The 144,179-nt window shown below is 42.8% G+C and overlaps 1 protein-coding gene, 1 non-coding gene and 1 pseudogene across 2 annotated transcripts; 1 reads left to right on the forward strand and 2 right to left on the reverse strand.

Annotated features, from left to right (window-relative positions):
* Window positions 1-2,971: 2,971 nt before the first annotated feature.
* Trnas-cga lies at window positions 2,972-3,048 on the reverse strand. Its single transcript has one exon. It is a non-coding gene; the product is annotated as a tRNA-Ser (tRNA).
* Window positions 3,049-9,516: 6,468 nt separating this feature from the next.
* LOC124796048 lies at window positions 9,517-86,169 on the reverse strand. Its single transcript, XM_047260134.1, has 5 exons — window positions 86,022-86,169; window positions 58,729-58,888; window positions 50,564-50,810; window positions 33,344-33,449; window positions 9,517-9,647 (listed from the first exon to the last, which is right to left on the reverse strand). Exons 1-5 carry the CDS (start codon window positions 86,167-86,169, stop codon window positions 9,517-9,519), a joined length of 792 nt encoding a protein of 263 aa, XP_047116090.1.
* An 11,144-nt stretch (window positions 86,170-97,313) lies between these two features.
* Window positions 97,314-97,430, forward strand: LOC124797075 (annotated as a pseudogene).
* Window positions 97,431-144,179: the final 46,749 nt, after the last annotated feature.

Here is a 144,179-nt window from a genome sequence, read left to right on the forward strand (position 1 = left end):
GCCTCCACGCTCTGCTGACCTCAACCCTCTTGACTTTCATTTATGGGGGCATTTGAAAGCTCGTGTCTACGCAACCCCGGTACCAAATGTAGAGACTCTTCGTGTTCGTATTGTGGACGGCTGTGATACAATACGCCATTCTCCAGGGCTGTATCAGCGCATCGGGGATTCCATGCGACGGAGGGTGGATGCATGTATCCTCGCTAACGGAGGACATTTTGAACATTTCCTGTAACAAAGTGTTTGAAGTCACGGTGGTACGTTCTGTTGCTGTGTGTTTCCATTCCATGATCAATGTGATTTGAAGAGAAGTAATAAAATGAGCTCTAACATGGAAAGTAAGCGTTTCCGGACACATGTCCACATAACATATTTTCTTTCTTTGTGTGTGAGGAATGTTTCCTGAAAGTTTGGCCGTACCTTTTTGTAACACCCTGTATGTTGAAGCCAAAGTTAGCCCTTAAAGTAATTCGACGAAATGACGCCCGGCTTTAATATATCAGTAAGCTTTTCCGATATACGATTGTAAAAGCGATACTACGTACAGTACGTGATAAAAGGTATCCGGACACACCCAGAAACACACGTTTTGCATATTAGGTGCATTGTGCTGCAACCTACTGCCAGGTACTCCACATCAGCGACCTCAGTAGCATCGTGAGAGAGGAGAACGGGGCGCTCCGCGAAACTCACGGGCTTCGAAAATGGTCAGGTGATTGGGCGTCACTTCTGTCATACGTCTGCACGCGAGATTTCCACACTCCTAAACACCCCAAGGTCCAATTTTTCCGATGTGGTAGTGAAGTGGAAAGGTGATGTGACACGTACAGCAGCAAAGCGTACAGGCTGACCTCGTCTGTTGACTGTCAGAGACCGTCGACAGTTGAAGAGGGTCGTAATGTGTAATAGGCAGACATCTCTCCAGACCATCACACAGGAATTCCAGACTGCATCAGACACCACTGCAAGTACTATAACTGTTATGCTGTAGGTGAGAAAACTTGGATATCATGGTCGAGCGGCTGCTCGTAAGCCACACATCTCCCCGGTAAATGCCTAACACCACCTCGTTTGGTGTAAGGAGCGTAAACATTGGACTATTGAACAGTGGAAAAACGTTGTGTGGAGTGACGAATCACGGTACGCAACGTAGCAATCCGATGGCAAGGTGTGGGTATGGCTAATGCACGATGAATGTCATCAGCCAGCGTGTTGCGCCAACAGTAAAATTCGGAGGCGATGGTGTTATCGTGTGTTCGTGTTTTTCATGGAGAAGGCTTCCACCCCTTGTTTTCCAGGGCAGTATCACATCACAGGCCTACATTGATGTCTTAGGCACCGTCTTGTTTCCCACTGTTGAAGAGCAATTCGGCGATGGCGATTGCATCTTTCAACACGATCGAGCACCTGTTCATAATTCACGGCCGGTGGCGGAGTGCTTACACGACAGTAACATCCCTGTAATGGACTAGCCTACAGAGAGTCCTAACTCGAACCCCATAGAACACCTTTGGGATGTTTTGGGACGCCGACTTCGTGCCAGACCTCACCGGCCACCACCGATACCTTTCCTCAGCGCAGCACGCTGTGAAGAATTGGCTGCCATTCCCCAAGAAACCTTTCATCGCCTGAGTGAAAGTATGCCTGCGAGATTGGAAGCTGTCATCAAGGCTAAGGTTGAGCAAGTACCACATTCAATTTCAGAATTACCGATGGATGGCGCCACGAACTTTTAAGTCATTTTGAGCAAGGTGTCAGGATACTTTTCATCACATAGTGTATGTTGCAGTACGATATAGGAGGAACTGACACCACTAAGAAAAGGTCTGAGAGGAAGATAAATTTTATAAATTTTGGATGGACTAAAGAGTCTGTGACACAGTGTCAGTCTTGTTCAAATAACTTACGGGTTTGCTGCCGGGTGACGTCGTCAAACACCGCCGATATTTCAACAGGAGCACACACTGCCATTCTCAAGGCACAAATGCAAGAAAGAAAAAAATGTGCAAGGAAATTTAATACCTCGCTTCACAGAGGAGAAACAAGGAAGACACCACACACAGAACAAGTGTCAACACACCCAAAGATAACCAACATCAGAAATATCGATAGTTACTATTAATCAACAGGTGAGGTAGCACTAATTCTGTCCCTCTGTTTTTTGATGAGAGACAGAGCCGGATTCCAAGCAGCATTTAAACAAAATCCACCATCTCTGTTAATAAGGTTACTTGATAGTCTGATTTCAACAGCTTCCTTAATAACACTATCTCAATAGCTGGGCGTGCAAACCAGAATCTCCGTGTTGTTGTATTCCATAGGATGACCGGTGTCAAGGCAATGTTTGCAGACAGGATTTACAGATGACATTTCTATCCTTTGAACAAGGAAATAGTAGTTACAGGCCATTCTGAATGGAAAGAACAGTCTGAAAAATACGGAATATGGATTGCGAGTCAACCGAAGAAATACGAAAGTAGTGAAAATTTGCAGAAATGAGATGATTAATAAAACAATTACCAAAATTGCCCTCCACAAACTAGACAAAGTAGAAGAATTCTGCTACCCTGGAAGCGAAATAACACATGACGGACGAAGAGAGCACTCACAAAGAATGCGTTCGTGCCCATGACCTACCTGATATTAACAAACATCAGTCTTAAACTGAGGAAGCTATTTATGATAATGTATCTTTAGAACACAGTATTTACTGTATGGCAGTGTATCACGAACTGTGAGAAAATCGGAAAAGAAAAGAATCGAAGTGATGAGATGTGGTGCTGTAGGAGGACGCTGAAAATTAAATTGACTGAAGATTAGAAAGGAGATCCGCCGCAGCTTCGGCGAAGGAAGGAGCTTGTGGGAAACATGGACAAGAAGAAGGAAATAATTTCCACTTTGTTGTGCTCCTTAAGGATGCTAATCAGACAAACGAATATTTCTTACTTGAAACTTCCTGGCAGATTAAAACTGCGTGCCCGACCGAGACTCGAACTCGGGACCTTTGCCTTTCGCGGGCAAGTGCTCTACCAACTGAGCTACCGAAGCAAGACTCACGCCCGGTACTCACAGCTTTACTTCTGCCAGTACCTCGTCTCCTACCTTCCAAACTTTACAGAAGCTCTTCTGCGAACCTTGCATTCTGGAAACATCCCCCAGGCTGTGGCTAAGCCATGTCTCCGCAATATCCTTTCTTTCAGGAGTGCTAGTTCTGCAAGGTTCGCAGAAGAGCTTCTGTAAAGTTTGGAAAGTAGGAGACGAGGTACTGCCAGAAGTAAAGCTGTGAGTACCGGGCGTGAGTCGTGCTTCGGTAGCCCAGTTGGTAGAGCACTTGCCCGCGAAAGGCAAAGGTCCCGAGTTCGAGTCTCGGTCGGGCACAGTTTTAATCTGCCAGGAAGTTTCATATCAGCGCACACTCCGCTGCAGAGTGAAATCTCATTCTGGATACTTCTTACTTCTTTGTCGTTAGAATATTCGGTCATAAGAGCTAATTTTCTGATTCCACAGTGAAATCAATAGTGAATTTCCCCAAACGTTTGCTGCTGAATATCGAAACCAGTAATACATAACTAAACAGAACTGCATCTAGAATTATTGACTTTAGTTTACATAAAGATTAATTAAATTTCTTGATGTATCAGTACTTTAAATTTTTTGTGGATAAAATAATCATAAATTGTAGGTAACTAGTTTTATTGATCGAATCACTGTTTCGTAGCAGATGACTGTCCATGATAAAGTTTTGTTGAGTTTGATTTGTAGTTGGCAGCTATTAATTTAAGAGGTAATTCGCGGTGTGAAGTAGTATTCTCAATGTACACTAATAACTTCGTGCTAGAGTACATCACGCAGTCGTAACAGACCAAAACCATCGAAGAGCTCAAAAATCAAATACTTCAAGTCATAATATGTATCTAGAAGATTTTTCCTACTAATAAAAACAGTTAACTCTGTAATCGGCTTATGTTTGTATGCAGCCTGATAATTCAGTGAAACCAGAGAGAATTGTCCCATTTCGAGCAAAGGCGTACATATTTGGACAATTCTTTTATTATGTCCTTCAACTACAATTCGATATTAGCTGTATGATAATAAAAGTAGTAGAATTGGTTTCTGAATACATAAACTGATAAAGAGTTCACATTAACATGTAGAGTACCAAAGCTTTGATACCATAACGACTTATATTCCAAATTGATATCTTGAAATAAAATTTTTAGTTAAGATATTTATGTCTTGACGAGTTTCAGATAATGCAAACATAATTTGAATTCTACACAATGTTAGTGAACAGGAGCAAATTGTTAATGATCAAAATAACTAAATAACTTTTTTAGTTTTGAAAATTTATCAAGATGTATAATTTACTGATCAGATGTCTGATGAGAAACGCATTCTCTGAAAAGCACGCAAATCAGTTTTACTCAAAGAGAAGTCCGTATTCGTTTTCTACAGGGTGTTACAAAAAGGTACGGCCAAACTTTCAGGAAACATTCCTCACTCACAAAGAAAGAAAATATGTTATGTGGACATGTGTCCGGAAACGCTTACTTTCCATGTTAGAGCTCATTTTATTACTTCTCTTCAAATCACATTAATCATGGAATGGAAACGCACAGCAACAGAACGTACCACCGTGAGTTCAAACACTTTGTTGCAGGAAATATTCAAAATGTCCTCCGTTAGCGAGGATACATGCATCCACCCTCCATCGCATGGAATTCCTGATGCCCTGATGCAATCCTGGAGAATGGCGTATTGTATCACAGCCGTCCACAATACGAGCACGAAGAGTCTCTATATTTGGTACCGGGGTTGCGTAGACAAGAGCTTTCAAATGCCCCCATAAATGAAAGTCAAGAGGGTTGAGGTCAGCAGAGCGTGGAGGCCATGGAATTGGTCCGCCTCTACCAATCCATCGGCCACCGAATCTGTTGTTGAGAAGCGTACGAACAATTCGACTGAAATGTGCAGGAGCTCCATCGTGCATAAACCACATGTTGTGTCGTACTTGTAAAGGCACATGTTCTAGCAGCACAGGTAGGGTATCCCGTATGAAATCATGGTGGTGAATCGAGGAAGTACAGTACATACTGACGAAACTACAATGAGCTCTAACATGGAAATTAAGGGTTTCCGGACACATGTCCATATAACGTCTTTTCTTTATTTGTGTGTGAGGAATGTTTCCTGAAAGTTTGGCCGTACCTTTTTGTAACACCCTGTATATCAGATAGTCACTCTTATAATTGCCGATAGGTAAGTTATTGTCATGCAGTAGTTTATCGAATGTTAATTACCAGTTACATCCTTTTATCAATTAACTTTAGCAATATTTGTGCCCAAATTATATTACGGTGGAATAAAAATAAAGCATCCAACACATGCTAATCTTTTGATATAACATCGTGTGTGATATCCATCTTTAGCAGATACAGAAGTTTTATGAAGTGACTATCTTTTATAGTTTCAGGTGTAGTGTTGAATTATATCGCGTGCATTGTTTCGGCCCTTCGACTGTCTGATGTACTGTGCGATAACAGTGAGCCCTCACTCTTGATCTTGTATGACTCATGGACTGTCCAAATAAATCTCCCTAATGCTCCTATAATTTGGTTCCTCCCTATTGTTCCTATTATTTGAGGGCATTTGCATTGAGTTGCCAATCACAGTTTAGGATGTTAATTACAATTTTGTATGAATCCATGTTTTGTTATTGAAACTAAGAAAATGTGCTACAGACAGTTACTGTTTCATTTTGGTCTTCAAATTCTATATACATAATCACATGTTAGTCATTCTTTCGCTGTCCCCATTAGCTTATTATAGAGTACCTATTAACATTTTTGGTGTTCTTACTGTGCTGTCTTCTCCTGGTCAGGTATAGTATATTTCCTTACAAATATGATGTGTTTCGTCCTAAAATATCCCTCTAATTTTTGGGATCAGTTTGTGTCTAGGAGTAAGATGTATTTAAACGCCACATGCCTTGAGGATACATGTGACTAACTCACTCCACTCAGCTTTGAAGTGGCGAAATTCATCCACAGATTTCATAATATTCTTCTTTATATTTTTGTCGGAAGAACATCAAAACAGTTCCTTTCATTAAACAAGTTCCAAAACTAAATTACATGAAACGAATATAAAATGAAACTCGAGAAGTGTTTAAAACTAGAACAATATAATTCATCAAGGACAAATCATTATGTAACACATTTTGCAGTAGCAGTCCAATGAGAAGTAGAATATAAATCACAAAATCACAGCAGTAAATATTTCTAAACGCAACAAAACACTTGCAACACATAGCAAATCAGACAATTATAGAATTGCTTGACTACTCCGTGGAAATAACGACATGACACAGATGTGGGTTCTCTGGCCTTCAGTTTAGAGGTGTAGGAAGAGTTTTCTTCAGGTAAAACATTTCGAACTGCAATTAAATTTTAGTTGTGCAGTTCTTCGTCCTTTGGAGAAAAGAATTATTTGATGTTAATTGTTCATACAATAGACTGAATATTAGCAATGTTCGTATCTAATATGAACCTGCACTATTATGTATTTATGTTGAATGTTCACAAATGTGTGGCTGATATACAGAATATGCCAATATGCTGCATCCACTATTCAGGAATGTAGAGGGAGTGTAAGGGCATATTACACTAAATGTATTCAAACATAACAAGTTTAATTGTAATCATTGCTGTATTCCAGAGATACCACAATTATTTATTATGGATTTCTATTTCAGAAAAGTATATCAAAATGATTACAGCATTCTTGGAACATTTCGCTTCAGTTTTACCTCGAATGTAACTCTGCGTAACTTCATTCATATGTTCACAACTCCTTTAAAGTTTCTTGGACATAATGCACTAATGATGATAAAGCTGAAGAATATGACGGAAACCCACTAACGCGTTGCCATTGCATCCCATGCTCGTTAAGAGCGGTATTTGGTGGTAATATGCTGGTGTGACACGCTGCTAAAGTATAATCCCTCAGTCCCATCGAGCATATCTATACAGAGCCAGGTTTGTGTAATGTGATTAAATACAGATTGATCAGCTCTTATCACTAACAATGTCTGATTATGAATGTAGAAAATAATTACACAAAAGAATTTGCATCTCTTCCACTTCTTTACATTAATTGACGATGGATTATCAGTCTGTTAGTTTTATAATGGGGCTCCTTTCTCCATGTCTAGCGACATTATGAGATGTTGTGTTGTGGGGCTGAGGATGCTGCATCGCATTGATTTTGGAGTTGCACAGTACTATGAAAATATACCAAAAAAAATGCTAAACTTTACATAAGACATATTTCATCACTGGATAATGAATGCTTAAAAATCAGCACAACGTAGTAAATGATGCCAAAATAACTTCTTACATACAACACAAGCGTTATTGTGCAAACCCACAATCAATGAGATGCAGCAGTAGGATTCACACACCAGACAAACAATAAGAACAACACCACTGGATGTATTTCCTCAGTTTTCAGCGTCCTTTGCTTCCATTCAGTTTTTCACGAGATGTGAGATTACGGTGGATTTAAATTGTAAATTGTGGCATATAAAAAGGATAGAGTGCTACCCACAGTAAAGATGACACGTAGAGTTGCAGACAGGCGCAATGGGAAGACTATTACACTAAGCTTTAGGCCAAAGCCTTCTTCAGAAAAGAAATGGAAACACAGACACACATTCACACAAGCAATCACACGTCTTGCACACATGACCACTGTCTCCAGCCACTCTGGTCAGACTACAACTATTACACTGAACGAAAGCAGGGAAGGGGGAGGGGTAGCAGAGTACAGATGGAGGGAGAAAAGAGTGCTGTTGGTGGAGCTAGCAGTTACTAGAAGAAGACAGGACAGGGCTCTCAGCACAGAGTCAGGAGGGTCCGCGGGAGCGGAGGGCGAAATAGGGAGCGGTAAAGCAGAGTAGAGACAGTTGCACTGGAAGAGAGCAGCACACAGTTAGGATGAACAGTCGTGACTGGGAGGAGGTGGTAGTACAGAGAGAGTGGAAACTACAGGAGGTTACTGTAGATTGAGGCCGGGCTAATTTCGGGAGAATGAGTTGTAGGGGTAATTCCCATCATCGCGTTTCAGAAACCCTGGTGGTGGAGGGGAACACCAAGATGCCCCGGGTTGTGAATCAGCCATTGATATCAAGCCTGTTACGTTCAACAGCATATGGTGCCACAGAGTGGTCCACTTCGTTGTTTTCCACAGTTCGAAGGTGACCATTCGTACAGTGGCAAGGGGCTGTGATTTGGAGTGCCACTTCCGTATCCCAGTGGAAGACCAAGGTGCAAGACTTGCCTGATACATGAACCCAGCACATCCTATTCCAGCCATGTCGTGTGCAAGCTCCGCTGCAATAATTGCACAGGTTCTATGTCGGAATGACTACCACCCAGCTGCCCGTGAGATGTGATCACTACCAACAGCAATGCTTGAGGTGTAACTTTCTCGGAAAGAGATTACAGTGAAATTATTGTCTATGAATAAAAGTGCCGTTCCTGTTCGTCTCACGGCGTATTTCTCCAAGTTATCTTCTAGTGAGTACGATAACTGAAGAAAAATTCACAAGCCAAGGTCGTAAAAAAGCACTCTGTTGGATTACTGGTTTCGACAGTTCTGTACAGTGGTCATGGGATCTTATGCTTAAAAATTTTTACAATATTTGTCCATATGTGCTGCGATGGAAAATGGACAATATGTTGTAAAAATTTCAAACCGTAAGACGCGACGATAACTCTATAGAAACCGGTCACCGGTTTGTGAAGTTTTCTTCAGTTATCATATGCTGCAGTTCGCCCCCAGACTGACAATATCAGGAATATATTCTGTATAATACTGTATCAGTTCTTTCTATGTACGGTCCAGCTTTCATTGAGCTATGTTAAGTGGCAGTGTCACTTAATGCGAAAGTTACTTGCGTCCGTAAATTTTGCACTACTAAATGTATGTAGGGGAATTTCTACTTGACAGGTCAAACAGAAGAAAAGAATTCTTTCGACATTAGTTGTGACACTAGCTGGAGTGTGAATTCTATAGCTGTTCATAAAGTGTAACGCTCTGCCGACATAAGGGTCACAATCGAAAGGGCACAATGTTGTATTCGAACACATTTGCGACGGATATCGACAGCATTTTGGTTAAGCAATTATAAGGGGGTCACCTTAAATTATATACGAAAAACTACGAGAATCTTAAATCCTGAGGGATGGATGAAGTAGATGATGCCAGATAGTACTGCCTACAAATCAACTGTGACCTGAATTTGTGAGACTAATTCAGAATAGATGTGGTATCACCTTCATTACTGTCACTGTGGAGAATATTATTTTCCTAGAAACGTAAAATCCTTAGCAATCACACTCGCAAAATCCGAGCAGTCTCCAGCTAGCGTACGTGTCAGTGTGTTCCAGCGGCCGTCGCTCTCAGCTGGTGACGGACGGGGTGAGATGTGTTGCTGGCGGTGTCGGCAAGCCATCAGTCGACGTCGAGCTTCCTGAGCAGCGAGAACCCGGGCTGTCTGCGAGGCCGCCTGCTCTCGTCCGACACCATCTCGTCCTGGCGGACCAGCCACTCCCTGATGCCGGCCATTGTCGCCAAACTCAGCTCTGCAACAACGCGACAGGCGGCGGCTTAGCATCCGAACACCGGCTGAGCCCTGAGCAGTGTTTCTGCGTAACAACACTCCTGGACAACAATGAGATATTCCGACATTTGTAGGTTACCTGCGAATCAATACTTGACCGCAAACAGCCTCAGAGGCATAACTGTAGCGGAAAAAAATAAGTTAAATGATATCAAAGAAAGAGTTTTTCGTTTTTAGTACGACTGCCAGGCAGTGAAGTTGATAGTATCAACGAGGTTAAGGTTCTAGTAGCAGGAGAAATCAGGAACCGTTTGATGAAGAGGCCGCTGAGATCATTAACGACTGGGAGAGCTGTGTGTCTCTCCACACTGGCGTTCAACGCCGCTACAGGCTGACTATGAAATAGCATGTGGTTGGTTCTACGTTACCTCGGGGGCCTGAATGCAGATTTATTATATACTACTGGCCATTAAAATTGCAACACCACGAAGATGACGTGGTACAGATGCGAAATTTAACCGACAGGAAGAAGATGCTCTGATATGCAAATGATTAGCTTTTCAGAGAATTCACAAAACGTTGGCGCCGGTGGCGACACCTACAACGTGCTGACATGAGGAAAGTTTCCAACCGATTTCTCATACACAAACAGCAGTTGACGGCGTTGCCTGGTGAAACGTTGTTGTGATGCGTCGTGTAAGGAGGAGAAATCCGTACCATCACTTTTCCGACTTTGATAAAGGTCGGATTGTAGCCTATCGCGATTACGGTTTATCGATTCGCGACATTGCATCTCACGTTGGTCGAGATCCAATGACTGTTAGCAGAATATGGAATCGGTGGTTCAGGAGGGTAATAGTGAACGCCGTGCTGGATCACTAGTAGTCGAGATGACAGGTATTTTATCCGCATGGCTGTAACGGATCGTGCAGCCACGTCTCGATTCCTGAGTCAACAGATGGGGACGTTTGCAAGATAACAATCATCTGCACGAACAGTTCGACGTCGTTCGCAGCAGCATGGAGTATCAGCTCGGAGACCATGGCTGCGGTTACCCTTGACGCTGCATCACAGACAGGAGCGCCTGCGATGGTGTACTCAACGACGAACCTGGGTGCACGAATGGCAAAATGTCATTTTTTCGGATGAATCCAGGTTCTGTTTACAGTGTCATGATGCTCGCATCCGTGTTTGGCGACATGGCGGTGAACGCACATTGGAAGCGTGTATTCGTCATCGCCATACTGGCGTAACACCCAGCGTGATGGTATGGGGTGCCATTGGTTACATGTGTCGGTCACCTCTTGTTCGCATTGACGGCACATTCTCCAGATCTGTCACCAACTGAAATCGTCTGGTCAATGGTGGCCGTGCAACTGGCTCGTCACATTACGCCATTCACTACTCTTGATGAACTGTGGTATTGTGTTGAAGCTGCATGATCAGCTGTACCTGTACACGCCATCCAAGCTGTGTTTGACTCAATGCCCAGACGTATCAAGGCCATTATTACGGCCAGAGGTGGTTGTTCCGGGTACTGATTTCTCAGGACCTATGCACCCAAATTGCGTGAAAATGTAATCACATGTCAGTTCGAGTATAATATTGTCCAATGAATACGCGTGTATCATCTGCATTTCTTCTTGGTGTAGTAATTTTAATGGCCAGTAATGTACCTTGGTTTATTCATCCATGTGCTTCATTCGTTCTCAGACTGTCATCTAAATGTTGTGCACCTTGCAGTGCCCTTACTGCTGGAAACTTTCTAAAATTTTCCGATACATTACTGGCTGAGTATTACCTTTTGGTCTCTGACACACAACAGTTTTATAATAGCATCTTCCACAGCGTCTATGTTACCCATCTCCACACTTCGTCGATTGATGTCTGTGTTATGTATGGTTGTTCTTTTCTTCGGAGGCTGATACACTAGGTAGCCGACACCTTTAATTGACACGGTCTTATTACATATGGTAACAAAATCCTTGAAGACACTCGTACATCTTCTGCAAATTATGTTGAGATAACGACGAGCCCCAGCTTCGTACAGGTAGCACTAAGATGATACGGCTGGACTACTTGTGTGACGTAGTGGTAATGTTGGTTGTGGGCCACTGCGCAGAGTTTTGAATAAAAATTAGAGACCAACGTTACATAACTGAATATCATCACTTTGAAATAACTAAAACGATGTAAGCGGCACACACCAGAACGTTCTCAGGTGGTACGAATGGCATGTGTTCCACTTTTAATTGGCGATTTCCTGGACGAAAATGCATCATGTGTAAGATCACAAACGAAATAAAATTACCCACACCTGTTGTAAAAGTGCAGCACCTCACACCACTCCCCTTGCAAAGCACTGATTCATTGTGCAGATTCATTGCCACAATTATTTGTCATGGATTTTTGTGGCACACTTTTTCATCCGGACAAGGAAAGAATCGTGGTCTGCATCTAGGTTTGAGTCAAGAAAATCAGAGATCTGAGAGTTGACGCATCTGCTGTGCTGCTGGAGAAATTTTTTTAAGTAAACGAGGCAAAGCTGTAATCCCTGATGGTGAAGAAATTCATGAAAATTCTTAGTTTTAGATTCGCGCCGTTTTTAGCTATGCAGCTGCTCTCAGATGACTGCAGGAGAAGTATACGATACAAATACTTGGTTGTTTTGCATATCGTCGCCTCACATTGCAGCATGATGATTAAGGTGTTACCTTTTCGTTATTGTTTATATTTATTACGAAGCTTGGAAGTTAAGTAACTTGCCATTCTTCAAAGAATTTTCAGCGAACTGTGAGTGAGTAATGCGACTGCTAATCTGAGGGAAGTACATACTGACAATCTGAAGATATCGTGTTTTTTCGAAATGCGTCTCCGAATCGTCTGTGGGAGTCTTTCTAAACCGTCTGTTCTCATATCTGAACCCCATTCCGTGTGTTTAAGGAATCAAGGAGATCACACCCATTGCTGTTTTCTTCCTTCAGTTGATGCGCCTTAGGTGTATACTGCTGTGTACAAAATGTAGCCAACGCTTCGATCTTTTTGTAATCTCAAAACGCTACATCCCTTCCTCACCTGTGGAGATTCGTTTACCAGGAAAGTGTCAAACCAAATCTGAATAGGCAAAGGCAAGTCTAAACTGAACACATCGTAGCGAACACATTCCACCTGTTAAGTATATCGTCATGCCGTCGGGAGCTTTCCTTTCGAGTTCGGCCACCCACCGCTAGATGACAATGGCATTGTTTTCACTGTAGTGGTCTACTACAAGCCGTCATAGTTTAATCAGTTTGCACGAAGTATACATAAATTTTTCACACAAATCATCCTAGTAATTCAGTCAATTTATATGTGAATACCATATCCAAATCTCCACAGTAGTTCCATACAGACAGAAGAGTTGCAAAGGACTGCAGTTCATGTCCATATAGCAAAAGATAGACAGGAAATAGAGTAACCAGATTACAATCATTAAATTCGATATTTGATAAATTTTTTCTAAGTGTAAACTTTTCTTTGATCTAAAACTGCTTGCGATTCTCAAACTGGAAGAACACTTCTTCTTTAAGTTTTAGTCCACAACTAGTATAATATCTTAAATATTATGTACTATGATTAAGGGTATCTGGCGTTAGCATTACAGTTTGTTTCTACATTAATTAATTGAAATGTATGAATTTAGAAAATTTCAGTCATAACATCTGGTAATAAGTCCTAATTGAATTTAAGAGATGTTCAGATGATAGTATAATTACTAGAGAGACACTCTTAGTTTGTTTAATTATTTGAAACTACCTAAAAGCAGCAGTTATGTGCAATTTCTAGAACGTTACCAAGGTTAATTCTACTTTACGTAGTGAACGAATTTCCTTTGTCTTTGCCCAGTTCCACAAATGCGGTAAGTAGAACAGTTTTTGTCGCATATCCTGTAGCACTGCTATCTGCCATTACGAGTATTTATTACTGCCAGCAAAATCGATTGTTACTGTGGATGTTGGAGAAAACAATTCCTTTATTCCCACATATATTTAGCAATAACTTAACACTAACAAATGAATGAATTGTGTAGACATGAACAGCACGGAATAACTAGCAAAAGCTAAGTCAAAGAATAACTATATCACTGCACGTAAATTAACACTTCACGGAATGTTTATTAAGCACTGTACACTTGTAGGGATCGAGTGTCAGAAATAGGTCACTACATTACTAATCATCAGGCTCTTGTAGGTAATACCTTACAGTGTTTGCGTGTGCTTGTGTGAATACATACAGCACATTATGTCTCATATTACTCGGGGTACCATTAAAAACACGAAATGAACAATAAATATCTATACACAGAATTTAAAGAAAGTATTGAGTTCTTCTGTCCAAATAAAATGTTAGCCGAGCAGATGTGGCGTGCATATGTAGGTTTTTTTTAGAATAGACAGACGCTTCAACTCGTCTTATAACTTATTTGTTGAGGGTTAATATTATCTTATTAATTGCACAGGGTAACATTTGCCATAGCAGATCGGAGAATGAAAATAACGATATAATAAACTGCAGAAGTGTCCATGGATAGATCCCAGAATTAATCTCGCTTGTAAACTGTAATTTGAGCACAATGTGTTGCGAACAGAGAACTAGCTAAAAGAAGAAATGAATACTACACAATTTTAAATTCCGCTTGGAACATTTGACGCAAATATCAACGACGGTAGAGATGTGTTTATAGCCGTAAATTATACTGAATGTGAAATAATTTGAATGAAGATAAGACATGTTAAAGATTAATCCAGCATGATTATTAGGCGTTTTTATAGGGCATCTTCCTCATGAGCTGAAAAGGCGAAACATGTCAGAAAATTTCTGTAGGAAGAAGCGTGCGAATGTTATGCTTTTGTTGTAAAGAGCTACTGTAAATAATTAATTTCTTTCAAGGGCTCTATATACTGTATTACGTTTACAAATATGATCGAAGCGTGAATAGAGCAGTAAACTCACTAAGTTTGCATTTTACACTCTACAAAATATATGATGAGTACCCCTCTGGTCACACGACACACCTCCAAACGGTACCCAAATTCATTCCATGGATTATGTAGCAATACGTTGTCAGTGGCATTGATGCTTTCTCTGAGCTGTACTAGCTTGTTGGCAGTAAGAAGGGGGAGGAGGGATGTTCGTAAACACGATCTCTAATATACCGCAAAAGGAAAAAGACCTAAGGCGTAAGGTCACACGAGGAAGGGGGGGGGGGGGGGGGAACAGAGGCACTTCGTCATCATCATTAAATGTTTTCGCCGTTGCTGAATGGAATGTCGACAGTGAAAATTCGTGCCGGTCTGGGACTCGATTTCCCACTTTCCGCTAGCGCCCGCCTTACTATCTGGCTACCCGAGCACGGCTCATGGACAGACCTAAGGTTTCATAGGTCATCAAGCACGTGTCTACAACCTGTAGTGATCATGTATATTGTCGTACAGGTGACACATTTTACTTGAAAGTCGCTTGCCCGGTATCGGCGGATAAGTACGATATTACATTGCCTGCATTATTCTGAATTACGATGCGAAGTTGCTTCTACGTGGATGCAAGTAGGTGTTACGTCTTAAAAAACGTAAAACTTCCGGAGCCAGTAGTCATTTGTGGGAACAACAACAACAACTGCAACATACCAAGGTAAGACGTACCCTTCACAGTCTTTTCGCAAAGGAACGAAACATCCACACAGCTTCGGAGAATTTCGTCCATGCGCCGCAGTTTCACAAGGATTCTCAGTGCCACACAAACTCTCACACTGTGGCGATTAACCTTTCCAGATAAAGGGAGGTGGAGGTCAAATGTTCATCCTGCAGTGTAATGAAAAACTGAAGGCGCTAGTCGTAGTATTCCGGTTTTAAATGTTGCAAGAGCTACAGACGCTACGGTTTGAAATGTAATCGCTGTCGCAAGTTCTTTGAGACAGTTTCTGCAATAATGAGATTTTCACTCTGCAGCGGAGTGTAGGCTGATATGAAACTTCCTGGCAGATTAAAACTGTGTGCCGCGCCGAGACTAGAACTCGGGACCTTTGCCTTTCGCGGGCAAGTGCTCTGCCAGGAAGTTTCATATCAGCATACATTCCACTGCAGAGTGAAAGTCTCGGTCCAGCACACAGTTTTAATCTGCCAGGAAGTTTCAGTTTCTGCAATGTTTCAGGTTAACAGCTCGCTCCGGCAACTGATTTTTTTGGGGACGGGCGGTGTTGTGGAGGGCGGGGGAGAACTGCATACGAAAATTTCCCTCGCCCTCTCCAAGGCACTGTTGCATTTGGCTCACTATGTCGACCGATTCCTCTCCGATTACAGAGACAACCTGCCCCTAAATTATCGATATCAACGCAAAGTTCTCTGTTTACTTGGTAGTTCTTTTCCTCACTTTCTTCTGAATTCCCGCAACCCTGGTGTAAGCGCATATTCCAGCACACAAGCTCTTTCCTTGCGTAACAACCATTTTGTAAAAGCACTGCACTCGTAACGTCCACTGAGGGGTGGGGGATGGGGGAGGGGGCGGGACGGGAGATTACGACTCTGTTCACGCATCAATCACATTTGTACATGTGATGCTTCGGAAAATAAAGAACTCTGAAAACGAATGACTCGTTTATGCCAGCTCTCTATAAATACAGGGATCACAAAAAAGACTGGAAAGTTGCGAGGTCACACCAGTACTCAATTACAGATGTAGGAATTTACAGATGTAGGAATAGTATGACGAATTACAGATCTATATCACTGACATCGATTTTCAGTATGATTTTGGTACATACATTAAGTTCTAACATGGTGAATTACGCACAGTCAGCAAGATTCAGAAAAAATTGTTCTTGTGGAACACAGCTAGATCTTCATTCTCACGAAATAATAAGTGCTGTCGACGTGGTATCTCAAATTGATTCTTTATTTCTAAATTTCAAAAGGATTTTGATAACATCTCTTGAAAACGACTTCTAATCAAACTGCGTACCTATGGAATATCGTCTCAGTTGTGCCACTGCATTCGGGGTTTCTTGCTGGAAAGGTCAAAATTCGTAGTAATTGACGGAAAAGCATCGAGTCAAGTGAACTGATGTCTGGCGTTCCGCAAGGAAGTGTTCCTTATGTATAAAAACGGATTAGGAGACAATCTGAGCAACCCGCTTAGTTTCTTTGCATCTGATGCTATAATTTACCGTCTAGTAATGTCGTCAGAATATAAAAACCAATTGCAAAATTGTTTAGACATATCTGTATGTAGCTACAAGTAGCAATTGACCCTAAGTGATTGAAAAAGTAAAGTCTATCACATGAGTACTGAAAGAAATTAGTTAAACTTCGCTTCCACAATAAATTACACAAACCTAAAGACTGTCGCTTCAACCAAATAACTATTAACTATCATTACGAACAGCTTAAATAGGAACGATAACACAGATAATGTTGTGAGGAAGGCAAACCAAGGACTGCGCTTCATTGGCAGAAAATTCAGAAAATGCAACAGGGCTACTAAGGAGATTACCTACACTGCTCTTGTCTGGTCTCTGCTACAGTGCTGCTGTGCAGTATGGGATCCTCACCATTTAGGATTGATGGAGGATATGGAAAAGCCGGCCGGAGTGGCCGAGCGGTTCTAGGCGTTACGGTCCCAGGTTCGAATCCTGTGATGTGTGTGATGTCCTTAGGTTACTTAGGTTTAAGTAGTTCTAAGTTCTAGGGGACTGATGACCCCAGAAGTTAGGTCCCATAGTGCTCAGAGCCATTTTTTGGTATGGAAAAAGTACGAAGAAGGGCAGCTCGTTTTGTATTATCACAAAATAAGGGAGAAAGTATAACGTATACTATATATGAATTGTGGTGGCGTTTTTCTTTGCGACAAGTTGCTCGAAATTTTAGTCTCCAACGTTCTCCTCCGATTTCAGTGTTCTCTTAACGCACGCTCTGTTGGAACGGTGGAGAAACAGCATGAAAGTAGTTCCATGAACCCTTTGCCAAGCACTTAGGTGTGAATTAATGAGTAGTCATGTATATGTAGGTATAGCTGTAGCAACAATCTGTCGTTGGCCACCGGACGAATTAAGCTTGATTCGAACACATGCGCCGGCGGCGGTGGGCGAGCGGTTCTAGGCGCTTCAGTTTAGTGCCGCGCGGCTGCTACGGTCGCAGGTTCGAATCCTGCCTCGGGCATGGATGTGTGTGATGTCCTTAGGTTAGTTAGGTTTAAGTAGTTCTAGGTTCTAGGGGACTGATGACGTCAGATGTTAAATCCCATAGTGCTCAGATCCATTGGAACCATTTTCGAACACTTGCACATGCCTACTACGGGCCTACATCACTAACATGAATTTGGCGTAATATTTTGAACACGTTTTATGCTCGCGTATTATGATCCTACTGGGTACCGAAAATATCTTCTCTCCAGATCAACTACCATCGCGTGGGAGGCAAATCGCTACGTTCGTCCACTAGACTCAGGATGTAGATACCGATGACCAGGTTGACACCAACTCCCTCCACTGTCGAAAGCCTTTCGGTATACTACCACAGTGTCACCTAACGAGGAGAAAATAAGTGTACAGAACAGTAGACTGGCTTGTGACTGGGCTGAAGAGTTCCCAGCACGTGGAGCACAGCAGTTAGTTCTTTGTTCTCGTTGCGGTTTTCAATCTGAAGACTTGTTCGATGTAGCTTTCCAAGCTCTCATACCCTGTGCAAGCCTCTTCCTCTTAGAATAACTAATGCAACCTACATCCTTTTTAATCTGGTTACTGTGTCCATCTCTTAATATACCTCCACAAATTTAACCTCCCACACTTCCGTCCTATACAAATTGGTGCTCTCTCGACGTCTCAAAATGTGTCCTATCGATCCCTTCGTCTGGTCAGGTTGTGCCACAAAATTCCTTTCTCTCCAGTCCTACTCAGTACCTCTTCATTAGCTACGTGATATACCCATCTAATCTCCAGCGTTCTTCAGTAGCACCATATTTCATAAGCTTCTATTTTCTTCTTGTCTAAATTATTAATAGTCCATCTTTCACTTCCATTCATGGCCACACTCCATAAAAATACTTTCAGAAAAGACTTTCTGACACTTCAATCTGTATTCTATGTCAACAAATTTGTTTTCTTCAGAAATGTTTTTCTTAATATTGCCACTCCACGTTTTACATCCTCTCTAATTCGGCCATTATCTGTTATTTTCCCTCCCAAATACCAAAACGTATCTACCTCATTAAGTGTCTCGTTTATAATCTAATTGCCTTAGCATCACATCATCTCATTCGACTACATTCCCGTTATCGTTGTTGTGCTTTTGTTGGTTTTCATTCTATATCCTCGTTTCAAGACAATGTCCATTCGTCCAACTGCTCATCCAAGACCTTTGCTGTCTCTGTCAGAATTACAATGTCATCGGCAAAGTCAAGGTTTTTATTTCTTCTCCCTGAACTTTAATTCCTATTCCAAACCTTTCTTTGGTTTCCTTCACTGCTTGCTCAGTGTACAGGTTGAATAACATCGGTGATAGGCGACAACCTTGTCTCACTGCCTTCTCCACCACTGCTTCCCTTACATGCCCCTCGAGTCTTTTAACTGCCTTCATGTTTCTGTACAAGATGTAAATAGAATTTCGTTTCCTGCATTTTATCCATGCTACCTTCTGAATTTGAAAGAGAGTATTCCAGTTACCGTTGTAAAAAGCTTTCTCTAAGTCTACAAATGATATAAACGTAGGTTTGCCTTTCCTTAACCTATCCTCGAAAATAAGTTGTAGGGTCAGTATCGCTTCACGTGTTTCTGCATTTCTCCGGAATCTAAAATGATCTTCCCAAAGGTCGACTTCTACTGGTTTTGCCATTCTTCCGTAAAGTATTCGTGTTATTATTTTCCAACAATGACTTATTAAACTGATAGTTCGGTAATATTCACACCAGTCAGCACCTGCTTTCCTTGGAAGCATTAGTATTGAAGTCTGAGGTATTTTCCTCCTCTCATACATCTCGCACACCAGATGAAAATGTCATGGCTGGTTGTGACGGAATGTTGTCTACTCCTGGGGCCTTGTTTCGACTTCGTCTTTTAGTCTCTGTTGGATCTCCCATCTCATCTTCGTCTACGTCTACGTCCTTTTCCATTGATATAACATTGTATTCAAGTAAATCTCCATTTTATAGACCCTCTGAATATTCCTTCTGCCTTTCAGCTTTTTCATCTTTTCTTAAGACTGGTTTCCGACCTGAGCTACATACAGCTGCTTCTCCTTTCCCCAAAGGCCTCTTTAATTTTCCCGTAGGCGGTATCTACCTTTCCCCTATTGAAACATGCTGCAAAATCCCTACATTTTTCCGCTAGCCATTCTCGCTTAGCAATTGTGCACTTCCTGCCGTCACCACTTTTAGACATTTGTATTTCGTTTCGCCTGCTTCGTTTAATGTATTTTTATACGTTCTCCTTTCATTAGTTGAATTAAATATCTCCTGTATTAACCAAGGATTTATACTATGTCTCATATTTTTACTTGTCTGATCCTCTGCTGCCTTCACTATTTCTTTTCTTAATGTTGCCGTCTTCTATTGTATTCCTTTCCGCTGTTCTTGTCAATCGTCTGCTATGCTCTCTCTGAAACTCTCAACAACTTCTTGTTCTTTCAACTTATGCAGGTACCATCTCCTTAATTTTCTACTTTTTTACAGTTAGTTTGGTTTTAATCTACAGTTCAGAACAAATAAATTGTGTTCTCAGTGCACATCTACCGCTGGAAATGTCTCACAACTTAAAATCTGGTTCCGAAATCTTTGTCTTAGAATTACATAATCAATCTCAAAACCTTGTGTATCTCCAGGTCCTTTCCAAGTGCATAACCCTCTTTCATGATTCTTAAACCAACTGTTACCCATGACTGAACTGTGCTCTGTGCAAAACACTAGCCGGTAGTTTCCTCTGTCATTCCTTTCCCCAGTAGACGTTCACCTACTATTTTTCTTTCTCTTCCTTTTCGTACTATAGAACTCTAGTCCCCCCTCACTATTAAAATTTCGTCTCTCTTAACGATCTAAATAATCTCTTTTATCTCTTCATACATTTCTTCCATGTCTTCACCATGTGTAGAGCTACAGTGGTGGGTATGGACTTCGTATCTATCCTGGCTACAAACTGCGTTTACGATGATTTTTGTAGTAGCTTACCTGTATTCCTATTTTCTTATTCATTATTAATCCTATTCCTGCATTACCCCTAATTGATTTTGTATTTATAACCCTGTGTTCACCTAACCTGAAGTCCTGTTCCTTTTGCCATCGAACTTCACTAATTTAATCTATCCATTTCCCATTCTAAATTTTCTAAGAGAAATCTTCACACATGTAACGTACACGAGCAGAGTGTTCATAACTGCTACTGTCCACGATATACAGGGTGAGTCACCTAACATTACCGCTGGATATATTTCGTAAACCACATCAAATATTGACGAATCGATTCCACAGACCGAACGTGACGAGAGGGGCTAGTGTAATTGGTTAATACGAACCATAAAAAAATGCACGGAAGTATGTTTATTAACACAAACCTACGTTTTTTAAATGGAACCCCGTTAGTTTTGTTAGCACATCTGAACATATAAACAAATACGTAATGAGTGCCGTTTGTTGCATTGTAAAATGTTAATTACATCCGGAGATATTGTAACCTAAAGTTGATGCTTGAGTACAACTCCTCCGCTGTTCGATCGTGTGTATCGGAGGGCACCGAATTACGTAGGGATCCAAAGGGAACGGTGATGGACCTTAGGTACAGAAGAGACTGGAACAGCACATTACGTCTGTGGTGTCACCGCCAGACACCACACTTGCTAGGTGGTAGCTTAAATCGGCCGCGGTCCATTTAGTACATGTCGGACCCGCGTGTCGCCACTGGGTGATCGCAGACCGAGCGCCACCACAAGGCAGGTCTCGAGATACGGACGAGCACTCGCCCCAGTTGTACGGACGACATTGCTAGCGACAATACGGACGAAGCCTTCCTCTCATTTGCCGAGAGACAGTTAGAATAGCCTTCTGCTAAGTCCATGGCTACGACCTAGCAAGGCGCCATTAGTCTTACCTAGTTTGAGAGTTATCGTATAAAAGGCCTCAAGAAGAACGTTCTAAACCAACCAAGAATAAAGTTAAGCATATTCCAAAGCTACGTATTTTCTTTATAGCAGTCATAACGTATCCTGTTCCAGAATTCACGCCAGTCGGCGTGTGTGTACGCGTGCCTTTCTTTCGGCTCCCTTCTCAGAGTGGCGTAACTAGCTTGTTACGCCACAACAACGTCCACATGCTAACACCTTTTTATTGGTCTTTTTCACTGACGCACATGTACATTACCATGAGGGGTGAGTGGTTTCCTTTTTCGAGTTTGGAGTGGAATAGAGTGTGTCGCGACATGTCAGGCCAATAGATGTTCAATGTGGTGGCCATCATTTGCTGCACACAATTGCAATCTCTGGCGTAATGAATGACGTACACGCCGCAGTACATCTGGTGTAATGTCGCCGCAGGCTGCCACAATACGTTGTTTCATATCCTCTGGGGTTGTAGGCACATCACGGTACACATTCTCCTTTAACGTACCCCACAGAAAGAGCTCCAGAGGTGTAAGATCAGGAGAACGGGCTGGCCAATTTATGCGTCCTCCACGTCCTATGAAACGCCCGTCGAACATCCTGTCAAGGGTCAGCCTAGTGTTAATTGCGGAATGTGCAGGTGCACCATCATGCTGATACCACATATGTCGACGCGTTTCCAGTGGGACATTTTCGAGCAACGTTGGCAGATCATTCTGTAGAAACGCGATGTATGTTGCAGCTGTTTGGGCCCCCACAATGAAGTGAGGACCAATGAGGTGGTCGCCAAAGATTCCGCATCATACATTTACAGTCCACGGTCGCTGTCGCTCTACCTGTCTGAGCCAGCGAGGATTGTCCACGAACCAGTAATGCATGTTCCGTAGATTCACTGCCCCGTGGTTTGTGAAACCCGCTTCATCGGTAAACAAGTTCTCTGTTAATGCCCATTGACAGAATTGCACTCGATGATTAAAGTCATCACCACGTAATTGCTGACGTAGCGACCGATGAAACGGGTGAAAGCGGTGACGATGCAGTATGCGCATGACACTACTTTGACTCAGTCCACCGGCTATCGCAATGTCCCATGTACTCGTGTGTGGCTTCATGGCAACAGCAGCTTACACACCAACTGCACCCGCTTCTCCTGTGACGGGCCTGTTACGGACCCGTTTGCGTGCTACGACCATACCTGTTGCATACAGTTGGCGGTAGATGTTTCGCAATGTGCGGCACGTTGGATGTTCTCTGTCCGGGTACCGTTCTGCATACAGCCTGCAGGCTTCATCTGCATTTCGTCGACACTCGCCATAGGTGAGTATCATCTCCGCCGTTTCAGAGTTCGAATACACCGTGGTCACAGTTCCTACAACACTACACTATCACAGACGTCTGGTAACACGGTGTACTACAGTTGGTCTGCCTGCGGAGATGAATGCAGAATAACAATAGCAGCAAGCGCTACATGCGGACACTGCGACAGCTAGACCAAACCACAACAGTGCACTGCAGCCACACTCGTAAACACGGTCGTCATCGTAAACATGTCCCTGCAGATGCTGCTCGCCGACTGTGGCCCGTGTTTGTTACAACACGCAACTGAACGTCGGACGTTTCAAGCGTCAACTTTAGGTTACAATATCTCCGGATGTAATTAACATTTTACAATGCAACAAACGGCACTGATTACGTATTTGTTTATATGTTCATATGTGCTAACAAAACTAACGTGGTTCCATTTAAAAAAACGTAGGTTTGTGTTAACAAACATACTTGCGTGCATTTTTGTATGGTTTGTATTAAACAATTACACTAGCCCCTCTCCTCACGTTCGGTCTGTGGAATCGGTTCGTCAGTATTTGATGTGGTTTACGAAATATATCCAGCGGTAACGTTAGGTGACTCACCCTGTATATGTAAATGACCCATGAATCACATTGTATATAATTGAGCCAATGGAGAAAGTAGGAAACATTAGACGGTATTTTCGGACGATGAAGATGTATCCAGAGAATTGTAGCGAAAGGCAGGAAGATCTATAGATAATCGTCACTTGGAGCAAGACTGCCAACTGTGTATAGTTATGCGGGGACAATCATTATTGTTTGATTAGACAATTGCCGAACAATCATCTAAAACAAACACGTTAGTACCTGAAATTTTGTTACGGAAACATTTGAAATGAAACCATATTGTATACATATGGCGTTCTTTCTAAGAGTCGCCAGGCGCATTTTCTGTGACGTTTCGGCAGATATTTGCAGTTTCGTTTTTTCGGTGTCGGTCTACAGTCAAATACTGGTCATGGCGTGCCTCATGCGTCGGTTTGTATCCCGTTACAAACAAAACTATTGTTGAAGCGGAATTTTATACGACCACGCTATAGAATGGTTTGAAATTAGAGTGATATTCGTTTTTTGATATAAGTTAACAGGGACAGTAAATCCAGAAAAACCACCAGCAGCCATTGAGCAGCGCTACTGCATGGTGTAGCATTTAGCGTCGGCTAGAGCTTTGCTTTTGGTACTGCAGTTCCTATCTCTGTGTTTCACTGGCCCTAGTAAAACAAATCGATAAAACAAATGTCGCACTAGGCTAATTTGGGGCCACGCTGTCCTCTTTAAAAATCATTATCTTCATAATGGCAAAGAAGCAGACGCTTTACGTCCACAATAGAAGTCGCATGAACGACGTGATGAGCAGTATGTGTTTGGGCCGACTCCCACACAATTTGCAGTAACAAAATTTCAGTAATCTGCTGAAACACTGAAGAAAGTCATTTGTTGGCTCTTAGGAGGGATACCCATATATATATTTATGACACAAAACATCATGGCCACCTAGTTAACAGCTTGTTTGACCGTCTTTGGAAAGAAATACATCACTGATTCTGCGTACCAGGGAGCCGACAGTTTTTTGGTAGGGTCGTGGAGGTATTCGGCATTAGACGTTTACGCACAGCTCATGTAAATTATGTAAATAACTCGTGGATGATTTGGGTATGCAGTATGCGATAGCAACCGTAGCGGTTCCATAGGATTTACTGCAGGCGAACAGATAGCAACCTGTAGGGGTTCCATAGAATTTACATCAGACGAATGAAGCCAACAACGTGAGTTCACTGCAACTCTTCTGAAACCTCTGTAGCAACGTTCTGGCTTCGAGACGCGGACAATTATACTGATGAAAGATGACATTGCACTCGGTGAAGACCTTAACCATAAAGGAATGCAGGAAGTTCTCCGGTGTCAGAGTGTCTTCGATTATTACCACAGGTCCCATGAAAACGCAGGAGAATGTCTCCCACAATACTGCTTCCGCCAGCCTGTGTCCCTGCCGCTCTTCGCGTTTCGAGTCACCGTTTATCCCGATGAAGGGGTTTGTGGAGACGACCAGCGACGTAGTGTAGTAAAAATGTGATTCAGCCGACACGTTTCCATTGATCGATCGTCGAATCCGACGGCCCCGTGCCCATTGAAGTCGTAATTGACGATGTCGTTGAGTCAACATGTAAACACGTGGGGCTGCTCTTCTGTGGAGCTCAGTGTTCAACAATGCACGATGAAAGGTGTGCACCGAAACACTTGTGCGTGCATAAGCATTGTGTTCCTTTTGCAGAGATGCCACAAATCACCTTACATTACAGAGCAGAGAAGCCTCCAAACCCCAAGATCTGTGAGTGGACGTCAACCATTTAGCGCCTTCCACCTCCTTCCATAGGCGCTCACGACAATAGCACGTGAACAGTCGACCAGCTTCACCGTTATCGAGGTACTCGATCACGGGCTCTGAATAGTAATAATAATAATAATAATAATAATAATATGATCTTTGTCAAAGTGCCTTATCTCAATGTATTTCCAGTTGTGCAGCCCTTATCTTCACTAAGGTGTTCAGCCCGTCCGCATCTGCTCCACTTACATAATTTCGTCGCCGCATCACATGCCCGCATCTTCAGTATTCGACACCCACGGTTGCGGTGAGCAGTGACCATAATTTTCTCGCTTATCTATGTATATACACGGTGTTCATAATCAATGTTCCAGTTACAAACGATTTAGAAAGAGAACCACTGCAGAGAACGACGTCAAATTTGATCAGTATGTTAGTGACGTGGGAAAACGTGTTGGAACAAACACTGTCGAAAATTTTACGAAATATCTTCCAGTGTAAACGCCAGAATAAGGACATCAACTGAAGAGTGGCACTCAGCTGTTCCTCAGTGTCCGTCTGCGTCACCCAACATGATTGTCTCCATGTACGCTACTGGCCACTAAAATTGCTACTCCAAGAAGAAATGCAGATGATAAACGGGTATTCATTGGACAAATATATTATACTAGAACTGACATGTGATTACATTTTCACGCAATATGGGTGCATAGATCCTCAGAAATCAGTACCCAGAACAACCACCTCTGGCTGTAGTAACGACCTTGATACGCCTGGGAATTGAGTCAAACAGAGCTTGGAAGGCGTGTACAGGTACAGCTGCCCATGCAGCTTCAACACGATACCACAGTTCATCAAGAGTAGTGAATGGCGTATTGTGACTTGCCAGTTGCTCGGCCACCATTGACGAGACGTTTTCAATTGGAGAGAGATCTGGAGAATGTGCTGGCCAGAGGAGCAGCCAGAAAGGCCTGTGCAGAACCTGAAACATGCGGTCGTGCATTATCCTGCTGAAATGTAGGGTTTCGCAGGTATCGAGTGAAGGGTAGAGCTACGGGTCGTAACACATCTGAAATGTAACGTCCACTGTTCAAAGTGCCGTCAGTGTGAACAAGAGGCGACCGAGACGTGTAACCGATGGCACCCTATACCATCACGTTGGGTGATACGCCAGTAAGACGATGACGAATACACGCTTCCAATGTGCGTTCACCGTGATGTCACCAAACACGGATGCGACCATCAAGATGCTAAAAACAGAACCTGGATTCATCGAAAAAAATGACCTTTTGCCATTCGTGAATCAAGGTTCGTCGTTGAGTACACCATCGTAGGCGCCCTGTCTGTGATGCAACGTCAAGGGTAACCGCAGCCATGGTCTCCGAGCTGATAGTCCATGCTGCTGCAAACGTCGTCGAACTGTTCGTGCAGGTGGTTGTTGTCTTGCAAACGTCCCCATCTGTTGACTCAGGGATCGAGACGTGGCTGCACGATCCGTTACAGTCATCCGGATAAGATGCCAATCATCTCGACTGCTAGAGATACGAGGCCGTTAGGATCCAGCACGGCGTTCCGTATTACCCTCCTGAACCCACCGATTCCATATTCCGCTTAAAGTCATTGGATATCGACCAACGCGAGCAGCAACGTCGCGATACGATAAACCGCAATTGCAACAGGATACAATCCGACCTCTATCAAAGTCGGAAATGTGATGATACGCATTTCCCCTCTTTACACGAGGCGTCACAACAACGTTTCACCAGGCAACGCCGGTCAACTGCTGTTTGAGTATGGGAAGTCGGTTGGAAGCTTTCCTCATGTCAGCACGTTGTAGGTGTCACCACGGGTGCCAACCTTGTGTGAATGCTCTGAGAAGGTAATCATTTACGTATCACAGCATCTTCTTCCTGTCGGTTAAATTTCTCGTCTGTAGCACGTGGTGTAGCAATTTTAATGGCCAGTAGTGTAAGACCGCGCCCTGCAGGTAAAGCTATTTCACAAGAACAGTGACTGCGCACTAGTAACCCCGCACGAGATCGGGACAGTAATGGCTATAAAAACAGGGATTGGTCCGATGTCTCCCTAACGGTCTGCAGAAAATGGTTACAAAATTCGAAAAGACGGATTCTTTTGAAGTGCAGTCAGGCAAAGGGGGGAAAGCAGTTGAACTGACGAATGTCGAAAAAGTGGTCACAGCAGTGCACAAAGGTTCGAGCGGTTGTGCACAAACATGCAGTGCATGGAGAATTCCCAAATGTTGGCCATGCCTGCGAGAAACACTGCATAAAATCCTACGAAACGTCCTGCATTGCTGTTCATACAAAACCACCCGTCCATGCTGAGGAGTTGCTTGCAGCTGACCTGTCAGCAAGATAAACGTTCGCTACGGAATCTCTTGCTCGAATGGTAGCAGACAATGAATGTTTACTGAACAATCGCCCATTTCCATGGGCAATGAAAGCCCTCATGCACATCAGTCGATACCGTTGTGCAAAGGTGACGGTGTTGTTCGGTTGAAGGCACCGTTTATCATTGGGCCGTTTTTTCTCAATCAGTCCTGTGGTTCCTATTTCCTGTACCGTCACTGCTAAGCGCTATGAGAGTCGTTAGGGCACCAACGTCAGTTCCAGCTCTTAAAAAGCGAGGACGTGCGACTAGGATAATTTTTATACAAGATGCCGCTCCTTAGCACATTGCTCAGCCAATCAAGTGGGTGCTTCAGAGGCGTTTCGGAAATGCTAGAATTGTCAGCCATCCGTCCAGATCACATGATCTTAACTCGAGTCTGATGATGATAAGAAACCATTGTAATTTTCTTTTTTATGCAGTTTTCTGCGGCAGGAAAATTAAAAACCGATGCTTGCTGTTTTTGATCTCAGCACAATTAAGAATGGGTTTTTCCCATCTAATGTGGTACGGCGTTGTCATGTTGGATGGGTTTACGTAACTAACAGTGCCACAACTGTTGCTGCCGGATTTGAGTGGTCATGCACGCTGAGCAGCACGGAGGGTATGATGTGCAACTCAATCCATAGCCGTCGTACACCAACTCATCTGTCGTTTACAGCTGACATCATTTACGCTATCACGTTTACGGTACCATCTGTTAATAAACTTACAGTTAATTTTTTTCCCATGAAGTTTCCCCCTTCGTCAGTAATATAGGTGCAGTTTCAACCAAACTTATCATATGGATAGAAATATAGGAGTGCTAGGTCCCTGCCGAGAATTCTTGGGGTGGTGATAGGAGTAAGGGACGGAAGAGGGTGTCATGCAACTGCAGCTCTGGTGCACGTCACAATTTACTATTCCATTGCACAATGAGAAAGTCGATGTCACTACAGCATGGACGATACTAGACTGTATTTAGTTCACTTTTGGGTCAAATTCCATGTAATGGGAAATGTTTCAAGACATGAAAACTGGGGGATCACAATATCTTGTGAAGGCACAGCTTAAAATTTAAAGTAGTGATAGGTTTTCAGAGTGTCAAATTACACTTCCCTAAAGACACTAGGCTGATTTTGACTGTCCCAACAACATTCCAATTGAAGCTCAAATAAGCAAAGTCGCAACAACATGGAACTCATGTAGATAGAACGTCGTTAAATATAAATATTATGTGGAAAGCAATTTTTCATTATAAAATTCCTGTTACAGTCATCCAGATGTTGTAAACGATCCTTAGTAGGTACAGTTTTGATGAGGAAGGCGTTTTCAGAAATTTACTGTTGGGTGTAATACACTAATGGCCATTAAAATTGCTACACGATGGTGAAATGCAGATGATAAACGGGTATTCATTGGACAAATATATTATACTAGAATTGAATGTGATTACATTTTCACGCAATTTGGGTGCATAGATCCTGAGAAATCATACCCAGAACAACCACCTCTGGCCGTAATAACGGCCTTGATACGCCTGGGCATGGAGTCAAACAGAGCTTGGATGGCTGTGCAGGTACAGCTGCCCATGCAGCTTCAACACGATACCACAGTTGATCAAGAGTAGTGACTGGCGTATTGTGACGAGCACGTTGTTCGGTCACCGTTGACCAGACGTTTTCAATTGGTGAGAGATCTGGAGAATGAGCTGGCCAGTGGAGATGTCGAACATTTTCTGTATCCAGAAAGGCCCGTACAGGACCTGCAACATGCGGTCGTCCATTATCCTGCTGAAATGTAGGGTTTCGCAGGGATCGAATGAAGGGTAGAGCCACGGGTCGTAACACATCTTAAATGTAACGTCCACTGTTCAAAGTGCCGTCAATGCCAACAAGAGGTGACCGAAACGCGTAACCAATGGCATCCCATACCATCACGCCTGGTGATGCGCCAGTATGACGAATACACGCTTCCAATGTGCGTTCACCGCGATGTCACCAAACACGGACGCGACCATCATGATGCTATAACCAGAACCTGGTTTCACCCGAAAAAATGACGTTTTTCCATTCGTGCATCAAGGTTCGTCGTTGAGTACACCATCGCAGGCTCTCCTGCCTGTGATGCAGCGTCAAGGATAACCGCAGCCATGGTCTCCGAGCTGATAGTCCATGCTGCAAACGTCGTCGAACTGTTCGTGGAGATGGTTGTTGTCTTGCAATCTTCCCCATCTGTTAACTCAGGGATCGAGAAGTGGTTGCACGATGCGTTACAGCCATGCGGATAAGATGCCTTTCATCTCGACTGCAAGTGATACGAGGCCGTTTGGATCCAGCACGGCGTTCCGTAATACCCTCCTGAACCTACCTATTCCATATTCTACTAACAGTCATTGGCTCTCGACCAACGCGAGCAGCAATGTCGGGATACGATAAACTTCAATCGTCATAGGCTATAATCCGATCTTTATCAAAGTCTGAAACGTGATGGTACGCGCTTCTCCTCAATACAGGAGGCAACACAACAACGTTTCATCAGGCAACGCCGGTCAACTGCTATTTGTATCTGAGAAATCGGTTGGAAACTCTCCTCATGTCAGCACGTTGTAAGTGTCGCCACCGGCGCCCACCTTGTGCGAAAGTTCTGAAAAGCTAATCATTTGCATATCAGAGCATATTCTTCCTGTCGGTTAAATTTCGTGACTGTAGCACGTCATCTTCGGGGTGTAGGAATTTTAATGGCCAGTAGTGTCTGTGTGAAGATCGGATCACTTTCGAATTTTCCTTTTCACGCTTCGCAAACTGAGAAGTGGGCCTGTCGTCCCTGAAATAGTTATGACGTCATGTCCGACTATAACAACAGCTGTGAGGTATTGGTACGTTCTCAACTGAGAGGCACTTCATGGACGCACCGCAAACTCGGCTCTGAAGGGGTCGAACTTCGTCACCTTGAAGGCCTATCCGACGACGAGTACCCCACACACGGGCCCCTGTAGAGCGTACAGGTCAGAGCCAATTGTTTCCGCCTTATGTGTACCGTGAAGCGGGAGCTTTGTAAGTGATTCGATCTACAAATCTATCCTACATCCAAACGGTACATTTGCTGACGTGGATTCCTGACTAAACCTGTATCTACTAAGTGCACTCTACAACCCTAGCAGCATTAAGTAGGAATTGAGAAAGATCCTGTATAGTGGTGTTTTAGTTCAGTCATGTGCACTGTGTTTCAAACAGCTTGCCGTAGTGTTACACTGTCCACGGTTACTTCAGTGGACTTGAGTTCTGAAACTAAAGGGGGCGTCATTTCCAGTGTTCAAATTTCAAACCTAACCTGTTAATGGACCCATTAATTAATGGCTTAGATCTCCTACAGTAAGTCACATTGCTGGTACATCTACCTCTGAATGACAACTCTGTAATTCACAGTAGGTGCTTGGCTGATGCTTTATGGAAAGACTTTCAGACTATTTCTCTGGTACTCCACTCCCGTAAACCACGCGGAAGTAACGAACAATTAAATCCTTCCGTGCGAGCTCTGATTTCTCTTACTATAGTATAATTATTGTTTCTCCCATTGTAGGTCAGCGTCAACAAAATATTTTCTCTACTACAGAAACGCCTCTGTCCTACGTACGGTCATTTGCAAAGTGGATAACTAAGTGTATTGAAGTTGGCGATACAACGCCTGAACACTTACTCTAATTGGAAAAGTAAGGCAGCGTTCGCCTCAAGCCACGGCCACACTGTTCGATATTTCGGAGGAATACAAGTTGCGAGTGGAGTTTTTAATTAGAAGTTATCAAATACTGGCCTGTCCGACCCTCTTAGCATGGTGATGGGATCCCACGTGCCATTTGATATTCAAGGGTCATTGAGCAGCCTCTCAAAAATTACGATTGTGTACCCATTTCTATTCCTCAGATCACAGCGCCATCTGTGGCGAAACGAAGAAAATGCTTCAGAGAAAGGTTTTTGATTTTGCCGTACAAACGTAATCTGAAATAAAAAAACAGGGGTTCCACTGAACATTTTAAAGCTGCCCACCACCACCCACGTAAGGGGTGGGGTGTCGAGTACGGTGTCACTGAATTCTGTCTGTGAAACAAATAAATTGGAATTATAACTTTTCTTGCTCCGATGTGAAGTCTTCGAGATATTTCAATATCTTCAGATTGAATGTATACTGGTAACTGGTTTGAGCTATTAACCGTCAGACCATCAGTGTGCAGCCAAGTCTTGCAATCGTCCCCATCTGTTAACTCAGGGATCGAGAAGTGGTTGCACGATGCGTTACAGCCATGCTGTAGTATACAGAGAAGTTGCTGCATTAGAAAATTGTAGCGAAATACAGGAAGATCTGCAGCGGATAGGCACTTGGTGCTGGGAGTGGCAACTGACCCTTAACATAGACAAATGTAATGTATTGCGAATACATAGAAAGAAGGATCCTTTATTGTATGATTATATGATAGCGGAACAAACACTGGTAGCAGTTACTTCTGTAAAATATCTGGGAGTATGCGTACGGAACGATTTGAAGTGGAATGATCATATAAAACTAATTGTTGGTAAGCCGGCCGGAGTGGCCGAGCGGTTAAAGGCGCTACAGTCTGGAACCGCACGACCGCTACGGTCGCAGGTTCGAATCCTGCCTCGGGCATGGATGTGTGTGATGTCCTTAGGTTAGTTAGGTTTAATAGTTCTAAGTTCTAGGGGACTTATGACCACAGCAGTTGAGTCCCATAGTGCTCAGAGCCATTTGAGCCAATTGTTGGTAAGGCGGGTACCAGGTTGAGATTCATTGGGAGAGTGCTTAGAAAATGTAGTCCATCAACAAAGGAGGTGGCTCACAAAACACTCGTTCGACCTATACTTGAGTATTGCTCATCAGTGTGGGATCCGTACCAGGTCGGGTTGACGGAGGCGATAGAGAAGATCCAAAGAAGAGCGGCGCGTTTCGTCACAGGGTTATTTGGTAACCGTGATAGCGTTACGGAGATGTTTAATAAACTCAAGTGGCAGACTCTGCAAGAGAGGCGCTCTGCATCGCGGTGTAGCTTGCTCGCCAGGTTTCGAGAGGGTGCGTTTCTGGATGAGGTATCGAATATATTGCTTCCCCCTACTTATACTTCCCGAGGAGATCACGAATGTAAAATTAGAGAGATTAGAGCGCGCACGGAGGCTTTCAGACAGTCGTTCTTCCCCCGAACCATACGCGACTGGAACAGGAAAGGGAGGTAATGACAGTGGCACGTAAAGTGCCCTCCGCCACACACCGTTGGGTGGCTTGCGGAGTATCAATGTAGATGTAGATGTAGGTACCAACTTACTTTCAATCCATGTTGGCAGGAAACAGATGGTTTGGTGATAAATCACTGAAATTGATTACCAGTGAATAAAATTGAGAATTGCAATTTTAGACTTTTAATTACGTTCTAGTTGAAACTATAGTCGACTGTGTCAAAATTTATGACAGTAGCTTACGTCCCTCTCTCACACACTGGCGTTTTACGGCAGGAATTGGAAGTGTGGGTGCTCACCAAACAACTCCTCGCTGGTCCCGGCAGTGCCTCCAAGCTCGTCCGGTACAAATTCCCGGGACACGTGGTCGAACAACGTGTCTTTTCCAGCGCGGTGAATGAGTATCTGCGGAAATCGAAGCAAATATTCTGCCTCGGCATTCACATTCAAGCTGCCCCCTACCACTTTACATCAAAAATTTTGATGACACTATACTCTTTTCCTGTCCTATATCAAGAGCATTGTCACTGCGTGCTACTTACCCTTTTCACTAGCTTAGCAGGCATCAGGACTTTCACCACAGCAACAAGTTTGTCCACCAGCGCCGGAGCATTTACGAGATGTATTCGCTTGACGCTCCGGTTATAAATCGTCTTCACATTCACCAAAAAAAAAAAAAGAAAAGGAGAATTACATTGGTCAAGTACTTGCTCAAAATACAATATCGTAATGAGAAGTTTCGAGAAATATTTGAAAAACGAACAATTTTTGTGGATTGTACCAAAATTATTACTAGACTTAGAATTGTATTTATAGAATAGTACTTTTAAGGGAAATACAAAAATATAGACAACCATCTATTGAATTTTAGTGAATTTATTACTAGGTTTGTACATGTACCGCAGAAAATTATTTTCAAGCGGAATACACAAATATTAGCAACCAGTTACTTTAGAGTACCTAATTACAGGTTTAGGCGTATTTCAGTTAATTGTCATAACACTTCAGAGGTAGGTGTAATCTAAAACTTGCGCATTCTAATTATGTTTTGCCCCTAAGAAACCGATTTCTCCTTCATATCTTCACTTTCACTTGGTAGAGTTGAGTGATGTGGCAGGTTCTAGTATTACATTCAAGGGTTAGAGACTTTCTGATCGACCCCAACTTTTCATGAGCTGTCACGAAGCAGAAAGCATCACAGGAAGTAAATAGCATTACATGCAGTATTGTCGTATTACTAGATTGCTAATAATTGTAAGGAATAATAAGTTAGTTTGTGATAAATCTGGTTGTGATGACGTGTGAGTCTTCAAATACAAATCAGATATGGTTAATTTTTTGTTTTGCTTGTTTCGTAAAAGACAGTTGAGCGAGTAATTACTAAGAGTGAAAGAGTTCGAATACTGTTATCCTCTTCCTCAGAAACGCTAACTCCTCTTATCGACCCGTGACAGTTGCCGAGGTCGCTAATGCATAGCTTATCCGTTGACGCGAGACACGAAGGTACCCCGATTCGAAGACTTCTTAAGGAACAGAACTCAGTATATTGTGCTCGAAGGCGAGTGTTCATCAGAGACAAGGGAATCACCAGGAGTGCCTCAGGGAGGCATGATAGTACCGCTGTTATTCTCAATAGACATAAATGGTCTGGTGGACAGGGTGGGCAGTAATCTGCAGTTGTTTGCTGATGATGATGATGATGTAGCGTATGGGAAGGTCTCGAACTTGAGTAGTTGTAGAAGGATATGCCATGATCTAGACAAAATTAGTAGTTGATGTGACAAAAGGCAGCAAGTTCTAAATTTAGAAAGTTTACGTTAATGCGGATGTGTAGGAAAAATAGGCACGTAGTTTTCGTGTACAACAATAGTTGTGACCTGCATAACACAGTCTCATAGTTTAAGTATCTGGAAGCGAAGCTGCAATGCGCTATGAAATGGAAAGAGCATATGAGTATTGCGGTAGAGAATGCGAATGGTCGACTTCGATTTATTGGGAGAATTCTAGAAAAGTGTGGACCATCTGTAAAAGGGACTGCGTGCAGGAACTAGTTGATCTATTCTTGAGTACTGCTCAAGTATTTGGGATAAGAACAAGTTCAGGTTAAAGGAAGACACTGAAACAAGAATACTATTGAGAAAATTTAGAAAAGGGAATTTGAAGCTGATTCCAATACGATCCTACTGCAGCCATCGAAGGTTATGCGTAAGTCTCACGGAGATAAGATGCAAGAAATCAGGGCTCATGTGGAGGCATACAGACGGTGTTTTTCCGTCGCTCTATTTGGCAGCAGAACAAGAATGGAAATGACGAGTGGTGGCATAGGACACCCTCCGCCACGCAGCGTACAATGGCTTGCTGAGTATATATGTAGCTCTAGTTCCAAACGGTAAACTGCCCGTCGTGTGGGAGCCTTGCTGGCTCCATTGCTGCTCTCCGACATGAAAAGGCTGTGTGCCTTCACCGGGTTCCGCCCTCTCCCTACTCTCATTGTCATCATAAGACACAAACATATCTATACACACACCCATGACACTGATCTGCACTCACAACACATATACAGCGTGGTCGATTGATAGTGACAGGGCCAAATATCTCACGAAATAAGCATCAAACGAAAAAACTGCAAAGAACGAAACTTGTATAGTTTGAAGGGGAAAACCAGATGGCGCTATGGTTGGCCCGCTAGATGGCGCTGCTATAGTTCAAACGGATATCAACTGCGTTTTTTAAAATAGGAACTCTCATTTTTTATTACATATTCATGTAGTACGTAAAGAAATATGAATTTTTAGTTGGACCATTTTCTTTCGTTTTTGCTTTGTGATAGATGGCGCCGTAATAGTCACAAACGTATAATTACGTGGTATCACGTGACATTCCGCCAGTGCGGACGGTATTTGCTTAGTGGTACATTACCCGTGTTAAAATGGACCGTTTACCAATTGAGAGAAAGGTCGATATCGTGTTGATGTATGGCTGTTGTGATCAAAATGCCCAACGGGCGTGTGTTATGTATGCTGCTCGGTATCCTGAACGACATGATCCAAGTATCCGGACCGTTCGCCGGATAGTTACGTTATTTAAGGAAACAGGAAGTGTTCAGCCACATATGAAACGTCAACCGCGACCTGCAACAAATGATGATCCCCAAGTAGGTATTTTAGCTGCTGTCGCGGCTAACCAGCACATCAGTAGGAGACAAATTACACGAGAATCGGGAATCTCTAAAACGTCGGTGTTGAGAATGCAACATCAACGTCGATTGCACCCGTACCATATTTCTATGCAACAGGAATTCCATGGCGACGACTTTGAACGTCGTTTACAGCTCTGCCACTGGGCACAAGAGAAATTACGGGACGATGACAGATTTTTTGCACCCGTTCTATTTAGCGACGAAGCGTCATTCACCAACAGCGGTGACATAAACTGGCAGAATATGCACTATTGGGCAACGGAAAATCCGCGATGGCTGCGGCAAGTGGAACATCAGCAACCTTGGCGGGTTGGTATATGGTGTGGCGTTATGGGAGGAAAGATATTCAAATGGTTCAAATGGCTCTGAGGACTATGGGACTTAACAGCTATGGTCATCAGGCCCCTAGAACTTAGAACCACTTAAACCTAACTAACCTAAGGACGTCACGCAACACCCAGTCATCACGAGGCAGAGAAAATCCCTGACCCCGTCGGAAATCGAACCTGGGAACCCGGGCGTGGGAAGCGAGAACGCTACCGCACGACCACGAGCTACGGACAGGAAGAATAATTGGCCACCATTTTATCGATGGCAATCTAAATGGTGCAATGTATGCTGATTTCCTACGTATTGTTCTACCGATGTTACTACAAGATGTTTGACTGCATGACAGAATGGCGATGTACTTCCAACATAATGATTGTCCGGCACATAGCTCGCGTGTGGTTGAAGCGGTATTGAATAGCGTATTTCATGACAGGTGGATTGGTCGTCGAAGCACCATACCATGGCGCGCACGTTCACCGGATCTGACGTCCCCGGATTTCTTTCTGTGGGGAAAATTGAAGGATATTTGCTATCTTGATCCACCGACAACGCCTGACAACATGCGTCAGCGGATTGTCAATGCATGTGCGAACATTATGGAAGGCGAACTACTCGCTGTTGAGAGGAATGTCGTTCCACCTATTGACAAATGCATTGAGGCTGACGGACACCATTTTGAGCATTTATTGCATTAATGTGGTATTTACAGGGAATCATGCTATAACATCATGCGTTCTCAGAAATGATAAGTTCACAAAGGTTTATGTATCACATTGGAACAACCGAAATAAAATGTTCAAACGTACCTACGTTCTGTATTTTAATTTAAAAAGCCTACCTGTTACCACTTCCCCCCCATGGACCATGGACCTTGCCGTTAGTGGGGAGGCTTGCGTGCCTCAACAATGCAGATAGCCGTACCGTAGGTGCAACCACAACGGAGGGGTATCTGTTGAGAGGCCAGAAAAACGTGCGGTTCCTGAAGAGGGGCAGCAGCCTTTTCAGTAGTTGCAGGGGCAACAGTCTGGATGATTGACTGATCTGGCCTTGCAACACTAACCGAAACGGCCTTGCTGTGCTGGTACTGCGAACGGCTGATAGCAAGGGAAAACTACAGCCGTAATTTATCCCGAGGTCATGCAGCTTTACTGTATCATTAAATGATGATGGCATCCTCTTGGGTAAAATATTCCGGAGGTAAAATAGTCCCCCATTCGGATCTCCGGGAGGGGACTACTCAAGAGGACGTTGTTATCAGGAGAAAGAAAACTGGCGTTCTACGGATCGGAGCGTGGAATGTCAGATCCCTTAATCGGGCAGGTAGGTTAGAAAATTTAATAAGGGAAATGGATAGGTTAAAGTTAGATATAGTGGGAATTAGTGAAGTTCGGTGGTAGGAGGAACAAGACTTTTGGTCAGGTGAATACAGGGTTATAAATACAAAATCAAATAGGGGTGATGCAGGAGTAGGTTTAATAATGAATAAAAAAAATTGGAGTGCGGGTAAGCCACTACAAATAGCATAGTGAACACATTATTGTGGCCAAGATAGACACAAAGCCCACGCCGACTACAGTATTACAAGTTTGTATGCCAACTAGCTCTGCAGATGACGAAGAAATTGATGAAATGTATGATGAGATAAAAGAAATTATTCAGGTAGTGAAGGGAGACGAAAATTTAATAGTCATGGGTGACTGGAATTCAAGAGTAGGAAAAAGGAGAGAAGGAAACATAGTAGGTGAATATGGATTGGGGCTAAGAAATGAAAGAGGAAGCCGCCTGGTAGAATTTTGCGCAGAGCATAACTTAATCATAGCTAACACTTGGTTTAGGAATTATGGGAGAAGGTTGTATACATGAAAGAACCCTGGAAATAGTAAAAGGTATCAGGTAGATTATATAATGGTAAGACAGAGATTTAGGAACCAGGTATTAAATTGTAAGACATTTCCAGGGTCTCTGAACACAATCTATTGGTTATGAACTGTAGACTAAAACTGTAGAAACTGCAAAATGGTGCGAATTTAAAGAGATGGGACCTGGATAAATTGACTAAACCAGAGGTTGTACAGAGTTTCAAGGAGAGCGTAAGGGGACAATTGACAGGAATGGGGGAAATATATACAGTGGAAAGAATGGGTAGGTTTGAGGGATGAAGTAGTGAAGGCAGCAGAGGATAAAGTATGTAAAAAGACGAGGGCTGCTATAAATCCTTGGGAAATGGAAGAAATATCGAATTGATGAAAGGAGGAAATATAAAAATGCAGTAAATGAAGCAGGCAAAAAGGAATACAAAAGTCTCAAAAATGAGATCGACAGGAAGTGCAAAATGGCTAAGCAGGGATGGCTAGAGGACAAATGTAAGGATGTAGAGGCTTGACTCACCACGGGTAAGATAGATACTGCCTACAGGAAAATTAAAGAGACCTTTGGAGAAAGGAGAACCACTTGCCTGAGTATCAAGAGCTTTGATGGAAACCCAGTTCTAAGCAAAGAAGGAAAAGCAGAAAGGTGGAAGGACTATATAGACGGTCTATACAAGGGAGATGTACTTGAGGACAATATTATGGAGATGCAAGAGGATGTAGATGAAGATGAAATGGGAGATATGATACTGCGTGAAGAGTTTGACAGAGCACTGAAAGACCTGAGTCGAAACAAGGCCCCGGGAGTAGACAACATTCCATTAGAACTACTGACGGAGAGCCAGTCCTCACAAAACTCTACCATCTGGTGAGCAAGATATATGAGACAGGCGAAATACCCTCAGACTTCAAGAAGAATATAATAATTCCAATCCCAAAGAAAGCAGGTGTTGACTGATGTGAAAATTACCGAGCTATCAGTTTAATAAGTCACAGCTGCAAAATACTAACGCGAATTCTTTACAGACGAATGGAAAAACTGATAGAAGCCGACTTCGGGGAAGATCAGTTTGGATTCCGTATAAAAATTGGAACACGTGAGGCAATACTGACCTTACGACTTATCTTAGAAGAAGGATTAAAGAAATTCAAACCTATGTTACTAGCATTTGTAGACTTAGAGAAAGCTTTTGACAATATTGACTGGAATACTATCTTTCAAATTCTGAAGGTGGCAGGGGTAAAATACAGGGAGCGAAAGCCTATCTACAATTTGTACAGAGCACTGAAAGGCCTAATTCGAAACAAAACGCCGCGAATAGAGGACATTCCGTCAGAACTACTGAGATACTTTAGAGAGCTAGCCGTGACAAACTATCCTAACAGGTATGCAAGACCTACGATGTAGACGAAATACCCTCACACTTCAAGAACACTGTAAGTCGAGGGGCATGAAAGGGAAGCAGTGGTTGGGAAGGGAGTGAGACAGGTTTGTAGCCTATCCCCGATGTTATTCAATCTGTATATTGAGCAAGCAATAAAGGAAACAAAAGAAAAGTTCTGAGTAGGTATTTAAATCCATGGTGAAGAAATAAAAACTTTGAGGTTCGTCGATGACATTGTAATTCTCTCGGAGACAGCAAAGGACTTGGAAGAGCAGTTGAACGGTATGGACAGTGTCTTGAAAGGAGGGTATAAGAAAAACATCAACAAAAGCAAAACGAGGATAACGGAATGTAGTCGAATTCAGTCGGGTGATGCTGAGGGAGTTAGATTAGGAAATGATACACTTAAAGCAGTAATGGAGTTTTGCTATTTGGGGAGCAGAATAACTGATGATGGACGAAGTAGAGAGGATATAAAATGTAGACTGGCAATGGGAAGGAAAGCGTTTCTGAAGAAGAAAAATTTGTTAACATCGAGTATAGATCTATATGTCTGGAAGTCGTTTCTGAAAGTATTTGCGTGGAGTGTAGTCATGTATGGAAGTGAAACGTGGACAATAAATAGATTAGACAAGAAGAGAATAGAAACTTTCGAAATGAGGTGCTACAGAAGAATGCTGAAGATTAGATGGGTAGATAACGTAACAAATGAGGAGGTATTGAATAGAATTGGGGAGAAGAGAAGCTTGTGGCACAACTTGACTAGAAGAAGGGATCGGTTGGTAGGACATGTTCTGAGACATCGAGGGAACACCAATTTAGTGTTGGAGGGTAAAAGTCGTAGAGGGAGAACAAGAGATGAATACACTAAGCAGATTCAGAAGGATGTAGGCTGCAGTAGGTACTGGGACATGAAGAAGCTTGCACAGGATAGAATAGCATGGAGAGCTGCATCAAACCAGACTCAGGACTGAAGACCACAACAACAACAACATGTCTTTTGAACACTATTAAGGTAAATGCATTGTTTGTTCTCTATCAAAATCTTTCATTTGCTAACTATGCCTATCAGTAGTTAGTGCCTTCAGTAGTTAGAATCTTTTATTTAGCTGGCAGTACTGGCGCTCGCTGTGTTGCAGTAGTTTGAGTAACGAAGATTTTTGTGAGTTAAGTGATTCATGAAAGGTATAGGTTATCGTTAGTCTGGGCCATTCTTTCGTAGGGATTATTGAAAGTCAGATTGCGTTGCGCTAAAAATATTGTGTGTCAGTTTAGTGATGATCAGAGTAACTAAAGAGAAAACTGAGTACGTTCAGGTTTGCTCAGCTGTTTGAAAATCAAATAAGTAAGAGGTTTATCAGCACAATCATTCATAAATTTTTCTGAGGGGAGGTTGCAGCACAAGAGAAACTAAGGGACGATGACAGATTTTTTTGCACGCGTTCTATTTAGCGACGAAGCGTCATTCACGAACAGCAGTAACGTATACCGGCATAATATGCACTATTGGGCAACAGAAAATCCACGATTGCTGCGACAAGTGGAACATCAGCGACCTTGGTGGGTTAATGCATGGTGGAGCATTATGGGAGGAAGGACAATTGGACCCCATTTTATCGATGGCAATCTAAATGGTGCAATGTATGCTGATTTCCTACGTAATGTTCTACCGATGTTACTACAAGATGTTTCACTGCATGACAGAATGGCGATGTACTTCCAACATGATGGATGTCCGACATATATCTCGCGGGCAGTTGAAGCGGTATTGAATCGCATACTTCATGACAGGTGGATTGGTAGTCGAAGCGCCATACCGTGCGCCCACGTTCACCGGATCTGACGTCCCCGGATTTTTTTCTGTGGGGAGAGTTGAAGGATACTTGCTATCGTGATCCACCGACAATGGCTGACAACATGCGTCAGCACATTGTCAGTGCATGTGCGAACATTAGGGAAGGCGAACTGCTCGCTGTTGAGAGGAATGTCGTTACATGTATGCGTTCTCAGAAATGATGGGTTCACAAAGGTACATGTATCACATTGGAACAATCGAAATAAGATGTTCAAAAGTACCTATGTTCTGTATTTTAATTTAAAAAACCTACATGTTACCAACTGTTTGTCTAAAATTGTGAATCATACGTTTATTATTATTACAAAGCGGACAAAGTGTTCCAACAAAAAAATTATATTTATTTACATACTACACGTGTGGTGTTACCGCGGACCCGCGTGTCGCCACTATCAGTGATAGCAGACCGAGCGCCGCCACACGACAGTTCTAGTCTAGAGAGACTCCCTAGCACTCGTCCCAGTTGTACAGCTGATTTTACTAGCGATGGTTCACTGTCTACATACGCTCTCATTTGCAGAGACGACAGTTTAGCATAGCCTTCAGCTACGTCATTTGCTACGACCTAGCAAGGCGCCATATTCAGTTACTATAATTACTGTCTTCAAGAATGTATTCTGAACAGATAATATTGTGAATCATGTACCGTCAAGAGCGACGTTCATCACTAATGGATTAAAGTTAAGTATCAAACTAATTACGTCCGCTTTCTGAATTCCCATTCCTTGTCATGTTCCAGACCTCACCTAAGTATAATTCTTACCTCCTCACGCCAGACTGAGTGAGCTAAAACGCAAGCATTTCGGCCTCCACTCGTAACACGGTGTTGGCTCTTCTGCTGACATAAAAACACGAATATGTAATAAAAAATTGGGGTTCCTTTAAAAAAAAAAACGCAGTTGATATCCGTTTGACCTATTGCAGCGCTATCTAGCGGGACAACCATACCTCCATCTGGTTTCCCCCTTCAAGCTAGGCAAGTTTTGTTCATTGTAGTTTTTTCGTTTGACGCTTATTTCGTGAGATATTTGGCCCGGTCACGACAATGGATCACCTTGTACATGTAACGATGCTTCTATGACGAACGTTAGTACTTCACTTGTACCGCTCTTATAAATAACGGAGATAGAATAATGTATTAAGGAACACTGCTGAGCGGACGGATGAAGTATGGGACTGATTATATATTTGTTTTTAAAAGAAGTTTCAGAAAGAGAATATCTAAGGGCACCAGCAACGTCCGGAAATGAAACTGAACTCTACGTGAACAGACCATGAAGGCACAACGATACCGACCGGCCGCCGTGTCATCGTCAGCCCACAGACATCAGTGGATGCGCATATGGAGAGGAATGTGCTCAGCATACAGCTCTTCCGGCCGTATGTCAGTTTACGAAACTGGTGCCGCTACTTTTCCATCAAGTAGCTCCTCAGTTTGGCTCACAAGGGCTTAGTCCACCTAGCTTGCCGATAGCGCTCGGCAGTCCTAATGGTTACCCTTTTCATTTTGGTCATCAGTCTACTGACTGGTTTGATGCGGCCCGCCACGAATTCCTTTCCTGAGCTAACCTCTTCATCTCAGAGTAGCACTTGCAACCCACGTCCTCAATTATTTGCTTGACGTATTCCAATCTCTGTCTTCCTCTACAATTTTGCCCTCTACAGCTCCCTCTAGTATCATGGAAATCATTCCCTCATGTCTTACCAGACGTCCTGTCATTCTGTCCCTTCTCCTTATCAGTGTTTTCCACATATTCCTTTCCTCTCCGATTCTGCACAGAACCTCCTCATTCCTTACCTTATCAGTCCACCTAATTTTCAACATTCGTCTATAGCACCACATCTCAAATGCTTCGATTCTCTTCTGTTCCGGTTTTCCCACAGTCCATGTTTCACTACCATACAATGCTGTACTCGAGACGTACATCCTCAGAAATTTCTTCCTCAAATTAAGGCCGGTATTTGATATTAGTAGACTTCTCTTGGCCAGAAATGCCTTTCATGCCATAGCGAGTCTGCTTTTGATGTCCTCCTTGCTCCGTCAATCATTGGTTATTTTACTGCCTAGGTAGCAGAATTCCTTAACTTCATTGACTTCGTGGCCATCAATCCTGATGATAAGTTTCTCGCTGATGGAATGTTATCTATCCCTTCTGCCTTATTCGACCGTAAGTCTTCCAAAGCTCTTTTAAATTCCGATTCTAATACTGGATCCCCTATCTCTTCTAAATCGACTCCTGTTTCTTCTTGTACTACATCAGACAAATCTTCACCCTCATAGAGGCTCTCAGTGTATTCTTTCCACCTATCTGCTCTCTCCTCTGCATTTATTAGTGCAATTCCCGTTGCACTCTTAATGTTACCACCATTGCTTTTAATGTCACCAAAGGTTGTTTTGACTTTCCTGTATGCTGAGTCTGTCCTGACGACAGTCATATCTTTTTCGATGTCTTCACATATTTCCTGCAGCCATTTCGTCTTAGCTTCCCTGCACTTCCTATTTATTTCATTCCTCAGCGACTTGTAATTCTGTATTCCTGATTTTCCCGGAATATGTTTGTACTTCCTCCTTTCATCAATCAACTGAAGTATTTCTTCTGTTATTACCCATGGTTTCTTCGCAGCTAACTTCTTTGTACCTATGTTTTCCTTCCCAACTTCTGTGATGGTCCTTTTTAGAGATGTCCATTCCTCTTCAACTGTACTGCCTATTGCGCTATTCCTTATTGCTGTATCTATAGTGTTAGAAAACTTCAAACGTATCTCGTCATTCCCTAGTACTTCCGTATCCCACTTCTTTGCGTATTGATTCTACCTGACTAATGTCTTGAACTTCAGCCTACTCTTCATCACTACTATATTGTGATCTGAGTCTATATCTGCTCCTGGGTACGACTTACAATCCAGTATCTGATTTCGGAATCTCTGTCTGACCATGATGTAATCTAATTGAAATCTTCCCGTATCTCCCGGCCTTTTCCAAGTATACCGCCTCCTCTTGTGATTCTTGAACAGTGTATTCGGTATTACTAGCTGAAACTTGTTACAGAACTCAATTAGTCTTTCTCCTCTTTCAGTCCTCGTCCCAAGCCCATATTCTCCTGTAACCTTTTCTTCTACTCCTTCCCCTACAACTGCATTCCACTCGCCCATGACTATTATATTTTCCTCCCTCTTTACATACTGCATTACCCTTTCAATATCCTCATACACTTTCTCTATCTGTTCATCTTCAGCTTGCAACGTCGGCATGTATACCTGAACTATCGTTGTCGGTGTTGGTCTGCTGTCGATTCTGATTAGAACAACCCGGTCACTGAACTGTTCACAGTAACACACCCTCTGCCCTACCTTCCTATTCATAACGAATCCTACACCTGTTATACCATTTTCTGGTGCTGTTGATATTACCCATTACTTATCTGACCAGAAATCGTTGTCTTCCTTCCACTTCACTTCACTGACCCCTACTATATCTAGATTGAGCCTTTGCATTTCCCTTTTCAGATTTTCTAGTTTCCCTACCACGTTCAAGCTTCTGATATTCCACGCCCCGACTCGTAGAACGTTATCCTTTCGTTGATTATTCAATCTTTTTCTCATGGTAACCTCCCCCTTGGCAGTCCCCTCCCGGAGATCCGAATGGGGGACTATTCCGGAATCTTTTGCCAATGGAGAGATCATCATGACACTTCTTCAATTACAAGCCACACGTCCTGTGGATACACGTCACGTGTCTTTAATGCAGTGGTTTCCATTGCCTTCTGCATCGTCATGTCGTTGATCATTGCTGATTCTTCCGCCTTTAGGGGCAATTTCCCACCCCTAGGACAAGAGAGTGCCCTGAATCTCTATCCGCTCCTCCGCCCTCTTTGACAAGGCCGTTGGCAGAATGAGGCTGACTTCTTACGCCGGAAGTCTTCGGCCGCCAATGCAGATCATTTATCAAAATTTAGGCAGTGGCGAGGATCGAACCCGGGACCGAAGACGTTTTGATTATGAACAAAGACGCTACCCATAGACCACGTGTCAAGATAGTGTTACCCACTCAAGTGCTAACCCACCCCGTGAGAGATTAACTTCGCTGATTTGACTGCGTCTTTGGCGACAGCAGGGAACAGTGCACCAGGCAGTACCGAGCGTCGAGACGTCACGGTTAATGAACCAGATATAAAAAAGAAATGTGTCAAACGCCAGTCCTTGGGATGTATAACGGAATGGCTGACGTAGAAGCTACTATCCTGAGCCAGGCCAAGCTTTAATTGCAATTAATGATGAATCGGAGAGAGATAGGGAATTAAGGGAATGGAATTTGGATAAGTTGAACCAGAGGTTATTGAAAGTTTCAAGGAGTGTACTAGACAACGGCAACAAAATACAACAGAAGACGAATGGGTAGCTTTGAGAGATAAAATGGTGAGGCCAGCAGAGCATCACATGAGTAAAAGCCGGCCGCGGTGGTCTAGCGGTTAAGGCGCTCAGTCCGGAACCGCGCGACTGCTACGGTCGCAGGTTCGAATCCTGCCTCGGGGATGGATGTGTGTGATGTTCTTAGGTTAGTTAGGTTTAAGTAGTTCTAAGTTATAGGGGACTGATGACCACAGATGTTAAGTCCCATAGTGCTCAGAGCCATTTGAACCATTTTGAACCATGAGTAAAAAGACAAGACAACTGGAAATCCCTGGATACCACGGGATGTTTTGATATAACTGATGAAAGGAGAAACCATAAAAATGGAGCAAAAAAGCTGCAGAAAAGAAATACAAACGTCTAAACAATTAGATTGACAGGAAGTGCAAAATGCTAAGCAGGAATAGTTCAAGGACAAACATAAGGATACCGAAGCATGCATCACTATGGAAAAGTTGGATACTACCGATAAGTAAATAAACTGGCCGTTGGAGAAAAGAGAAGCAGCTGCATTAATATCAAGGGATCAGACGGGAAAACCAGCACTCTGCTAGTAAGGGTGGTGGTTGTTGGGATGTTTAAGGGGGACTAAACACGCTAGTAAGGGAAAGCTAAAAGTAGGAAGGAGGATATAAAGCGGCGATACACGGGAAATAAATTTAAAGGCAATATTATAGAAAAGGAGGATGATGTAGATGGAGATGGTAACAGCTGCTCACAGATGTCATATTACCGAGCTACCAGTTTAATAAGTCATGGCTGTAAAATACTAACACAAATTCTTTACAGACAAACTGGCACAAGTACACTTCCGAAAAGACCACTTTGGGTTCTGGAGACGTGTAGGAAAACGCCGACCAGTACGTGACCCTATGACTTCTCTTAAGAGTTACGTTAAGGAAAGGACAACCTACGTTAATTGCATTTGCAGACTTAGAGAAAGCTTTTGATAGTTTTGACTGGAATACTCTCTTTGAAATTCTGAAAGGCCCAGGGGTAAAATGCAGGGGGTGAGAGGCTGTTTACAGCTTGAACAGAAATCAGATGACAGTTATAAGAAGGGTGGGAGAGGAAGGCAGGGGTTCAGAAGCGAATGTGACAGGGTTGCAACCTTTTGCTATTGTTATTCAAGGTGTACATTGAGCAAGCAGTAAAGGAAAACAGAAAATTTAGCAGAGGGAATTAAACGTCTGGGAAAAGAAATAAAAAAAATACGTTTCCGAAGACATTGTAATTCTGTCAGAGACAGCAAAGGACTTGGAAGAGCAGTTGAACGGAAGTTGAAAGGAAGAAGTAAGATAAACGTTCACACAAGCAAAAAAAAGTGTAATGGAACGTAGTCGAATTAAATGAGGCGATGATGAGGAAATTAGATTACGAAACGAGACACTAAATAGAGTAGATGAATTTTGCTATTTGGGCCTTAAAGTAATTGATGATAGCCAAAGTAGAGAGGAAATAAAATGTAGACGCGCAGTGCCAAGAAAACTGTTACTGAAGAAGAGAAATATGTTGACATCGAAGAGAGATTTAAGTGTCGGTAAGTCTTTTCTGGAATTTATATGAACTGTAGCTACGAAACTCCCTGGCATATTAGAACTGTGTGCCGGACCGAAACTCGAACTCGGGACCTTTGCCTTTCGCGGGCAAGTGCTCTACCAACTGAGCTACCCAAGCACGACACACGCCCCGTCCTCACAGCCTTACTTCCACCAGTACCTAGTCTCCTACCTTCCAACTTTACAGAAGCTCTCCTGCGAACCTTGCAAGACCAGCACTCCTGAAAGAAGGGATATTGCATTGGTGGAAGTAAAGTTGTGAGGACGGGGCTTCAGTCGTGCTTGGGTAGCTCAGATGGTAGAGCACTTGCCCGCGAAAGGCAAAGGTCCCGAGTTCGAGTCTCCTTCCAGCACACAATTTTAATCTGCCAGGAAGTTTCATATCAGCGCACACTCCGCGGCAGAGTGAAAATCTCATTGTGGCAAGTGTAAGCATGTATGAAGGTGAAACATATATGATCAACAGTTTGGACAAGAAGAGAATAGAAGCTTATCAAACGTGGTGCTCCAGAAGAAAACTGAAGATTGAATGGGTAGATCGTGTATCTAATGAGGAGATTATGAAAAGAATTGGTGAGAATAGAAATTTGAAGCACAAGTTGACTAAAAGAAGGGATTGGTTGACAGGACACATTCTGAGACTTTAGTACTAAAGGGAAATGTGGGAGTGCAAGAATAGTAGAGGGAGTCCTAGAGATGAAGACAGTAAGCAGGTTCATAGCGATGTAGGCTGCGATAGTTACTCGTAGATAGAGTAGATTGGAGAGCTGCATCAAACAAGTCTTCTAAGTGGGGACCACAACATGAACATAATCATAAACAGTGAATTCAGGGATTTGAATTCACGGAATTATGACGTGCACTGCATGTACAGATTATTATAATGATTATTATCATTATTTTTGATGAATACATGTGAACTGCAGTTAACTTTCTTGGTACTTTGTAATTATTTGTGTGGTAATAAGGAGCTGTTGTTATAAGTTTGAAGAATAATTTACAGTGCAACAATTTTTTTTGTTTTTGCCAATAATTAAAGTTCCACTTTCAACACGCTGTCGGAAGAGAACCACTGCATAGAATGACCTCAAATTTGAACAGCATGTTATTGATGCAAGGGAAAAAAATTAACGAATATTTGACCGATAGGTAACGCTGTAAGCGTCAGAATAAGAACCCAAGAGATGCGTCCGAGATGCCCAATCTGTCTCTGTGAATGATCGCGCGCTGCTGGTGTACTTTTACAGAAACGGCGACTGTGCGCCAGTAGTCCTGCAGAAGTTCCAGACACTCAAGGGAATGAAACAAAGACATTGGTCCGATGTCTACTAACGGCCTGGAGAAAATGTTTACAGAATTCGAAAACACAGGTTCTTTTTAAGTGCAATGTGGCAGAGGGAGGAAAACAGTTGGTACATTTGTCGATGATGTGGCCACAACACTGCATAACATGTCGAGCGGTGGTGTGTAAACATGGGCTGCGCGGACGGCTGAACGTTCAGCATGCCATGATCTCAGTGCATAATATCCTACGAAACATCCTGCACTGTTGTCCTTATAAAATGACCCAGCAAGGTAAACGTTCGCTCTGGAATGTCTTGCTCACATGATGCGGGCAGTGAATGGTCATTGAACATTTTGTGGAGAGACGAAGCCCACAGTGGACATTTCAGTACTCACAATTGCAGAACATGGGCAAAAGAAAATCCGTACGCACATCAACAGGTACTATTTCATTCTACACAATTGACGATTGGTGTACCGTGACAGCACCGTTTGTCGCAAGGCGTATTTTCTCGAGGAGATGAGTCATGTTACCGATGCCGTAACTGGTTAACGCGGTGAAAGTTTTTGCGCACCAGCGTCATTTCAACCTTTCAACAGCGTGGATATGTGGGAAGAATCATATTTATGCAAGATGGCGTCCCTCCGCAGGTTGCACAGCCAGTGAAGTAGCTACTCGAGAGACATTTTGGAAATGCTAAAATTATCAGCCGTCATTTCCCCGCAACTTGGTTGCCCAGATCACCTGACCCTAATCAGTGTGAGTTCTGGCTGTGGGGTTATCTGAGTGGTGTTGTGTTCAGTGCTGTAATTACAAACGTACCCGCATTGAAGACACGTATTGTGCATTGCATTCTGATCGTGAAAACTCCAGTGTGTTGTGGAAGACGCTGTTCCTCGATTTCAACTTGTGACACAAAACGGTGCACAGCATACTGAACATTTCTAGCACCAGCCGCACGAAAGTTAGAAACCGCTGTAATTTTGTTTTTTGGGGGGGATTTTGGTCCTAGGACAGTGAGAAACCGATGTAATTTTGCTTTTTACGCCGTGTTTGGTCTCAGAACAATTAAAAAGCGATTTTCCTCATCCGATATGTTACGATCTCGCTGCAGTTGATGGGCTTACCTAACTACAGTTCAATGTTTTTGATTCCATGACGGTTCCCCTGAGTCAGCAATACTCTGTTCAAATGTGATGCGATTTTGAGGAGTGGTTCTCTTCCTACACCTTTTTGAAACTGGAACTTTAACTAGGGACACCCTGTAAATATATGTGTGTATGTGTGTGTGTGTGTGTGTGTGTGTTTGTGTGTGTGCTCATGGTTCGCTAGTTCTCTGGGTATTTCGCCAGGAGATCTCGCCGTCTACAGATAATGATTTTGGTGGAAGACCTTAAGGAGTTTGATTAGTGATTATAGTGAAACGACATGTTGTTGTCGTTATGGCAGCGTTTTTCACCAGATCTTAATAACGCCCTATGGTAAAACGCATTTCAAAGTTCCAACGACTAGATCAGACACACCGGCCAGGCCTTAGAAAGAAGGGGTACAATGATGGTAAACTGAAAGGCTCTGCTAGCGTACCAGATCTGAGGGAAAGTATAATTCACAGTGGATTTAGCACTGACCGTATAAATAGAAACAGTTTTTCGAGCTAGACTGCTCCCAAATGCCAGAATGTGGGACATGGCCAAGTGCTTCAGATCGACGATGAGAATATTGCCAAGAGCGTAGTCAAGTGCCAGCATAGTTTCTGTGGCGATGATCACGTGCTTGCAGATAGCCGCGACGTCGATCTCCTTTGTTGGCGGCATGAACACGATCGTTGTTACGCGGAATCCATCGGGCGTCAGCTGAGGGATTCCGTAGAACATCCTGCAAGAGAAACACAGTGACTATCACTGGTCTACATAGAAACCATGAAAGGTGATGCAGATATCGTGTCTGTCTCTCAAACGAGAGGTCTGAGTGCAAAAATTACTCACCCCTAGGAGATACCACGCTAATACCTTAGAACATTGCCTGTTGCCTTGATAATGGTCTCAACTGGACGACGAAGGCCGGCCGCTGTGGTCGAGCGGTTCTAGGCGCTTCAGTATGGAACCGCGCTGCTGCTACGATCGCAGGTTCAAATCCTGCCTCGGGCAAGGATGTTGTGATGTCCTTAGGCTAGTTAGGTTTAAGTAGTTCTAAGTCTAGGGGACTGATGACCTCAGATGTTAAGTCCCATAGTGCTTAGAGCCATTTGAACCATTTGGACGACGAAGAGAGCTCAAAAATTCTTTCTGGTATGCCGTTTCCAGCTGAGGCCACTCATTGATGAACAGATGCCGTAGAACTACGAAACTGTGGGGATATTGGCTGCTACTTTTCAGATAGTCCCACACATTTTCAATAGGATTCAGATTACGGAATTGGAAGACCAGTCGAGCTACCTGAGTAGCTGTCGGACCAGAAACGTATACGTGTGCAGCCCTCTGAACATTGCTACTGTCATACTGAAGGACGTGATTGTTCACAGCATGAAGATCCTGAAGATAGAAGTACGTGCATACCGTGAATGTCAAAGAAACGTCATGGTTCGTGCGATGTCTGTTTTTACCAGTGTGAATCTTTAATTGTGTGCTTCAGGGTGTTCAACCGATTTGTTATTTCCATTTTACGCACAATATTTTGATGCTCATCCAGTCGTCTTCTTCGGATATCTTATATCTGAGGCAATGCGAACACCAAATTCGCAACTTTATTCTCATTGTACACCACCAGAGTCAGTTGCGTCTCCGGTAAACGCGTATTATACTCAGCATCGATGCAGTATCTCGCATCGATGCAGTATCTGCTGGATTATTTGTACGCTGTCCAACCTACTAATAATCCATGGCATAACTTAAAAAAGCTCTACCTTTCGTCGACGTGTTAGTTAAGGCAAAACCGGAGGAATGGCTGGGGCGAGTGTATATAAAATAATCACGTGCACTGACTTCTATCCCCATGATTTGTGTGATCAGCACCCGTCACAACATTCAGTGGTGCCTCCATGACGACACCATCTTACTGTGCTGATTCGATACAATCGACTGGCTCATACAGACCACCTAACTTTCTAGACCTGCGTCAGCGGTGGAGCGACCAGTGAGCTTTTTTAAGGAGTGGATGATCTTTTACCTGGTGAGCTTAGATCACTATGATTAATTACGTAACTATGATCAGTAGCTGCAAAGAATATCAGCAAAGCGCGTAACATGTACAATGTATATTTATATAATTGAGTAATTTTATTTTCTAGTTATTCCTTAATTCTTCTACTAGCTGAGTACTCAGCGCTACGCTGATAGATATAAGGGCGATAAATAATTTTCCTTTCGAAGGGTTTTCTCAACACCTTTCCCATTCGTCAGTGCTTGTATAACCACATCGCAGTCACGCTGAGTTGCATATAGGCTGTAGCAACGCCCTCAAACCAAAACTTTTTGATCGACCCTTATACATATGGCAGTCTTCTGTTAGTTCATGTCCTCCTTCACTGTCCAATACCCCTCCCCCTTTTCTACCACCCACTCTTTGTGCCCGTCTCCGCTGTCCCCTCTCTCTGTCCATATCCTCATCCCCTCTCTGCCCCTCTCCTCTTCTGGTTTACAGCAGCCTATGTATTTTTGTTTCAGGCAAAGTGACACGCTCTCGCAACGTGATTTCCAAGAGCAAACTGCAAGACATGCTGCACAGCACAAAGGAATCAAACAAACGAATAACTCCGGAATCAATAATCGTTCTCAAAATTATTTTCTTTCCTATTTCCTGCGATAATTTCCCTTAAGGACATAGTTTTGTAAAAGCTAGTAGTAATCGGAGAACATTACGTCACTCCGTCTTGCCTTCATAACGCATCGTCGCTAACGGCGCTATTGTTATCCGGGAAGAACAAACGATCATTCAAGAAATATATTTTAAGTGACATCTTACATCCCAAAAGGTAGAAATATCTCTGTAGTTTTTATATAATAGTGCGACAGTTCTCTGCCTTACAGATGCCAAAACTTCCCTTACAGACACTTGCTAAAGAACGCCCTGCCATTTTTTGAACATCGCTCAACAAATCAAGGAAATGTTCATCAAATATTTAGTTCCCAATTCGCAGACGTAAAAAATACTCCTCCCCCCCCCCACCACACACACACACACACACACACACACACACACACACACACACAATCACTTTATTTTGACTTCACCAGTCCTTGAAATCTACTCTCACAAGTACATGAATTCACATGAAGTTATGCTCATGGCTTTCTTCGCAAAGTTTTTGGCGGGACCCAGATCAGTGTGAAGCGGCTGAAGGCACACATTTTCGGGGTCAGAAGCATTAACCACATTCGTCTGCCAAGGCAGTAGTTTATCCAAAGCAGGCCATTTTTTTCCAATAATGGTTCCTTGTTTTCAGCTTCTGCTGTTTCACTCGCACAGAAAGTAGCAGTCCTACATGACGAGAAAAACCGTTAATACTTTCAAAATCCACTTATACGCCACACATATTTGTAATGGAGCGTTTACATCTGTGCATTTTGCGGCTAGTTGCCGCGCGGATGTACTTGCTCCACAAGCAAGAAGAGGCATGTGTCGTCCCGTCTCGTAAGGGAAGACTCCAGCGTCCCCGAGCGCACAATGCCGAGGCATACGCGACTTTGCACCGGTGTATGCGACTCCTTGCCTCTTCGTGCAATGGCTCCATGCACCTAGCGCACACGGGAAATCGCACAGGTCTAAAAGCATCTTAACACTGGACAAGCACGAGCAGCAGTTTAAAGCTCTCATATGTCTCCACCAGATTAACTGCGTAAGCAGAGGTGTGGCCGAGCGGTTCTAGGCGCTTCAGTCTGCAACCGCGCGACCGCTACGGTCGCAGGTTCGAATCCTGCCTCGGGCATGGATGTATGTGTGATGTCCTTAGGTTAGTTAGGTTTAAGCAGTTCTAAGTTCTAGGTGACTGATTACGTCAGGTTTTAAGTCCCATAGTGCTTAGAGCCATTTGAGCATAAGCAGACGGAACGGAAGGAAATTTGTTCCCGTTGGGGAGAAGCAGTGCTGCTAACTTTCCCGGAATCTATGAACATCCAAGACTCATTTATAATGAAATTATGGCTAAGAGTTGCCGTAACTAACTCGGTATCATTACCAAAACTTTGGAGAAGAATTCAGAAAGAAAACACTTTTTTATCGCAAAGGACATGTTTATATCATTTTAATCATGAAGCTAATAGTTCAGCCTGTTGCTTTGACAAATTTAAATCAAGAACACGGGAGTTGAGATCTCTTTTAGACAGGAGGCGTAGGTCATTTGATTCATAATGGCCTTGAAATATTATATTCGGGTGCATATCTCCTTCGCTGAATCTTGCAGTTTCCTCACTGTATTCGCTCACTGTCACATTTTCAGGAGGCAATGGTTCAGCAATTATTCACGATGGGCTACAAGCCTAACAGCGGACGACAAATTTAGGATATTGCATGGTTTTCCTTTTTCCGCGGTGATTCCATTTAGTTTTGTTAGACGAAAATAGTAGTTCATTATGTCATTCCTTGGATCCCTCATAATCAGGGGAATTGCGGAGGACACGTACACTATGTGATCAAAAGTATCCGGACAAATGGCTGAAAAAGACACACACGACGCGCCCTCCATCGGTAATGCTGGAGTTTTATATGGTGCAGGCCCACCCTTAGCCTCAATGAAAACTTCCTTTCTCGCAGGCATACGTTCGACCAGGTGCTGGAAGGTTTCTTGGGGAATGGCAGACCATTCTTTACGCAGTGCTGCATTGAGGAGAGGTATCGATGTCGGTCGGTGAGGCGTGGCGCGAAGTCGGCGTTCCAAAGCATCCCAGAAATGTTCTATAGCATTCTGGTCAGGACACTGTCCAGGTCAGTGCATTACAGGGATGTTATCGTCGTGAAACCACTCAGCCACCGGACGTGCATTATGAACAGGTGCTCGATCGTGTTGAAAGATGCAATCACCATCTCCGAATTGCTCTTCAACAGTGGGAAGCAAGAAGATGCTTAAAACATCAATGTAGGCCTGTGTTGTAATACCTCCATACAGTACATCATGGGATCGTGCGGTGTTTGTAACACGACCACACCATAACGCCACCGCCTCCGAAATTTACTATTCGCTCTATACATGCTGGCAGATGACGTTCACCGGGCATTCGCCATACCCACACCCTGCCATCGGATCGCCACATTGTGGACTGTGATTCGTCACTCAATACAACGTTTTTACACTGTTAAATCGTCCAATGTTTTCGCTCCTTACACCAAACGAGGCGTCATTTGACATTTACCGGCTTGATGTGTGGCTTATGAGCAGCCGTTCGCATGAAATCCAAGTTTTCTCACCTCCCGCCTAACTGTCATAGTACTTGCAGTGGATTCAGATGCAGTTTGGAATTCCTGTGTGATGGTCTGGATAGATGTCTGCCTATTAAACATTACGACCCTATTCTACATTCGGCGGTCTCTGTCAGTCAACAGACGAGGTCGGCCTGTACGCTTTTGTGCTGTACGTGTCCCTTCACGTTTCCACTTTACTATCACATCGAAAACAGTGGACCCAGGGCTGTTTAGGAGTGTGGAAATCTCGCGTACAGGCGTGTGACACAAGTGACACCCAATCACCTGACCATGTTCGAAGTCCTTGAGTTCCGCGGAGCGCCGCACTCTGCTCTCACGATGTCTAATGACTACTGAGGTCGCTGATATGGAGCACATGGCAATTGGTGTCAGCAAAATGCACCTAATATGAAAAACGTATGTTTTTCGGGATGTCCGGATACTTTCGGTCACATAGAGTAAATCGATGTGCATATTGTGAAAACCACTCTGAACTTCCTGTCAAAGCGTACTTAGCATCTTATGGATCTTGTCTTCCACTCACGTAGGGAGTGCGGGAAGAGCCACTGCTCGTCTGTCTCTGTGCATACTACGCTGATTTTATCTTCACGGTCCTCTGCGGGAGTGGTAAGTAAGGGGATACACAGTTCCTCTTGAGTTTTTCACGTAATACTTGCTTCTGAAATTTTTTAAGTTGTCTTTTCAGGATAATTTGAGTTTATTATCAAGAGTCTGCTAATTAACGGATAAGCTTCTTTTCACTAGCCTATCAGGAGTGTAGTACATGATGAACAGCGTATGTGAATTTCCATATCTCGTCCTGGTCACAGTCTCTCTCCTGAAAGAAATGTCACAGCACTTCTCTACAATGTCATTAAGTTTTCATTTTTATGATTTCAGACTTAATACGCCACATATATGATAAAAAAATTTATACAATGTAGAAAACACAAACTTTTACGTACTTACGGCAATATTCGCAATAACTGTCAGAAGTCTCAGTGGTGAGATATAGCAACAAGAGTACAGTATGATTCTACATGTTCAAGCATGATTCACCGGTATTTGTGTGACAAACCACCTTCAATTTCAACAGAGGGATTGCTGAACTGAAGGTCAGGTGCAGCAACTCCTTGTACATATTTCGATTACTTTTCGACAGTTAAATCTACAAAAAAAAAAAAAAAAAAAAAAAAAATGTGCTGTGAATTAGCTGTTCGCGACAGTATGGAATTCCGCCCGATTTAGCTGTTGGATCTGGTACAGCTGATGAGTCTTACAGGAGTAGGGGCCCGCATATTTTCTTAGTCTGACGAATGCAGCGCCACGCTAAAATGAGATGCGGCCTTATGAGACAGTGGGTATGGAGTCGCGGCCGAGTAAAGGAAGTGAGGACTACACGTAGCGAACGTCGGCAGCAGCATGGGCAATGGCGGGTGAGACTTTCCATGGTGCTGGACAACGAATGGCGTGCTAACCAGTCTGTTCATATGCCAGTTTTACCAGCCTACGGAGTTGGCCAGTGATAGCAGGCACATGTATGTGGAGGACAGGGTGGCCGCTTTCGTCATAAGATGGAGCCACAGTGTAGACCCTGTATCAAGAAAGCCAGCAAGAAGTCAACACATCTGCCAAGTTCCTAAGAGGGCAGATCAAGGGAATGTAGCATGGTCAGGATACAGATTTTGTGAGCTGCGGTGGGTGTCTTTCTATGACTGTTAAAGAAAATGTGCCGACAGTGATCAGTTCAAATCTTTGTACAGCAGAAACTATGTCTTCCTGCATAAATTTGGATTCCGAAAGAGATCACAGTGCCACTGCGCAAAGGCCGCTGTAGGGTCTAGTGAACTAAGGCTGAGAACTGATGTTTTATTGTTTGTTGTGTTCAGTGAATTTTTTTTCATCTCTCCTTACTGCTAGCCTCCACTGACATGCAGTTTTTATTTATCGTGGCTGAGATGATCACCTGGTAGCCTTTGTTGGTGTGATCCATTTTTATATCCTGTTCTCTTTTAAATGATTTATACTGTTAGTTAGAATGTTAACCTTTGGTCGGTTTTTTTTTAAATTCTGATGCTTCTGCAGGACCTTATGTTCCCTTCCGCACTGAACGCTGACGGCATTCTCAAATCTTATTTTCAGCACGATGGAGCCCCTCCACCCTATGGCACTGGTGTCCGTGAATGGTTGGAGGAACAACTGCCACGAAAGTGGATTGGTCGCCGTTGTCCCGTGGATTGGCCGCCCATGGGGACATCTTACGCAGATAGTGTAGGCTGAGAGCAACCGAGGTTTGAGACATCTGGAGGAACGCACACAACACGGCTGTGACCAAATTGCAGGAGACACTCTCCTCCGTGTGCAGTCAGAGTGGTTGCGGCGACTACAGTTGTGCGTTGCACGGAGTGGACAACACGTAGAACATGTGTTGTTGCAGTCGGTATGAAGGTAATTTCCCAAATTTGGACATTAATAACCCCTAAACTATACAAGATAGACAAAAACAAGTTACACCACTAAATCCCAGAGCTCAAGCGAGTGTAATTTGATGTGTCATACACTCCCCTTCCCATTTAAAAAAAAAAAAAAAAGGCTTGAATCCAAAATGGCGGATTTCACATCAAACCTATGTTCTCATATCACATTTCAATTTTCCCTTTAATCTTCCAACTTATGAAGGTGTCCATGGAGTTTTGACTCGCCCTGTATTTCATTCTGGGCCAAGAATTAATTATTGCCTATTTTTCTTGTCATGCTTTTACTGTTGTTTATTACTGGTGGTGATTTTTTCATGCTCCTTCTACATTAAGGTTCAAAAATTTCAAAGGCGCAGGTTATTTTACGGAGTCTTCTATTTCATGGGATATTAAGTTAGGCATTTTGATAATCTGAGCGTTGAACCCCTTACTTATGTAACCCCGTGTATGTCGTCGGAGTAATTGAGTCAGACTAATAAACATATTTATTAATTGTTAAGAATTCGCGCCCGCTCATCTCCCAGCCACTTTCCACGCCCTATGTCTCCTGCGCACATATTTAGGTACAGAACACTAACTAGTATACAGTGCTTTCAAGGATTTCAATAGACAGAACAGGGGGTGTCATAACACACAAACAGGCAAGAACGGATTTATTTTTCGAATTCAGCACCCGCGACTTAACAACGACACTAATCACTTACAAACATGTTATCCACCAGTAAAACCACCCGTTGCAGATACCGGTAGAAAGCAGAACGGTATCTCTCTTGAGACATCCTTAAAATATTCGCTTATATCTATCAGCAGAGCCCTGACATTTATGAAGTTAATGTTCTAAAGCTGCGTAATAGAGATACTGTCCTTTTACCTTTCGTGACAGCTACTGAAATGACAGAATGTAGACAGGGAATAATACTCACACAGTTTCGGTGCTCTGTCGGATGTTGTTATCAAGGGGATCTCTGTTCAGAAGCAGCTCAGGAAAGACGTTCTTCAAAGAAAAGTAGGCGTCCAGCGCCTTCTTTGTACGTTCTATCTTGCACTTGTAGATTATGTGCAGGCGCTCCAGTCGGTCGTCATCTGCGTGAAGGTGGAAAGCATGATGTCATTAGAGATAGAACTCTGACCAGAAGCAATACGACTAGAGAGTATTTTGAGTTTTACCATCATTCGTCTTTACTCTCAGGCCACCAACCTCACGAACAAAGTAAGAGCACATAGATTATCACACCAATTGTGTGATTGGATTGAAGAGTTTCTAGATAACAGAACGCAGCATGTCATTCTCAATCGAGGGAAGTCTTCCGAAGTAAGAGTGACTTTAGGTGTGCCGCAGGGGAGTGTCGTAGGACCGTTGCTGTCAACAATATATATAAATGATCTTGTGGATAACATCGGACTTTCACTGATGCTAGCCGGCCGAAGTGGCCGAGCGGTTCTAGGGGCTTCAGTATGGAACCGCGTGACCGTTACGGTCGCAAGTTCGAATCTTGCCTAGGGCATGGATGTGTGTGATGTCCTTAGGTTAGCTAGGTTTAAGTACTTCTAAGTTCTAGGGGACTGCTGACCTCAGAAGTTCGATAGTGCTCAGAGCCATTTTCACTGAGGCTATTTGCGGATGATGCTGTAGTATATCGAGAGGTTGTAACAATGGAAAATTGTAATGAAATGCAGGAGGATCTGCAACGAATTGACGCATGGTGCAGGGAATGGCAAATGAATCTCAATGTAGACAAATGTAATGTGCTGCGAATACATAGAAAGAAATGTCCTTTATCATTTAGCTACAATGTAGCAGGTCAGCAACTGGAAGCAGTTAGTTCCATAAATTATCTGGGAGTAGGCATTAGGAGTGATTTAAAATGGAATGACCATATAAAATTAATCGCCGGTAAAGCAGATGCCAGACAGATTCATTGGAAGAATCCTAAGGAAATGTAGTCCGAAAACAAAGGAAGTAGGTTACAGTACACTTTTTCGCCCACTGCTTCAATACTGCTCACCGGTGTGGGATCCGTACCCTATAGGGTTGATAGAAGAGATATAGAAGATCCAACGGAGAGCAGCGCGCTTCGTTACAGGATCATTTAGTAATCGCGAAAGCGTTACGGAGATGATAGATAAACTCCAGTGGAAGACTCTGCAAGACAGATGCTCAGTAGCTCGGTACGGGCTTTTATTGAAGTTTCGGGAACATACCTTCACCGAGGAGTCAAGCAGTATATTGCTCCCTTCTACGTATATCTCGCGAAGAGACCATGAGGTTAAGATCAGAGAGATTAGGGCCCCACACGGAGGCATACCGACAATCTTTCTTTCCTCGAACGATACGAGACTGGAATAGAAGGGAGAACCGACACTCAAGGTACCCTCCGCCACGCACCGTCAGGTGGCTTGCGGAGTGTGGATGTAGATGTAGATGTAGATCAAGTTTAACCCAATCCATTCAAGATCTTCGTGATGAGGAATCATCCAACATAATATAAATATAGAAAACTGCAACCAGTCACTGTTTTAAGTAGATATTTATTTCATTAACCGATTTTCGAACTTTTTCAGGCTTTTCTTCAGATGGTGCACAGCAGGTTACAAGACTGTTTTAAAGCACAACTCTTGGGACTGGCTCTGGAACGAGGAGATGGAAAATGCTTCAATGTATCGCCATGTATACTGTTTATATGGCGATTAAGATCCGAAAATGAGATCTGTATTTACTGCGACTCTATGGGCTGTTTTGTTGTCAAATCCCCCCATTCAGCTTCCACTGTCATGGACAGTTGGTATCACATTACTCACCTATATATCGTAGTTACGAAACTTTGCCAGCGACCAGTATGTGTAGTACAACCTGTGCTCGTTACAAAGGACTTCATAAGAAAATATAACGTAATTTACGCAGAGACATATGTTTCTGTTTTCATCTAATAAGATCAATTTAAGGGGAAATATTTTAATCAAACTGTCATTAACATCAATGCCCAAAAATAGAATAAATGAATAAAAAACTAAAAGAACAAACTTCAGCTGATCTGGTGTCTTATTCCTATTCTTACATTAACATACACTGAAGAACCAAAGAAACTGAAACACCTGCATTTCATCGTGTATGACGGCCGCGAGCACCCAGTAATGCCGCAACACGACGTGGCATGGACGCGACTATGTCTGAATTACTGCTGGAGGGAAGTGACTCTATGAATCCTGCAGGACTGTCCACAAACCCGTAAGAATACGAAGGGGTGGAGGACAGTACGTTGCAAGACATCCAAAATATCCTCCATTATGTTCATGTCTGAGGACTTTGATGGCCAGTTGAAGTGTGTGCCTGGAGCCATTCTGTAGCAATTCCGAACGTGTTGGGGTGTCACATTGTCCTGCTGGAATTTCCCATGTCCGTCGGAATACGCAATGGGCATGACTGGATGCAGGTGATCAGACGGGATGCTTATGTTCGTGTCACCTGTCATAGTCTCATCGTCTGTATCACCGGTCCCACATCACTCCAACTGCACACGCCCCACACCATTACCGAGCCTCTGCCAGCTTGAACAGTACCCTGGTGACGTGCAGGGTCCATGGGTATTGAGGCAGTCTCCGTACCCGTACACGTCCATCCGCTGGATATAATTTGAAACGAGACACGTCCGATCAGGCAACATATTTCCAGTCATCAACAGTCCAATGTCGGGATTGACGGGACCAGGCGAGGCGTAAATCCCCGTATCGTGCAGTCATTAACGGTATATGACTGGGCCTTCGGCTCCGAAAGCCCATATCGATGGCGTTTCGTTGAATGGTTCGCACGCTGACACTTGTTAATGGCCCAGCATTGAATTCAGCTGCAATCTGCGGAAGAGTAGCTGTTGTGTCACGTTGAACCATTCTCTTCAGTCGTCTTGGTCCCATTCTTCCAGGATCTTTTTCCGGCCCCAGTGATGTCGGAGATTTGTTGCTTTACCGGATTCCTGATATTCACCGTACACTCGTGAAATTGTCGTACGGGAAAATTCCACTTAGTCGCTAACCCGGAGGTGCTGTGTCCCATTGATCGTGCGGTGTTTGTAACACGATCAAGCTCACTTAAATCTTGATAATCTGCCATTATAGTAGCAGTAAACGACTGCACCGTATTCTGCCTGTTTACATATCTCTGTATTTGAATAGGCATTCCTGTACCAGTTTCTTTGGCCTTCAGTGTATAACACAGTTACTGTGTGGACAAATACTTCAATCAAAGCTGATTGGGGGTTTTTGACAACACGAATGCTCAAAAATAAAATAAAATAAAATGAAGTTATACTATTTGCAGAGAACTGCAGCTGTTTGTACTTACATCTAAAAGACAACAAGAATGGAAGTAGAAAATCTGCTGACTTATGTCTGATCGTACATTATATCTGGAATATCAGTAAAAGCACATTCTTTTTATAGCAGCTAAAGGTAATACGTATAAAGATACTTATTTATTTTTACAGTAGAGTGCTGGGACATTTAGACATACAATACAGGATGGGACATTTAGACGTACAATACAGGATGCATTCTATGGTAGGATATTTAAAGTTATTTACGTTGAGACTGTACGGAAAAGGAAAGGGAGACGAAAGTCTAGTAGTTAGTATGTAAAGAGAGGGAGAGAGGCGGGGAGATTTGGGTGTGTGGGCCAGAGGGGGGGGGGGGGGTAGTTGGTTGACTAATTAGTTGTTTTAAACTATTAAGACTTCAAAATTCTGATGGAAAAATTTGTTTCTTAAGCCTGCTGTTCATAGAGTAGGTAGTCAGATGCTGTGTGTTGACACCCAGAAGAAATGCAGATGGTAAACGGGTATTCATTGGACAAATATATTATACTAGAACTGACATGTGATTAAATTTTCACGCAATTTAGGTGCATAGAGCCTGAGAAATCAGTAGCCAGAACAAGCACCTCTGGCCGTAATAACGGCATTGATACGCCTGGGCATTGGGTCAAACAGGCGTGTACAGGTACAGCTGCCCATTCAGCTTCAACACGATACCACAGTTGATCAAGAGTAGTGACTGTCGTATTGTGACGAGCACGTTGCTCGGTCACCGTTGACCAACCGTTTTCAATTAGTGAGAGATCTGGAGAATGAGCTGACCAGTGGAGATGTCGAACATTTTCTGTATCCAGAAAGGCCTGTACAGGACCTGCAACATGCGGTCGTGCGTTATCCTGCTGAAATGTAGGGTTTCGCAGTGATCGATTGAGGGGTAGAGCCACGGGTCGTAACACATCTGAAATGTAACGTCCACTGTTCAAAGCGCCGTCAATGCCAACAAGACGTGGCCGAGACTGTAAACAATGGCACCCCATACCATCACGCCGTTTGATACGCGAGTATGACGATGACGAATACACGCTTCCAATGTGCGTTCACCGCGATGTCGCCAAACATGGATGCGTCCATCATGATGCTGTAAACAGAACGTGGACCCATCCGGAAAAATGACGTTTTGCCATTCGTGCGCCCAGGTTCGTCGTTGAGGACACCATCGCAGGCGCTCCCGTCTGTGATGCAGCGTCAAGGGTAACCGCAGCCATCGTCTCCGAGCTTTAAACGTCGTCGAACTGTTCGTGCAGATGGTTGTTGTCTTGCAAAGGTCCCGATCTGTTGACTCAGGGATCGAGACGTGGCTGCACGATCCGTTACAGCCATGCAGATAAAAAAAAAATGTCTGCCATCTCGATTGCTAGTGATACGAGGCCGTTGGAATCCAGCACGGCTTTACGTATTACCCTCCTGTACCCACCGATTTCATATCCTGCTAACAGTCATTGGATCACGACCAACGCGAGCAGCAATGTCGCGATACGATAAACTGCAATCGCGATAGGCTACAATCCGACCTTTATCAAAGTCGGAAACGAGATGGTAAGCATATCTCCTCCTTTACACGAGGTATCACAACAACGTTTCACCAGGCAACGCCGGTCAACTGCTGGTTGTGTATGAAAAATCGGTTGGAAACTGTCCTAATGTCAGCACGTTGTAGGTGTCGCCACCGGCGCCCACCTTGTGCGAATGCTCTGAAAAGCTAATCATTTGCATATCACAGCATCTTATTCCTGTCGGTTAAATTTCGGGTCTGTAGCACGTCATCTTCGTGGTGTAGCAATTTTAATGGCCAGTAGTGTACTAAGCTTGTTTTTATAGTAAAATTTTAGACTAATTCCTGAATTTATTTTAAATAAACAGTCACAATTCTTCAACATCGGTAATGGGTAAGGTTAATCATTATCATCGAGTTATGTGACCATAGCCCGCTGCCATGTAATTACTGAGATAAAACCTCAACAGAAATTAAAACATTAACATAATACGCAATTTAAGAACAAGACCCAAAGCTATATGAAATCGTAGTGCAGAACAGTTAGATCTGTTTGCAACCACAGTGAGATTAATTTCTACAGATTTATAATATGATAAAACGGAATGGATTAATATCTCCTGTGATACATCTCTAGAATAATGATTACTACGAATATGTAGGAATTTAATGTGAAGCATTTGAAAGAATTTGTAGAAGAATTTCGTATGGGAAAGAATTAGCACTTAATGCCCTTCTGCATAGATTTTCTTTGCTAACTGGTTTTTAGGTGATATCAGCTTATTATCGTTACGGTTAGAGGTAGGTGAGCACCCTTGAGAAATATATATTATATTACAGATACAAGGCCAGATCTACCAAATACGGGCTTTCTCAGTAGACAAAGGACGAAGACACGAGTAATTTGGAAGCGCCGAAAATGAGTGAGTACCAACGTATGTCACATTGTAACTCGTGCCCTTACACGGGAAAGTTTGGCAATCTCGCTATTCCCACCCCACAGAAAAAAGTTGCTATGAAAAGACTGCCACCCCACTGCCGTCACAAATCAGTTCATCGGTCTTCAATCCCTTCACTTCAAATTAGGCAACAGAGGTTGGTATAATTTGGGTTAGTATATCTTCTTCGTAGAGTAAATTTTCTTGTATCTCATCATGAATATTTTCCGCTTGAGGTTATGTAATAAAGTGTATGACCCACTTTCGCCGCAGTCTCGAGGATCTCACACACGAAAGTCTCATGACTTTTAAATATCATGGATGATAATGCGTAAAAAATAAACACTCTGTATAAAATGAATTTAAAAATAGATTCGTAGGAGAAAATGAATAAAATCGATTAGGTTTTGAAATTGCGAAATACGTACAAAGTAGACAGATAGATCGGTAGCGAATATCATAAGCAGGAGAGGAGCCGTATAAGATCACGCACGGTATTCAGTACATCTATGGTGGCCTAAGCAGAAGACACGGAAGCTTTTGCATTAGCATAGGACACATACTTATGGGAAACTGCAGGTAACAACTTTGTCTCACTGTCACGTGAACGCAGTGCCGCCGTTTCCTACAAAAACAAATGAAAGCTTTTCAGTTAAGATGAAATCGGGTAACGTTACTTGCATAAACCTTAGAACTGTAAATCAGTTGCTGTAAAGCTTCTATTATTGTTGAACACAGTATGACGCGTAAGGCTTTTGTGTTTCTATACACGCGAAATCTAGCAAAAGAACTTAAATTTCCACACATTAATGTCAGTTATTAGACCATCATGATACTGATAATATTAGTGTGTGAAACCCTTGAAGCGAATATGAAAAATTACGTTTAGAAGGGATGAAGAGACGGAAAGAATATAAGGTCTTCCGATATCATAGAGAAAACCTATGGGCTGAAGTTAACATTATTAAGAAACGCAAGAAATTTGTGTACTACGTGTCCATATTGAGCAAAGAACACTAACTTCGAAAGGAACAAAGAACATGAGTCATCTAGACGCGAGAAGTCGCTCAACAACTATTCGGAAACCGGTAACGAAATACATCTAACTGTACAAAATGTCTTCAATGAGCCGGCTGATGAAAAGTAATGAGGAAAATCAAAAAGCCTGAAGTGTTGACTAGTGGGAGCAACCTCAGATTAAACAATAAAACGAAGAATATATGTCAGTGTTGGATAAAATAAGACAAACTGATTGAACGAATTCTTTCCAAGTATCCTTAGGAATAATAAATACTGCAGAAAAACAATTACCTATAGGCAGTTCACTAGCACGACAGTACTATTGGAGAGATTCGTACGAGAAACGTAGATGTAGAAACAAGAATACAGTAAATTACTCGTCTAAACAACAGTAATAGCAGTAATACTCTATGTCCTATACGTGAAGAGGTATGTGGACAACAGCCCTGCACATATTTTCGTACAGCATTCCTAAATCCGGTATAAGCAGGAAGAACTCACAATACAAACCGGTCAGGTACAGCGAAGGGCATCAGGATTATGGACCAGTCCGCTGAGTTTACGTAGGTGAACCATCAATACTGAAATTTTCAAGCACCGAAATGAGCTCCTTCAGGATCACATTACGTAACCACGAACTCGATGTAACATGATATATCCCTAGTGCTGTGAATTAAATTTCTTAATACAATTGGATCGACAGAAGATACATAATCATTACTTATTTCAAGTAAAGCAGCGATTTCAAGTAAAGCAGCGTTAGACACGACACACATAATTTAAATTTCTACACATTTATGTCTGCAGAAAGTCAGACAGAAGCTCTATCTTCGTCACACAGTTAATAAATATGAGAAAGGACTGAGAAGCAAATGCGTGCTTGCTATTTAAATTGGTTTGATGCGGTCCGCCAAGAATTCTTCTCCTGTGCCAGCCTCTTCATCTCAAAGTAGCACTTGCAGCCTTCGTCCTAAATTATTTGCTAGATGTGTTCTAATCTCTTTCTTTCTCGAGAGTTTTTTACCCTTTACAGCTCCCTTTATAGCCATGAAAGTTATTCCTTGATATCTTAGCCGATTTCCATCATCCTGTACATTATGCGTGTCAGTGTTTTCCATATATTCCTTTCCTCTCCGAATCTGCACAGAACATCCTCATTCCTTGTCTTATCAGTCCACCTAATTGTCAACATTCGTCTGTCTCAAAGGCTTCGTTTTTCTTCTTTTCCGATTTTCCCGTAGTCCATGATTCACTACCGTACAATGCTGTACTCAAAACGTACATTCTCAGAAATTTCTTCCTGAAATTAAGGCCTATGACCGATACTAGAAGACATTTCTACGCCAAGAATTCCGTTTCTGCCATTGCTAGTCTGCTTTTGATGTCCTCTTCCCCATGATGCGTTATTTTACTGCCTAGGTAGCAGAATTCCTTAGCTTCCTCCACACCGTGACCATCGGTCCTGATGTTAAGTTTATCGATGTTCTCATTTCTGCTGCTTCTCATTGCTTTTGTCTTTTTTTTTAATATACCCTCAGTCCATATTCTGTACTCATGAGAATGTTCATCCCATTGAACCCATTCTGTAATTCTTCCTCACTTTCACTGCGGATAGCAATGTCATTCGCCAATCTTACTATTGATATCTTCCCACCTGGAAACTCCACAATGCCAATTATCTTTTATTTCCATCATCGCTTCTTCAGTGTACAGACTGAACGGTAGGGGCGAAAGACTATATCCGTGTGTAACACCCTTTTTAGTCCAAGCACTCCGCCGGCCCGTGTGGCCGTGCGGTTCTATGCGCTTCAGTCTGGAACCGCGTGACCGCTACGGTCGCAGGTTCGAATCCTGCCCCGGGCATGGATGTGTGTGATGTCCTTAGGTTAGTTAGGTTTAAGTAGTTCTAGGTTCTAGGGGACTGATGACCACAGATGTTAAGTCCCATAGTGCTCAGAGCCATTTGAACCATTTTAACCAGTCCCAGCACTCCTATTGTTCTCTCTTTGCTCTTGTACATGTTGTACATTACCCGTCTCTCCGTGTTCCTCAGAATTTGGAATATCTTGAACTACTTGAAATTGTCGAACGCTTTTGCCACGTCGACGAATGCTAAGAACGTGTTTTGATTTACGTTTAGTCTCGCTTCCATTATCAGCCGCAACTTCAGAACTGTCTGTTTCGAGCCTTTGCTTTTCCTAAGGTGAAACTGATCGTCATCTAACGTATCCTAAATTTTCTTTTCCATTCTTCTGCATATTACTACTGTACCCAGCATGGATGCATGAGCTGTTAAGCAATAATTCTCGTAGTTGTCAGCTCTTGCTGTTTTCCGAATTGTGTGGATCATATTTTTCCGACAGTCAGATGATATATAGTCAGACTCATACATTGGATGCACCACTGTAAACATTAGATTTTTGTCTTTGCCTTATTTCATCTTAAGTTCTCCAAGTCTCTCTTAAATCCTGATTCTAATAATGAATCCCCTACCATTTCCAAGTAGACTCATGTTTCTTCTTCTGTCACATCAGACAAGTCTTCCCCTTACAAAGACTTTTAATATACTCTTCCTAACTACCCTCTCTCTCCGCTGCACTTAACAGTGTGATTCCCATTGCACTCTTAATGTAACCATCGTTGCTTTTAATTTCACCGAAGGTTATTTTGACTTTTTTATATGTTCAGTCAGTCCTTCCGATTGTCATTTGTTCAATATGTTCACATTTTTCACGCAGCCATTTCATCTTAGCTTTCATACACTTTTTGTTGATTTCATTCCTAAGCGGCTTATATTTCTGTTTTCCTGAATTTCCCCGAACTTTTTTGTACTTTCTTCTTTCATCGATGAACTGAAATATTTCTTCTGCTTCCCGTTATTTCTTCTCAGCTACCTTCTTTGTGCCTATGTTTTTGTTTCCAACATCTGTGATCGCCCTTTTTAGAGATGTCCATTCCTGCGCAACTGAAATTTCTACTGATCTATTCCTTATCGCGGCATCTGTAGCCGCAGAGAATCTAAATCATATCTCTTCATTCATTACCACTTCCGTATCCAACTTATTTGTGCACTGATTCTTCCTGATTAGTCTCTTATAAACTTCAGAATACTGTTCGTCACTACCAAATTGTGATCCGAATCTGTACCTGCTCCTGGGCACCCCTTGTAATCCAGTATTTTATTTCGGATTATCTGCCTGACCGTGATGAAACTAACTGAAGTCTCTCCGTATCTCCCGAGCTTTTCCAAGTGTAGCTCCTTCTCTGGCGATTCTTGAACAAAGTATTCGCTATTAAAGCTGAAAATTATTGCAGAACCCAATTAGTCTTCCTCATTTATCATTCATAGTACCAAGCCCATATTGTCATGCGACCCTTTTTTCTACCCACTCCCCCCAGCAGAATTCTATTTCCCCATGACTCTTAGTTTTTCATCTCCCTTTACGTACTTAACTACTCGTTCAGTATCCTCATACACTTTATCTATATCTTCATCTTTATTTTGTTTGCTTTCGATTCTGATGACAACTTGATCACTGAACCGTTGACAGTAATACACTCTCTGCCCCACCGTCCTATTCATATCGAATCCTACTCCCGTTGTACGATTCTATGCTGCTGATGACATTACCTCGTATTCATCTGACCAGATATCCTTGTCTTCTTTCCATTTCAGTTGACTGACTAGCATTATACAGGGTGTTACAAAAAGGTACGGCCAAACTCTCAGAAAACATTCCTCACACACAAAGAAAGAAAATATGTTATGTGGACAAATTAAGCGTTTCCGGACACATGTCCACATAACATCTCTTCTTTATTTGTGTGTGAGGAATGTTTCCTGAAAGTTTGGCCGTACCTTTTTGTAACACCCTGTATATAGAGTGAACCTTAACATTTCTCCCTTAAGTTTTTCTAGCTTCCCAAACACGTTCAAACTTCTAACATTTCATACCCCATCTCTTAGAACGTTATCCTTTCGTTGGTTGCTCACACTTTTTCTCATGGTCACCTTCGCCTTGCCTCTCTGGTCCCGGAGATCCAAATGGGGGTCTATTCCGAATATTTCTGCCAATAGAGAAATCATCATGACACTTTTTCAACAACAGGCCACATGTCCTATGGTTACACGTTGATTGTCTTTAATGCAGTGGTTTCCGTTGCCTTCTGCATCCTGATGCCGTTGATAATTGGTGATTCTTCCGTGTTCAGGAGCAGTTTTCAACCAGAAGGCAAGAGAGTGCCCTGACCCCCTGACCGCTCCTCCGCTCTCTTTGACAAGGGCCTTGGCAGACTGAGGGTGACTTCTTACTCCAGAGATCTTCGGCCGCCATTGCTGGTGATTTATATTGAAAACATCAACGGTGGTGGGGTTCTAACCCGGGCCAGTTATGTTTCGATTAATAATCGAAGACGCTACACCTACACCACGGGCCGTATTGCTTACTTTTGATCTCGCGAAAAAAATATGTCAATAAGAAATAACTACTTTTCTCCTGAATTCATGATAAGTGGCCAGTTTCAGGCAAGGAAATTCAAAATGTATGGAGAATCACTTCATAATATTTATTGTGATAACATTACTTACGTAACTATGCACCGACTGCGAATTCACATCTCGGCAGTGAGAAGATGATCACACACAAAATTCATTCATCGCTTGGATGTGTTTTACAATATTTATATAAAGGGTGATTACAATTTCAGTTAAATTTTCAAAACGCTGTAGAAATAACACCACTGGTCAGAGTGACATCAAATTGCAACGGAATATTTTCAGAGAAGGGAGAAAACGTATGGCGGAAGAAAAAAGTAGTGTGAAAATTGATCAGTAGATGGCACTGTATGGGTCAGAATAGGTAAATGAAAACACCTGTCATGAGCAGGAACCACTGAAGTTGGCGTAATTACGCCAGGTACACGGCTTTTCCTCCTTTCGCGTCTGCGACGTTCGCCGTGACTGTCTCAATGCAGGATTGAACTCTGTCTGAGACACGTTCAATGATGTGTCTGCATGTCAGCCCATTTTTCCTCCGTAAAACCGGAAGAGGCACAGTGATGTTGGGCGCTGGGGTGTGGACCGAAATTGACGTCATAGCTCACCCTAAACGATGATACCAGTGGTTTCTGTATGGGAACAGCCTTTCGTCTTTTAACAGAGCCATACCAAAAGTATCTGGACGTGTATTAGCAGACATTATTAGTATGGGGTGTGGCCACTGATCACCTGTGTGTGTATAAAATAAAAACCCTCAAAGCAGTATCGAAAATTGGATAATTGGATATCTCGATAAGTGGACTCGCCACTACAAAAGGTGGTGGGGAATATTTTGCTGTCAGTAGAGAAGCAGTAACAGCAGAATGGTCAGGTGATCTCAATGAGTTCTGAGGTGGACTAGACACTGACTGTCATCTGAGTAACAAATCCATCAGGGACATTTCAAAATTTTCAGGCCCCATCTGCACCCTCAAAAATTGTAGCTACTAGCATACAGGGGCCACCTGTTCCTGAATGTTGTAAATTTGTACACTAAGTCCTTTCTTACGAAAACTTGACTGCAACTGATTACATTTGCAGTCCAAGAGCATGGTCAAATATCTTTGACCACATTCTTGGACTGCAGGTGTGCTTGGATGCAGTCAAGTTTTCGAAAAGAAGGACCTGGGGTACAAATTTACGACATTCAGAAAGAGGTGGCCCCTGTATGCTAGCATCGATAATTTTTGAGAGGTGCAGATGGGGCCTGAAAATGACATACTGAACTGCCGAAACTGGTAACGAAAACAAAATAAAATAACTTCTCAGTTCGCACTGCTGTCTGGCGAATTCCGTTGTTAAATAAAAGAGCGGTGCACTGTAAGAAGAGGGTAGATGTTATGGATTTCCAGCAGACACAATTCTGCTGCGGTACGGCTCACAGGTGCACCACAGTGTGGGAGTGGAGCGGCCCATCAACTGGGAACTTTATCCATAACTGAAGCACGCAGGTCAGTACGATTCTTGTAGGCTAAAAGTACAAACTACACATAAATTCACAGCAAAATTCGGGTGATACACGGACAAAGTGCAACCATGCGTCCAGCAGCAGTGAAATTCTGTCAACAACTTGGCCCCAGGCCTCACAGACGTGGCCGATGCTGGTCTGGTTGGAAGGCCATAGAGATCGACCACAAACGACAGAGCTCAGGCAATCAGGTAAGAATATATGGAAGCAAAGATGTTTTCCAACGATGACAATGTTCTTCACACAGCGGTTCTGGACGGGCACTGTGACGGTTCTCCACTTGTCGTACAGGGCAGACCCGAGAAATTATTGTAATTTCTTAATGTTGGTCCTCTGCTTTTTCACGAAACTGTCAGACATCCAATCTCCGTACGATTTGTTTCTGATTATAGGTACATTTTTTTAGCTGCAGAATCTATCACAATACATACGGGGTGGTCCATTGATAGTGACCGGACCATATATCTCACGAAATAGCCATCAAACTAAGAAACTACAAAGAACGAAACTCGTCTAACTTCAAGGGGGAAACCAGATGGCGCTGTGGTTGGCCCGCAAGATGGCGCTACCAGAAGTCAAACGGATATCAACTGGGTTTTTTTAAAATAGGAACTCCCATATTTTATTACATATTCGTGTAGTATGTAATTTTAGTTGGATGACTGGTTTCGCTTTGTGATAGACCGCGCTGTAATAGTCACAAACGTATAAGTACGTGGTATCACGTAATATACCGCCAGTGCGGACGGTATTTGCTTCGTGATACAATACCCATGTTAAAATGTACCGTTTATTAATTGCAGAAAGGGTCGATATCGTGTTGATGTATGGTTATTGTGAGCAAAATGACCAACGAGCGTGTGCTATGTATGCTACTCGGTATCCTGGACGACATCATCCAAGTGCCCGGACCGTTCGCCGGATAGTTACTTTATTTAAGGAAACAAGAAGTGTTCATGCACATGTGAAACGTCAACCATGACCTGCAATAAATGATGATGCCCAAGTAGGTGTTTTAGCTGCTGTCGCGGCTAATCCGCACATCAGTAGCAGACAAATTGCGGGAGAAACGGGAATCTCATAAACGTCGGTGTTGAGAATGCTACATCAACATCGATTGCACACGTACCATATTTCTGTGCACCAGGAATTGCATGGCGACGACTTTGAACGTCGTGTACAGTTCTGCCACGGGCTACAAGACAAATTACGGGACGGTGCTAGATTTTTTGCACGCGTTCTATTTAGGGTCGAAGCGTCGTTCACCAACAGCGGTAACGTAAACCGGCACAATATGTATTATTGGGCAACGGAAATTCAACGATGGCTGAGACAAGTGGAATGTCGGCGAACTTGGCGGGTTAATGTATGATGCGGCACTATAGGAGGAAAGATAATTGGCGCCCATTTTATTGATGGCAATCTAAATGGTGCAATGTATGCTGTTTTCCAACGTAATGTTCTACCGATGTTACTACAAGATGTTTCACTGCATGACAGAATGGCGATGTACTTCCAACATGAGGGATGTCCGGCACATAGCTCGCGTGCGGTTGAAGCGGTACTGAATAGCATATTTCATGACAGGTGGATTAGTCGTCGCAGCACCATACCATGGGCCGCACGTTCACCGGATCTGAAGTCCCCGGATTTCTTTCTGTGGGGAACGTTGAAGGATATTTGCTATCGTAATCCACCAACAACGCCTCACAACCTGCTTCTGTGCATTGTCAATGCATGTGCGAACATTACGGAAGGCGAAGTACTCGCTGTTGATAGGAATGTCGTTACACGTATTGCCAAATGCACTGAAGTTGACGGAAATCATTTTGAGCATTTATTGTATTAATTTGGTATTTACAGGTAATCACGCTGTAACAGCATGCGTTCTCAGAAGTGATAAGTTCACAAAGGTACATGTATCACATTGGAGCAACCGAAATAAAATGTTCAGACGTACCTACGTTCTGTATTTTAAGTTAAAAACCTACCTGTTACCAACTGTTCGTCTAAAATTGTGAGCCTTATGTTTGTGACTATTACAGCGCCATCTATCACAAAGCGAAAAAAGTGGTCCAGCTTAAACATTCATATTCCTTTACGTACTACACGGTAATAAAAATGGGGGTTCCTATTTAAAAAAAAAACAACATTGATATCCATTTGACCAATGGCAGTGCCATCTAGCGGACCATGTGGTTTCCCCCTTCAAACTAGACAAGTTTCGTCCTTTGAAGTTTTTTCGTTAAACGCTTATTTCGTGAGACATTTGGCCCGGTCATGATCAATGGACCACTATATATATAATGTGTGTGTGTGTGTGTGTGTGTGTTACTCTGAAGCGTAGTACATCATTTAGCGTAGGAAATAGGAGAACTTCACACGACTGTCGTGTATCTGCACTCCTGATACAATGAATTACATTTCAACATTATTTTTGCTACTTGAACACGTAAACTTATATCGATGTTGGGCATTAATTATGCAAGGAGGCCAATGAAACTTATATACTTCGAAACATTTTGCCGTAGAAGTGCACAAAGAAAAAAATTTTCTGTGTACTTAGTCGTTAAGAGTGGTATAACAGAAGTAGATGCTTTCATATTCGTAACTCTGATTGGACCTTCACCACCACACATCAAAATCTCTAGTATGTGAACATCGAAAATTGAAGTTCTACCAAATTCTGTCATACGTACCGATCAGGTGCTTTGATAGAAATAATACGGGAAGTAACAACGTTTCGTGAAATCGCATTCTGGAGACGTTCATGCTTACATGATTCATTTGCAGTTAACGCCTGCACACCGGACATCTACAATATGACGACTGTTAGGTCGATAATGTTGTCAGCGGTGGAAATCAAAATGACGTAGTGATGAAGTATGTAAATACCATTGTATACTGGCGTCGTTACTTCACTTAGTTTCTTGTAACAGCAACATTGTAGTCATCTGCCACCAGAAATTTGAAGTGATACCTAATATTTAATTTCTCCATTCTGAATGTCTACGGTTTCTGGCTCCCCGTATTACGCGGAAACTACACACATTAAAAAAAATTTGTATCACCCCGGCTCCCAGAACTCCTGAAGATCTCTTTGACTGTTCAGAGATGTCACTAAAGCCTCCCAAAGATGTAAACAACGATGTTGAGCGTCGCCTATTAGACGGAGGGGGTCCGACCCCTGATCAGTTCCAGTCATTTCAGCAGGAAGGAGGTACACGGCTCGTGTCGTCTGTAGTTCAACCATGCGTAGACGCTCCATACCGCCGTTCGATCGCGTCCGGATTCTTACTTTGTGCCAGGAAGGGCTCTCTACAAGAGAAGCGTCCAAAGCGATGTTGTTCGGGCATACTTATATTAGGCTATGCCTAGAAGAAGAACGCCAACGGATCTCACAGAAAGAAGCAGAACTAGGCAGACTCAGTTTTGTCGCAGAGAAAGTAAGAGGAATGTGAAGATTCGTAGTGATAATGCACCTGTTTTATTGAACGATGTATTTCATTGTGCACTGAAGGCAACTTCACATAATTTTGACAGTGACAATTGCCATTTGTTGGATTTACAATGCAGATTTTGTAATGCAAAACATTTAGTATCAGAGGATACTGTACGTGATACAACGGCATTCATGTTGTTGTGTTGTCATAAGGGAAAATTTAATTTGTCTGCGTTAACATAAAATTTATTTTTCAACGTGTGCTATTAAGGACACATTCAAACGACCCAAGAATTGAATATAAATCAAAGAATTATTTCAATAACATAAAAAATATTTCATTTATATAAAAATGACAGACGAAAGAAAGAAGATTTCGTGAAATCGCATTCTAGAGACGTACGCGTTTACATTGTTTATTTACAGTAAACACGCACAGCGGGCAGCTACCATACCACAACTGCTGGATTGTTGCTGTTGGCAGCAACGGGAAACAAAACACAGTAACGAAGCTATCGGGGCAACATAGACAGTACATGACGTTGTTTTTGACATTGTCTGAGAGTAAACGGAACTTTCTACTTATGAAAATTGAAGTAAGCTCCTAACTTTCAGTTTCTTCATTTTCAATGGTTACGACTTTCCTTATTGTGTTTTAGGTTATGCCTCGAAGAAGAACACTAACGGGTCGGACTGAAAGACGAAGAGCTAGAGAGAACATGAGTAATGTGGACGCTGATGATGCTTAATCTACTGTTGTTTTGTGAGACTGTGTTCGGCTAAGAAGGAAGAATCTGCAGACGAATAAATTCCAGTTAATTATATAACATAATGGACTTCCGTTACTTTATAAACACACTTAGTCGAATTTCGACTATAGGCGATACTACTTCATCTGAATCAGTATTTGCACGCGGCATCTCAAACTGAAATGAAGGAAGCAAGCGTATTTGTGTTTATGGCAACGTGTGTGTGTGTGTGTGTGTGTGTGTGTGTGTGTGTGTGTGTGTCCACCTGTGCGGTAGCAGAGTGGAATAGACTGGTACTATCCCGACGCTGCTGCATTGCGATCTGTCGCGGTTATTCAATGCCCTCACCAGCTGCTTTGACCCTGAGGTCTCCAAAACGAGTCTGGTCTGTGGCGAAAGGTTACCGCTTCAGCTTTTGAAGTAGAAGCCGTCAGACAACGTGTACACCACATGCTTCAAGGCAACATTTTCTGCCGGTGTGTGAAATTCCGGTCACGATTTCGTACAGGGGAAAGGAGCTGCTCACGTGACTGGTTGCGCCGCTTTTTTCTTTTTCAACATACGTCACCGTGAATAGTTTGAAGATAAAGAGTTTCTGCATGAATTCAGATTAGCTTTGGTGTTTGAACGCGATATACGTCTCATGATTTCCCACTGTTTCAATGTATCGTGAGATTTCAGAAAAACTGGCACTTCTCTGCACGGTAGTAGATTAACGACTACTTCCATAATTCAAGACATAGATTTAGAAGCTAGGCTTGAAATTTGCAAAACTTTTCGACGAGAAATTGTCGTCTCTTACGTACGTCTTTATTATGTGACGTGAAGAATGGCTATGAAGACATTGTAAATCGTTATAAAATAAAGGAGGCAAAAGCTGAATAAAGTTCAACAGTCACAGGTTGTGGAGACTATGAAAGTAATAAAGTAGTAAAAGTTTGAGTAGCTTTGAGAAGTGTAGGTAGCAGATGTAAGATTATGCAGAGGGGCAAGGAGCAGATGAAATTTCTTGGATAAAACATTGGGTGTTGAATTTTTATAGATGGAAGGAGATAAGGAAGGACAAAGAAGTCTAGTGGTACCAAATATAGGGCATAATTTAATAAACGAAGTATGTATGTTTGAAGCGCTGTTTTGTACGGAAGTAAATAGTTGGCTATGGGAAAACGGGCAAAAATAGGAACCAGATCATTTGAGATCTGATGGTACAGAAGGATGGTTAAAATTATCTGGGCTACTGTTGTTGTTGTTGTTGTGGTCTTCAGTCCTGAGACTGGTTTGATGCAGCTCTCCATGCTACTCTATCCTGTGCAAGCTTTTTCATCTCCCAGTATCTACTGCAACCTACATCCTTCTGAATCTGCTTAGTGTATCCATCTCTTGGTCTCCCCCTATGATTTTTACCCTCCACACTGCCCTCCAATACTAAATTGGTGATCCCTTGATGCCTCAGAACATGTCCTACCAACCGATCCCTTCTTCTGGTCAAGTTGTGCCACAAACTTCTCTTCTCCCCAATCCTATTCAATACTTCCTCATTAGTTATGTGATCTACCCATCTAATCTTCAGCATTCTTCTGTAGCACCACATTTCAAAAGCTTCTATTCTCTTCTTGTCCAAACTATTTACCGTCCATGTTTCACTTCCATACATGGCTACACTCCACTATCTGGGCTACTAACACAAGAAATAAGACTCCCCACAGATCTAGTGAATAAATATATGGAAAGCAATGAGAAGAAGAGGGACATAGTGACAGAATATAGTTTCAGACCATGCTGAATAAGAAGGATCGCTGCGACAATTTAAAATTTTTATTAAAGACGTTTCTCAAACTGTATTTGCCTCATCAAGTGTTTATAGTCAGTCCGCAAAACCCATCTGTTTTAACACTTTCATCAGGGTATCTAAAATTTCTAGCTCGCGAATGTGCGAGCGTTGATAGACAAAAAGGAATAGGAAATAGTGAGTTTAATACTCACCAGACTGCCTACATTGAAGGGTTCGGAATGGCCTTTGCCCTAATATTTTTATATTTGGACGTTCCCACATCTGCGAGTCAGAAATTTTGAATAGCTTGATGGGAATCTCAGTAAATTAGCTTACTATGCCTACTTTCATTCACTCCTTTCGTATGGCATCATATTCTGGGGTAATTCATCGTTGAGTAGAAAAGTATTTATTGCTCAAAAACGTGTAATCAGAATAACTGCTGGAGCCCACCCACGGTCATCCTGAAGACATCTATTTAATGATCTAGGGATCCTCACGGTAACCTCACAGTATACACTCCTGGAAATGGAAAAAAGAACACATTGACACCGGTATGTCAGACCCACCATACTTGCTCCGGACACTGCGAGAGGGCTGTACAAGCAATGATCACACGCACGGCACAGCGGACACACCAGGAACCGCGGTGTTGGCCGTCGAATGGCGCTAGCTGCGCAGCATTTGTGCACCGCCGCCGTCAGTGTCAGCCAGTTTGCCGTGGCATACGGAGCTCCATCGCAGTCATTAACACTAGTAACATGCCGCGACAGCGTGGACGTGAACCGTATGTGCAGTTGACGGACTTTGAGCGAGGGCGTATAGTGGGCATGCGGGAGGCCGGGTGGACGTACCGCCGAATTGCTCAACACGTGGGGCGTGAGGACTCTACAATACATCGATGTTGTCGCCAGTGGTCGGCGGAAGGTGCACGTGCCCGTCGACCTGGGACCGGACCGCAGCGACGCACGGATGCACGCCAAGACCGTAGGATCCTACGCAGTGCCGTAGGGGACCGCACCGCCACTTCCCAGCAAATTAGGGACACTGTTGCTCCTGGGGTATCGGCGAGGACCATTCGCAACCGTCTCCATGAAGCTGGGCTACGGTCCCGCACACCGTTAGGCCGTCTTCCGCTCACGCCCCAACATCGTGCAGCCCGCCTCCAGTGGTGTCGCGACAGGCGTGAATGGAGGGACGAATGGAGACGTGTCGTCTTCAGCGATGAGAGTCGCTTCTGCCTTGGTGCCAATGATGGTCGTATGCGTGTTTGGCGCCGTGCAGGTGAGCGCCACAATCAGGACTGCATACGACCGAGGCACACAGGGCCAACACCCGGCATCATGGTGAGGGGAGCGATCTCCTACACTGGCCGTACACCACTGGTGATCGTCGAGGGGACACTGAATAGTGCACGGTACATCCAAACCGTCATCGAACCCATCGTTCTACCATTCCTAGACCGGCAAGGGAACTTGCTGTTCCAACAGGACAATGCACGTCCGCATGTATCCCGTGCCACCCAACGTGCTCTAGAAGGTGTAAGTCAACTACCCTGGCCAACAAGATCTCCGGATCTGTCCCCCATTGAGCATGTTTGGGACTGGATGAAGCGTCGTCTCACGCGGTCTGCACGTCCAGCACGAACGCTGGTCCAACTGAGGCGCCAGGTGGAAATGGCATGGCAAGCCGTTCCACAGGACTACATCCAGCATCTCTACGATCGTCTCCATGGGAGAATAGCAGCCTGCATTGCTGCGAAAGGTGGATATACACTGTACTAGTGCCGACATTGTGCATGCTCTGTTGCCTGTGTCTATGTGCCTGTGGTTCTGTCAGTGTGATCATGTGATGTATCTGACCCCAGGAATGTGTCAATAAAGTTTCCCCTTCCTGGGACAATGAATTCATGGTGTTCTTATTTCAATTTCCAGGAGTGTATATGTTCACTTATGAAATTTGTTGTTAATAATCCAACCCAGTTCAAAAGTAATAGCAGTGTGCATAGCTATAACACCAGGAGAAAGGATGATCTTCACAAATCTAACTTTGGCACGGAAAGGGGTAAATTATGCTGCCACAAAAGTCTTTGGTCACCTACCAAACAGCATAAAAAACCTGACAGACAGCCAACTAACATTTAAAAATAAATTAAAAGAATTTCTAGATGACAACTCCTTCTACTCATTGGCTGAATTTTTAGATATAAATTAAGGAAAAAAACAACAACTTAAACATTAGTCATGCAATATTTTGTGTAAAGTAATATCTTGTACCGACATCTTTTATTAACCTGACACGTTCCACATCATTACGAAGTGTCGTATTCATGATCTATTGAACATCTATTAATCTAATCTAATCTGATCTAATGTTGGGTAATGTGCTTCTAGCACCTTTTAAATAGATAGCTTTCATGTATTGATTATAAACGCCTGATGATGCAAGCACATTTTGCGAAACCGGTCGTGTCTTTGAATACGTATTTTAAATAGTCGTAGCGGTCCTCCTTATTCAACACCGACTATTTTCGACCGTGAATGTTCCACATACATAGTGCTATGTTCATATGTTGAGGCATCAGGTAATAACTCCCACTGTACTATTATAGGCTGTGGAGGGTTAATTTTTGCAGGGGAAGACAGTGTTTGGAGTACGTAGAACCCAAATAATAGAGGACGTTGGGTGTTAGTGGTACTCTCAGAAGAACATTTTGACATAGAAGAGAAAATCGTGGCAGGACGCATCTAAACAGTCAGAGTTCTTCTCCTATATGTGCAAACCACGTCCTTAGTTATTTGCTGGACGTGTTCTGATCTCTGTTTTCCTCTATAATTTCTACCTCTGCAGCCCCCTCCGGTAGCATGAACGTTATTCCCCGATGTCTTAACACATGTCCTGTCATCCCGTCCCTTCGTCTTGTCAGTGTTTCCCATATGTTTCTTTCCTCGCCTCCTCATTCCTTATCTTATCGGTCTACCTAATTTTCAACATTCTTCTGTAGCACCACATTCAGATGCATCGATTCTCTTCTGATTCAGTTTTTCCGCAGTCCATGTTTTTCTGTAATACAATACTGTGCTCCAAACGTGCGTTCTAAGAAAAATCTCCCTCCACTGAAGGCCTATGTTTGATACTAGTAGGCTTCTGTTGGCCAGGAATGCTCTTTTTGCACTGCTAGTCTGCTTTTAATGTCCTCCTTGCTCCGCCGAACGTAGGTTGTCGTGCATCCTAGGGAAAAGGATTCCTTAACTTCATCCACTTCGTGATCCTAATTCTGATGTTCTCGCTATTGACGTATCTGGTACTGCACAAATTCGGCTTTCTTTGCTCACGGTCCATATTCTGTACTCAATAGATTGTTCATTCAGTTCAATAGGTCATGTCATTCTTTTTCATTTTCACTGAGGATAGCAAGTGATAAGAGAATCTTATCACTGATATCCTTTCACCTTGAATTTTAATCCTACTCTTGAGCATTTCTTTTATTTCCTTCACTGCTTATTCGATATGTATATTGAACAGTCCCGGCGAAAGACTACAACCCTGTCTTAAACCGTTTTTAATTTGAGCACTCAGTTCTTGGTCTTCTACTAAAAGTCATACACTATCAAATAAGTCGGATAAAGCTGTAGAATAAAAGGTAGATAATTTTTGTAGGACAATAGTAGGCAGCTGCGGAAAAGAGAGGAGCATCTGTATGAATTCGAGAGCTCCGATGGCAAACCAGGAACGAACTGAAAGGTGTAAAACGTAAAGAATATATAGAAGGGTTATTTAAAGGAAATAAACTTGACAACAATATCGTGAGTATGGATGTGGATGAAGACGAGATGGGTGATACAACACTGTAAAACAAATTTGACAATACTGTGAGAGAAATCTGACAAAGCAATGAAGATCTATGTTGAAACAAGGCACTGAGGTCGACAAAATTCTATTATAATTATTAAGATACTAGGGAGACCCAAATATGAACCAGCTTTTCGACTTCGGTATGCGGAATAGGGTGAAAAGCCGTCAGACATCAGTGAAAATATAATAATCCCCACACCAAAGGAAGAGTGTGCTGGTAAGTGCGAGTATTACGGCACCATCACTTTAGGAAAAAAAATGTTTTTTAACAAACTGACACGAAATATATACAAAAGGGTGGAAAGGGGGAATAGATCATCTGGTGAAATGTCGAAGTAGTACTGAGATTACGACGTATCTAGCAGGATTAAATAATACACGGTAAGAAATTCCGGCAGTATGCTTAATGGTAGATGGGAAGTTAGGCGTAAAAATCAGCAGCAGAAATAATCGGTTGCGTAGATGGGACATTTCATAGGCGTGACTTACGTCTGAAGCAGTGACCTATCGCACAGGCTTAACCATATAGACAAATAGTGAAGCCACCGTGCGCCCAGAGTACCAGTGAACGAATTGTTTTGTTTTCGGCGTAGTGAACACACTCGACAGAAGACAGACTCGGATGCTGGTTCTGCAGTCTGCCGTGTCGGTAGACGGATTCTCTAAAATATTCAGCTCAATCGGTTCGTCGTCGCTTTTTAACGGTTTCCAGTGCCTACATTTCACTGCCGAAACACAGGCAATTTCATACATTTTTCAGAGCGCATAGAAACGGGAAAGCCCGTTCGGAGAAAGTGGTGCGGCCGAGAAAGCAATTGCTGAGTGCGATTTAAGATGAGAAGAACTTAGGAAAAGCAGAGATTATTGAAGATGCTTTGGAGTTATTTCTTTAGTGTGCTTCAGTGTGACTTTCCCGCCAGAATAACAAAATACCTCCTTTCCGTTTTAAAACACTAGGAAACGCAATAGAAATTAATACAAGATAACACAAATTAATTGGTTGTTATACAATAAACACTTAAAAATCCCAAGATGGGGTAACAATAACTAAGCCTGCCAACTAGCAGAGTTGTATAGTCAAACCAACACCGCAGTAACAAAACCTCCTGGTTCGCTCACAAATAAAAAATTGAATTTGGTGGAATGAGAAGTGTTTAAAAGTTCTAACAGGAATGTCATTAAATTGGAGAAATGAAAAGTTCCGGAAAAATTGCTAAAAATGCGTGTGAAATCTTATGGGACTTAACTGCTAAGGTCATCAGTCCCTAAGCTTACAAACTACTTAACCTAAATTATCCGAAGGACAAACACATACACCCATGCCCGAGGGAGGACTCGAACCTCCGCCGGGACCAGCCGCACAGTCCATGACTGCAGCGCCTTAGACCGCCGGCTAATCCCGCGCGGCTCCGGAAAAATTGAATATTGTAAGCAATTTAAAGAACAAAAAATAGAAACACCCATGAAAATGTGGAAGATTAAAGTATCATCAATTAAATCACAAATTCCTGAAATGGAGATTTTTGTCAGAACTTCAACAGAAATTACGAAATTAGCTTCAACAAACTTTTTGATTCAAGAATGAATGCTGTACAGTTGGCATAAATTATACTGAAATTTGCGAAATACTTGTAAAATAGTTTGATGAACTGTTAAATTGCTCAGAACCAAGCCATAAATAAAAATTCTCAGACAATCGCATCAAGAAGAAAATATGGCATGAACGTAAATTGGTGAAAGAACTGACTGTTGATCTTGAACGTAAATAAATGTAAGGCATTGCACACAAATAGGCGAAGAAACTCACTACTTAACTATTACACAGTTGGTGAAGTGTCGTTGGAAAGAGTAAGTACCGTAAAATATAGAGCAGTAAACATCCGGAGCGACCTGAAGTGGAATGCTGACACAAAAGAAATTGCAGGGAAAACAGAAGCCCGCCGGAGAATCTTTGGAAGAATATTTAATTCTTCCAAAAAAAGACGTGGTTTACAAAACACTTGTTCGAATCTTGACTATTGCGCACCAGTCTAGGACCCTTACCAGAAGAGATAGACTAGATACAACGGTGAGCAGCGCGTTTCATCATGGGCTCTTTAAGTCAGTGCGAGAGTGTTACGGAGGATATCCAGAGGCAGTTATGCATGACGGAAAGGATGATTGAAATTCCGAAATAGTAGGTTCCGGAAAGAATCAAGCTGACTATTGCTTCCTCCTATACACGTATCTTTACTGTAAGCATCAGCATAGTTGGGCGGCTCTTAATAAGCGATCGTTGTGAGGGTGCTGTCCGCCAACGTGACATGTCGAGGAAGAGTTTTAAATGTTTAACAGTGTCTGTTTGCTGCTTGCTTTTTACCTTTGACGTTGCATAGTGACATATTAATTTTAATGCGTGTTACACTGCATGGCAAACGTGATGTAACGATTTGCGTTTGTTCGTTGTATTGAACTTCATAATGGTATAATATAGTCCCAAAATATGTGACGGTAAATAGATCACACACTTTCTGTAACTAGAAAGTAACCTACTCAGAACTGAATCATTCGTCGCACGCGCTGGTAGCGAATGGAACAAGGATGTCGAGATCAGATAGTGGTAGCAAAAGAACCCACCGCCACACCGTATGGTGGCTCGCGGATTATTGATGTTGATGTAGATGTAGAGTCCATGAAAATGGAAAGTCGCCCTAGCGCCTCCTTTTCACGTGAAAGATCAAAAGCTACAAAGGAATACGTCTCCTACCAGTTGCTTAACAATTCTACTAACAGAAGTAAAAAAATATAGCTCGATAAACCACCAAACGATTGTCAAGCGGGCTTTTGAAAAGGCAGATCCTGCTCAGAACTGACATTCAGTGTCAGACCTATAATATTTCACTGGTTAGTAGACTGTAACGACACAGTTGTAAGATTTGTAGATTCAGATAACGGCCTTGACTATGTTAGTAGGAAAATCCAAGAGTTGGGCAATCTAATTCTGAAAAATGATGAGTGATTTTCCTAAGTTCTTTAAAATAAATTCTGGTGTAAGACAAGGTGATGGCTTACTTCCAGTGCTCTTAAACTGTATGATAGAAAAAAAGCAAGAATATGCAATAAAAAATTTAAGGAATACCAAGTATCATTTATACATTCGCAAGAGAGAAACAGTGTTTTCAAGTAAATGGTCTGGCATTTGCAGACGATTTGCTGTACTATCTAAAAATTTGGCAAATGCAGAAATAGAATCACCCTGTTGGAACGGATCCTAAAGGAGGTGTTTGAATCTGTGCAGAGAGAACCAAATTTATGAATAAAAAAACAAACACAAATATTTGGCAGACAAGCATAGATCAATAAAGGTCGAAAAGTTCAAGTATCTTGGAGAAATAACTCAATAAATGCGTTAGAAAAATCTGTCATAAATTAAATGTTCATAAAATCGAAAAAACATATGAAGTAAGAAAAGAACGACGATACAACGTTTAACGTTAAGAAATGCAAAAAATAATGCTTGATATCGCGGTAGTGAAATCAGAATGGCTCTGCGGCTGGTGAATGCCTCGCTCTCTGCTATGAATTACGTAAGTAAGAAATTAGAAACACAAAAGCCTGGAAATAAGTAATCAATTATAAAAACGTAGAAAAAATTGTACACACCGTCAGGGAAAGAAGACTGATACATTTTAGACATTTGTACAGCATGAATGGCAATAGTTCGACACATGCTCAAATATATCTAGGAAAAAAAATTAACAACAAACAATCTGGGAAGTTGAGAAAGATTTAGAATTACAGAATACAGAAAGCAGGATGAGCAGCAAAAAACGATACTTTTAGAAGCAAGAATTCCAACGTAGAAGCAGTAACACAACAGATGATAAGTGGCCTGAAGGAAGAAAGGGAACGACGTCGTTAAATGATAGATGTATGAAAGAAAGAAAATATCGACTCCAATGTTACTGAAGTTTTCAGCTCGTTCCTAGTTGGCTGAAATGGACGGAAAGAGAAATACCTCTAGAATGATCTTGCATTACACATGCAAGAGAGTGGTTTTTTTTAACTTCCTGGAGAATTAAAACTGTTTACTGTACTGGGACTCGAACCCGGAATCTAGGAGAGAAATACTGTGAGGGAGGGTCGTGGGTTGTGACTGGAGCAATGCAACCGAAAGGCTGGGTTTCGGGCTCGAGTCACACTCTAACACACATCATTATTCTGCAGGAAGATTCTCTAATACATAGTAAGAGCAGTTTCCTGGAACGTTAAAACCAGGGGATGTGCATTACAGTGAGTGATAATTAGCTAATAATTCTCTTGTTTACGCAAGAGTTATACTTACAGTGTACAAATTACAAGGTTACGACCATCATAAATTATTGCGAATAGTCAGATGCAAAGTTAAGAAGACATCATTTCTACAAAACCAACTAACAGCACACTATCGCAGATAATATTTCGTTCATAATCAACTCGATGACTTTATGGTAAGTTCAGTGGATGAAACACACATGCTGTCTTCTTATTCACTGCTGCAAAGGGACCAAGCTGCCGCTATCATGGCTCGCTGTAAGCTGTGCTCGTGGAGACTGACTGACCCATGCCATCCGCCGGCAGGTGGGGCTGGTCGCGTAGCCACTCCCTCAGTGCTGTGACGTCACTCTTGAGGGCCTCCTCGCTGGTGCCCAGCTGCTGGCGTACGAATTCTATCTGGCTGCGAGTAGGCCTGTATGGGTCGGCTTCCATGGTGCGCTGCGCAGTTCACCTCCTGAAACACCGATCGTGATTAATGTCATTTGCAGTGAGAGCGACTTACTTTCACACACGTGTCATGCGATTACTATTCAAAGTCTGAGCACAAAGCTCCAAGGCTAGTTCGCAGAGGGATTCGCAGTTTGTTACGCCCCCGCCCCCCCCCCCCCCCCCTCCTCACGCATTAAACTTGCGTCAACCTCACGTTCCACATATGCCTATGATTTTCATAACACAGTAATAAAATGTATGTAACATTTTAATACAACAATAACGTCAATAGTAATAATCGGTTTACATCTGCACTAAGTACAACGCTTTAGAATAACGACCAAGAAATTGCGGCTAACGGCCAAAAATTTGAGACGTACATGTCTCGTACAACTAGCATACGAGGTACGGCAGTAACAAACTCTCGCAACATACATTATAAAACCGAACTGTGAATGTTCCCTTATCAGTATTTCACTCAACAACACTAACGACCCGTAACGGTTTTGCTGTTGGTAGCCAAGTACGGTCAGCACGTCTACGGCTACCTTTACTTGGTTGTAATATTACAGGTCAGGCGCAAACCCATACACTTTTGCAGGCCTAACAGCAGGTAACTGGAAACTGTCTAGTGTTATACGTAGCTTGTAAACTCTAAAGATCTTAACTATGTTCTAAGTTTAGTTTTCATGTTAATTGTTCATCTAAATGTTTGCAGTTAGATTGTAAATTGATATTTGTAGAAAAACTGGAAGCTTTTGTTCGTTTTTTTTTTTTTTTTTCTTTTTCCCAATAACCTGTCCCACCTCGACCTCTATGGTTTGTCTCTGTAAGAATGGCTGGAACAAATGCAATCCACCAATCAGCTATAAATCGTAAGTATTCTTCATAATAATATAACACAGCATTCTTAATACTTAAAACGGAGAATATCTGTCTTCCAGTTTCTAAGAATTTTAACGATAAGTCTTTTCTATAAAAAGTTCGAAATATCGAGAATGTGGTATTAGATGATAAACTGTACAACGAATAATACGAATTTGCTTTTGGATAGCTCCAGCCTTCAACAATCACAATCTATCTTCTTTTAAATCAGACATGTTTCGCTGAATTTGTTGCATTATCACTGGATTTATTATTTTCTTTCTGTTAAACTATGCGAAAATTGGTCTTTACAATCCGATGATTTTGAAAAAGAATTTCCTGAAAACCTAAATTTCTAAATTTACTTACAAGTTTATGCAGATCGTAAAGAGCCATTTTCCTATAGCTTTACAGAAATAAAATAAGAAACCCACTGATAATGCAGCAAATTCAGCGAGACACACACACACACACATACACACGATCTTCCACGTGGAATAAAATAACGCTAACGACTACGTTTCCTGCCGTAAATTTTTGATGCAAATAGCACCCTAAATTGTGGTCTCTGTAGTCAGGGATGATCATCTGTGAATGAAAAACAGCTGTAACGCATAATATCGAAAAGCACAGAACCAGTAGCATGTGGTAGCAAAGTACGTATAAAATTTTTGTTTGTTATCAAATGTGTAAACACGCTACCTTAAAATCAGAAATTTCTGTATCTACAGATAGTAAAGAGCAATTTGCCGTTAATTAATAGAAATAAAATAAAGAAAAACCTCTGTGGTGGTGCTATGACTTCAGCGAAGTATGTCTGGGAACGCATAAAATTATTTCTTTGCTGAAGGCAGAAACTATTGAAAAACAAATCTGTTTGTAAGAAACGCAGATACATCAGTGGGCTTTAGCTTAAAGACGACTAATATGAACTTGATTGTAGAGTGTATAAAAAAACTGTTTTACGAAATATTGTGCAATTTATAAATAAGCTATCTACAGAGGAATCATTACATATTTGTGAAAAATTTTGGTTTCATTATACAAAACTATGAAGGTGAAAAATATATTTTTCTTCAAACGTCATAATACGTGTTCATTGAGTCTTATGTTAATTAGAACATTGCAGTAGAACTTAAATTTTTTACAGGTGCGTCCTATGATTAAATATAAAAATGTTAAACGGCTTCGTGTGACTTCCTGTTACGAAAACGTCCTGCGGAAAGCACATGTAAGAAAGTTTCACTCATGCCATACATTTGGTTGGTATTTTCTGTGTAGTGTTGGCACAGGTCACAGACAGAGTGCAATGTATTGTTGCATCAGATTTCATTTAATTAGGCTTCCAAAATATCTGTTCTTTTTTCCATCATAAAATGTGAGAGAAATTTGTAGCTTATGAGTCATTTCTTTTCTGAAAAACAGAGGACAGCACTTTTGTATGGAAGCGAATGACGTCATTCTCGATTTATGCATCTGAGTAAAACGCCAAGTATTCTGCCGTTCCATTATTTGCGTCATTACTTCCTGTATTGCTCTTCCTCAGCTGTTTGACAGTAGCTAACATTTTTTTCTTCATAGGAGATTCCAATTCATTGGTATTCAAGATGTTCGTCTCTCACCCATTTTTGTCTGGTGTCCGTACCAAATCAGTCATTCTCTTTCTTTTCCGCTAACGACTGACCATCATCTTCACTCTGTACGTAACGATCCTGTTTGTTACACATCTCCTAGACTGATGGATTTGCAACTTTTCATTGTCTCACACATCGCTAAGTTTTTCCCTCTTTTCTCTTATTTTTAGCTATGACACTACAGTACTGAATTGATTAAATAATACTCTTGATATTTGTTATCGGGCGTATTTTTTCAAGCTTTGGAAACCCAGCTGCTATTGACTTGTCGCCGGACATTTCGTCTCTGCTTATCTATATATTCCATCTAAATTTCACACCTCGATCCTTTATTATAAAAAAATTTGGTTATTTCATTCCTCGTTGCAGCTTGATATTAGCTTCTTTCAATATTTAAATGATTCACATAGACAAGATGTTGTTTCTAAACCAAATTTACCACACCTCATGCAAGATTTATTGTCGTATTTCCGTGGACACAAAGTCTCCTGTAATTGCTGTCGGTCTATCAATGAGAAGTATGTATACATATAGGGCGTCCATTTGCAGAAACATTTCCGTGCCCTGTTCCTAAAATCAAATAACATATGTATTTCAGAAACAGTTGAAATTAGCAATTAAACCTGTGGTGTCCCTTCATTCAAATTATTCGGTCGGAGCGTACCCAATTTCAGAGGCGTTACATACATTAATGGCCATTAAAGTTGCTACACCAAGAAGAAATGCAGATGATAAACGGGTATTCATTGGGCAAATATATTACACTAGAACTGACGCGTGATTACATTTTCACGCAATTTGGGTGCATAGATCCTGAGAAATCAGTACCATGAACAACCACCTCCGCCAGTAATAACGGCCTTGATACGCCTGGGCATTGAGTCAAACAGAGCTTGGATTGCATGTATAGGTACAGCTGCCCATGCAGCTTCAACACGATACCACAGTTCGTCAAGAGTAGTGACTGGCGTATTGTGACGAGCCAGTTGCTCGGCCATCATAGACGAGACGTTTTCAGGTGATGTGAGATTTGGAGAATATGCTAGCCAGGGCAGCAGTCGAACATTTTCTGTATCCAGAATGGCCTGTACAAGACCTGCAACATGCGATCGTCCATTATCCTGGTGAAATGTAGCGTTTCGCAGGGATCGAATGAAGGGTAGAGCCACGGTCGTCACACATCTGAAATGTAACGCCCACTGTTCAAAGTGCCGTCAATGCGAACATGAGGTGACCGAGACGTGTAACCAATTGCACCCCATACCATCACGCCGGGTGATACGCCATGGAGGCGATGACGAATACACGCTTCCAATGCGCGTTCACCGCGATGTCGCCAAACACGAATGCGACCTTCATGACGCTGTAAACAGAACCTGGATTCATCCGAAAAAAATGAGGTTTTGCCATTCGTGCACCCAGGTTCGTTGTTGAGTATTCCATCGCAGATACTCCTGTGCGTGATGCAGCGTCAAGGGAAACCGCACCCATGGTCTCCGAGCTTATAGTCCATGCTGCTGCAAACGTCGTCGAACTGTTCGTGCAGATGGTTGTTGACTCAGGGATCGAGACATGGCTGCACGATCCGTTACAGCCATGCGAATAAAATGCCTGTGATCCCAACTGGTAGTGATACGAGACCGTTGGGATCCAACACGGCGTTCCGTATTACCATCCTGAACCCACCGATTCTATATTCTGTTAACAGTCATTGGATCTCGACCAACGCGAGCAGCATTGTCGCGATACGATAAACTGCAATCGCGATAGGCTACAATCCGACCTTTATCAAAGTCGGAAACGTGATGGTACGCATTTCTCCTCCATACACGAGGCATCGCAAGAACGTTACACCAGACAACGCCGGTCAACTGCTGTTTGTGTATGAGAAATCTGTTGGAGACCTTCCTCATGTCAGCACGTTGTAGGTGTCGCCACCGGCGCCAACCTTGTGTGAATGCTCTGAACAGCTAATCATTTGCATATCACAACATCTTCTTCCTGTCTGTTAAATTTCGCGTCTGAAGCACGTCATCTGCCTAGTGTAGCAAATTTTATGGCCAGTAGTGTAGTTGGACTAATATACTGCCCAATATTTACCTTGCACATTAAAGTGCAATATTTTAGCTTTCTTCGTGTTTCAGTCTCGTATACCCTCGGTATGCCCATGAAGCCTGTAAAATTCCAAGATTTCTCTCTTGACTTTTCCCCTTTATATTTATTACGAAAACGTTGTTATTCCTACAAAAATACTCTTTATAAAGGTACCCTTCTCTTTTACCTCCTTCAGTTTAATCTGGCTGATATAATTTATTATGCCTTATAAAAACTTTTCACCTGAACTTATTTTTGGTTCTTCTTTTCTATCAGTACTTGTGTCTATAAATCTGGTATTTCGAACCTTCGCTTGAGGTTTCCGTCGCCCATTATGGTTACTAATTCATGTACGTAAAGGGCTGACTAAGCTTAAGTAGATGAACTGAAATCCGCCCATGATTATTTGCGTCTTTTTAAAGCTTACTGTGTGCTTTTCGCTGTTACATTATCCTGGTCCTGGCTGGTAGTAATTTGGACATTGTGTTCACTTCTTATTCACATTTCAAATTTTGTAAAAAAAAATGTTTTCATTAATTGTGTTAGGAGTTAGGTTACATTTTCCACGACATACGTTCCCGTATTAGACAAGACATTGTCTCCGATTCGGTCTCATCTACGATGATTGCGACCTCTTCATTCTCCTCCAGTAGCTCTCTTTGGCATGATGAGCATTTTTCATAGTCTACATACAATGACGGCAAAATATCGCAACACCAAAAGGAGTTGTGTGACATGAAGCAAACTTGCGTGGCATATTTCTACATCTGAAAGTTGATGTCTATTCACATTTCGCGCCATTCACATAGGAGTGGCGCCAGAAACGCCACTACGTGGATGCAAATGAGGTTTGTCTTAAAAACGCGCTGTAACGGTCGTGAGCGTTAGTTACCTTTGAGGTTGGACGTGGTGAGACGATGTTAGTCAAGACTGACTTTAAGACGACAAAGACGCCGTTATCAGCACTTCACTGAGTTTGAGCGATGCCGTGTAACAGGGTTTCTAGAAGCTGGTCGTTCGTTCTGTGATACTCCAGAAAGACTTGGCAGGAATGTAATCACTGTACATAACTGTTGGCAGTGGTGAACTCGAGAGTTTAATCGGCAAAATGACAGGGAGCGAATGGCTCTGGTTCACCGTTCCGCCTCTGCAACAGCAATCTGAGCATCGGTTGGCACCACAGTGACACAACGATCTGTTGCAAATCGGATACTTCAACGACAGCTCCCATCCAAACGTCCTGGACAGAAGGGAGGTCTGTTGCGTTTTTGATGAAAGTTGTTGCTGCCTCTGAGCCAGTATAGCCATGTGTTGGTAAGAAGGAGTTGAGCGCCTGCACAACCCCTCTGCGTGCTACACACGCTGGACCTACACCTGCAGCTATGTCTGGGGTACGATTTGATACAAGAACAGGAGCATTCTCGTGTTTACCCCGCGCACCCTGACGCTAATTTGTACGTCTAATCATGTGACCTGTTCTGCTGTTATTTCAAGGGTGTTTTCAACAGTGTATCGCTAGCCCAAAAACCGCTGTTGTACCCAAAATACTCTACAGAATATCGGCATGTTGCCTTGACCTGGTTGGTCACCACTTCCGACTCCAATCTAGCACATTTGGAACATCATCGGATGACAACTACGGTGACATTCACAACAATCCTTACCGTCCCCGTATTGACAGATCAAAAGCATTTCCATCCCAAAAACTGACATCCAGCGTCTACAACACAACGCAAGCACATCTGCATAGTCTACTTACAGTCAACATTCTGGCGGTTACACCGGCTGTTAATGTACAAGCATATCCTGCGCTTACATTAAGCTGTGATCTTGCATTGTTTATCATTTAAAAACATTACCTAAGGTATACATATTCCCAAAATTTCATTACTTAACATTTTTTATGTATTGGATTCGCGATTTTTTTCCCTTCAGTGTATGTATCCATTGCTGCTTCGGTGTTTGTAAATAACTGAATCTGACAGACACTTCTTTTCATAGAAACTATGTTGTATATTGCACTGGTTAATTTACAACTTTGTTGACCATCTCCGCAAACCAATATCCACAGCTCTGCATTTGTACACGAATATGCCATCAGCAATCCTTTTTATATGAGCTCGAAAATTCCAAAATTCCATTCATTGGTAGCTGTATTTCGTTTTCGCCTTCCACAGTTTCTGAGATATTCTCTTATCGGCCATACGTGTCACATGGCCACACCATCAGTTACTTACTATTACATACGGCCATACATTTCCAGAATTAGATTTTCACTCTGCAGCGGAGTGTACGCTGATATGAAACTTTCTGGAAGATTAAAACTGTGTGCCGGACCGAGACTCGAACGCAGGACCTTCGCCTTTCGCGGGCAATTGCGCTACTATCTGAGCTACCCAAGCAAGACTCACGCCGCATCCTCACATATTTACTTCTGCCAGTGCTTCGTCTCCTACCTTCCACACTTTACAGAAGCTATCCTGCGAACCTTTCAGAACTAGCACTCCTGAAAGCAACGATATTGCGGAGACATGGCTTAGCCATAGCCTTGGGGATGTTTCCAGAATGAGAGCACTTGACCGCCCGAAAGGCAAAGGTCCCGAGTTCCAGTCTCGGTCCGGCACACAGTTTTAATCTGCCAAGAAGTTTCAGGCCATAAATTCACTTACATATTGTCACATACCTTTAGTTGTCCAATTCTTGAAAGCACATTGTACACAAATTCAACATCTCCATTTGCAGAGTAGTGGTCATCGTACATTAGACGGTCCGAAGAAATGGTGTCGCTAGCGACTGAGGGTTTTCTGCAATGGGGAGCCAAGCGAATGGGCTACTCTTTCCAAATCTTGCAGTATCAGGCAATGGGCGTTCCGTTTCTGCAACGTTTGTTACAGAGGATAAGACGAGGGAGCATCATGTGATATTTGAGACGGAAAAAGTATCAAGGTCATAGAGACACCCCATGTCTCTGTCCCACAAAGAGTTCTAAACAATGACATCCTCGAAGAATGTTATGGCCACCATCTTTTGCGTGACGGGGGTCGGTTTCCTTATCCACGCAGTGGAATTTCCACCCAGTGAAATTACCACATAGGAAAGGTCGATGAAGGAACCCCTAATACCTTCGTCCCTAAATCCGAGACTTACTCGGCGGGTTGAAGAAACGATGGCTCTCCCAGGCTAGCCCTTCACGTGGAGCGCTGTTGAAAGGAACTGAAAGTGCTCAACTAATAACTGTAATGCCTAAATTTTTAGAATCGAAAGTGAACACAGTTTTATTTTCTCTCGGACCCAATGATCTTCTTAATTTTATTTATGTACTATCAGATTTTCAGAAAACACAATGGACAATATTAAAAGCAAATTAAAAACACAGATTTTAGATACCGATTCTCTTCTACTAGACAAGGCCTGCTATAAAATATAATACGGTCTGTAATAGTGAGTCAGCACATGGTACATACACTACTGGCCATTAAAACTGCTACACCAAGAAGAAATGCCGATGATGAACGGGTATTCATTGGACAAATATATTATACTAGAGCTGACACGTGATTACATTTTCACGCAATTTGGGTGCATAGATGCTGAGAAATCAGAACCCAGAACAACCAACTCTGGCCGTAATAACGGCCTTGATACGCCTGGGCATTGAGTCAAACAGAGCTTGGATGGCGTGTACAGGTACAGCTGCCCATGTACCTTCAACACGATACCATAATTCATCAAGAGTAGTGACTGGCGTATAGTAACGAGACAGTTGCTTGGTCACCATTGACCTGACGTCTTCAATTGGTGAGAGATCTGGCGAATGTGCTGGCCAGGGCAGCAGTCGATCATTTTCTGTATCCAGAAAGACCCATACAGGACCTGCAACATGCGGTCGTGCGTTATCCTGCTGAAATGTAGGGTTTCGCAAGGACCGAATGAAGGGTGGAGCCACGGTTCGTACCACATCTGAAATGTAACGTCCGGTGTTCAAAGTGCTGTTAATGCGAACAAGAGGTGACCGACACGTGTAACCAATGGCACCTCATACCATCACGCCGGGTGAAACTGCAGTATGGCGATGACGAATACACGCTTCCAATGTGCGTTCACCGCGATATCGCCAAACACTGATGCGACCACAATGATGCTGTAAACAGATCCTGGATTCATCCGAAAAAATGAGGCTTTGCCATTCGTGCACCCAGGTTCGTCATTGAGTACAGCATCGCAGGCGCTGCTGTCTGTGATGCAGTGTCAAGAGTAATCGCAGCTATGGTATCCGAGCTGATAGTCCATGCTGCTGAAAACGTCGTCGAACTAATCGTGCAGATGGTTGTTGTCTTGCAAACGTCCGCATCTGTTGACTCAGGGATGAAGACGTCGCTTTACGATTCGTTACAGCCATGCGGATAAGATGCCTGTCATTTCGACTGCTAGTGATACGAGGCCGTTGGGATCCAGCACGGCGTTCCGTATTACCCTCCTGAACCCACCGATTCCATATTCTGCTAACAGTCATTGGATCGCGACCAACGCGAGCAGCAATGTCGCGATACGATAAACCGCAATCGCGATAGGCTACAATTCAACCTTTATCAAAGTCTGAAACGTGATGGTACGCATTTCTCCTTTTTTCACGAGGCATCACAACATCGTTTCACCAGTCAACCCCGGTCAACTGCTGTTTGTGTATGAGAAATCGGTTGGAAACTTACTTCATGTCAGCACGTTATTGGAGTCGCAACCGGCGCGAACCTCGTGTGAATGATCTGAAAAGCTAATCATCTGCATATCACGCCATCTTCTTCCTGTCGGTTAAATTTCGCGTTTGTATCACGTCATCTTCGTGGTATAGCAATTTAATGGCCAGCAGTGTATAATGTGCATAAGCTGCGTTGCAGTTTTAACGAAAAAGCGATTTCATGTGTATACAGGGTGAACCAGAACTTCACTGACATCATTTCGGAGATAGTTCAGGGATATTTTCTTAGTGTTTTGGAGTGAGGGACTTGTCGTGTCCGGTGGTTAGTTACAAGATAATTACATTTAGTTTGCTTTATTATCTCATGTTTCGGTATTGAACTGAAAACATCTGGACAACAGTGAAAATGTCGATGGGAATGCTCTGTGTGTCTTGTTCGGAAACAAACTTGCTCCTTTCACTTACGTCACTTCCGGTAGACAAGAGTAAGACCTCCTTTTGTCCTGGTGTTCTAACTTGCAGTTAGTACAGCTCGGTCCAGTTGATTTTTCCAGCAGCGGTAGCTCTACGTTAAGGCTGATACGCAACAGTATGGATAGGTTTGCTGACGAAGACTCGGCCGCTACGTATCTCGTCCTTGGGTTCACCGAAAGCAGTGGAGAAACGGCACTTCAACGATATACTCAGTTCTTCCCACAGCGAAGGCAACTCCAGACAGCAGTTTTGCATCTGTACACAGGCGCCAAACAGTAACCCGATCCATTTTTGTTCTTACATTTTCGTGGTTGCGTAATACAGTGGTTTTCCCTGCTGTGAAACTATCTTCGCATAAACAAAGATAAATCTCTTAACAAAGCCTATTAAGAAATAATTACGTTATTACTCTGCAACGATCCATTGGAGGCCACGGGTACTCAAACGAAACCACTCAAAAACTATACCTGAACAAACTCTGGATAGGTTTCCTCCATCTTGATGTGTCTGCCAGTTCAGTTTCTTCAGCATCTCTGTGACACTCTTCCAATGGTCAATCAAACCTGTGGCCTTTAATGCCAGTTTTCTCTTTTTCGTTGAATGACACCTGGTAATCCTATTTGGTACGGCTCCCACACAGTTGAGCAATATTCTAGGATGGGTCGAACGAGTGCCTGTATGGTCTATTTGTATACCATTTGCATTTCCCCAGTATCTTACCAATGAATCAAAGGCTGCCGCCTGTTTTACCTAAATCTGAGCCTATGTGATCACTTCATTTCATATCCCTGCGAAATGTTGGACGCTGGTATTCGTATTGGTTGACCGATTTCGACCATGACGCGGTGATATTGTAGGCGAAGTGTACCACATTGTTTTTATTTTGTGAAGTGTACAGTGTCACATTTCTGAACATTTAAGCAAGTTATCAGCCTTTTAGCACTTTAAAATATTATCGAGATCTAACTGAAAATTCGTGCAACTTTTTTTAAGATAGTACGGCATTATATATGACTACATCATCTGAGAAAATTTGTTGCTAGAACATTGTCCGCAAGATCATTTCTTCGTTAACAACAGGAGTCACAGCACACTTACTTGAGGCACACACAATGGTACTTCTATATCTGACGGTGATGACTCTCCACCCAAGATAACTTGCTGCTTCCTCCCTACCAAAAGTTCCTCAGTCCGGTGACAAATTTCGCCTGATACTCCACACGATCGTACTTGTGATAATAAGTTTAGATGTGAGATATTTTCTCATGATTTTTGGAAATGAAGAAATTATGCGTCTACCTAACTGTCCTGATCCATGGCTTTCAGGATGTCATGTGAAAAGGCTGCAGAATTTGGTTTGATATGGTTGATGTTTCCAGAATTAGGGCAACGGTCTTGCCGCAGTGGATACACCGGTTCCCGTGAGATCACCGAAGTTAAGCGCTGTTGGGCGTGGCGGGCACTTGGATGGGTGACCATCCAGCCGCCATGCGCTGTTGCCATTTTTCGGGGTGCACTCAGCCTCGTGATGCCAATTGAGGAGCTACTCGAGCGAATAGTAGCGGCTTCGGTGAAGCTTACCATCACAACGACCGGGAGAGCGGTGTGCTGACCCCATGCCCCTCCTATCCACATCCTCCTCTGAGGATGACACGGCGGTCGGATGGTCCCGGTAGGCCACTCGTGGTCTGACGACGGAGTACTTCTTTTATTGATGTTTCCGGAATACATGATGTCTGAGTGAAGGAGATATCGCGTTACGTTTGAGCTCAAAATATGTTCTAAGATTCTACAACAAATGGATCTGAAGGATATTGGACATTTGCCTTATGGTTCTCTTCTGATACGCTTCTTGTATAAGGTTGTGACCAATGCTATCTTACAACCATTGGGCACTGTTTTTTGTTCTTGGGATCTATGATAGATGATGGTTAAACTAGGGCTAACTCGGACGGAAATCTGGTACAAAATCTGACAGGAATCCCATCGAGTCCTCAATATCTGCGTCACTTCTCTTTTCGGTGGTGCCAGAATTATGTAGGAATAATTCTGCATATAATTGTCGTTACTGCTGAAAGGAAGATAAATGATCATTATAAAACTGTTTTAGAAGTAAGATACGTTTTAAAAGAACAACGTATCCATTACCACTTACGTGTCATTATAACTTACGTAGCAAAGGAACCAAAATTTTTGAGGTGACAATGAATAACGATTTTTCACACTAAGACGGAGTATGCACGTAATGCTACCTACGACAGTGCCGCTAAAGGGGAGTTACTAAATTCAGTTTTCTGAAATTCCTTCGTCAAATAAGACGAAGTCAATTATCTGTATTTCGAATCATGAACTGCTGCCAAGTAACTCAGAAATAGGTAGCGTCGAAGTGGCGAAAATACTCAGATCTCTTAATAGAGACAAGTCTTATGATCCGCCTGCATACCAGTTAGGTCCCTTTCAGAGTACGCTGATGTAATAGCTCTATATTTAGCGATCATATACAACCACTCGCTTGACGAAATATCTGTACCAAAAAAGAGTAAGTTACACAGGTCACACCAATCCTTAAGAAAGGAAATAGGATTAATGCGCCGAATTACAGAATCATGTTGCGGACGTCGATTTTCGGTATAACTTTGGAACATAATTATAGTGTTTTCGAACATCGTGAATTACCTCCAAGAAAACGATCCATTGACACATAGCATGGCTTCAGTATAATGGTTCTTGCGAAACACAACTAGCTCTCTCTTCTCATCAAGTAATGAGCGCTATCCACAAGGGATCTCAAATTGACTCCATTTTTACAGATTTCCAGTAGACTTTAGATACCGTTCCTCACAAGCGACTTCTGTGACGCTGCAGTGTGAAAATTTCATTCTGGGCTTCTAATCAGATTGCATACCTATGGATTATCGTCTCAGTTGTTCGACTGGATTCGCGATTTCCTGTCAGGAAGGTCACGGTTCGTAGTAAATGATGGAGAGTCATCCTTTAGAATGGGTGTGATTCTGGCGCTCCCCAAGGAAGGTCCTCTGCTATTCCTAATATATACAAATTGTTTATGAGAAAATATGGGAAGAATGTTAGAATGTTTGCAAGTGATGCTGTCATCTTCTGCCGGCCGCGGTGGTCTAGCGGTTCTAGGCGCTCAGTCCGGAGCTGCGCGACTGCTGCGGTCGCAGGTTCGAATCCTGCCTCGAGCATGGATGTGTGTGATGTCCTTAGGTTAGTTAGATTTAAGTAGTTCTAAGTTCTAGGGGACTGATGACCACAGATGTTAAGTCCCATAATGCTCAGAGCCATTTGAACCATTTTTGTCATCTTCTGGGAAAGTCAACACAATATGAAAACCAACTGCAATATGATTTACACAAATGTCTGTAAGATACGAAAAGTTACAATTGTGGCTCTACATAAGGAAAAGTGTGATGTCGTTCACACTACTACTAAAAGGAGTTCAGTTATATTCAGTTGCACGATAAACCGCACAAATCCAATTGCTGTCAGTTCGTCTAAGTGGACAGGAATAAGTGTTACAAACAACATTAATTGGAACGATCACATTGATAACCTCGTGGGGAAAGCAAACAGAAGACGACGTTTTATTGGCAGAACAGAAGACGCAGCAGGTCTACTAAAGAGACTCCCTACATAAAGTATAGCTGTGCGGTATGCGATTCATAGCAGACAGTATTGTCAGTGGACATCTAAAAACTCCAAGTAACGGCAAGTTGTTTTGTATTGAAGCGACATAAGGGAGAGTTTGTCACGGACATGATACGCGTGTTGGAGTGGCCATCATTAAGACAAAGGCGTTCTTCGTTGCGGCGAGATATTTTCACCAAATCTCAATCTCCTACTTTCTCTCCCGATACGAAAACGCCTACGTAGGAAGAAGTGATCTTAATAATAGAAATAAGAGAAATAATAGCTTGTACGGAAATACTTACGTGTTGTCTCCTGCGCTTTTATCGAAAGTGGAACGATACAGAAAAAGTGTGAAAGTGGATCAATGAACCCTCTGACTGTCACTTAAGAGTGACTTCAGATGGTTCAAATGGCTCTAAGCACAATGGGAGGTAACATCTGAGGTCATCAGTCCCCTAGATGTAGAACTACTTAAACCTAAATAATCTAAGGACATCACACACATCCATGCCTGAGGCAGGATTCAAACCTGCGATCGTAGCAGCAGCGCGGTTTCGGATTGAAGTGCCTAGAACCGCTCGGTCACAGAGGCCGGCAAGAGTGAATTGCAGAGCACTGTTGTGTGTGTAAATATGCATCATAAAAGGACATGAAAATACCCGTATAAACGTCAAAGCAAGCAGAACCAGTGTCACAAGCGTAAGCTAGGGGGAATAAAATAGAGAGTTATGGAGACAACTGGTGGCGCTTTTGCACTTCTGCCGGCAGTAGGATATTTTGTTTACGTTGGTCGTTTGCGTAGCTCGGACAGGGCCTCGCAACACCCCACTGCGACCGGAGGGAGTGGGTGAGCGTGGAGTGGGTGTGCAGGTGGGCTGCTTCGTAGTTAGCAGGTAGTTTTCCTGTAAACAGGGTGTAAATTTCACAGATTCCTGATTGGGTGCAAATTTCACAACTTTTCATACATCCCGCTACTAAAGGCGATCAGGAGGAAACGACTGGGACTGCTTTCGGCAGGGGTCGTATTCCACCAAATCACCTGACCGCATGGTGCCTCGGTACGTGCGATTTGGTACTGTGTTTTCCGATGAACTGTATTGTAGTACCTCCACACAGCCCAGATCTCCTTCCAAACGTTTATCGCGTCTTTGAGCTGTTAAAGGTGCACCTAGTCTGCCTTCACTTCAAAACCGATGCTAACGTTCAGGTAGCCGTTGTCAAGTAGATTTTAGAACTTGATCCTAATTTGTTTTATGACGATTACAACAGACTGGTTTGGTGAAGTGGACTGTTATAATAGTGTAATATAACTATCAACTCTACGGTGAACTCTTCCCAGTCATGTCCCTTAGTGTGGGATATATATGAATTGTTGATATTTCTATAACAGGACAAAAATTCAGTTAGGTGCCTATTCCACACATATGCGTCTCTTATAAACATATTCATTATTCGCTTGTACCGAGAAATATCATAAATTTATTGTGAACTTCAATTTAAAAAAATGGTTGAAATGGCTCTGAGCACTATGGGACTCAACTGCTGTGGTCATAAGTCCCCTAGAACTTAGAACTACTTAAACCTAACTAACCTAAGGACATTACACACATCCATGCCCGAGGCAGGATTCGAACCTGCGACCGTAGCGGTCGTGCGGTTCCAGACTGTAGCGCCTTTAACCGCTCGGCCACTCCGGCCGGCGAACTTCAGTTGTCTTGTCACCTAGCATTAGCTACACTTGTGGATATTCTTGTGTACGTAGAAACCGCTTAGGATAAGTTTTCAATAATCTTTCGAATCTGGTACAACTGGTCTTTCTGTCTTTTCTCTAGCATTTATTCCGTCGAGAATGGGTTTGCTTTTTCAGGCGTTGGAAATATGTAAAATTAATTAGGAGTCTCTTGTGGACGCCACAGTCGTCAAGTTAATCTAAGGGAGGTAAGTCTAGGAGGGAAGCTTAGTGAGCCATCTGTCTGTAAACTGTGTGCCGCACGGGATTAGCCGAGCGGTCTTAGCCGCTGCAGTCCTGGACTGTGCGGCTGATCCTGGCGGAGGTTCGAATCCTATCTCGGGCATGGGTGTGTGTGTTTGTCCTTAGGATAATTTAGGTTAAGTACTGTGTAAGCTTAGGGTCTGATGACCTTAGCAGTTAAGTAGCATAAGATTTCACACACATTTGAACATTTTTTCTGTAAATTGTGTAGACATTGTTCTATGTGCTTTCAGATTTTAACTGTTCGTGTAAAGCATTTTCTGGGGTGGAATATGACGATCCAGAATCTGCCTAAACAAACGTCTGAAATCGTCTAAAAGTTACACTTAGGCTGGCGCTGATACCAACCTACGATTATTGATCCGCCGTGTCGATTCGATCCTTCTCTGTGCGTGGTACCATTGATACTGACTACTTATTCTCCACATCCTTCTAAAATCATACCACCATCCCTGGCATATGATATGTTACAATCATCATTCGTAGCGCAAGTGAATAATAAAACTTCGCCGGAAACTTCCACAGTAACCTTTACATTCGTTGCACACTTCGATGCACAACCATTTACACTTGTCCTTTCTTTCGGATGGTGCTGACGCTATGATGTGACTCCACAAACGGAGTTGACGTCCCTGACAGGGAGCCTCTATTTAGATTTTCCATGGATTCTTAATGAACTTAAGGAGAATACGGGGATTGTTCCATGCCCAGTAAGAGTATCTGCTGCCATTGAAAAAAGAAATTAAAATTAAATTTATGTCCTTGTCATCTCCGTTAAATATTAATTTCTGGTCTCAGTGTCAACATACACTACTGGCCATTAAAACTGCTACACCAACAAGAAATGCAAATGATAAACGGGTATTCATTTGACAAATATATTATACTAGAACTGATATGTGATTACGTTTTCATGCTATTTGGGTGCATAGATCCTGAGAAATCAATACTCAGAAAAAATACCTCTGGCCGTAATAGCCTTGATACGCCTGGGCATTAAGTCAAACAGAACTTGGATGGCGTGTACAGGTACAGCTGACCATCCAGCTTCAACACGATACCACTGTTCATCAACAGTAACGACTGGCGTATTGTGACGAGCCAGTTGCTCGGCCACCATTGACCGGCCGTTTTCAATTGGTGAGAGATCTGGAGAATATGCTGGCCAGGGCAGCAGTCGAACATTTTCTGTATCCAGAAAGGCCCGTACAGGACATGCAACATGCGGTCGTGCATTATCCTGCTGAATTGTAGGGTTTCGAAAGGATCGAATGAAGGGTGGAGCCACGGGTCGTAACATATCTGAAATGTAGTGTCCACTGTTCAAAGTGCCGTCAATGCGAACAAGAGGTGATCGACACGTATAACCAATGGTACCCCATACCATCACGCCGAGTGATACGCCAGTATGGCGATGACGAATATGCGCTTCCAATGTGGGTTCACCGCGATGTCGCCAAACACGGATGACACCATCATGATGCTGTTAAGCGAACCTGGATTCATCCGAAAAAATCACGTTTTGCCATTCGTGCACCCAGGTTCGTCGTTGAGTACACGATCGCAGGCGCTCATGTCCGTGATGCAGCGTCAAGGGTAACCATAGCCATGGTCTCCGAGCTGCTGCAAACGTCGTCGAACTGTTCGTGCAGAAGGTTGTTGTCTTGCAAACGTCCCCATCTGTTGACTCAGGGATGGAGACGTGGCTTTACGATCCGTTACAGCCATGCGGATAAGATGCCTGTCATCTCGAATGGTAGTGATACGAGGCTGTTGGGATCCAGCAAGGCGTTCCGTATTACCCTCCTGATCCCACCGTTTACATATTCTGCTAACAGTCATTGCATCTCGACCGACACGGACAGCAATGTCACGACACAATAACCCGCAATCGCGATAGGCTACAATCCGACCTTTCTCAAAGTCAGAAAGGTGATGGTACGCATTTCTCCTCCTTACACGAGGCATCACAACGTTTCACCAAGCAAAGCCGTCAACTGCTGTTTGTGTATGAGAAATCGGTTGGAAACTTTCCTCATGTCAGCACGTTGTAGGCGCCAACCTTGTGTGAATGCTCGGAAAAGCTAACCATTTGCATATCACAGCATCTTCTTCCTGTCGGTTAAATTTCATGTCCGTAGCACGTCATCTTCGTGGTGTAGCAATTTTAATGGCCAGTAGTGTACATGGCATGACATAAAAAATGAAGCATATAGCAGACATGGTCTGATCGTCAGTGTATTTCTCTGTGACAGACGGAGCGGGTACCAGAGTGCATTAGTACTATTTATTTACTGTTATCACCAGGCCTTGTAGTGTACATATGAGGAGTGAAGAGCGTCATATGGTGACCAATCACAATGAAACACAAAGGTGTTCTGCGTTATCCGTACCTAACAGAGTGCGAAAGGGGCTTCGTTGTCGGTCTCCATTTTGGCAGCCAAACAAATCATGCAGTTTCCAGTTTTGTTGGGCGTTCGGATGTAGCAGTAGTCCCATATTGATCTGCATCGAAATGTTAGGCTGGGCATACTCGTCAACGTATTGTGCACCAACCACATCGTAACCCCTTCAGCCGGGAACAAGTAATGGACTCCCCGAAACATTCTGTGTCATTCCGCACCATTGTTTAGATAGCAGCAGCAGTTGGACTAGGGAACTACCGTCCTAAGAAAAAGCTGCCGATAAACACTCCAGATGTTTCCATTTGGAGTGGTTTCATGACCGGGAAGCATGGTCTGCTGATGAACTGCGTCGTTTTATTTTCAACGTTGAATGACAGCTCTGCACTACCTTGCAGTATCGTGATCGGTGGGTGTGGAAGCGACCTGGTGAGATGTCTCAGTATTCCAGTGGTTTGAAGGAGCAGATCGGTGTTACTCCTGGTGCTGTGGTGTGGAAGAACCAAATGTTATGACTTTAGATCCCACCTGATAGTGATCGAGTTAACTCTGGCGGCATGTAGGTGCGTCCTTGTGTGTTACCTCTCATGCGATGGTAACTTGGTGCCATTTTCCAACAGGACAATGCTCGTCCACATATGGCACGTGTCTGTGTGAACCGTCTGCGTGATGTTGAGGTACTGCTGTGGCCAGCAAAACGGCAACATTTGTCCCCTATAGAACATGTAAGGGACCAGCTCGAACATCAACGGCACCATAGTGCCAGTACACAGGAATCAATGACCAATTACCACAGTTGTTGCCCAACTTGCTTCAGGAGAGGTTAGAACTATTTTTACAACAGCTTTACCAGACGACTCAGTTCATGCATCCTAGTCAAAGCAGCTGCAGCGTAGTACAAGTAAGTGCGCTCATACTGCCAAGTTCTTCGTAAATGTGACTGGATTTTTTTTATCACTCAAGTAACTTCACATTCGTTCTCAACCCGCGAAGTTCCGTTTCCTCCATCCATACAGGGTGATGCACTTTTATTGTCAGGCAAATAATTGTTTTTTATCATGTTCAGATGAAGTAAATCTGCTTCCATTTATAGACAGTTGCTGTTCAAGCCACATTTCACGTTTCCTGCATCAAACAAATGCTGTAGCTGACATACACAAGATGCCTCGGGGTTACTAGTCGCACTGCATACGATTCATATAATATAGTGGGTTCTCTTCTACTTCGCCGTTTTCTGTCAGTCCAAGGTGATTAACACACGTGGTGTTACTATGAGCTGCTTCACGTTAGTCTACATCAAGCTGGGTACAGCAGAATGTAGGACGGTTGATAGCAGTATTTAATTCTATCGTGATCTAGCGAAACAAACGCACTAGCGTTTGCATTTATCTTTTGTTTTTGATTTGAAAAGATCTCTTAAAGATTGTTTGCCTCTAGTACATTCTCGAACTTTATGTTGCCTGCTTTATGTCACATGTCTTTAATCCTTCTCTCAATTATTGCATTTTTCCGAGAGCCACGAAAATTTCGCCGAAGCGAGTTTGTTCACAAGATGGAAAAGAAGATTCACAAAACACGTACAGAAATTCAGTTAAGGAAAATTCTAATACATAATATATTATGTCTCTTTTCATATACACCACGGGCCATTAAAGTTGCTGCACCACGGAGATGACGTGCTACAGACGGAAATTTAACCGACAGGAAGAAGATGCTGTGATATGAAAATGAGTAGCTTTTCAGAGCATTCACACAAGGTTGGCGCCGGTGGTGACACCTACAACGTGCTGTCATGAGGAAAGTTTCGAACCGATTTCTCATACAAAAGCAAGAGTTGACCGGCGTTGCCTGGTGAAACGTTGTTGTGATGCCTCGTGTAACGAGGAGAAATGGGTACCATCACGTTTCCGACTTTGACAAAGGTCGGATTGTAGCCTATCGCGATTGCGGTTCATCGTATCGCGCATTGCTACTCGCGTTGGCGGGCACAAATGCTACGCAGCTAGCGCCATTCGACGGCCAACACCGCGGTTCCTGGTGTGTCCGCTGTGCCGTGCGTGTGATCATTGCTTGTACAGCCCTCTCGCAGTGTCCGGAGCAAGTATGGTGGGTCTGACACACCGGTGTCAATGTGTTCTTTTTTCCATTTCCAGGAGTGTATTTGTTAGAACATCTAGGAACTATGCTAAACCACAGAGCGATGCATAGCTCCTGTCTTGCAGCCTCTGCTCCTTGGATTTGATGAATATCTCAATGACATTTTCACGCTTACTAAGCGAACCCGTGACGAAAATTGTTCCTCTTCTTTGGACCATCTCCACTTTTTTTACGAAACCTATCTAGTAATAGTACCAGACTGGCAGTACCCAGGCAACAACCGAAAGAGGGTTTGTAAGCTTCCTTTCTCGTAGGTGGACTATACTTCCTGAACAGTCCTCTAATGTATCTCATTCTGCTATCTGACTCTATCAAGATTAAGTTAATTTGGTCGTTCCATTTAAAATCGCTCTGTTCTCATTGTATCCACACTCTCAGATAATGCATATGACTGGTTCCTCTGATTGCTCTAAAATCGCATAATCAGTCATTTATGGACTATTCTTTACGTTTGCTTATATTGACTCACTGCAGCTCTTCCTCCATTTCGCCACAATTTCCTATACAACTTTTCTACATAAAACAGCATAATTCCCAAGCAAGCAGCAACATAGAGCTTCTGCCGTTACCCAGTCGTTCATTTACATGTACTAAGAAGACTAATGATCCTATAACAGCCCCTTCATTAAGTTGTTTTATATCTGAAACTTCTTTGCCGTTGTGAACGACTCGTTTTCTCTGATTGCTAGGAATTCTCATATCCCGTCACAGAGACGATCTGATATTCTGTTCGCTCGAATTTTGTTCATCGACCAGTAACGCGGAACAAGGCGCACCTTGGTTTCCTTTACCGTCTAATTAAGTAGTGACGTTTGACTTCGTAGAAAACTTACCAGATGGCTCGGGAATCTGTTGGTTTGAAACTACTTCTTCCGAACGTCAACACAACAGAAAAAATCGGAGTGTCTGTGACTGCGGGAAAGCTATTGTTTACAGCCGCGGATGCGCCAAGCGACTGTCCGATGCCTATGTTGTCAGCTGAGCAGCTTTTGCCTAGCGGCACTTAACGTCTGCCAGTCCATTTGTCACGTTCCGAAACACGACGTGCCCAAACAACGGACAGAGCTATCTACCGCGATAGGCAGCTGGTCCCCAGAGTCTAGTGAGGCGAGACTTAAAAGGCACTGAGGTCTACCGATAAGCTTCGGCAGCGGTGGACCAGCTATAAACACTTACGTGGCGAACGTAACTGTTTAACCTGAAGGTCCGTATTCATTACCATAGACAATAACAAAGTAAATTATCAATTCAAATTCAGTAGGTAATTTGGTCTGAGTGTTCTGATAAATGATGTCCCTCATTTCGACATAAGAATAGATAATGGTGGTGTTAGCAGTTATTCATGTACTGCTGTGACGGGGGGGAAAGCATATTCACTCAAGAGCTAAAGAAACTGGTACACCTGCCTAATATCGTGTAGGACCCCTGCGAGCACGCAGAAGTGCCGCAACAAGACGTGGTATGGACTCGATTAGGATCTGAAGTAACGATGGAGGGAATTGACACCATGAATCCTACAGGGCTGTCAACAAATCCGTAAGAGTACGACGGGGTGGACATCTCTTCTGAATAGCACGTTGCAAGGAATGCCAGATGTTCTCAATAATGTTCATGTCTGGGGAGTTTGGTGGCCAGCCGAAGTGTTTAAACTCTTAAGAGTGTTCCTGGAGCCACTCGGTAGCTATTCTGGACGTATGAGGTGTCGCATTGTCCTGATGGATTTTCCGAAGTCCGTCGGAATGCACAGTGGATATGAATGGATGCCGGTGTTTTAAAGGATGCTTATGTACACATCACCAGTTAGAGCCGTATGTAGACGTATCAGAGGGCCCATGTCATTCTCACTGCACACGCCCCACACCATCACAGAGCCTCCACCATCTTGAACAGTCCTCCGCTGACAGGCAAGATCCATGAATTCATGAAGTTGTCTCCGTACCGTTACAAATGGTTCAAATGGCTCTGAGCACTATGGGACTTAACATCTATGGTCATCAGTCCCCTAGAACTTAGAACTACTTAAACCTAACCAACCTAAGCACATAACACAACACCCAGTCATCACGAGGCAGAGAAAATCCCTGACCCCGCCGGAAATCGAAGCCGGGAACCCGGGCGCGGGAAGCGAGAACGCTACCGCACGACCACGAGCTGCGGACGTACCGTTACACGTCCATCCGCTCGATACAATTTGAAACGAGACTCGTCCGACCAGGCAACATGTTTCGAGCCATCAATAGTCAAATGTCAGTGTTAACGGATGCAGGTGAGGGGTAAAGCTTTGTGTCGTACACTCTTCGATTCCAAAAGCCCATATCGATGATGTTTCGTTGAATGGTGAGCACGATAGTACTTGTTGATGCCCCAGCACTGAAATCTGCAGCAGTTTGCAGAAGGGTTGCACTTCTGTCACGTTGAACGATTCTCTTCAGTCGCCATTGTTCCCATTGTTGCAAGATCTTTTTCGGCGGCTGCGACGTTGGAGATTAGGTGTTTTACCGGATTCCTGAAATGCACGGTACGCCCGTGTACTGCTCGTACGGGAAAATCCCCACTTCATCGGCACCTGTGCGCCGGCTATAAAACAACGTTTAAACCCACTTAAATCTTGATAACCCACCACTGTAGCAGCAGGAACCGATCTAACAACTGTGCCAGACGCCGGCCTTGTGGCCGTGCGGTCCTAGGCGCTACAGTCTGGAACTGAGCGACCGCTACGGTCGCAGGTTCGAATCCTGCCTCGGGCATGGATGTGTGTGATGTCCTTAGGTTAGTTAGGTTTAATTAGTTCTAAGTTCTAGGCGACTGATGACCGCAGAAGTTAAGTCGCATAGTGTTCAGAGCCATTTGAACCATTTTTGAACTGTGCCAGACACTTGTTGTCTTATATAGGCGTTGCCGAGCGCAGCGCCGTATTCTGCCTGTTTACATATCTCTGTATTTGAATACTCATGCCTATACCAGTTTCCTTGACGCTTTAGCGTATATACAAGGTGATTCAGCTGCCCGTAGTGCTGGGCTTTTCGCAGGTCAGAACGCATTCAAATACTATGCGCAAGATTTTCGTGTTCTCCTGCTCGCTATTAGTCCTACAGAAACACTAAATAGGACCTTTTTGTAGGAAATTTAACGTTGGCACATTTTGTACTGGGATACGTTTACGCTGGAGGTCACTCGAGTTACCCAAGAAAATCGCGTTTGAAGCTCTCTTTTGTATCCTTTTCTTGAATAATTCGAAAACTACGGGCTCAAGATGAAACGCATCGCAATACAGATTTTGACTACATTAAATTTCCAACAACGCGTCCTGTTAATTTTTTCTGTGGGACCAATAGTTTGCACCTAGCGTGTGAGAGAATATGGAAGTCTTGCTCATGGTATTTTAAGACATTTCAAGTTGAATAAAATCCAGCGATAGGGGCATTTGAATCATCCTACATAGCAGTGTTTCCCAACCTGGGGTGAGTGCTACACCTCTCCCCCCCGCCCCGAGGGGAAAACGTAATTTTTTGAAGGATAAAAAACGAAAAGATTTAGTTGTCTTTCGGTCACGAAAATAAATCATGTTTATAAGATCATTACTCGTATCACTATTTTCGTAAGATCGTAATAGTGATTACATACGTTCTGAATTTTGCTTTAAGTACTGGATTTAATGAGAGACACTATATGGTGGAAGCTACAGCTTGTAAAATGAATGTGTGAATAACATCATCTTCATGCCCGCCCGGTTAGGCGTGCGATCTAAGTCAAGGCTTTCCGGATTGGGAATGAGCACCTGGCCTCCGGCATGAAACCGCGCGCAGGACTTGTGTCGAGGTCCGGTGAGCCGGCCAGCCTGTGGATGGTTTCTTAGGCGGTTTTCCATCTCCTTCGACGAATGCGGGCTGGTTCCCCTTATTCCGCCTCAGCTACAATATGTCGGCGATTGCTGCGCAAAAAAGTTCTCCACGTACGAGTACACCACCGTTACTCTACCACGCAAACATAGGGGTTACACTCGTCTGGTGTAGACGTTCCCTTTGGCGGGGGGGGGGGGGGGGGGGGGAAGGAGGGGGGGGGGGGTCCACTGGGGGCCGAACCGCACCATTATCCTGAAAGAGTAGTTCGGTGTGGGTAGGCGGAGGGGTGGACTGTGGTAGTCGTCATGGAGTTGTGGACCACTGTGGCTGTGGCGGGGAAGGAGCCTCTCCGTCGTTTCTAGGCCTCTGGTTAACACACAATACAATACAATACAACATCTTCTTCACATAGTTCACTCACTACAAACGTACTTTGTTCCTTTCACCTATGACAATAAAAACTTAGACATACACATAACATACGCTACAATATGATATGTTGTTGGTAGTTCTCGAAATAGGCCAAAAGTCACCTCATTATTCACTTCTCAACAATAAACGAACTAACTGTAAGCACAACGCAACACTAACTATGTGATGACTACAACACTGATGTGGGGCTTACACTGTATTCTTATTATAATTAATTTTAGAGGCATTAGTCAGACGAAACATTGGCAGCCTGAAGACTTCCAACTTCTGCCAGTTCAGATGGATGGATTCCACCAGTCAAATGATTTACCAACAGAAGGCCTAAGAATAGAGCACATATTTTTTTGAACGGGGTGCTCGTTGTTGGTGAAGCAGGCATCCCTAGGGAGAGTAGCATTGAGGCGTATTTCGTAACAGGAGTCTACCCGACTGTGGAGAGTTAGCTTTCTTTTCTGAGAAGGCGCTGTAGATAGCACTCACGATGCGCTTAGAATTGCTTCATATGTATATATAAAGTGGAATACAGCGGTTCCAGTTGTGTCATTGACTCATTAACTCACAATTTAATAAAACAGTTACAATGACTAAATATCACTTATCTTTCGTCATTTTAAAAATGAAAGTCTTCAAAGAAAATTCTTTTCCAGTTTAAAGTTTAGTTAAGGGGTAATGTATTAGCTAATATCTGATTACACTCAGGGGTAACGGCCTCAGAATGGCTGGGACAATTGCTCTAAAGTATGCTTTCATTGCGTGTATGACACGTATGAAGTGATTAGGATATTCTGAAGTAGACTGATGACTAGTAGCACAGATTTTATATAATAGTTGAAGTGTTAACGTTATGCAAATGCAGCTGTGGATATGTTGTCGTCGCTGCCGTGCTCTTCAGTCAGATGACGGTTTTCCACGGCACTCTATACAGTTGAAGCCTCTTCTTGTTTGCATAACTATTGCAACGTACCTCAATTAGAAGCGTCTTATTCAAGCCTGCTGCTCTCCATAGTTATTACGCCTCAACTTTCGTCCGTTGCCAAACTCACGATTTCTTGACGTCTTTTGATGTGTTCTACATGTACGTCCCTTTTCGTAGACAACTTATTCCATAAAATTTCGTCTTGCTCCACTTCGGTTAAGTACCTCCTCATTAGTTATCCAATGGAAACATTTTGAGCATCCAATCTTCAGCACTCTCCTACAGTATCACAATTCCAAAGCTTCTCTTCTCTTCCTGTCCGAAAATTCGGTCGTTCAAGTTTCAGTTTGGCACGAGGCTGGACTCTAGACAAATACCTCCAGAAGAGACGACGCAACATATAAGTTTAAATTCGATGTTACCAATCACTGTGTTTCAGAAATGCTTCTGTTCTCAGCGTGCTATTTGCACTCAGGCGACGAATGTTATGAGACAGCGATATGGACATATACAGATGGCAGTAGACCACGTACACAAGTTGTAAAAGAGCAGTGCATTGGCGGAGCTGTCATTTGTACTCAAGTGATCCGTGTTCTGCATCTACATCTACATCTACATCTACAGCCATACTCCGCAACTCACATGACGCTATGTGGCGGAGGGTACCTTGAGTACTTCTATGGGTTCTCCCTCCTATTCCAGTCTCGTATTGTTCATGGAAAGAAAGATTGTCGGTACGCCTCTGTGTAGGCTCTAATCTCTCTGATTTTATCCTCATGGTCTCTTCGCGAGATATACGTAGGAGGGAGCAATATACTGCTTCACTCCTCGCTGAAGGTATGTTCTCGAAATTTCAACAAAAGACCGTACCGAGCTACATAGCGTCTCTCTTGCAGAGTCTTCCACTGGAGTTTATCTATCATCTCCGTAACGCTTTCGCGACTACTAAATAATCCTGTAACGAAGCGCGCTGCTCTCCGTTGGATCTTCTCTATTTCTATCAACCCTATCTGGTACGGATCCCACATTGCTGAGCAGTATTCAAGCAGTGGGCGAACAAGCGTACTGTAACCTATTTCCTTTGTTTTTGGACTGCATTTTCCCGACGTGATCATGGTCGCACGATAGGAATTAACAGAATTTGAACGCTCAATTCTAGTTAGAGATAGACGCATGGGACATTCAATTTCGGAAATCGTTAGGAAATTCAATATTTCGAGATCCACAGTGTCAAAAGCGTGCCGGGGATACCAGATTTCAGGCATTACCTCAAACCGCGGACAACACAGTAGCCGATGGTCTTCCCTTAACGACTGAGAGTAGCGACGTTTGCGTAGAGTTGTCAGTGCTACCACAAGAGCAACACTGCGCGAAATAACCACAGAAATTAATACGGGGCATATGACGAATGTATCTGCCAGCACAGTGTGGCGAAATCTTGTGTTACTTACAAGGGAACCTCCCCATCGCACCCCCCTCAGATTTAGTTATAAGTTGGCACAGTGGATAGGCCTTGAAAAACCGAACACAGATCAATGGAGAAAACAGGAAGAAGTTGTGTGGAACTATGAAAAAAATAAGCAAAATATACAAACTGGGTAGTCCATGCTTAAGATATGTAACATTAAGGTTTATACTACCTCAGTAGCGCCGTGGTCCTGTGGTTAGCGTGAGCAGCTGTGGAACCAGAGGTCCTTGGTTCGAATCTTCCCCAAATGAAAAATCTTAATTTTTTATTTTCAGACAATTATCAGAGTTCGGGCACACTCACACACAATCAACTTCGTTCTCCAAAATTCCAGGACATGTTCAGATTTGCTTGGACATATGCAGGATTTGACGGTCTACACACGGAAAAATTTGAAAACGTTAAAACATATGTTTTGACAGAGCACAGGGAAACTGTGCGACTGTTGCAGTCATTTGTTGCAGTTTATGTGACAAACTCTTATGTTTTCATCACTTTTTTGTGAGTGATTATCACATCCACAAGAAAACCTATATCGGGCAAGGTAGAAGAATCTTTTTACCTATTCGACAAGTGTACAAGTTAGGTGGGTCGACAACACATTCCTGTCATGTGTCGCACATGCCGTCACCAGTGTCGTATAGATTATATCAGACGTGTTTTCCTGTGGAGGAATCGGTTGACTTATGACCTTGCGATCAAATGTTTTCGGTTCCCATTGGAGAGGCACGTCCTTTCGTCTACTAATCGCACGGTTTTGCGGTGCGGTCGCAAAACACAGACACTATATTTATTACAGTGAACAAAGACGTCAATAAAGAAATTAAGTTTTTCACTCGAGGGAGGACTTGAAACAAGGATCTCTCGTTCCACTGCTGCTCACGCTAACCACGGGACCACGGCGCTCCTGATCTCACAGTGTCCTTGATATTGCATATGTTGCACATAGACTACTCAGTTTTTATATTTTGCTTATTTTTTCATAGTTCCACATAACTTCTTACTGTTTTCTTGATTGATCTGTGTTCAGTTTTTCAAGGCCTATCCACTGTGCCAACATATAACTAAATCTGAGGGGGGTGCGATGGGGAGGTTCCCTTGTTAGTTATGGTAGCAGATGACAGGCGCGACTGTCTTCGCTAACAATGCGACATCGCCTGCAGCGCCTCCACTGGCCTGGTGACAATATCGGTTAGACCTTAGACGAGTGGAAAACCATGGCCTCAGATGAGGCCCGATTTCAGTTTATTAGAGCAGATGGTAGGGTTCGAGTGTGGCGCAGACTCTACGACGCCGTGGGCACAAGGGGTCAACAAGGCACCGTGCAGGCATAATGGTGTGGACCGCGTTTACGGGGAGTACACTGTGTTCTGGTTGTGTTCTGCTACTTGAAGAAGATTTGCAGCCGCTTACGGATTTCATATTCCTAAACAGCGATGGTTTTTGCAAGGCTGACAATGTGACATGTCAGTGGGCCACAATTGTTCACGACTGGATCGAAGAACATTCTACACAGTTCGAGTGAGCCATTTGACCACACAGATCGCCCGACATGAATCCCATCGAACATTTATGGGACATAATCGATAAGCCAGTTGGTGCACAAAATCATGTACCGGTAACACATTTCAGTATTTCTGCACGGGACTTCCAAAGACTTTCTGAGTCTATGTCACGACGAGTTGCTGCACTACATTGGGCAGAAGGTCTCCGACACGATATTTGGAGGTATCCAACAGCTTTTGTCACCTTCGCCCATCGTCCGTTATTTATCTGCCCAAATAACTAAACTCATCTACTACTTTTACTATCTCATTTCGTAATCTGCAGTAGTACTACACTACTGGCCATTAAAATTGCTATACCAAGAAGAAATGCAGATGATAATCCGGTATTCATTGGACAAATATATTATACTAGAACTGACATGTGATTACATTTTCACGCAATTTGGGTGCATAGATCCTGAGAAATCAGTAACCAGAACAACCACCTCTGGCCGTAATAACGGCCTTGATACGCCTGGGCATTGAGTCAAACACAGCTTCTATGGCGTGTACAGGTACAGCTGCCCATGCAGCTTCAACACGATACCACAGTTCATCAAGAGTACTGACTGGCGTATTGTGACGAGACGGTTGCTCGGCCACCATTGACCAGACGTTTTCAGTTGGTGAGAGGTCTGAAGAATGTGCTGGCCAGGGCAGCAGTCGAACATTTTCTGTACTTAGAAAGGCCCGTACAGGACCTGCAACATGCGGTCATGCATTATCCTGCTGAAATGTAGGGTTTCGCAGGGATCTAATGAAGGGTAGACCCATGGGTCGTAACACATCTGAAATGTAACTTCCACTGTTCAAAGCGCCGTCAGTGCGAGCAAAGGTGACCGAGACGTTTAACTAATGGCACCCCATACCATCACGCCAGTATGACGATGACGAATACACGCTTCCAAAGTGCGTTCACCGCGATGTCGCCAAACACGGATGCGACCATCATGTTGCTGTAAACAGAACCCAGAGTCATCCGAAAAAGTGACATTTTGCCATTCGTGCACCCAGGTTCGTCGTTGAGTATACCATCGCAGGCGCTGCTACCTTTGATGCAGCGTCAAGGGTAACCGCAGCCATGGTGTTCAAGCTAATAGTCCATGCTGCTGCAAGCGTCGTCGAACTGTTCGTGTAGATGGTTGTTGTCTTGCAAACGTCCCCACCTGCTGACTCAGGGATCGAGACGTGGATGCACGATACGCTACATCCATGCGGATCAGATGCCGGTCATCTCGACTGCTAGTGATACGAGGCCGTTGGGATCCAGCACGACGTTCCGTATTACTCTCCTGAATCTACCGATTCCACATACTTCTAACAGTCACTGGATCCTGACGAATGCGAGGAGTAATGTCGCGATACGATAAACCGCAATCTTGATAAGCTACAATCTGACCTTTATCAAAGAAACGTGATGGTACGCATTTCCCCTCCAGGGAAGTGAGAGAAACAGCTTCTCCTTAACGGTTCCCCCTTATGGGCTCCAAGATGACGAATTAAGTAGCTGTGTATCTTATTGTCGATTGACAAACATACTGAAAGCTATCATAACTACTTGTTTGCCGATACACGGTTCAAATTATGGTGTCGAATTATTATTAACACAAAGAAAAAAGCTGCATAAGAACTGTTGTTTCAATTTTACCGCTGCAACCGGTAAAAAGGTTAGTTCTTTTGTAGGAGAAGGAACGAAATCGAATGAGGAGTGTAATGAATAAAAACTTCACTTATCACAGTGTTCCAAAGCAATTCAATATCTTACGAAGATTACAGTGCGGAGAAATGTACTTACAGTAAATCCGCTGAAGACACAAAAGGAACAGAAATATCATCGCAACTAAAAATATCGCATTTCTTTTCTTGATCTGATCTACGGATGTGAGAAAGAAATTTTAGTCAGGTGAATACATTTACTGCCAACTATGAATTACTTCATGTATCAGCCAAACTTTGAATTGGTCTTTCTATTCTATAAATGTAAAAGTATTACATATAATGACGAACCGTCTGAAGCAACAAGATGACAGAACAACCTGATTCGTGAAATAAACAGTGTCTGTATTTGTTCGGTGCTAGTGTCACATTATATTTTATTTTCTTGTTGTTGGTTAGTCCAGTATTCCCTGCGAGATTCGGCACACTTGCACTAAATTTTCTTGGACATCTCATATATTTGTAAGGTTTTGTTGTGCTTAATAATCTGGTTTACCAGTTACTCTCTGCACCCATTGACCGCTACAGGCCTGCCTCTCCACTTCTGGTAATTAATTACATATAATTCAGTTTAATTTCTCATTAGAGCTAGTTAATTTGAGCATTTAGTTCAGCAGATGGAATTCTTGTCGCATTAACTGCGTTATCTGCTTCCCAGGCGTTGCGTATATCGTTCTTTCCGTGACACCAACCAGTTTTTTGGCACAATAAATATCTTGTATTTCGGCACTCAAGGGTACTCTCATGCATGGGACAACTACGAGCCTTGAAGTCCTGTTTGGCCGGAAAATAAGTTTCCGCCATTGTTAAAAAGTTAGAGATCTCTCTGTGTCCTTGAAGAAGCAACCTGTGTGCAACGATACAACGTTGTGAGACAGCATTTCGTAGAACAACAGAAATGGAGCTTTAGAATACAGGCACTCAGCATATACAACGGAGAATTATTTGTTGCTCATATTAATTAAAAGTTACTTACATGACACTGTTCGTTCCTAGCCATCCGAAAAGGAACCAGGTGGTCAGACTGCGAAAGATATCTTTGTGGGATGTAAATTTGTAAGAGTGGGACTGAGTCGTTTATTGCGAAGTAGGCGAGGCCTACAAATTTCCTTCAGACACGGCCGGTTTTAACACAGAGTGTTTTACTTCCTTGCACTTGAAATCGAATATGTATTAGATAAATAATTTTGCGTAAGCATAAATAATATACAAACTATTGTAAACACGCTTTTTTAAAAATCATTATATCGTAAAACTCTCGTGCTAGAGCGTAATAGCTGAGTCGGAGAAAGACAAAATAAAACTTGGCATAGATTCAAATTTTTACCACTGTCATTTTCTAGAAACACTGAGAAGAGTTATTGTTCGACCACTCCACACACCACGATTTGGAGGCATGGCTTTTCTATGGTGTGGCTGACCTTGGAAATTTTTGAGCTATGCCTTCGGTGTAGCCTGTTTGCCAAGGTAGGATTCCATACTCACTTACCGTTACTTTTATCAACATTAAGTCTTTATCACCAGCCATCAGACTTAATATACCGTAACATGCATGTCGCACTTGATAAACGACATTCAGACTTCAGAAACGAAAGATGTCAATGCAACTGAATAGCGAAAACGTTACATATAGCCTACAGACATAAGATGGTCTCTCAACCAATAATCACGAGCGACTTTATTTTCGTCCCAATAAAATAATCACTCATTTCAATTAAGCGTTCCCCTCTTTCATCTGTACATGAGGGAAGTGCTCTAAAACCTTTCTAATGCTATTGCAGAATGAAACTTTTTCCGTCAGTCACAGACTTTCTGCCAGAAAATAAGTTTATATCAATACAGATGTTCACTTCGAGTAAGAAGTCAAAACAACGTACACGAATACGGAAAATTATGAATAACTTGGAACTAAATATTGAACTGGTAAGGTATAGGATTGGTAAGGAGGGCATATAAGCTGCTGGAATGTAATCATGACCCCATTTGAGGATACATAAATTTATTTTCACCACGTTAATTAAAACACAGCACTGTTAACAACAAAGTTATTAATTAGCATTTTAGAATTGCGGTGATCTACATCGATTAGTCAAGTGTCTAAAAGCAGAGGGAATAATTGACAAATTTTCTAAGAAAAATTGCCTTATGTCCTCAACCTTAAATTAATAAAAAATTACTTTTCACAAATATGACTTTAACGTAACTGCAGATCTGAGCTCACTAGTTGTGAAATTAAGTCATTTATCAGGCCTTGTGAACATGAAAAATAAAATTTGCAAAAGCTATTAGGTTTCAAAAATATTCAAATAGCAAGATCTCACAAATACGTGAATTAACTATTATGGAAAACATTCGGCAATATGATGTTATGATAGCCTGAAATATCTACACAGCAATCAGCACATTATCAACGTTTAGAGTTCACATCGGCCGCGCGTCTTAATTCCGTGCTCAAGAGCTCAAATGACGACAACAGGCAGGAGGGCCTGCACACAAAAATAACGGCTTCTACAACGCACAAACCCAGTTTTAATACTAAAACCAACAGCCAAGCTCTGGGCAGTGCCAAATGCAGGAAGAGATTTTAAACGTTGTAATCTGACAACCGCAGTTACTATTAAAGCAATAATTCATTAAAGAATCTCCAGTGACGTGAAATTTTACTTGATTACTTTATAAACCACAACTAGCTCAAGATGATAATGACCAGACAATCCGCACACAGCCTTAAGTACCAAAGCACCGTTTGACGGCGCAAAAACTGTTACTATTATAGTTGCCGACAAGGAAGAAGTTTGCAATTACAATTTTAAATTAGTTTTACACAATTTTAGACGAACAGTTGGTAACAGGTAGGTTTTTTGAATTAAAATACAGAACGTAGGTACGTTTGAACATTTTATTTCGGTTGTTCCAATGTGATACATGTACCGTTGTGAACTTAACATTTCTGAGAACTCATGCTGTTACAGCGTGATTGCCTGTAAATACCATATTAATGCAATAAATGCTCAAAATGATGTCCGTCAACCTCAACGCATTTGGCAAAACGTTTAACGATATTCCCCTCAACAGCGAGTAGTTCGCGTTTCGTAATGTTGGCACATGCATTGACATTACGCTGACGCATGTTGACAGGCGTTGTCGGTGGATCACGATAGCAAATATCCTTCAACTTTCCCCACAGAAAGAAATCCTGGGACGTCAGATCCGGTGAACGTCGACCAATTCACCTGTCATGAAATATGCTATTCAATGCCGCTTCAACCGCACGCGAGCTATCAGCCGGACATCCATCATGTTGGAAGTACATCGCCATTCTGTCATGCAGTCAAACATCTTGTAGTAACTTCAGTAGAACATTAGGGCCTAAGTAGGAAATCAGCCTACATTGCACCATTTAGATTTCCATCGATAACATGGGGGCCAATTATCCTTCCTCCGGTAATGCCGCTCCACACATTAACCCGCCAAGGTCGCTGATGTTCCACTTGTCGCAACCATCGAGGATTTTACGTTGCCCAATAGTGCATATTATGCCGCTTTACGTTACCGCTGTTGGTGAATGACGCTTCGTGGCTATATAGAACGCGAGCAAAAATTCCGTCATCGTCCCGTAATTTCTCTTGTACCCAGTGGCAGAACTGTACACGACGTTCAAAGTCGTCACCATGCAATTCCTGGTGCATAGAAATATGGTACGGGTGCCATCGATGTTATTGTAGCATTCTTAACACCGACGTTTTTGGGATTCCCGATTCTCGCGCAGTTTGTCTGCTACTGAAGTGCAGATTAGCTGTGACAGCAGCTAAAACACCTACTTGGGCATCATCATTTGTTGCAGGTCATGGCTCACGTTTCACATGTGGCTGAACTCTTCCGGCGAACGTTCCGGACACTTGGATGATGTCGTCCAGGATACCGAGCAGCATACATAGCACAAGGCCGTTGGACATTTTGATCACAATAGCCATACATCAACACGATATCGACCTTTTCTGCAATTGGTAAACGCTCCATTTTAACACGGGTAATGTATCACGAAGCAAATACCGTCTGCACTGGCGGAGTGTTACGTGATACCACGTACTTATACGTTTGTGACTATTACAGCGCCATCTGTCACAAAGCGAAGAAAGTGGTCCAACTAAAGCTTTCCTATTTCTTTGCGTACTACACTAATATGCAACAATAAAAATGGATGTTCCTATTTTTAAAAAAAGTTGTTGATATCCGTTTGACCTATGGCAGCGCCATCTAGCGGGCCAACCATAGCGCCATCTGGTTTCCCCCTTCAAGCTGGAAGAGTTTCATTCTTTGTAGTTTTTTCGTTCGACGCTTATTTCGTGAGATATTTGGCCCAGTCAGGATTAATGGACCACCCTGTATATTGTGACGGATTATTATTGCAAATTCTCTTCAACTAAAAATAATGTTGTACATGTAATCAGAAACAAATCGTACGGAGACTGGATGTCTGACAGTTTCGAGAAAAGCAGAGGACCAATAACAAGAAATTATAATAATTTCTCGGGTCTGCCCTGTACGACAAGTGGAGAACCATCTAATACACGTTTGTATGTGTGTACGTAATTCGAGGATGTAAGAATTTCATTCCTTCGGGAAGAATTGATGTCGTAAAAGTCCATTTTAAAAGAGATTTTCGCAATGTCCTTGTAGTGGATTGAATAAGTACCACCGTGAATCTTAATTTTCTCACACCAATAAAATGCTGCACTGAGATAGGAGATACTCGATTCATTAAGCATTGCCCGTCTGAAGATCTAAATGGCGTTCAGTGGAATTGGTGCCTGTGCACATCAGGTGTATTGTTAGGTATGTTGAAGTTAATTTGCTATATACTGCTTGGAAAACATTATTGTTGTAGCGATATTAATCTGTAAAAATAGTAGGGCAACAATATTTTTTAGGAACGGAGGAATAGTTGGCAATGTACTAATGTAAGGGCAATGCCTAATGAGTTGCATAAATTTACAACACTCGAACAGAAATCTACATGATATCAGACAAAGGAAGAGAAAAAAAAACATAGTAACTTCTCTGTCTCTAATAGCGTTACGGTAACGCGTTCCTTCTATTTTATGATGTTTTAGTGAGTACTGGTTAAAATGGAAATAGTCTCAATACCTTTATCGTATCAAAGGTTATCAAATTTGAAGCACATGCGTCACCTTATACAATCAAGAAGGAGTCGAGGAAGCGACGTTACCTAGCGATCACGGAGGCCCACGGATTTACATTAGATCCCTCGCTTTCTTCACGCTGAACCGGAGCAGCTAGAATACTCTGAATCAAACTGCACAATAGCTCCTCCTCCGGAACATCCGCTGTGGGACCAGCTCCAGTCTGCAGGATTCGGGAATGCAAAGCGAAGTTATGGACATTATGTTGTTATTCTAAATTAATTGCATGCCCGTTCTACCTATGTATTTTCACTGACATCTACCGGAACTCTCAATTTGTGCTACATGCACCTCATGTTCTTATCGCATCGCTGTCCGTTCACCGATAGTGAAGGCTGTCCAGTTTTTGCTTGGCATCAGTACACATACCTAACTAATCAGAGGAAGCTGTTCAGAATCTCATTAACAGAGCAATACATTGTGGAATATATACGAGTGTAATACATTATTCAGAACGCGTGTCTCGCGTGGGAAGCCCGATATGGGAAGTTCCGTTTCTACAGTCTTAGCGTCCCTTTCACATTGAGATCATTAGGGAGCAGGGTGCGATTTGTGCTTTTACCAGTGGGGGGGATGTCTTCGGGGGTTATTAGAATTATTTATGTTACTAGCTTGGACCGTGGCGTTACACTTGGTTAAACAGCTATTTATAAATAGTTGTTAATGCCGAAACTACTATCCACGCATATGCACTATCAGAAAAGCCATCCCTTGTTATTTCTTTAAAAGTACATTATAGGTAAAGCTTATTTACAAAATTCTCTACATACAGGTATACGAGGGGAATTCAAAAAGTAGAGGCATAATTGTGAAAAGCTGTACTTATTCTGATGATAGAAAACTGAAACATATTAATAGTATTAATAGCAAGACTTATTAAAAACTTTCAGTATTCGGCTCCACAAATTTAAATTATATTTAAAGTTTTACTCCAGTGCTTGGGAAATAAACATCCCAGGTTGGGACGCATAAACTAAAACCAGAGGAGGGGATGGTCTGATGCAGAGGGTGGGAAATCCCCCCCATCCCCTCCTGCAAATCGCAAGCAACCATGCTACGAAATTTTCGTCGTGCCACTCTGAGAAATTTCGGAAGAGAACAACCCATAGTGATATCTCGTCGATCTCGAGATCATCAAGAAGAAGGACTGGGGAACGATTAGTCTATAGTATTTTTAAAGGAATTAACACGGCATGGGCCTGAATAGACTTCAGCAAAATACTTGAAGCCATAATGGTTGGAAAGGGAGTTGTATTCTCCGCTGGTCACGAATAGCAAGTGTTGAATTAAAGTGTAAATCGATCGGTCGGAAACAATTTAGCATAACGAATACATATCGTAATTTGGAAGAGCAGATTACATACTGGTAGGCCCTATGTTCTGAAAATGACATAACATTTCTTTGCACGTACGACGCGCAAACTATCAAATGGAATATTACTGTTTATAGTACGAAAAGTGCTGCGCTTCATCAGTTACCTCTTGGTAGCTGCCACCTGGTAGCTGTAACTGATTACAGGATAGCTCACAAATTCACAACTAATCAGTAGCTGGAATGATACCTCCAAATGACGTTTCGTAAACAGTAGGAGTAAAGGGCGGTCAGCATGTGTTCTCTGTGTGCACTGGTTTAGTAACAGTTGTACTGTACCGTCGTACAAATGGACTCATAACCAATAGACTAGTCAAATTCTCGGTGCTGACCGATGTTTAGTGATCCGTACCCCATTTACAAGAAAATTTTCGCAGGGCATTGCGTCACCAGAGTTTTACATCACATCGACATTATGACCGAGATCGATATGGAGCAATCCACTTTAACATGTGTTAGATTGTACAGAGAGCTGGCTGTCGAGCACGGTGTTTCGTTCAACTGGTCCTCTACCTTTCCTTGTATTTGTCGCTCTATATGGGATCCGCTGTTTTCACTGTTTGACCACATCTATTTTATTTCACCTTTGTGATTGTAAGCCATGTCTGTCACCAAAGACGTCAGTAAATTGTATCATGTTAAGATACTTGCGTGTGTGTCGTTTTTTCAGTTATTTGTGTATAGTATTATCAGGTAGGAATATTGGAAACAGTCTAGCTCGTAAATACAGGGTATTCAGAGATTCCCGTTACAAACTTCTAGGACTTATTGAGGGGTAGTGATTACGCAATATTCTGAATAGGAACCCATGTTTGAAAACGTATGGTTTCTATGCTACAGCCGTTTGAAAACGTGCTTGCTAGGTAGGTTTGCAAGAGGATAGTAATGTTCGGGGTGGTTATGTCGGATCGGCAGATATCATTTGACGTCCCTCCAACCTCTCTGATGATGATTGATGTTTGATTTGTGGGGCGCTGAACTGCACGGTTATCAGCTCCCGTACAAAGTCCCAATCTTTACACTGTCCAATCAAGCCATTTTCAAGAATGATGATGACAACACAAAAACCCAGTCCCCAGGCAGAGAAAATCCCCAACCCAGCCGGAAATGGAACCCGGGACCCTGAGATCCAGAGGCAGCAACGATAGCCACTAGGCCACGAGCAGCGGACTCCTACCTCTCTAACTTGGTTCGAGCCTCTTTCACGTGTCTATGAGTGTTAGAGAAACATGGTTGAGTACATGTTTGCAGAATACACCGTCAAGATCCTTCTGAATGACGAAACTCACTGTAATGGAAGACCTGCTCGTCGCCTTTATCAAGATCGTTCTGCACAACGTCCGACTCCATCGCATACTTTTTTTACCACAATTACGCAACGGCTTCGAGAAACGTTACCTTCACAGTCAGCAGGCGTGACTCCGGTGCTCTCAGGAGACGCCGTACATCAGAATTGGAAGAGGCTTACTGCATCACGTTGACGAGAATCCGTCAACGTACACGAGCAATTTCGATGGCAATTAATAATTTAAATTGTTAAACAAGTTATGTACTAGGTCACACCTAATCAGTTACTTGTAAGAGTGCTCGTGTTATCAACTTGTTTTCGACTCGTAGCACGGAATTATCTATTCCCTCCCCTCTACAAATCCTAGAAATCTGTAACGGGAATTTCAGAACACCATGTATATTAACGGAAATGGGTGTTGGGCTCATTTATGCTTGCGAATCAATAAGTAACGAAATATGATGACTTTTTGTACCATTTAACTCTCCAAGAACGGGCTTTCTTTGGGGTATCACAATGTAGTAAGCACAGGCTATTAACAGAAAAAAGATAGATGAACAGTTAACGCAATAGCATAAGTGATTTACGAGACTTCTTGAGGGGTATGGTCAGTTTTTATTGTTCGTTGTAGCTTGGCACAGTGCTCTTAATTTGTATTTATTGGAAGCTGTCAGCTTAGTAAAAACAATGAAAAAGCATTAGTTATTGTGAGGGAGGCCATTCGACTATGTAGCAAGGGACATAACGCGCTACGAAATGATGGACCCAGGTGGACTCGAACACGAACTACTCGTTACATGCTTGTTACTATAGACAGCGACCAAGAAATAACACTGAAAATTCAGATAGATGACGTAACGACCATTCTAAGCAAAAACGTCTAGTAAATATTAGCTCTAAAATGCATACCTTAAAAGCCATGAACATCATTTACTAGAAAAGATTTGTTTCACAGTATCGTAGATTAAAAAGTGCTTATATCTCTTAAAATGTACATCTTAGAGCCCATGTTTGGTAGACTTCTTGCTTCGAATGATGGTTCCTGACATATCATTGAATACTGACCATGATGGTTCCTGTATATCACTGAATACTGACCGTTACTCTTGGAAACCCCGCACGGTATTTTGTTTGTCAGACAAGGTCCGCAGGCATCGTTTGGGCAGCCTAAGACGATCTTGCTTGTGGAACTGAACGATCTGAATGAAAAAAGGCGATATTTCCATTAACAAATGGAGTTTCATGAGACCTTTCACAAGCTTGAAAGCCTCCATTTTCAGCTGCTGGACTATTTATTCAAGATCCTGTATTACACTATATCTACAGTTACATATGTGGAATTATACATGACCATCCAATAGACATCGCTTTAACATTTTACGCACTACGTTACTGGATTATGGCGTAAGAAGTTGCTAGTTTTTCGTACTGGACAGACGTCATAAGAATAATTGTATTAAATGCCTCAATATCAAATTTCCTTGTGTACTCTAAGTAAATGGAAAATCTAGCACCGATTTCCTTTCTTAAGGATGTTTACTTCGCTGCTGCCTACTAAAATTGCAGTACCAATAAGACGACAATAGAACAAACCTCAGTCGTATAGAATATACAACGGACTTGGATACGCAGTTTTGAGCGAACCTCACAAACTAGGGAGGAGTGATACCGACTACGTTCTGCACGTAACTAAATATTATGCAGCCGGTTTCTCACTCAGGAATTGCCTTTGAATGTTGGTTGCTTGTGACATCGTGTTACTCTTGTATGTGGTCTGCCAGCACGTGTAGGAATTCTCAGGATGCAGGGTCGTGGTCAATCGAGACCGTGGTTTATGGTACTGTCGTGCGAGTGTGGAATCGATGGGTTCATCCTCAAAGCGATGAAGGGACTTATTGGTTCGTTGCGAGTAGCGCCCATGCAAGACTTTACACAGTTTTTATTCTACAGGCTCGAATGCTAGCGAGAAATCTCTGTTAAGTATTGTTCGGTCCATAGTATTTGGTTTTAAATGTTACCATACTGAACACGTCTTATGTATGCGGTCGATAAGACGTTGTTTCGAAAGAAGCACACTGAATCAAATTCCTGCGAATGAAAGAGGCACCAAAATTAAAGCAACCAGTGTTGGGAGCGTTCAGGTGAAGCGTAAGTACACAAATCGAAATTGATTAAGAATGAACTGAGAAATTGGAAATATAAAAAAATCTAACAAGTTACAAATCTGAATGGAAGTGAATGCAGAATTACTAGTCATTCTACCAGGTTATCATTGAAACCAATGATGTTAGTTCGTATTGTTACACTGGAAAGAATTAAGTAAGGGTGGTTTTAACAGGGGACGTAAGTAACCACTAACTACAAAATATCATAATAAATTGTTTAACCGCTAAGAGTAAAGTACACGATCGAAGGATGCCCTGATTTAATCCGTGATGAAATGTTTAAGGTGTGTGACGTATTTGGAAATGACGGAATGCAAGCTGGTGCTATAAGGGCTCTAAATACAGAAGGCGGTGAAATTTCAAGAATGTGAAGTCGTTATCAACCAGTTGGCAGTCCAGAAGAAAGGTGCGAAAGGAAACCAATGGTTAACACTCTAGGACAGGACAGATTTGTGTGCCTTAGAACCAAAAAGAATACAACTGCCAGAATGTTAATAAGTACCTTGCAAAATGTAAGTAGCGTAATTGTTTCAACCGAAACTATCAGAAAGAGACTGCATGAAAGAGACCTCTAAGATTTCCAGCTATTCATCATAGACATCGTGTACGTCGTTTCTTGTGCTACCAACAGCATCAGAACTGGATAGTGGATGAATCGGGACTACTCCTCTTTCCCGATGAATCAAGCTTCGGTTCACAGCCAAGGTTCAAGAAAAGTGCTCATATGGAGGCGACCAGACGATGTAGACGTATTGGTAACATACATGTATCAGGGAGCTTCTGTCATTGTCCAGGAAGGAATAATGACCAATAGAGGAACGGAACTCGTATCTGTAAGAGGAACAAGCTTGCAAATCTTTATATTCATAACATTTTGCCACCTCTGGTGGCTCCGACCGTTGAGAACTATGGGCTTGATTTTCTTTACATACATAATAATGCCAGACAACATGTCAGAGAGGTGTCTGCTTTGGAAGGCCCAGTACTCGAGTGCTGTAATATTTCTGGCTTAGGAAGCTGTTCCGAGAGCAGTGGAGATGCAAGTAGTATATAGATGACGAAATGTGGTGTGAGGTACCTGTAACAGATGTTAGATTCGGTACCATTCCCGTGAGAAAGATCGGCTGCATAAAGCTACTGCTCTGGGATTGGCTACTGTGTTCGGAGCAAGGGCGCCAAAATTTTGAAGTATAGTTATTATTATTAGTTAAACTACTCATTGGAATGACTTCACTTTTTAATATAAATATCTCTCAGTCATTTTAGAATTATGAAAAACAATTTAAATCAAAAGCAAAAGACTGACGAAATTGCAGACGAAGCACTTCGGAAGTGTTCGGGTCACGCCTTTTCTGGTATGGAGCGCGAAGTGTTTCGGGCTGTTCGTCACTCTGGATTAGTCAGTCGAGAAGAAGAGACATGTTGTCTGTCGTAGGATTTGTTTCTAATTTTTATTTAAGTTCCTGTTCGTCATTGCGGATTAGGCAGTTGAAATGTACAGCCATGTTGTCTGTGACAGGTTGTGTTTGCCAGTATTCAGTATTAAAAGATTCACTCCGGTAGTCATGAGGCACAGACACGTTCCACAAATAGTGTAAAGATACATTTTCGTAAACATTGTGTTTGATCATATACTTTGCTGTATCGGAAGGTGTTGTATTAAGATCATGTAGTATTCTCGTGTGGCTATATTAAAATACGCGAGTGGCATCCCAAAGAAGTGATACATTATTTCAGAACAGAACCTCGCTAAAAGTCAGTTTCAGCCTCAAGATACAGAACCTACGACCTGCGTGCTGTTTCCTGCGCTGGGGACACCAGCTTGAAGACAGCACGTTACTGAACGATAACAGAACCTTCGTATTCCACACAGTGCAGTGGGAACAACTAAGTGCCTCACGTGTGCTGCATGCACAGTACAAATGTGCTCAGTGACACGTCATCTGCAGTAATGATCGCTATTAACACCAGCAATCAATTCATTCTTCCTTTCTTGCCGTAATGCTACTGCGGCCTGTTCGGTCTCCTGATCCCAACCCCAACGAGAACCTTCGGGATAACCTTCAAAGAAATGTTTCGGAAGAAGAAGACAACTTCTAGGGTCTGGATAAACTGTGCACTCTACTTAGAAGCCAGTGGCAGAACATCCCGCAGGATGAGATCTCCCGTTTCATTTCGTCAGTGTCACCGAGGTACCTAGCTGTACGTAGCTGAAAAGGAGGTGCTACCATTAACTGATCCAAAAAAAGTGCTGACGATTAAGACTGATATGTTTTTAAGAACTTCACCATTCTGTGGCTGTTTCCTTCGATTATCATGTTGTGTTATTTAGTCTGAAGAAATTGTTAAATATTGTTACAAAGTCATAAAATGATACGTACGTGATTAGTCACATGTATATGATACTTATACACCAGACAGACCACCCATGATTTTTCATTAAGAAGAAAACAGTTCGATTCTTAGATAATTCTCATGTGAGTATTATCATACAATTTGAATAATATTGTTAAACACAATGTAAGTTAATGTTTTTATTATTGTGCTATGTAAGGCTTTGGCGTGTAGACATACTGCCGGCCGGTGTGGCCGTGCGGTGCTAGACGCTTCAGTCTCGAACCGCGAGACCGCTACGGTCGCAGGTTCGAATCCTGCCTCGGGCATGGATGTGTGTGATGTCTTTAGGTTAGCTAGGTTTAAGTAGTTCTAAGTTCTAGGGGACTGATGACCACAGATGTTAAGTACCATAGTGCTCAAAGCCATTTTTTGTAGACATGCTGTGTGTGACAGCGTCCCTCTATTAGTAAGAATTATTGAGCGTACGCAGCTGGTGCATCTCGGGCGTCGACAAGACTGCGCTGCAGCACGGGCCAGTATAAACTTGTAAACAAGTGATAATGACAAACAGTAACGCGAGAAACCCAAGCAGCCTGTTTACCGGTAAGATTCCTACTTCACTAAACCTTGTTTCATTTTACTCCAGTCTGTAAGTTTCAGTTGCAGCTGCGGAGATCGACAAACTGGTTGAGCTGCGAGAGTGGTTTCTGGAGCTGGAAAATACTCCGCATACTAGACCAAGCGGCACCCAGAGAGCACCGGCGATTGCGAAATATTCATAGTCGACAGGTCCTTCAGAAAGTTGCAGGTGGTCTCATTTCCGCCTACGTCAGCTGTAGCAGAGAAAAGGGAAAACGAATTTTACTACGCACATGGGTTATATCGTTAAATGTTGTTGTTGTTGTTGTGGTCGTCAGTCATAAGACCAATTTGATGCAACTCCCGACTCTAGCCTATCCCACGCGAGCTTCTTCATCTCTGCAGACTGCCGCCACTTACACTGAGGAGACAAAACTCTTGTGATAGCAATATATACAACTACAGATGCCGGTAGTGTCACGTACACAAGGTAGTGAAAGTGTTGTTAATAAAAATTCTCTATTTAAACTAGACTGAACTGCATGTGACTTCTTTAGTCTTTAATAAAACTTGCATCTGACTGCATGAAAATATTGTTGGAAAATTAATGCTCAAAATACACATCTGACTGCATGAAAGTTTGGTGGTAAAAAATAAATGAAAATCACCAACCTGCATCTGACTACGTCTGTGGACTACTCAAACTTTTACCGCGTGCACCTAGCTCGGTTAGCTGTCAAAGATCTTACTACTCAAAGATGTAGTACTCGTCCAACCTTGCGGTTGGGAACTATCGACATTTTTCACTGGCTACATCCTGATCGAATCTCAGCACATACCTTTCAGTAGAAAGGGACAGTCCATTGGCGGAGTTGTCATTTCTACTTAGGTGATTCATGTGAAAAGATTTCTGGCGATTCTGTCAACGTGACTGGAATTAACGGGCCTTGAACGTGAGACGGTTGTTGAATCTAGAAGCACGGGACATCCCATTTCGGAAATCGTTAGGGAATTCACTACCACGAGATCCACATTATCAAGAGCGTGTCTAGGAAACCAAACTTTAGGCATTATATCTCATCAAGGACAACGCAGTGGCCGACGGCGTTCACTTAACGACGGAGAGCTGTGACGTTTGCGTAGAGTTGTCAGTGACAACAGACAAGCGACACTGCCTGAAATAACCGAAGAAATCAATGTGGGACATACGACGAAGTTGTCAGTTAAGACAGTGCGGCGGCGCGGTTCCTTCCGTCCCTTTACGACGAACATGCACCTACCTGTGAACAATGTCTCAGCAGATCATCAGTAGGGAAGCCGAGCGAAATCTACTGTACTTTGACGTGAACCAGGCTGCAATTAAAATCACTAATCTACGTTACGGGAGAAAGTTTTCACACGAAATGAAAGGTTGGAAATTTTGTCCTTAATTAATATATTAAATTCACATAGGTGAACAAGTATCACTGCCAAGCCCGTGCTAGTCTTACCACAGTCCTCACAATCCCTTTTCACTCACGTTAGGAAGTTTATCGTGTTGCATTTCCCGAAAACGTAATAGCTACAAAAATACGGATTGTTTTTGACTGAGAATGCTCGTCAAATATTAAGTCTGCCGGTACCTAATGCAGTCACAGTTTTTAGCCACCGACCTGCTCAATACGCCAAGCGGAATTTATGCCTTTTCTCTTCACAAAATTCACTTAAAAATTCCGAAATTTCTACACACCCATCAGAATAATTATGCCTCCACTTTACAACACTTTTGATGTAGGAAACACTGCTAGATACGGCAACTTATCATTTCCATCGGAACTAGTACTACACACATCCGAACTGTTTTACGGCTAGGCTCCGACTCCTCTCTAGCATATTCTAAGTCTTCTCTACCAGCAGAGAAAAGCGCGCGAAGAATATTGCTTTACCACTGGTCAGTTTACTCAACAGCCAATAGCAAAACAACATTCTCCCGCGTCAGTCCGCGCTTTTCATCATTACCCAATCGTCAAATAGTAAACCTAACGACTGCACTTTCTACCGGCGTAATTATCTAATATGCTGAAGTTTTGTTTATGCATAAAGTTATTTACTATTGCTATTTATACCTGAATTAACTTACTTTACAAATCTGTTCTACAAAAATCCGCTTTGTCCACATCCATACTTCTTCGAAATGTTCCCACACTAAATCCCACTACATAACTCGTTAAACAATTATCTTCATCCAGAATGAGATTTTCACTCTGCAGCGGAGTGTGCGCTGATATGAAACTTCCTGGCAGATTAAAACTGTGTGCCCGACCGAGACTCGAACTCGGGACCTTTGCCTCACGCGGGCAAGTGCTCTACCAACTGAGCTACCGAAGCACGACTCACGCCCGGTACTCACAGCTTTACTTCTGCCAGTACCTCGTCTCCTACCTTCCAAACTTTACAGAAGCTCTCCTGCGAAACTTGCAGAACTAGCACTCCTGAAAGAAAGGTCCCGAGGCAAAGGTCCCGAGTTCGAGTCTCGGTCGGGCACACAGTTTTAATCTGCCAGGAAGTTTCAATTATCTTCATATTAACCTTAAACTACACTCACGCATCATTCATACTGATAAAACACATTTATAACATTTTACATACACAAAAAGACATATTAACACTTTATAAAAATACTAGAACAGTTTATGAAAAACTTTTCATTACTTTAGTGCACTCTAGTGGGCACAATCGAAACTAAATCACAGTCCGCTATCCAATACTGTCCTCTATCGACTGACACAAAAACTACGTGCGCGTCCAGTCTCGCGTCACCATCTGTCACTATCCAACTCTGAGACACATCTCCCACTTAACCGCCTCCAAAGCAGGATCGGTATACGGCGCTACACCTCAACAGGTCGGCGAAATTTGGCGTTAATGGGCTATGGCACCAAACGACCGACAGAAGAGTCTCTCCAGGGCTCATGACTGTATCAGTTGGACACTAGACGACTGGAAAACCGTCATGTGATCAGATGAGTCCCGGTTTCATTTGGTAAGAGCTAGTGGTACGGATTGAGTGTGGCGCAGAGACCACGAAGCCATGGAGCCGAGTTATCAACAAGACACTGTGCCAGCTGATGGTGCCTCCATAATGGTGTGAGCAGTGTCATGGAACGGACTGGGTCTTCTTGTCCAAATGTACCGATCACTGACTCTAAATGCTTATGTTTGGCTACTTGGAGACCATCTGCAGCCATTAAAGGACTTCATGTTTCCAAATAATGATGGAATCTTTGTGGATGACAAAGCGTCATGCTACCTGACTACAGTTGTTCGCAATTGGTTTGGACAGTTCGAGTGATTTAATTGGCCACCAAGGCCACCCGGCGTGAATCCCATCGAACATTTATAGGACATAAGCGAGAGGTCAATTCGTCCACAAAATTTTCCACTCCCAACACCTTTGCAGTTGTGGACGGTTGTAGAGGCAGCATGGCTCACTATATCTGCAGAGGACTTCCAACGATTTATTGAGTCCATGCCACGTCCAGTTGCAGCACTACACCTGGCAAAAGGAAGTCCGATACGGTATTAGGAGATATACCACGACTTTTGATAAGTCGGTGTAAACACACTTGAATGTGTATACTGCTTACAGGGTGTAACCTACATATGTTTTTAGTACTCGATATATAATAAATAATTTTACTCTGAATATTTCGATTATGGCATCTTCTTTGGAGATGTAACATCACTGTTAACAACTCTGGTCATGTTATACACCTACATCTACGTAGATACTCCTCAAATCATCATAAGAAACTTGGCGGAGGGCATCCTGTACCATCACTAGCTATTTCCTTTTCTATTCCATCCGCAAACAGAGCGATAGAAAACGACAGTCTATATGCCTTCATATGAGCCCTAATTTCTCGTACCTTATCTTTGTGGTTCTAGATCAACGACCCTCGATTTTAAAAAATTCAGATAGCTCAGATGGACTAGTTCATACTCCTTGGATTGGTTGATTACAGGGGTTGTAGCGCGTCATGCGATGTTGATGAAGTCATTCAAGAGGGGTGAGGTTGTAGCTTGCACCATCTTGGATTGTGATGTTATGTCATGGGTTGGTAAACGGTCTGGCTCATGTGATCTATAGAAAATGGTCGAGAAAATACACTGTAAACAAAGTGCGACAGTGCCCCCATTGTTACAAATACCATTCCTGTTTTTTTCTCTGTTTAAGTCATTTTCTGTGCATCTAATCAGTGGTATCAACGGCAATGTATACAAATACAAATGACTGTCCGCAGCTCGTGGTCTAGCGGCTAGGGTGGCTGCCTCTGAATGACGGGGTCCCGAGTTCGATTCTCGGCCGGGTTGGGGACTTTCTCTGCCTGAATACTGGGTGTTTCATCATCATCATCATTCGTGACAGTGGCTAGACTGGACTGTGAAATACATTGGACTGTGTAAAATTTGGAACCTAGCACGGGCGCTATTGACCCCGTAGTTGAGCGCCCTACAAACCAAACATCATCATCACCACCACTGATTCTTTGACTTCACTATTAATTTTCACCATATTCTTTGTAATTTATTGGTTACACAATCTTCTTGTCCTACAATAGTTTGCAGGCATAGTGTCAATTTTACTTTACTTATTTCCTTCATTAGGTCTTAATGTTTGCCTCTTGTCGACAGAAACATTACATTAGCACAAAAAACTGATGTAGTATCACGTTTTTTCAATTAACATGGATTATTTCTCCTTTTGTCCACTTTACTGATCTGAAACTGCGTTATGGGTGCCGAGAATATCTTCCATGATATTAAATGTGGCTTTTTGACTACTCTTTATTTCTGAATTTTCTGATTATCTCTGAAATTTAAGCAAACTATTGTGTAATATGCATTCCTCTGTCTATTAACATAGAGTAATTCAGTGACTGTTTTTTGAGGTGTTTCGGGCACATTTTGTTGAATCTGGGTGAAGCATTCTTTCCAAGATCTATTAATTTCTCTTTAAATAATTGCTAATGATCCAGTTTTCTATATTCATTGATACACACATGCTGTCCCTTTCTATAGAAAAGCCATCATTTTTCCTCTGCAGTATTGAATAGTGGAGTGAATACCTCATAAATTACAGCGCCAAGTCTGATGGGTTATGTTTATATTCTGCCAATTTCCTTTCTTGTGAAATGCAATGTACTCTATCATGAACCTGTTATCTTTATGACTCTCCCATTTTCTGTAATATTTTCATTCCTCCATGTGAGGATTAAATAGCATCTGACTTCTTCCTACATGCAGCATCCTTTGGTAATATATATGTACCTTTATTAAATAATTTATCTTTCCAACTAAATCTCAATAACTTGCGCTTTCTAAGATGATGAGTTTGTTGCTTAATTTAACCTTATGTACCTGCCTATTGCTTTACAATTAATCTTAATTTACCTTTCCCATTTACCCCTAACATGATTGTTATTTCTGTTTACTTTGTCTTATGACTTATAAATCAAAGGGGATATTAGAGCCACATTTAAATAGTGTAAATGACTATGTTAACAAGCTGTCAACTAATCTCGTTATTTAACGCTAAATGGACACAAGTGCATTAGTTAATACAACAGGTGGAAGTCTGAGCTAAAAGAATGAAATTAAGTATAGTGCCCAACTCAAAATCAGTAAAACTTTTCTCATATACTCGTCATGTACCTTTATTTGCAAGCAGAAACTACTATCCAGGAAATCAGTGAAACTTTGTTCACTGTTGAGCCACGGCCTCGCCTGGTGTGGTACACTAAGCCCGTGACCATCTTAACCGCCAACATCATAGCAGGAATAACACAAGAAGCCTCAGCATCCGAGCTGAACAGGTTTTCTGAACAGTTTTTCTAGCGAAAGGAATCGATATCAGGTTGTGCTGACACTGCATAAGAACTGACCAGAGCATTTGAAAGGAGAAGTAATTACGCCGGCATACACAGAGCTTTGAAGACAGTGACTCGATGGAAAAGCGTGGACAGTGAAGTTATGGGTGCTCAATATCATGCTTCGTGCCTCAATCCTGCTATGGCTTAAAATGCGAAAGCACTGCCCTTTCCGAAAGAACAGCAGAGCATTCTTTCCTATATACCATCAGTTTCAGACAGGTGTCGTCATTCTCCCACAGAAGCCAGCAGCGAAAGGAAGACTACTCCAGTCCCTTGTGGAAAAGGTGCCGTCGACAGATGCTGCGTCCCATTAGCTGCAGGCCTACTGGGCTGGATCTGAATGCTACTGTTTTCACGCCTCCCAGCCAGCAGACTACCTTCTGACTTCCATCTCCTATTGGCCACCTGCCTTGCTTGTGCCATATGGCAGCCCTACTGCTGTCTGCCATCATGTTCTTGCTTTCCACTATCGCCTAAGCGTGCAAATTTCGCTGCTGCTATAGACACCGTTGCCACCACCTATTCTGGAGTGCACGGTTTGCATGCCTAGGCGTGCCAAGCTCTAAGGCGCATGCGCACATCGTGTTCACAGCCTTCTCTCGCCAGGGCCTGACTCCAGACTTGCCAGATCCTTGTGCCACAATGTTGATGGACAACTGTGCCTGCATACACCCCAGCTGATAATGCCTCTGAGGATGGTTGCTGAGACCAGCACCTCTTGAACTCGTCTTGGTGCATGCCCGACTCTGGCCAATAACCATGCTCGCAGCAGTGTTGTGTTGCTGACGTAGAATAAACGATACTATGAATCTGCTGTCGAAATGACACAATGTTGGAGAGCCACCCACCACAAACATGCTTAGGATGGTGAACTGCAGGCTGTCCTGACCACTAGCAGCTCCATCACCCATTTTAGACTCTATGAACGTCCAACCCCTAAACTTGACTAATAAGTGTATATGGACAAAGAAATACAGTCAATCACTCAACATACACAGAAGGATCCAAACAATGCAGCTCGCATAATATTGTAAACAAACCAACTGCTAAAATTTGCACGTCATTTGGCAGTTTCAGGTACCACACGTGCTGCAGTTATCCGCCAGTCTGAATAAACCGCATTAGTAATAGGGCTGTGCAAGTTCTGGTGGAATTTGCACTTAAATGACCTTTAAAAGAGCAAGTGTCTGAATGGGTTGCCCCCTGAGGAGTAAGGACCGCGCATTTTGACCTTCATCTTGACCTAGAACTTGGCCTCATAATGTATCGTACTGCTCACCTCCCATACATCTCGCCAACAACCCTTCCTAGCCCCAGCCAATCACAGTGTACTAGTAAAATGAAACAACTAACGAAAATAAATCCAAGATCGTGTGAATAGACCAAATTATGTTAGTGGGATATTAAAAACCCTCTCCTCCATTCCACCCCTTCCACTACACTAACTGATCACAGTGCAATATTCCTTATATCAAACTAACTTTAGTGTAGTATTGCAAATGAATATCCAATCAAAGAAATCCAGGAAGATGAAAGTAATCCAGTTGTGTTCTTGCAATTTAAAAACCCCCTCCCTTTCTTCTGCTCCTCATCTTCAGGAGATCACAACAGATTATTAGAATAAAAATCAGTTGTAGATGGTGGAAATATCCCAACTGTGTTCATGGTAAATTTGAAACCCCAAGCAGTCGCAGTGTAGCGTCAAATTACGTTATTTCTGATATATACATCAATCTGCCGCCATTGTCCCTTCCCCTCCTTCCCTATCACCAATTCATGAGACCATAGTATTAAAATGACACATCAGATGTGCAGTAAACAGTTATGTCACCTCATCTTGAAAGTCAAACGTAAGCATTATTACCGTGAATAATACTCATTATTTCTAAAAGATATTTACATAAATTTTGTGTAATACTATGATGTACAAAAATGGTGTCAAGTAACATCATTTCTGGAACAGTGAAAGATGTTCTGTACACTTTCGTACCTTTCGTATAAGTTTCTTCAAATTATCCAAGCTTCAAACCTATGAGTTACTTACATAAAATGGCATGCACGTTGGCGCGCGAGCGCGCGCACACACACACACACACACACACACACAGAATACTTCTGTATTTCATACTGTACTCCTTACAGACATATGGCGTCGCTGTATTTCGTATCTCAAATACTACACTCTTTAAGAACACATGTGATGACTCTCAAACAAAATACCCAGTATCCATATCTCTTTCTCGCTCAGTTTTTCTCTCCACATCCATCTCTTCACTCTTCATTACAAAATATTACTGAGGGGGACAAAAGGGAAAACGTACTATATGTTTTTATATATAAGTTCAGAAAGCAACTATGCAGTGCTATGTTGTGTTGTGCTAAGTAATTGCTGATATAATTGTCAATTATCAATAGAACATTTTCCATTATTTAACATATTTGAACCATGTTTGACCAGGTATTTGTATTTGTTCACAGCTCCGGTTTGACTGAAGACCTACCTACGTCTTGTGTGACATCATTGTAATCCAGGTCATCACGCTGACGATTATACAGAGAGTGTTTCTTGTGGTGAATGTGTTCCGCAATGGAGATAAGTTTACCTCAGCAGCAGAAGCTACATTTGCAGCAAAGTTCCTAACGGTGAAGATGTCTAACCTCACCACCAAGTTTCGAAAGGTTTGAAGCGTTCAAAATACTCCAAAATCAGGCAGGCCATCCACATCCGAAGAGAAGGTGGCGGAGGTGCAAGATATGCAAAATGTTGTGATGTCCAGAGTAATCGGTTAGACGACTAGCTCAGCAGGCCCACCTGTCCGTGGGTCCCGCTCACAAGATTCTCCGGAAGTCACTGTCCATGTGTCTGTACAAAATGCCGCTCGTGCATGAATTGAGAGACACCGATCACCCGGCGCGTGTGAACTTTTGCAACCGACTTATGTCCATCCTCCAGGGCAATGGTTGAGAGGATTCTTGACACAACGCTTTTCACGGATGAGTCATGGCTTCACTTTTCCGGTTACGTGAATAGCCAGAATGGTCGTGTGTGGACTAGGAAGAATCCGCATGAATTTAAACTGTTCCCACTGTATGGTCAAAAGGACGGTGTTTGGTGCGCCGTGATTCGTAAACGCATCGTTAGGCTGATCTTTAAGTACACCGTAAATACATAGCGGTACCGCACTTGCATTCTGGGGCCCTTCCTAGGTGAACTGAACGTGGACGAAATTGAGAATGCCTGCTTCCAACAGGATGGGGTGACTGCACATACCACCCACAAGGCGATGAACTTTCTTAAATGACATCTTCGGTGACCACATCATCTCTCGAGGACTCTGGCTTCCGCGTTCGCCCGACTTGGTTCCACCGATTCACTTTCTATAGAGTACGTTGAAGGGAAAGACCTATGAAGGCAATCCGCACCCCGTGTTAGACCTCCAAGCCGTATTGACACATCACATTCGGAACATCACTCCCGATGTTCTGCACGACGTCTTGAAGAACATGCAGAAACGTGTGAAATTGTGTCTTCAAGTTCAAAGGGATCACTTCCAGCATCAATTTAATCTGCCAGGAAGTTTCATATCTGCGCACACTCCGCTGTAGCGTGAAAAACTCATTCTGGACTCGCAGCATCTTTTATAACTTCCATGACTTTAATACAGCAAGTTACGAACTGCATAATTACTTATTGAACAATTAAAAAAACTATTTCCACAGAGAAATTTCACAATTTACACTGTCACACACAGTGAAAATGTAGAAAGTTAATGTACATTCTACATCATATTCCACACCTTTTACACGATCATGTATTACAAAAAGTAGTCCCTTGAGTAGGTATTTGAGACAGTTCCATTAGACAGTCAAGTCTTCACTGCTGTGTCGGCCTTAATGTAATTAAAGTGGAAGTGAATAGCATCATGCGAGGAAATGTACACTTTGTGAACAATATATTTTTATAGCAGCAGTCAAATAGATTCGTATACTGGAACAGAAACAGTTATGTGTAATAAATACATCCATATCTGTCACACACTTCAAAAACAACATATTGTTCGTAATTGGTAGAACACTCACTCCGTTACGAGTGAATTTTTGTCTGATTCAGTTCTGGAAAATATTTCACATCAGCAATGATTTTATATATGAAATCAAGCACTCTTGGTGAATAAAACAAGGAGTCACAGCAATCTTTTTTAGAGATCTAATATCAATACATGTTATTCTTTCATAGCATGATACTTTAGGAGTAGAAAATATCTATTTTCACAAACAATTACGTGTCAATATTTTCAAAATCAACTGTGTACGTGTTATTCAGTCTTCCATGATATATTAGCCACACATTTCCGTTGTTGAAGAAATCGCGGGCAGCTTGACTGATGGTCGAGAATCTTAACAGTAGATGTAATGTATTATCTTACAGGCCGTTAGATGAAGCAGAACCATTGCTGCTAATTTGGAGTTGACGAGTTTCACCATCAATAGCAGATGGCGCATCTCCTTCTCGCTGACAGTGTTAATGTGCTTATGCGCTCCGCAGATTCTTCAAGTTATGTAACATGGAATCGTTGCTTTCACGTATTACAGCAAACAACTGACAAGAAAAATATATATTTACAGATCGTTATTAGTAGCAGTGCATGTTGAACTTACACTTTTTTTGAAGACGGAGACAGTAACGATAATACACTCCTGGAAATGGAAAAAAGAACACATTGACACCGGTGTGTCAGACCCACCATACTTGCTCCGGACACTGCGAGAGGGCTGTACAAGCAATGATCACACGCACGGCACAGCGGACACACCAGGAACCGCGGTGTTGGCCGTCGAATGGCGCTAGCTGCGCAGCATTTGTGCACCGCCGCCGTCAGTGTCAGCCAGTTTGCCGTGGCATACGGAGCTCCATCGCAGTCTTTTAACACTGGTAGCATGCCGCGACAGCGTGGACGTGAACCGTATGTGCAGTTGACGGACTTTGAGCGAGGACGTATAGTGGGCATGCGGGAGGCCGGCTGGACGTACCGCCGAATTGCTCAACACGTGGGGCGTGAGGTCTCCACAGTACATCGATGTTGTCGCCAGTGGTCGGCGGAAGGTGCACGTGCCCGTCGACCTGGGACCGGACCGCAGCGACGCACGGATGCACGCCAAGACCGTAGGATCCTACGCAGTGCCGTAGGGGACCGCACCGCCACTTCCCAGCAAATTAGGGACACTGTTGCTCCTGGGGTATCGGCGAGGACCATTCGCAACCGTCTCCATGAAGCTGGGCTACGGTCCCGCACACCGTTAGGCCGTCTTCCGCTCACGCCCCAACATCGTGCAGCCCGCCACCAGTGGTGTCGCGACAGGCGTGAATGGAGGGACGAATGGAGACGTGTCGTCTTCAGCGATTAGAGTCGCTTCTGCCTTGGTGCCAATGATGGTCGTATGCGTGTTTGGCGCCGTGCAGGTGAGCGCATACGACCGAGGCACACAGGGCCAACACCCGGCATCATGGTGTGGGGAGCGATCTCCTACACTGGCCGTACACCACTGGTGATCGTCGAGGGGACACTGAATAGTGCACGGTACATCCAAACCGTCATCGAACCCATCGTTCTACCATTCCCAGACCGGCAAGGGAACTTGCTGTTCCAACAGGACAATGCACGTCCGCATGTATCCCGTGCCACCCAACGTGCTCTAGAAGGTGTAAGTCAACTACCCTGGCCAGCAAGATCTCCGGATCTGTCCCCCATTGAGCATGTTTGGGACTGGATGAAGCGTCGTCTCACGCGGTCTGCACGTCCAGCACGAACGCTGGTCCAACTGAGGCGCCAGGTGGAAATGGCATGGCAAGCCGTTCCACAGGACTACATCCAGCATCTCTACGAACGTCTCCATGGGAGAACAGCAGCCTGCATTGCTGCGAAAGGTGGATATACACTGTACTAGTGCCGACATTGTGCATGCTCTGTTGCCTGTGCCTATGTGCCTGTGGTTCTGTCAGTGTGATCATGTGATGTATCTGACGCCAGGAATGTGTCAATAAAGTTTCCCCTTCCTGGGACAATGAATTCACGGTGTTCTTATTTCAATTTGCAGGAGTGTAGTTTTGTCTGTCTGGTGAGTCAGCATTAAATATGAGCCACTTAGCAAATCTTCCAGATTCTGTACCTTCGCCTTAATGTGATCAGTAGGCAGCAGACAACATCCTTTTTATCAAAGCTTGTAGGAAAAGGATGTAATACAGATCAACCACGAAAACACAGTCTCTTAGCAGATACGCCTGTGCTGAGACTCTCTGGGGGAAAACGGAATAAGCAGACCCCATTTCTGCTCAACAAAACTTTGCGTAAAATGAAATTGTGGTAAAATATGTTTTTAACACGCACAGGTGTTAATTAAAGCTGTAGCGTCTTATGAGCGACGGTAATGTAAAGCCTCTAAACACTAGCTACAGCCTTGTGAGAGATAAGGCTCTGGCGTTCTCTCCCGAAGATGTGCTTTACCTGCCTCGCGCCACATTCTCAGATCAGTACCGGCTTTACTATTTGGTCAATGATTTCAGTTCTTCTGTGGAAGTGAATACGATCCCATGCCATCTGTTCCGATAATCCAGTGTTTGCTGTTACAGCCGAACCAATAAATTCGTGGACTGTTTCTGAATCTGGGAAATGAAGAGTTAACGTTCATGTCCTTCAATCGAAGAAATGTGTCCGTATGCGACATGTCAGTATTTTACATTAGTATTATCTACGATCATCGTAAACTTTGATCATAATCGAAGTTCATCATCAGTAGATAATATTTCATTTAATAAATATCAACACTTTCTTTCGACTTTTTTCAAATATTCCATAGTCCATTTTCCATCCGTCTGAATAATATAAAGTTGGATAAGATTAGTTTACAGGGTGGTCAAAACGTGATTTATTCGACAACTGTATGATAGAGAGTAGAGCTTACCGTCGGGTCCAACACAGTTCCATTCTTTAATTTGTGTTACAGTGTGTTACGAGGCCTTTTAAATGTTTTGAATGCCTTCTTATCCGATAAACCAGCAGCATAAGCAAATTTCGCATTTCGCAAATCTTCTGCAGTCCTTTGCTAACCACATGAACCAAAACAATGGGCACTGCCATTACCCAAATGAATGGTTTCATTCAACAATAACCAATATGTGGTGCAAAGTAGGACTTACCTTGAGGTTGTGTACGATCAGTAGTACAAGGAAATGAATTGCGATTTTTGCTAACACTGTTACTTATTCGACGTCCAAACAACGGCTCATAACACGGTTCATACAATGCCTCTGAAATACAGAAGTACACTGCATTCGCCATCATAAATGACAGAGTGAGCAACATTACAGGGCGTTTCAAAATGAATGTACGGGTTCTAAGGCTTTGTAACATTTATTGCATTCAACTTACAGTTATAAATAATACTTCAGATGAAAGAGTAGCTGAAACAGTTTTTCTTACAAGTGTTCACTTAGGTGAAATATCAACTGATCACCGAAGACGACACGATCCAGAATATCTTCATCGTCATGCAAAGTTTACACATAAAGCGAACGCTGTAGGCTTTTTACAACTTGTAACAGCTGCAGACGATAAGGATGTAATTGCAAGCATCTCCTTAAAGGTCTCTACAGAGACATCACTGGAAATGCTAAATCACGACTAGCCATCCGAAATGATTTCTTGGTGCTACGCGTGAAAGTCCCTCACTAGTTCAGTCACTCTTGGTTGCTCCAGTCTCTTCCCTATGCTTACATGTATACAAGCAAAACTGTTTGAGTTACTCTTTGATGTGTTATTTGTATTTGTAAGGTGAACGTAATAAATGCTACAAAGCCTTAAAAGCCGGATATTCAGTTTGAAACACCCTGTATTTTCCCAGAAACACTAATACCATTGAAATGGATAGAATTAGGGCAATGATTTGTCGACACCGTTACCCGGAACGCAATGTATCAATGAACAACTGTGCGGTTCAAGAAGTAGGGCTGACCTTGATGATGCGTATAATCAATTGTATGAGACAACTGATCTGTACTACGCTATTACTCGTTCAAGATTAAAAGCCAACTGACAAAGGTAGCTCCTATTATGCCTCTTATACTCGGTGGTTCTGTGATAACGTTATAAACTTTCAGGAATAATGGAGAAGGGTAATGTATCACTGTGACGTAAGGAAGCCCGCTCCATAAACGACCGAGACGAAAGTTATAAGCAAAAATCGTTCTTATATCTCTGACAGTGGAGTACATGTACCCAGGTTCCTGGAACGTATCCCACTTTTTATTCGTCAATGGATGTGGTTCCAACATGATGGAACCCCACTTCACTTTGGACTGAGAGTTTGTGAACATCTGGAACAAACGTTCCATGAAAGGTGAACAGGAAGAGAAGCTCCTGTTTCGTAGCTTGCAAGTACTCGTGACCTCCCCCCACTTGATTTCTTCTTCAGTTGCCACATTAAATGCCTTTTGTACGAGACGTCTGCCGGAACTGCAGGGGATCTACTGGCAAGAATTCTGCCTGCCTGCACCACTGTTCCAACGACTTTAGGAATATTGAAATGGGTCCGGTAGAGCTTTGTGTGACGATGCCGTGCCTGCATTTACTCTTTGGGGACGCCATCTTGAACAACTGTTGCAAATGTAGCAGTTAGTGAAATTTCTGAAGGTAAGTGGAATTCGTTATTACTGTACTGTCTCTCTGACGTTCAGTTATGTGTGCCGTTACTTGTCGATCGATTAGAGAAATTATCTAAGGGTTTTGAGCAGTATTGAACGATAATCCTGTACATCATGATCAGGGTTCTGAAGTTGCGGGCTTTAGTTTAAGTTCTGTGCAAGACAAGGGGGAATGTTGAATAGATTTTCGCTTAGAACTTTTAAACCGATGATTTCTGTACCTGGGTTCCTTACCTCAAATTGACACATGTCCCCTTCTCCACTATCCCCTAAAGTTTGTAAGATCATCAAGAATGTTTCTGTAGACAGTTACGCTCACAATCATAAATGACACGACGGATTATTTTTTAAGTATGGTCTTTTTCATGACACTCATGATGGAGTCATTGTCTCCATGGAATTCTTTATGGGTGTTGGATTTCACATTGTTTGCAAATAAGTATGGGTGATTCGTCATGTTATTTTTTTAAACGATGTGCATGTGCCGATTCTCCTCGCCGATAAATTTAAGGAAATCCCCATCTAGACCTTTTTTTAAGAGTACAGATTTAGTTCACAAGAAATTTCTGGGG

This window comes from Schistocerca piceifrons, chromosome 4, assembly GCF_021461385.2.
Source record: "Schistocerca piceifrons isolate TAMUIC-IGC-003096 chromosome 4, iqSchPice1.1, whole genome shotgun sequence".
Classification (NCBI taxonomy): Eukaryota; Metazoa; Arthropoda; class Insecta; order Orthoptera; family Acrididae; genus Schistocerca; species Schistocerca piceifrons.

Excerpts from the sequence above, each read along its gene's own strand:
- LOC124796048 (XM_047260134.1), bottom strand. The coding sequence starts at position 86,169 with ATGGAAGCCGACCCATACAGGCCTACTCGCAGCCAGATAGAATTCGTA. Across the intron at positions 50,811-58,728 it reads CGACAGAGCACCGAAACTGT|GATGTTCTACGGAATCCCTC; the intron begins GTGAGTATTATT and ends TTTCTCTTGCAG. Across the intron at positions 33,450-50,563 it reads AAACTGTTTCTATTTATACG|ATACTCATTCACCGCGCTGG; the intron begins GTCAGTGCTAAA and ends CGATTTCCGCAG.